Below are 137027 nucleotides of genomic sequence, written 5' to 3' on the forward strand. Positions count from 1 at the left end.
TCTAGAACTTTTCTCTTAAAAGCATAAACAGCAAAAAAACCTGACCTGATACATCTTTGAGAAAAGAGCACTTCACCAGCAGGCGGTTCCATGGGATATGACCACATATTCATTTACTGTGAGCAAAAGGTAGAAAGAATGCCCCCTTACCATGATTCAAGGGAGGATTTCTGAACTTTTACATCACTGAATTGTCAATTCATCTGATGAACAAAAATCAGCCTCCCGCCAGTCCCTGGCTGCATTGGCTACTTTAGGAAGATAGGATAGTCCTGTGACAGCTATTTGCTAACTAAGCATATTGACAGAAGCTGTCTATAAATTAATTAGCTACTTAAGCAAATTAAGCAGATGGGAAATGGGGAATTGGTTTTGAGAGATGGATGGACAATTGGATTCAAAAACACACCACCAAACCCTTGTCCTCTACAATCTCTGTCTCTCCACAGTCTTCTCTCTTTTTTTTTTTTTTTTTTTTTTTGAGGAGAGAATAGAGAGGATTCTGATTTTTGCTCATCCAATAAACAGATAAAAACTGATAGAGTCCTGTGAAAGTGGGTGGCTCAATACCATAGTATTAATTTTAGATTCTGACCATAGCTAATTACACGTAAGTGTAAATTTAACAGCAAATGAAAAATTACTGGAAAATTCCAGGAAGGCTAAAAAACAAAAAAATCTCCTTTTTCCTTAAATTAGGCCAAAAAATTGCTTTTCTGCCCTCCTTCTAGATTATTTAATGTATTATTCATTTGAATTCATTTCAAAATAAAAATTCAGAAAGGTTAGTTTAGAAAAAGTCAAAGTGAAAGTTTTTGGCATTTCCAAAATGGAACATTTCTGTTTCAGAAGTGTCAAAATAAAATGGATAATTATTTGGCTAAATCAATTTCTGTAACTCAGTTTGAATTTCTTAACGGGGTCTCTTCTCCTACTCACACTATGATTTTTTGTTTTTTAGTAAATTTTTTCAACACATCTTTCAACTCGAGATTTGATTCCATGTGTGCAGTTGTTGCATAATATTATAATACTGCAATACTATTTTCCATACCAAGGGAGCATTTAAACAGCAGGGGGAACAGCTGTTTACGAGGGTGGATAGTGATAGGACAAGGGGGGATGGTTTTAAACTGAGACAGGGGAGGTTTAGGTTAGATATTAGTAGGAATTTTTTCACTCAGACGATGGTGAAGCACTAGAACAGGTTTCCAAAACAAATTGTGGATACCCCATGCCTGGATGCATTCAAGGATGGAATGAATGTGGCTCTGGACAGCCTGGTCTACTGGTTGATGACCCTGCCCATGGCAGGGGGTTGAAACTAGATGATCACTGTGGTCCTTTCCAACCCAGGCCATTCTATGACTCTATTTTATTTAGAGCATAGAGCATGCTATCAGGATCTAGTGAACTTGATCTGAAAAAGGCAATAGGTGAGATGGGCAAATCAAATTCTTGATTATCAAAGTACGAACAAAACCCATTTTACCTATTATGATAAACAGTTTATTCTTTGACCTGTTTAAATTTCCATCTCTTAGTAGTTCAGAATTCACTCACAGAAGTTGAATGTATTCCACACACTATTTCTACCTCACAGATTCTTTAACATGCTAATGTTCTGGGGTGCAAAAGGTAAAGTATTTGGAAAGTATTAGAAAAATAATAAATTAGAATTTTCTCAAATAACCCTGGAAGTTGAAATAATTCATGAAAATTCACATCTTCAGAATCTCCACGTTGCAAAAATTAGCAGTGAAGCATTGTCCAATAGCTGAGGATGACTCTTTGAACCCCTGATATTATTTCTTTATGGTTGTTCTTAGAGGAGGAAGATGAATTAGGCTTTTCTGTGAGTCACCTGCTTTCACTTCCATGACCTACAGCTCTTCATTGTCACTTGCATTCACATAGTGTGCACTTGTGATGTCTCTTGTACAGTCATTTAGGGCTACTGGATGGGTAATTTACACGTTACTCATTTGCTTTATTGTTGGCCTGGAAGCTTTTTAAATTCTTTTGTATCAGTGGAAGCTAAGATGAGAAATTGAAGACTTTGTAGATTAGAGATAACTGATATCTGAACATTTCTATTTGATTTTAAAAGCACAAAAATGTTTAGTTTAGTTAAAATTGATAAACCATATTCCCAGTAACGCTGAAAGGAGTAAAGGGCTCATGATGGATCACACACTGTTAGTATGTTTTTTGTTTGATCTTGACCATAGATGTATTACTATTTTGTTCTAAAGTGTAAGTGTAATTCATTTGTCAGGTTGAATGGTCAGAGAAAAAGTTGTTCACTGACCTGAAGAAATGTATAGTGTCTCCATGATGATGAGGAACATAAAAGACTCTTCTTCTTGGAAATATTAGAGTTGATAGGGAGTGTTTGAAGGAGAATGTGTCAAAGAGACTGACAGCAACATGAACAAAAGGAGGAAGGGAAATAGAAGATGAGAGGCTGAATTCATTCTCTTTGGAATTTCACGTTTAGGAATGTTAACAAAGAAAGGGTCATTATCTGGGCAGCATAACTTCCTAAACCTAGCTTTTATCTCTTCTTGTCCTTTTATGTAACTGAAAAAAAGGGCCTTTCACACAGAAGAACACTGGAGGAACTGCAGGAAAGATGGTGAACACTGGGGAAAATCCCTCCAGTGCACACTTTTTCAGTGCTTTGTCTCATGGGGTAGGATGTGGCAACATCTTCCTTGCACCCCAGGTTTGCTGTTCTTTGGAGGCTGATTACCTCTCTCTGAAGTTGGGAACTGTTTATTGTTCTCTTAAATGTTTCTCTCATTTTTTGCCAGTTGCTACACTTTTCAAGAACTGCACTAAGTCTTTCCACAAGCTCTTTGATCCAAATCTGCTCCTTTACTAATCCAGCTCTATTTAATCAAAGGGAAATTCCACCCTTCTCTTATAATCCAATTATAATATTATATATTAAGCCAAATATTCTCTATACTGTGTGGAATCCATATATATATACATATATATACATGCTCTCCATGGATGGGATTATTAGATTGTACACCCCTCTAAAGCAAGATGTGAAAGGCAAATCAGCTTGGAAGTTACTTAATATTCTGCTGATGTATTATTTGTTCTTTCTTTCCCTGGCCTCATCCTTAAACCTCCCCACCACAAATCATAGGTTTCTTAGTGTAACCTAACACAACTCCTCACCTCTTGCCCAGCTTGAGTCTGGAGGTTTCTAGCTTAATTCAAAGGAAACAACTCACATCACAGTGACAAAGCTCTTTGGGTAGGAACTGTTCTTCGGTAGGGAATTTGCCTATTGAAATAAAGAAGGAGAATAAACAAAGGAGTTATGATGCTAACAGCAGGTCTGTAAAGAACAGTTTCACAGCAGGCATGAAAGAACTTCATAATTGACTCAGATTTTATCCAATTGTAGAAACAACTTTTTTAGTCCTTATGATTAGCTGTGGGTCAGCTTTCTAATTCTGTTACACTGATATGCATCTGTACAAGAAAACAGTGTTATTTTCTTGTAACAGTTATGATTGCTCTGTTTTTATGGATCAAAGCAGGCAGTTATAAAAACGCATTATTCTAACACCAAGCTTTAATACAAAAATAATACTACATATGTGATGAGCTGCTCAGCTCTGAAAAAAAAAAAAAAAAACCAAACAAAAAATACCACCAAACTGAAAAAAAAACAAAACAAACAAACAAACAAAAAAACCAACCAGAACTAGTGAACCCAGAAGAAAAATAAATTATCTTCATCATAAAAAAAGAGCCAGGATGAAGGGCCTCCTCTAAGCACAGCTAAAGTAGATTAGTTAGCTTAGAAAAACATTTGTTCATAATTCAGTATTTCTAGAATGGTTCGTGTTGACCATAAGTTAGCAGGTAATAGACAAATATATGCACTACATACTTGTGCAGTTTGTTGGGACTGACAACTGTAAAACACAAGAAAATGACACAAAAGAAAAGCTGTTTCTTTTGCAATTTTCCTTTGCAAATATTTAATAACAGTGTAGTAAATATTTGCTAAAGAATATAACAAGGAAAATTCTCCTCTGAAGTTTGCTGTGCCAAATTTAGAGACTGCTCAACCATTAAAGTATGAAACAAGGGGATTTCAGCATTGATTTAAATGCAAATCTCATTGCCAATCTTAACTCAGGAGACATTAGCAACACATGTTGTAAAAGAAACCATTTAGTATATTTACAGTGCTCATTTTTCCTACTATCCTTTGTCTTGGAATGTACCATTCAGAAGGAATAAAAGTTTTCTTGATAAGGTGCTGGTTAGAAGATGCTACTGGCCAAAACACAGTCTCAACATTCATGCCAGGTTTTATGACAAATTCTCCCACTTCTTCTGATAGATTTATTTTAACTGCTATATATATTTGAAAACAAAATTTATGCTGGCAGGTATGGAGCAGTTATGTCTATTTTGTAACTTCAGAATTGCCAATATTTGTGCAAAAATATATCAGTTGTTGGTGTGAAATGCAAGTTATATTTGTCACAACACATAACATTTAAAAAATATTCATGACAGATGCTTAGCTCTTTCTTTTGTCTGAGGTTTTTGCTAGGGATTGTTTTAGGACAGTATTTCAGTGTTTGGCTGAATATTTAAATTTAACTGTTCAGAGCTGAGAAATCCAGGCAGTTTAGTTTCAGCTTCAGGTAAACAAGATGTGTAAGCATTCCTCTGACTTTCAGAACTGCATTTACGGATCTTTTTTTCTCATCTTAGCTGATCAATAAAGTGTAAACTCTTCTGATTGATTTTAAGTTTCTATCTGTATGACAGTCCGTTATACCATTTCTTAGGGTCTTGACAACTGCTGTAGGTCAGTCCAGGTGTAAAGCCAGATAGCATGAATTCAAGACTTTAAATGTAGATTTTTCTGTTTAATGCTCAATTAATTTCATGGGATAGTCTAATGGACTGTTCTATAGCTTTTAGTGGATAGAAAGCAGTTTCAAAAACTGCTCATGAAATAAAAAATAAATACTTTAATGTGCTGTGTGAGAAAGGAAGGAACTCAGTCAACCAGTTACGTGTTCCAGACCTGATTTGATGTGCATGAATATACAAAAACTCATGGGGCTGTATTCTCTCTTACAAGGAGCTTAATTTAGTATCAAACAGGGATGGTCCAGGGCAAGACAAGTGTAAGCACTTAACCTCACACTCAGTTTAATTCCTGGGATTCAGCTTCTGTGAGTTCAGAAGTAATATTCCTTGGAAACGCTGATGTAAAGTAATTGTTTCCCAGGCTGAAGTTTGAATCTCAGTTAAGTTTCTAGATGAGATAACAGTATTAGTATTTATCTGTCGCATTATATATCCATGTATGTATATATGCACATATAAAAGGGAAAAATAACTGGCTTATCATTATTTCAATAGTATTCAGAATAGTTGTTAGCTGAGTTATAGAGAAATCTAAGCTAAATGTTTGTGTTGCTCATACATTGCCTGCACTGAAATGTAGATTTATTAAGCTTCCTTTATGGTTAGATTCATTGTTTGAACACATTTATTCAGTTTTAATCAGTGTGTTTCATTTTAAAATAGCTTTCTGCTTTCCCTACATGCCAACACTTTATACTTTATTTAAAAGTGAGTGATATACGTGAATATCTGATTATGGAAACCCACTGCAAAACACTGCCTGCCTACTCATTGTAAAAGCAAATCAAATATACAAACATGATTTTTAATAAAAGTTTGAGATCAAAAGACATAATGGCTATGTTCTTTGTGAAACAGCAAAGAATCCTTAGTTTAATGTATTTGAATAGGGTAGATGTCACTAACAAATTACATTACAGTCTCTGGGTAATGCAACAAGCGAAATAAGCAATAAAATATAACTTGTTTGAAAACACTGTTACAGTGAATGGTTGGCTTTACTTTAAAAGCTCTGTCCTTATCAATGCACTGTATTAAAGACAAAAATTGCTTGGCACCTGCTCGCAGTTTATAACCTTTTCTTTACAAATAAGGATTTTGTTTCTGTGATTCCAACCTTAGTTTCTGCAAGGAACCAATGGATAGCTGTGTGTGCTAAATCATACGCAAGCTACTGTGTACAGGAGTCTGCCTACATAGCAAGGTTTCCAAGCAGGGATGAGATAATAGGTGCTGGGTTGTCATTGGCTCCTGAATTTCATCAGGGTTTGAATTTTTATCTATAGAGTTCCGGAAAATTTTGAATATTTCTAATGAGAGTTGTCACGGTACCCAGTCCATCATAGCCATCACTGTGATCAGTACAGTCACCACCTGCATCCCCAGAAGTTTGAATAGAGATGGCTGTGAGTGGACCAGGCTTTAGAAAAGCAGCTAGGGAAAGAGGGTCAGAAGATCTTGATGGCATGCAAGTGGAACACCTGGGGAAAGGACAGAAGGTCAGTGGATAATGTCTGCAGGGAGACAATCTTATTGTGAGCTAACTTCATGATATGGACAGAAATCAGTTTCATTTTTTTGTGGGAAGGGTTCTTCTCAGCAACTGAAGTAAAAGATTACTTAGCTATTTCTGACTGTTATTTGTGCCAGGGCTTAAGACTTTTTATGTTTCAGAGAGACAATGGATCCAAATAATTGTAGTGAATTACTGCTGACTGAGGGGGAATGGGAGAAAGAATGCCAGAATTTCATGTCATTTCCATAGCTTTTTATGGAAATATTAATGTGTAATAGTTACATAAAATTCACTCACATATGCAAGATAAAAATGTTCTACAAAAACAGTGGGCTATAAAAATAAATAAATAGAGATCAGCAAAATTGTACTTGACAAAAATGAACCGAAGCCAGAAAAATCTAACTTGACTCAAAGCCAAAATACTTCTTTACTTTGGATTCAGTTCCTAAATGAAGACAAAGGTAAAACAGATGCTAGAAATGTCAATTTAACACATTTTTCAATCTGTTTTTGATAATCTCTACCTGCCCCTACGTGGGCAGACTTCTGCTTTTCAAATCATTACTATGCCTTCTTTTCTTTTCTTTTCTTTTCTTTTCTTTTCTTTTCTTTTCTTTTCTTTTCTTTTCTTTTCTTTTCTTTTCTTTTCTTTTCTTTTCTTTTCTTTTCTTTTATTTTTTTTTCTTTTTTTTTTTTTTTCTTTTTTTTTTTTTTTTTTTTTTTTTCTTTTTTTTTTTTTTTTGTAAAGAATTGTGTTGCTTTCACAGAGCATGACTACGGTTGGCATGTTCTTATAGGCTTGTTTGGCATGTTGTTTTCCATTCTTTAATAATTTGTTCAAAAAAAAAAAGCCTAGTTATATTTTGTAAACAGTTCCACAGTGGATAGTGCAAATTATTTCTACCACTACTGATAACCAACTTGCTTTTGTTTTGTAATTATGGATTATGGAGACTGACCTTGCAGTATCTGCTATGCAGACTCTTTGAAAGACAAGAACCTGTGGAAACTATACCTAAGAGACTTCAAAAATGTCAGTTACTTTTCACTGTTTATTCTGTTTATTTCCTGTCATCTTGGTCTGAACAATATTATCTGAGAATTCTGGCTTGTGTTCACTTCTCTGTTATACATTTCTTCTGAGAAAGTTTTGTGAAAGTTTTCTGAGGAATATATGCATCAAAACCTCAGAAAATGTATACAAATTGGTTTTTTTTGTTGTTGTTGTTGTTGTTGTTTTTGAAGAAAGACCTTTTGCAAAGTCTAAATCAGGAAATGTATTTGATCTTTTCACTTGGCATTTTCTTTAGTTAAAGGAAAATTTATTTCTTAAGTAGAATGGCTTGAAATGTTTGATGTTCAACATTTTTATAATTTGGCAGCTAATTGTGTACAGATGTAGTTGATTTCAGCACTTCTATACCGTATAATGGGAACAGCGTATGGTCTGGGTTGCTAAAAGGAGGGGAGGATAGAATGCACCTCCCTCCTTCCATCTCTTCTGTCGAGGAAAATGCACTGTAGAGTCCCATAGTGATCCACTCCAATATCTTGTAGCTCTGGGGAAAATTGGCCTAGGCCATCCAACTATTATTTTCAACTTGACTATTCACAGCTGGAATAGCTATGGTCTTGTTATTTGTAAAACATCCATGAATTTCACTGCAGGCCTTTCTAGCAATATTGAAGCATCTGTGAATCAAACTGTTCCCCAGCTGTTCATTCGCTACCTGCCGATTCCTCCAGCATCACTTCCCTATTAAGGCTGATGGTTACACTGCACTCCTAGTGAGCTCCTGCCACACTGCTCCACTCTAACTGCAGTTAGAGGCATTCATTTCCAACAAGAAGATGAGTGTTATTTCTTTCAATAAAAACTTGCCAATGATTGGAGTTCTAGCCAATATTTCACTGGCAGGCATCCATGTTTAAATTTCAACCATTTTTTGTTTCCATCTTTGTAAGCCAGTCAGAAGTACTCAAGGTGATTTCCTACTTTTAAAAAAAAGTGTGTATTTCCACTAAGAGGGGAAAAAATTATTTAGAGATTGTGGAGAATATAATAAACACCCACAAGTGTTGTTCTGGAGCTTATCTTCAAAAGAGCAAATCATCTCAGAAGTCCTTAATAAATGGACTTATCAACCTCAGAAATTATAATTTCTTTTTACAGTGAGAACACTTTTATGATTTTAATTAAAAGTTATTAGTGATGTTAAATTATTGTAATCGGTCATATTTTTTAGTTTATTTTTTAAAGAAATGCATCACACTTCTAGATTGATTAAAAAAAGCCAAAAAACTATTTGAACCTTAGTTGGTTCTTTGTTAGATTAGGGCAGAGGAGACAGAACAGAGACAAACATGTCTCTTTAGACTTGAAGAGAATTCCTTGGCTTTTCAAATGAACGTATAGTCATTTGAAACTACTAGAACATGATATCTGATGTTCAAGATGCTCAGATTGTGCTTCAGAATCTTAGAAACCTTCCCAAATATCACTAACCACACCTAAGGTTGAATTTTATTGCTAAATGTCCATTATTATTGTTTGCTTTGTCCTGAAAGACACAGGAAAGTTCTAGCTTTATTTCAGAAAGATTAAAATGAATTAGTCTATGTTAATCAGGGAAATATATGGCCTTCCTCTACATTATGGAGTTTTAGAACCTCTGAGTATTGAAACAGAAACTCACAATTTGATGACTCCTGCTGTGCCTGAAGTGTAATGGAGTAGTATTGATTTTAATGAAAGTTTTGCATTCAGCCATGATAGAATCATCATTTTCTTTGTTCTCAAGAGATCTGCAGGCTTTAAGAAAAGACCTCACACCCTATATGCTAATTCATAATTTTAAGATACCTAAATCAGCCAAAATGTAAAAGCAATTAGTGAATTGAAAAAAGGTGTATATGTTTATGTAAATACATGTGTGTGTATATATATATATATATATATATATATTTAATCTTGTTTCCTATCTAATTTTCTCATGGGAGGTACCCACATTCTCTTGCTATTTGTCTATATATCTGAGTGGGCAGAAAAGTGGAGATAACATATACATCTTGACTGATACATCTTAAGATGTGTGATTCTTTTCTTTTGCATGTGATTAAGTTTTAATTACTATTACCATTGCAGTTACCATACTATTTCTATTGCTTAATATTACTTCTACAGTAGTTTTTACTTACATTTATTCTGGAGGTATAAATTCACATAAATACTATGACAATCGTTTTATTTTGGGCAGTTAGCTTTGAGATGTCATTAAGGGAACTTAGTACATGGTCTACACAGAGCTCTCTCAAATGTATGGATTTTTTTGCTTCTTAAGACATATCCCCAACTATTTTTGCTATAAACATTTGATATCTTCAGGAAGCACCATTATTTTAGAGAAAAAAAAAAAGTGTTGTCTTTTTGAACTTCAATTCCCAGCGACAACTTATTACTAGAGTGGTTTCCGTTCTTAACGTTCCAGAAGAAAGAAATAGCTAGCTGACAAAATCTGCTATGGCTTAATTTTGGTTTTCATTTCTTATCCTTGTCACTATAAATTGACTCCATTCTAATTATTTTGGTCTAGTTCTGCTGTAATCACACCTAACTGATTCTTTGCACTCAGATGATCTAACAAATAAGTGGACTTACTTAGTTTCAAGTGGTCATTTATTCACTTTTCAATTCTTTATGTTCTGAACTTCCACAAATGAAGTTGCTAGATGTTTTAAGCTTAAGTTCTCCAGGACTTTTTTGTATCATTTTTTATATCAGAAGTAATTTCTGTGAATTCAAATCACTTCACTTTTACTTCAGATTTTTAGCAAGTTAAATATTGCAATCATAAAAAAACAACTAGTATTCACATAGTATTTTTCTTTTCTGTTACATCTCTGTTAAATCAAAACTTGTACAAAAACTGTAGGAAAACATATTCATGCAAGTTTCATCCATAGCTTCCTGGCATCACATCTCTGATGCTGCACTCCCATCCACACCATGCTGCTAGACCAGCGCTGCAACTGTCTGTGCATGCCCCAGAGTCCCTTTCCAGGCCCAGTTAACAAGTATTAATGGCTATGCTAAGCTGAGTGTCTGCAGTGCTTAAGATAGCATCTTGGAAAAGTTTTTCATTTTTCAAAATGAATTAGTGAGCATTTTTGTTCACTCTGTTTAGAAGCTGAAGATTAAGAGGTGCATCATACTGCAGGTATTATTAGACAAAAACGATGGATATTAAGCCATTATTTGTACATTAGCGAGATTTCCCCAGGTAGGTTTTATCACTTCAAGACATTTTGTTTTGTGGAGTTCCTTTTTTTGTCTAATCACCTCTAAAATTATGAACACTCCAAGAATAAAACATCCTGAATAGCAAAGCGGCTTGAAATATTCATAACTAAGAATGCAACTGGTAATGCTCATAAACAAAGTTGTTTGGAGACCCCTTTATTAATTTTTAATTTATTTTCAGTCAATTCCTTATTACTTCTAAATTCCTGTAGGGGATTCTGTTAATTAATCATGTGTAAAATATTCATTAAAAACAGCTTCCTATTTTCTTCTTTTATTGCAAATTTACATTTCTAATCTCATAACCAAAATAAACGCCATTGGGTAGAGAGACCACATTAATTTTGATCAGCTCCTTGAAATAGAAACCAGAGAACAAAAGATATGGTAATAAAATCATGGTTACACTGTGATACCAACATGCTAGAAACAGGTATGAATATTTCGGACTGTTGTCTACCTGTGATATAAGCAGCAGGAGTTTCAAATTATTTTTGATTTTTTCCCCTTCTCTAAAAATAAGATCAGTTTTTCATTGTCACTTTCCATGTGTATTTACTCTTCTGAATGTTATAGGTCTTGACATTAAAAAAAAAAAATAAAAAATTACTACTTTTGAAAGCTGGCCCAAACAATGGAGGCAAAAAAGGTTTCCAAACAAACTGCAATTAAGTTTTTCTTCAGTCTCATTCTTTATGTAATGACTAAATAGAGGAAGTGTGCTCTTGTGTTTTAGTTGGATGACTGGGTCTCAGCAGTCTGAATTCAATTTTACTTCTGATATACAGTCACTTCCTGGAAAGTCATTTAATATCTCTGGACTTCTTTTCTCTCTGTAAACCCTGACTCATATTTCTTGACTTGTGAATTCTTTGGACTTGCACTCTACCTTAGCTATCTTATAAGACCAGTGGAAAAGAGTGATCTCTGTTAGTAGAAATTAATATATGCACAAATACTTTGGGGTCATAATCTTTGGACTGTCTGCTCTCAAGGGTAGTAGAAGATGTTTCTGTATTTTAGCTGTGTCAAGAAATGTGGAACATCACCATATTTGGAACTTATCAACTCTACCATGACATACTCTCTTGTAATATTATGTTTATAATGCAATTCCATTTTTCATTATGTACAATAATATAGGTCCAATCTATGTAGGTATGGCTAAAATAATATTTCTTCCCTTTCTTGCTTGCCTTCGTATTTATCAGCATAAGCATACAGGAAATATTCAGCCAAACCCTTAAGCATCAATAAAATTGGCAAATAAGAAGCCAAGCCTGTAGCCCGCAAAAGAACTCCATAAAATCAGGGGCTATTCTTTTCTCTCAATGGGGCACATCTCCCACTGATGTCAGGCATATGGTTAATTTTCTAAAATAAAGCCAGCTTGGCTTCTTTTTCTTTTGTTGCCAGGGTGGCAGACGCTCCGAAAGAAAATGTTATTCTTTTCTATATTTCTGAAGAGAAAACACTAAAGAAATCAGGGAGAAATACTCTGAAAATGTTACCTACTGTCATGCAGCAGCCTCTGAGAATATAATTCATGGCAAAATATTGGCCAAAGTCACAGTGTTTACTCTTTAATCTCTTTTTTACACTAAATACAGACAGGTTGTTGTGGTTTCCTGTCATGCAGAGAATACTGGGAGAAGTTAAAATGCATCCTATTACAGGGATGGGAAAACAAAAGTCTGCATATCCAATGGAAAAAATCAAGCCAACATAAAGTTAAAATAAATATTCTAGTTCCAGCATTGGAACCAGATTAATTGACTTCTGACTGAACATACGGAGGACCATCAGCATGATTTTTCTCCTGCCAGCATTTCCAGTTTTGAGAAGTTCTTCCCCCACCATACTGATTCAGTTCTAAGATAGCAGGGCCACAAGAGATAGTAAGGCCTGTAGAGAAGAACCTGAAACCCAGAGTAACTGGAACATCCTTCAATGTTATAAGAAGAAAAGTTGAAATTTTCCCCCATACAAGTATAAATTATTTGATTCTCCAGCTAATTATATACCTTGGTCTTTACTAAATACCAGCCCAGGATTGTAATGGTGGATTTAGGATGGATCTGTATGGAAAGGTGATATTGTCAGGAAAGGTAGAGCTTTTGTAGAGTTGCTGTGAAGAAGGAAGACTCAATTCCATCTAAACTAGGGAAATCTGCATTTCGTGTTAAATTTCCATTTCACGAAATGCATCTCCTTTTGTAAAGTCATTTGCAAATACTTCCACTTGGACATAAAATTCACATTTTTTGGTTTCTGAATATAACAGAGGTGATTCAGAACTGCTCTGAAGCTTCACTCTTAATCAGAAATGTTGTTGATCTAATTCTCCCACTCCGTACCACAAGCAGTCTGTTGCACTCCAGAAGTTGTTTAGAAGCTGCCAGTGCTCCTACTTCGTAGGATTTTGTACTCAATTCAAAGAGATATGGATTGCTAGACAATAAATATGAGATATGTACCCAAGCATACATCACAGGAGAAACCTGGCTTTTCAGTGGCCTTTTTATGTACATTATTCCCCTGCTTTATCCTCTGCTTTTCCTCCCTTCAGTATCTTTGTAATCATTTTCTAAATAACACTTAAAAATTGGTCTATAAACTGTGATTCACCCCCCTCTCCCATTCCATGACATAAGAGCTCATATAAATACTGCTCAGTGGAGATCCAGAGTTCTCCTCAGAACCATTTAATGTACATAATATCAGCTCTAAGGAAATAATTATTTATTGCTGCTTCCAATTCCAACAGCAGATTTCATCAAGGCCAAATTAATCACTGCCTTAAAATCATTAGAGATTATGTAGTACAGTGCTGGCTGAGCTGAACTATGACTCAGCCTGATAATACTCTATCTTAAAACTAATCACAATCCACAATATCATCATCTTAAGACAGCAATTCATCTCCATTATCTCAGTGGTTTTTCTGATTGTAACTGGATCAAAACATCTTGCTGAAGTCCAGATTAATTCTACCTTATCCTTTTTTTGCCCAATTTAGTATGTGGAAAAAGTCAATCGGTAATGTTAGCCTGAGATCAGCAAACTCAGGCCAGCCCCAGTGAGGTGCTTTCCACTCCATCAGTTCTCATACATTAATTCCTCTGTGATCCTTTCAAGTTCTTCACCTGAAACAAAAGCTGGGTTAAAAGTTTATGTGTCCAGGTCACTCATCCTTTCTTTACTGTTTAAACTGGAGTTCTACAATTCGTTCAACAAACTGGTAGTTGAGCATGGCCTGCAAAATCTGTGTGATGCTCCAGCTAACAACTCTGCTAGATTTTTTTCCCCAAGGACCACATCCTTTCAGACCTCTTTTGTTACCTTTTCTTCAGCGTATGTGAACATTTTCTTTACTGAAGATTAGTTTAAAATTTTTACTTTGGTTACTTGAGTTTTGTTCCCAGTACACCTCTGCTTTCTTTTTAATAGAAAAGAATTTACACAGGAATTTTCCACGTCTAAGTCCTTGGTGATCATTCCTCCTGTTAGCCAGAAATCTTGTTTTTTTTCTTCCCTGAATATTTTTGAAAATACTCTTATTTTATTCATTTATTCATTTTACTTGTCTGTTATTACAACACACAGTTCATTATATTTTTAAGCATTCTCATTTTTTTCCTTCACTTCTTCTCTTTTAGCTTGTATTTCAGTTGTATTAGGGATATTTTTAATCACACTCTCTCTATCTTTAGAAGTCTTATGCAAATCTGTTCTGTACTTAATATACTTCTGTTATGAAGAAGGGTTTTAATGTTTTAGTTGAAATTCTTCACATAAAAAATCCACAATACTAAAATGTTAAATAAAATGAAAAGTGTTTGTACTTCATATCAGAACAGAAATTTTAACAAGGGACTTCCAGCGGTCTCAAGGAAATAGCTAAAGAGGGAACTATTAAATATACTATTCCTAAAGCAAAATTACAAAGTCTGTCTGTTTTGAGGCATTGTGTCATGTATTCGTAGAGGAACTGGGATGATTTCCGATTAGACCTGTATTTTGATTCTTTTTCCTCACTGGTCTTGTAGACCAACATAGAGAAAATCTGGTAAGGATGAGGTAAGAATGTTTTCCTTAACTGTCTGATTGGGGTTTCTTTGGTGAATATTTTCTTTCATTTTAATGCTTCCTGTATTGCGGGTTCCTTTTACCTACCTCCTTGTTCACTATAGATTTCTAGGAGTACTAGGAAAATAATTGTGCAAGGAACTTCATGCAAAATGCATTATTTTATTTCTTTTTCAGAGGTACTGTGCACATGCCGAAGGCTATAATTTTTTTTTTTTTTTTTTAATTTCACTGAATTAGAATACTTAGATTCAAAATGACATCATATCATGCCCTCTAGAACTCCCAAGATGTATATTTAGATCCTGCCTTGCCAAAGGCTTCCAATGTAAACTTAGCCTCTTCCTTCATCTGACTGTGGGTTCTCAGCTAACCTTATTAGGACAGAAACATTCCCATCTTTCTATTTTCTTGGATAGATTATAACATGTTATGTCTTTCACTTGATATTTCCCCAGAATGGTCACCTTAACTTAGTGGAGTTCACTCAATACATGGAAATGCTATCAAAGACTCTGGTTCTTTTTGCTAGCTATACAACTCATCAGCTGTTAAAAAAGAAAAAAAGTATATAGAGCTTTAAAGAATATAATTTTAATGCTATTTGAATTATGATGTCTTCAGGAAGAAACTAAGCATGTTTGTAACTAGTATATCATAATTATGAGGCCGCAACTAAATGAAATTATGCTCTGAAAAGGGACTAATCTGAAAATTTTCTCCTGCTTTGTACCAAAGGCATAAAATTTGAACTTTTCCCCTCTAAGCTTAATTCCCCTCGTTCAGCCCCTAAGATCACTACCCAATTGTTTTTTTTTTCAAAAGTGTATTTTCCTCTTATGAGAAGACATGTTATTTTTATCTGAAGAGCTTAATGTACCATATTGTTAAAACTTTCCCAAAAGTCAATCTTCTGTCTTAAAGGTTATTTCACTTTATTGTGTAATATACCGCAATTTCTGCTGCATTTGATCTATTTGAGCTGTGGAGCTGGTAACATTATACTTGGTTTATACTGCATGGATTTTTAATGTTTCACACATTAGCATTTAAAAATTGTCTTCATATCCCTTATATTGATTTTTGTGGATCCCAACATAAAGAACTTGCGATTTTCTTTGCCATACCCTCCCGATGAAAAGAAGATATAAGAATCCCCAGTGGGGGCAAAGACAACCACAGATTAAAAAAAACCTGGCATCCAGTTGACCATTTTTCTTAAGCTCCATTGTAAGCTCTTTTTTTCCCTTTTTATGATGGCATGCACAGTATAACTGCCTAAGGGCATGCTTATTATAGACTGCATTTTGAAGCTGATTAAAAATAAATTCTTCATGCCTGTCTGAAACATATTCCACAGAGAATCTTGTTTTATATCAGACGAGTAAAAGGATCTGTTGCTTAGTTAACTAGGTTCACCTTTTACCTCAGCATATATTTAGAAACTCATATCAAATTTCCATTACACTTCATTTATTATCCAGTCTCTCTACTTTCATCAGAGAAAGCATTATAATGACTGTGACTTTGAAAAGTTTTATAACTATTGTATGTGTATATATATATATTTATACATATTATATTTTATTTATAATCCATATAAAAATTAGGCTATTGAGTCTGACAGGAAGATCTCTATACCATAATAAACAGACTTGTCTTCACAATCACTCTGCGGTGCACAGGACTTGGCACACAGTCAGATGGAAGGATGGAGAGGTAAAGCGCAGAATCTGCAAATTCTGGCCCTGCACGTGGGAATAGGTTCTGGGCTTTCCAAGAACTCATGGAGAAAATGAAACTTGGCGGGATCCATGCAGAAATTCATTTCATCTGTTTTCATTTTACACTGTCTATCATCTAGTTTTTGATCACTAAATGAAAAAGAAAAATGAAATTCTGCCATATGCATTCTATAAATTTCAATTTAGCTATCAGGTGTCACACCTGCCACAACTTTGCTTTTTGCTGCGTTTCAGACGTCAGACATAGTCGTTTGTGTTACCAATGTTGGTTTGGGAAAGTTTATTTATGGTAGTATTTGCAGTAAATCTGCTAGCTTCCAGCCATCGCTGTATAAACCTATCACTTGAAAGATAGACAGTTATGTCAGCTTGTATAGGAAACATATCGTATAATGTTAATTAAATGGCAATATTTACACTTTCTTCTCCTCTGCAGAAACACTCTGAGTCCTGAAAATGACTGCTCCGACATTTTGAGTGAAATCACACTGTGCAGGTTTAAGGATGTGATTCCCCTACACAGGGAGGCACAGCCATGTGTCCCATTTTCTGGCTTGTGTCCCTCCCAGTACAGCCAGTTCTGTTGTCATGATCTTTCTGCAGGGTTCAGAAGTGGCAGGGTTCCACCACAAAGGGTTCCTCTGGACATGGGCAGGGATGGGCTGGCTGCCTGACTATCTGAAAATTTCATGTTGCTGTGGATGCTTTGGCAATGATGCTCTGTCTGGGACCAGTCCCTTTCCATAAGGGCATTGATTTTTGGTCTCCCATGCAGCATCAACACCTTCCCTGCACCCACAAACTCCCATGCACTGGCATGATAACAAGCCACTTTTTACTTAATCTCTCCAAAATTCACTCAGAAAGAGAACAGAGCATGGGGCAAATTTACACTGTTATTAGCCAAGAGGATTAACAGCAGCAAGTTCTCTCTCCATGAGATGTCAAATATATTTATGCTGTTACTTCTTCCCCAATCTTTTTTTTTTTTTTTTTTTTCCAGAAGAACGTGAAAAATAAACTTGAAAAATGAGTGAAGAAATTAATCTTCTCACAAAGTGTCAGGAGAAAGCTAGAGGTAGGTCAATTTTTGTTGGAAAACACAGATGCGGAGGCAATGAATTTTTCCTTGGTTCCATTTCAATTTCTCTGAATTGTTTCTGTCAAGAATAGATGGATGGAAATTAAAATAAAAACGGAACCAGAAATCAAAATGCTCTGCTCTGATGCAATATCTTGATATTTCAGTATTTTAAATTGAAATTATTTTTCTATTTGAAGATTTTTTTTCCTTACTACTCTAATTCTTAAAATGATATATTCTGTTTTCAGTCAGCTCATGCTTTCTCATTTTGACTCAGGTTTTTTGGAACAGTTTCTGGCTTTTTGGAATAGCTGGAAAATCAGAAAAGCCTCTTGTGCCTATACACAAGGTACAAACGTAAGCTTGTAGATTTACCCTTTTTTATTTCCTCATTTCATATTCCATCGTTTAAAGAATAAATCTCTGAGCTATAATGTGAGACCAGGTATGCAACAAAAAATGCAAACACAATCTATTAAATGTTTTTCCAGTAATAAAACATCCCATGGCAGTCATATTAATGAATCAGCACAATATTATGTATCGTGCTACATACCTGATTTTTGTTATTTTGTATTACAAGATTATGAAGTCTTTTTTTTTTCTTTTTTCTTTTTTCTTTTTTTCTTTTTTTCATGAGGGTTTCTTTTTTCCTCTTTTATTGGAGGTAGAGGGAAGATTCACAAATGCATTCAAGTTCGATTTTAATTTGTTACCATAATTTTTAATATTTCATTGCAAGATTTTTTTAACTTGCCCTTGGATAGGCAAGGATTTCATAAGCTTTCCATTAATTACTGTAATTTTGAAAAGTTCCAATATGTGCTCTGGTAAATGCTGGTCCAAGATTTGAGAAAAATATAATCTTCTTGAAGGAAAGAAGGGAGGGGATTTATAAGTTGGAAGTGAACATCTATAGAGGGACTGGATACAATTTTTGAAAATAATCTACTTGGGTTATAATGAGAAAACAGCTGTGGGGGAAACTGTCACGTTGCATACTGATAAGCACTGTACAGATGGACCAGTGTTCTCCCTGCATACAAACACACGTACATTGTCATACCCACTGGAAGGTGAGTGTATAACTTGGGGTGTGATTCAGAAATGTGTTAGCTTCCCAAAGCTGAGAAAAAAAAGTCATCATGTTAGTGTTAAAACTAATTTATCAAAGAAATTAAAGCAACTATTGGCCTGAAGGCATTCAAGGCCAGGCTGGATGGGTCTCTGGACAGCCTGTTCTGGTGGGTGGCAGCCCTGCCAATGGCAACTGGTTTTTCCGTAGAATTGTGTCAAATCTCTCTACTTCAATGATATTCATCTGCTGCCAGTCCAGCCTTTTTCTGTTGTGTGTTTTTATAGCCCCCAAAGTTTAACAATGCTGGTGCATCGCTGCCAGGTATGTACCAGCTCTGTTTGTGAACCCATGCCCTTGTGTGCCTTTCATAGGAAATCCACTTGAGTGAAAAAATATAGTGTATTATACTTGCATCTCTGAGGATGCCAAAGTAACCTATACCTGTTAATAAAACTGTTGAGAGTCAAGTATATCAGAGCATGCATCTTCAGCTTTTTTAGACTCTGACAGATTTAATCAATTAAACTCCAACACTCTATTCATAGCTCAAATGTTTTATGGTACAGAGATTTGCATTCCAATTAGCACTTGCAAAGACATTTTTCATGTTAACCTGATCAGTAGTATTTCCCCCTCCTCCATGTCTATCTTATTCCATTGAGACAGCAACAATGTGTCAGGAAGAGCCTCTCTGTTACCTTATGATTGAACAAAACTCTCTTAGGCTTCCTTTGAAATCTTGAGGACTTGTCACTTGAGATGTTATTTTTTTTAAGCATGAACAAATCTTGTCAGCCTAAGCTGAAAAATCAGCTGTATTTTATCAGCACTTTGGGATCGAACTTCACATTTGGTATTCCACACTAGGTGCTGTTTGTGAGACAAAACAAAGGGTTACAGTCTTATTTAGGAAGACCATCTCGGGTGGCAAAGGATCAGTTCCTTACTGTTCACAAAAAAATAGCTCAGATATTTCCATTATTGTAATGTATGAAGTGCTTAATATATTACAACACTTGGTTATTTATGTAGGCCCATTATGTTGAATTAACTTCAGCTTCTTTGACTTAAAGTGCCTTGAATCCACATGTAACTTTTTAAAGAGAATTAATTGGCATCATAGGTCTATTGTAATTAATCCTCCTTAAGGCTGAGGTAATGCTGCTTTGCAGCAGGTCTATCATTTACCCAATTACACACTGATTGCTGCTCTCCCTAGTCTTCCATCTGGACATCTGCAGAGCTCTGGGAGTCAAAGAACTGGATGCTCAGTCCCATCTGGAGGACTGTCACTAATGCAAGCATCGACAAGATGCTTTTGAAGTAAATAAAGGAGATGGTAATTCCCACTTCTCCCAGTGCCACGTCAAAAGAAAAATGCTCAGTGATAGTGGCTAAAGGCGGGGCAGGACCAAGCCTCAATGCACACTCTCACCACTTGCCCATCTTCATGGGAAACAGGGAGCATTTCAGCACACCTTTCTATCAGCACATGCATGTAGTGTGTCAAGAAGTTTCTCACTATTGCTCTGATCTGACAGGCTCCCAGTAAAAGGTTGCAGGTTTCCAAGGTACCATAAAGAATAGAAAAACAACCTTTTTATGTATATGATGAAGTCTGGCCAGGAGGAGACTTATAATAACAATCACAAATTATATGACCTTGCAGGCAGGCAGGAGCACTTTGTGCAGGCATTCTCAAGCTGTGCTGCAGAGCTTGTGAAAATCAGGAGCAGAGGCTGTGTCTCAGTATTGAGCTGCACATTCTGCAGTGGTGCAGAGGGAAAGCTGGGGCAGAATCACTGCATGTCTGCCACCTTAGTTTGTGCTTTAGGATTGCTCCTCCTCTCCTTGCTCAGCAAATATCTCCTGTTATTCCCTGTTTGTCTGGAACAAGAGGCATGTCACAAGCTGACTGCCATGCATTTTTGGGGGCACAGGCGGTCCTCCTGAATTGCTGCCCTGACTTGGACAAAATCTTTCTAACTTTAGATAAGAAAAGGGAAATCAGAATATATAAGTGTGGGCACTAATAGGCTAATGTTTGCTTTAGGAACAGCCATTAACAAAGAGTAATAATTGTTAAACATACTTCATGCTTTGAATGCAAAGAGAGATCTGTGGATGTTGTGAAGGAGTTCTTATGGGAAACCAAGTGGTTTGCTATAGCACACTGATTTCAAGGCAGATTTTGTCTTTAAACTTGTCCCTCTACCCGGTTCTCTTCCATTCCTGAGAAGGGTCACTTTTCACCCAGTAGCAGGAGTGTATAGCACAGCCCACCAAGTAAAGAAGTAGTGATGTACTTTGTGAAAACATTTGCAGAGAAATGCCTCCAAAAACAAAACAAACAAACAAACAAAAAAAACAAAAAAAAAAAACAAAAAAAAACCAAAAAACCCTGCTTTTTACTTCATCCTCCAGATTTCCTTCTCCAGAAACCATAATGCAACTCCTCCAAAGCTACAAAGCCAAATCCATCTGACTGTGTGAGTGCCAATACAAGACATTATCCTGTTTATAGTAAAGACTGCTGTAAGTGAGCAGTGTGTCTTCCAGGCTGCTCTCATGGCAGTTTAGAAATGGAGCTGGCAAAACATAGCTGAGTTATGGGAGAAGAATTGTGGCAGTTTAATACAGCAAGTCTCAGGCCTCCTGCCAGTTGTAGGAAGCATCTTATAAAGCACTGTGAGAAAAATCACGGAGCTGTCACACAGAAGTTTGCACTCGGTTCCTGGCCAAAATTGCCAGCTATGAAGTCAAACAGAATCTACAACTCAAATGGTTAACATGGGAATTTCTGTACATCAGCATGAGGATGTGGTGTGGAAGCACTTACTTCCATTTAATGTACTTACTTCTTTTGCTCATTTTAAAATCCTCATGTAGACAAGATTAATATGCTTATAAAATACCAAGTTACCTTAAAGTTAAAAAGACTTTGTTTTAATCAGAGTAGCTGAAATCATCTTCTTTTGGCCTTTGTTCATTGTATCTGAGAATGAGAAATATTGAACGCTTCATATTTCAGTTAGCATCTTGAGTAATTTAAATAAATGCTCAAAACATATTTTTCTCATGATGTAGATCGGTTGAGAACTGAGAAAAGAGTTACAAACATGCTGAAAAACCACTTGCCAGTTTAAAAATCATGCAGTGGCTAAGCATGAAGGGGATTGTTAAGGCATTATATGTGGAAGCAGTAATTCTAAAATTTGTATTAGTCTTAGTTTAAATCCAGCTATTATCATTGTTTTTATATGCTGTTCAATAACAATTTGTCCACATCCTGGCTTTTATTGAAGGAACTGCTTATGCAGCATTTGTGCTGGCAATAATCTCTACTGCAGTTATGGTCACTTAATTAAACAACTTGGAAGTTTACTTCAGGTGACATTTAAAATTGAAATTTCAAGTGTGTTATTCTATGACGTTCTCTCTTGGTATTGTTCAGTAAATGCTATATTCAAGGAAATCCATGAAATTACAATTGAAAGACTGTGATAGGAATGGATTAGTTTTATACCATTTTTAGTTCTTATTACACTTTTTGTTGCAAGACTAAGTCTACATATTGAGTATAAAGTATATCAGGCTTTAAATTCAGTGATAAGTCATTGTCAGGACAGAGAATTTTGTGATAACAGAGGCAGAAGATTAATCCACTCTGATGACAGCCTTACAAGTCTATGAGGAACAGAACACAGAGCAAGATTTATCCACGGTATTGACAAGGACAGTAAGGGGAATGGAAAATGGAACAAAATGAGTCCATTTGCATGACAACCTAAGACTATAATCATATGGTTCCACTCAAATCCTACAGTAATGGACCATAAAGAAAAAAGCATAAACAAGGCACATCATTTAAAACTATATTGTACTCATCAACCTTTCCAGTGTCTGTAGAAAATATAATCAGGGAAGAAAAATTAATTTCAGCCTGCTAAATTACACTGCAAATGCAGAGGGGATACAACAGAATTGTTCAAACATAGTTATTCATGTGGCTTTCATAAGTTTGAATAAATTCATTCTGCTCTATATTCACAAAGATGAGACTATCAAACTAGATCCTCAGCTTGCATAAAGCAGCATAGTTCTTTTGACTTCAGTGAGCTCAAAATCTTCTCCAAATCTCCAAGGAAACCCTCTTCTTGATAGTAAGGCTTTGAAAATACTGAAATAAAAGATAATTTGAGATACCTAGGGGAGAATTTTAAAGGATGGTGACTGGCAAACAATGTAAGATATAGAGGAGTAAATTTACATGTGCATCTTTCATGTCCCTCTAGTTCCCTAAAACACACTGGAACACACATGTCCTTATGTGTACCCAGATATTTCCAGGGTCCTGCAATGCTGTAAGAAAGGGATTTTTGATCTGAAATCCAGCATATCACGGTTTGAAGTAAAACAACTACAATGTGTGTATTGTAACTTATATAATGTATCATGCATATACTATAAATCTACAGTTGTTTTATTCATTAGGTAATTTAAACAATGGAATGGAATATTAAGGTATAGGCACCAAGAATATATGAAGTCATTATTGGAAAGTTCTTAACTGTTTTTTCTAAAGGTCAAATGCAGAATTACATTAATTTAGTTGTGAACCTCTGCACTTTCTCATCTAAACAATGGAATCCCATTTTAATTTCCTTTAGCTTTAAATGCAGGCATTTCTGTGAAGGAAATTGCATATAAATTTCTGCACGTCTCCTTTCCTGCAACCTTATGAAAAAAGTTGTCATATGGTATAGCCAGCACTGACTATGCCACATACATATTGCAGTGGTTTTTGAAAATAATTTTTCCTTAAAATGGTTCATCGAAACACCCAAAATACTAAGAGAAGACTTTAGTGTACAAGCTCTAACAGCGCATAAATAGCTTCATTGTATTTTAGTCCTTTTAAAGAACAAGTCCTATGCCCATGCATAAGCAAAATTTCTGCTGACTTTAACTTGCAGACAGGAATTTATTTAGGAATGTATGCCTTGGCATACATGGGCATTTACATACTGAACTGTATATGACTGAGGCAAATGTATATTTCTTGCTGCTTTTTGAACATTGAAGACTGTATTCTGTTCTGTTTTCATCATTACACTAAAGTTCAAAACAGACTTCAGAACTACTTAAGCTAATCACCCAAAAGGCCAGTGGTCATCTGAGAGTGTGGGTGGGTGGGTGAGGGCTTTGGCATTGCATTCAAGCAGAGCTTAGTGTGGAGAAAAGATTTGAATCTGTTGAAGCGACTGAAGAGTCTTCTTGTCCTTATAGATGCACTTAATAATCTATCAGTGCTACTTAAAAATACTAAGGAAGAAAGGATGATGAAAATCAAAACAGCTCATCAGCTACCTCCACTCCATCTCTCCTTGGTGTACAGAAGTCAAGTCAATTTGATCCCTCTGTTACAGCAATATTTCCCATGCATTGTGTCACACTGTTGCATATTCTCTTCCTTATTCACGGGCTTTGCTTCTCTATTTTGCCTTTCTATCATCTTCATGGCTTTCAAAGATAACCTTGATCTAAGTTAGTGCTGCTGTGCAACACATAACAGAATCAGTAACAGGCTGGACTTGTTCTTAACCACTATTATAAAATATCTCATTCTTTTATGACCTTGATTTATGACACATCTGACAACATTTTAGAAATATACTGGTTCACATTTAAAAAGCAATTGTGCCTCGTGCAAGCAGAGCAATCTCTGCTATCTGGGTGAGATCAGCAGAGCTGATGTGCTGGCTGTGTAACTGCAGAAGAGAGAAAGTGTGAAACAGCCTGTACCAGGTAGCATCCATATAACCAAGCCCTGCGATACTCCGTAATCCCTAACGAGATGGGATTTAACCAGAATGCTAAGACACATAAAATTGTCAATCTGTAAACCAAAATAGCTAGAAATATGGGATTGGTCAGGAGCCAGTACAGACGGCAATTAAGAGGCACAGGACCACAAGTCTCTGCTTGGCATTGGGTCAGAGTGGATACAGATGGCAAATTCTCTTCTTACCCATCTTGTGTCAGATTGTCTCAGCACAAGAAGAGAAGGGGTTTTCTAAACATAGTCTTAGCTTATGAGGCTATGCCCCTATCTAGAGAGATCCCTTCTCTCCCTGAAAGGTGAGCTTTGCCTGTAAAAATACAGATTGGAGGGATTATTTATATACAGAAGAAAAACATGAATTTCTTGCATGCATTTGCACCGGTAAATCTTCAGAGCTCAACTGTTTGCAGAAAGTGAACAAGGAATAGTCACGAATGCTGTCAGAATGGAATTTGCTTTTAACTTCAAATGAATATTCATGAATAATTTCCTACGCTATTTGCTCACCACACATATTTAATGGTATGGGAAATGGGATGAATAACAAGGTACTGAAATTTGCTGACAATACACGATTATTTAAGTTAGTGTAAAGCAGGGAGCAAAGTAAGTAATTTCAGGAAGAGCTAATAAAACCTGAGTGACTGAGTAACAAGATGCCAGATTAAGTTCAGTGCAGACGAGTGCAAGATAATGAACATTGGAAAAAATCTTGTACTTGTACACACTGATGGGAATGAATTAGCCCTAACCTATTTGAGAGAGATCCCGGTGTTAGGATGGACATGCCACCCAGAAGCAGCAAGCAAGGAAAAGGGCTGCAGCCTGCTTCTGGAAAAGGGTGAGTCTGAATCTGAAGGACCAGCTCAGTCTTACCTCAGCCATATGTGAAGCTAATGTCAGAGAGAAATAGAGACCTCTAGGCCCCTATGCAACTGAGGAAAGAACTCACTATATTTTTTAACCGAATTTACTTTCTCATATTGAGGACTGAATTAGACTCAGTTAAGCTAAAAGGCAACACTGAAAGGACACAGTATAAAAAAATAAAGCCCAAAGAAAAGGCAAACACATGTGAAATATGAACAGAAAGATACAAGTTAAACAAACTGCTTACTTTCAGAGTCAAAAGAGCATCAGCAATGTACAAAACAATATGCAAATCTATGGTGGGCATAATTTGATTTTCTTCAAGACATCCCACAGTCCAGCAGGAATTAGAGAACAAACAGAAAGGTTTAGCAGTGAATAATTAGGTTTAAATTAAGATGTTAAGCTTTTTGTTAAAGTGACTAAGGCAAATTGTCTCAGTGGCAGTATCTAGCAGAGGGTCAAACCAGCATAGTACAGCAATTTAATTTTACCTACTTCAACAGGACTCACCAGAACTCAACCATCAGTGCATTAACACTGTAGAAACATGAAACTGTTATATGAAGTGTGTGAGAATACAGCTCTATATCACCATCCTGTCAGCAGCGAAGACTGAAGTATTCTGCAGCTGCTATCAACTCTCTACTGTGCAGTACTGGGGTCAGGAGACCCTTTCTGGAGTCAATCCACATGAACAGCATGGTTTGCCAGGTTAACTGGATGCTAGAAAAATAATCAGGACAATAAGAGCAGGGATTTGCGAGGACCTGTTCCTTCCATTCCTTCTGCTCCATCAAAGCATTTTCTATGTCTTCACTGAGTGGGGTGACTAGTTTTTTGTGGGTTAGTGCTAAGTTTCCTTCTAACCTTTCAGCTTGTCAGTGAACTATGGTCCTGAAGCCTTGAATGAAGATGATATAACAAAGTAATACTACAGGATCAGTAGTGTCATGTTACATGCATCACAGAGAACTTTCTTCCTACGCAAAAGTCAGTGATGGTACAGTTGTTTTTAATGCAAATGTTTGTTTTTTTTTATTTCAACTTGTAGCGTTCTTGGCAGTTCATAGAATGAACTTTCCACTCTAACGCCTAAATGATCATCCAATATTTTCCTCTTCTGAGTATTATTTTCTCCCCCAGCTGCGGTCCTGAAGCATTTTTCCTTCTGTGAGTGTTCTCAGATAGGAAATGCACAAATTCCTGAGGAGTCACTGAGAAAAGCAAGGAAGTGATGCAGCAAGGCTGGGGGTAGGGGGAGATACACAGGATTGAGGTCAGGGGAAGAGGGCTCTTGTCAGGCAGGACACTGAGAATGGGCACACAGGGCCAAAAAGCAGCAAAAAGCCAGGCTACCAAGACGTTTGTAGCCGTGAGGAGCTGAGAAGATGAAAAACATCATCTTCTGTTCCAGCACTGTGCATACTTCATCTGACCATGGCTACCTCAATCCCTGCTCCTCTATAAGATATAGCCCCACAGAACACGAAGATTCCTGAGAAGTGTAGGAGGAAATCCCAACATCCTTGCTTAGGATCTGCTCATTCCTCAGGAGACATTAAAGTTAATTACAAGAATGACTGAAACTCATATTATAATTTAACCATATTTAACAATCTGTTACCCAAGGAGTTAAAAGTATTCCTCCTAAAAGAGCTGTGACTACCATTAGCACTACTGTAGAATGGCCAATCCCAGGAGAACACAACTAGACATGAAAACTGTGTTACTTTATCCCTTTTAGCTGTGAGGATCTTTATATCTGGTCTGAACATCTCTTCTTATTATAGCACATGGCAGAAACAGAGCCTCATTTCAGGGTAGTTAATCTGGCTATTAGAAACATTGCATTCACTTTAAATTCCTTCATTCCATGACTTCACCTAAGGTAAAACAAAGAGCAGCAAGAAACTGATTCTGAACACTAAAATGTGCAATTTCTTTCAGATGGACATAGCTACACTGATTTAGTAGGATGTGTGCATGCATATGTTTACGTGTGTTTGTGTGTTTATTGCTTCAGAATTGCCTAGAGTTACATCATCCCAAGAGATATATTCAGCCCTGGATGCTCAGATGGAATATGATGTTTGCACATAAAATGATAAGGTTTTGTGAGGCATTCAGACAGGAAGGTCAGGTGAAGCAGTTATAAAACAGATGCTAACACTGCTTTTGTGGCAGAGTCCTCCGAGGTAGGTTGCTGTGTGATAGGCTAGTCTGTGTTCTAAAAATATTTACCCTGGATTTTTTATTTGAAAATAACCAACCACAACAATTCATTTATTTGAGAAGACATTAAATACATTTTCAATTGTATGCATATTTTATTAACTAGGAAAATTGTTCTAGTGACTAGGATAAATGTAAGTAGCTTTAAGACCATCTAAATTCTTGCAGTGATTTAGTTTTGAACCAATAAATTAATTTGCTATTTTTTAAAAAAATTATCAGAGGGAAAGCTTTATCCAAGACATTTGTGTATCAATCTGTTCTATATCTCATTTTATGTTGGGCAGAAAACTTGGTAATTCAAGTGAACAATCATTTGCCCCCCCGCCCCCCCCCCCAAAAAAAAAAAAAAAGAGAAAAAGAAAAAAGATCAGCATCACATTTTATTATTGGTATTAAACATTCATCACCGCAGTTCAGTAAAGGATACATATATGTGCTTATGTGATAATGATAAATGTGTGCATGTGTGCATGCAAGTGCTTGTGGCTGTTATGCACAGTCTGAGTGGATTGTATTGAAGCACACTGCTGATGAGTCAGATACCAGAGTTGGAGGGTATTGAATATGAGTGGAGATGAACAGCAAGGAGGCTGAAGATATATGAACCTTACCTGGAGCTTTCAGGATCTCTCAATGCGATACACACTCTCACCATCCCCTCTCAAAGTGATTCATAGTGGTCTGGATGTGGGGTCAGCAGCCTTTGGCAGATACATTTGTAAGATGCCCATCAGATGGCATCTTTCATCTCTCACTAGGTATCTCGTGGAATACATAACAGATAATTTGAGAAAGAAATATATATACGGGTATACCACACGTGTTTATCCCCACTGTAATATAAAACAGCAAATGTGTTGATGCTTTTTGTATACATTCACCTAGCAGTCCAAATTTGTTTGCACTAAAGGCATAAATCTGTCTTTAATACAGGAGATCATTCTTATGTTCATTTGAAGAAAATAATACTAGTAAGAAAATAATACCTAGTACTAGCTTTGTTTGCTTTTTTTTCTTTTGTTGGTACTATAGGCAGTTTTGGCTACAAAAGCAGTTGCTTTATTGTTATGTTTTGAAAGCTACCTAAGGCTAAGTTCTGGGAAGTGTTAACTTTCCGCCCTCATCAGCTATGGGTGTTAGTTTCATAGAACAGTCTGCACAATCAGCATCCCAACTACCTTTAAAATCACTGTGAATAAATACATTTCTTCAAGATGCAAAGCTTGGAAAGTATCCAGTCATTTCTATGGGCGGATTGATGTCTTCCTGTCAGCTCACCAGTAAAAAACCAACTTGAGAATTCTACAGTCAGACTTACGATTTTTTAATCGTGGTGATCGGTAATCAAAAACATGTGGTTTGAAGTCAAGAATGTTAACCTGTGCATATTCACTTACTTATGCCCTCCTAACACAGACTTTTAAAGACAAATGGGCCCATTTATAAAATGAAATCCAAATTTAAGTACGGGACTGGGGCTGTTTCCATTGTGTAATAATGAAAAAGCTTTTTTTTTTTTCCTTGAGTGTTTCCACAAAACATTTGTTTATTTTTAATGCTTCTTTGCTTTAGTCGAACAGGGATAGGTCCTGCATTAGTGTCATTCAATATTCTTGTGCCCATTTCATTTAGTTTTGACATATTCTCCAGTCTTCCAGGAATATGCATGTTTGTGCATGTTCTTCCTCCCTGACTGTAAAGACAGGCACCCATCAATACTTCAATTCAGTGACACCTCAATATTTTTTTCTTAGTATATTTTGAAAACTTTGACAGCACAAATTTGAAAGTGTCTGCTTTCTCATGTGTTCACCTGCTCATCTCTTCTTGTTTAACTCCTTATCCTTATATGCCAATAGATAATATCAGTAAATCCCCATGGTTTAATCTCCAAAACGTCTCAGAAATCTCCTCTTTCCTTTTCATTCTCCTCATAAAATCTTCGTCAAATCCATCCTTCTCCACATCCATGCCTACTGCGACCTTGCTGTCTTCAGCCTCTAACTGACACTCACATTAGCCAGTTTTTAAAGTAGTCTAATGCAAAAGTAATCCACTGCTCCCAGTATTGAGATTTCATTAAGATATTCCTAAATCCCCCTTCTTCACTGTCTTCCTATTGCCTTCCAAATCTGATCGAAGCTCCTTTTATCGCCCAGAGTTCCTCTTGACCTAACCTTCCTTGTTCTGTCCTTCTTGTACTGTTCTTCCTCATCTTCCATCTTTGCGTGCTTCCTCCTCGCCCATTGCCAGTTACAGTACAAACCATTTGCCAATTAGACTTGTGCACCTCCTTTCACTTTGTCCACTGCACGCAAGAATAGAGTAGTTCAATAGCACTGTTCCAGATCAAACATATCCTAATGAAAGATTTGCACCTTTGACTGTCAAAAAGTGAGTTACCCTGCATTTTTCCAGCAAAAATTAAAAAAAAGTTTTTTGCCTTCTTACAATGAAGTATTGCTTTTGTCCATCATCCACAATTTCTCCAGTGTGCTTAGGCCTTTCATCGGAAAATGAATTCAGGTTCTCCCTATAAACGTACCAATGCTATGATTCAAGATACTGGTCTCCAACCCATTTCTCTGAACATCACTTGCAGAAAGCTGCTGTCTAGATGAAACTGAAACTTCCACCTCTGACTTTTCATATTTTCAACTCTTAAGACCTGAACCTTGGGTTGTAACTTTTTTCTGTCCCTGCTTGCATGTTATTAAACACTTCTTAAATTGATTTGGGGAGGAAAGGGATAAACAGATGCAGTTCCTGCATTACAGGCTTTCCAAACCCAGCCTTATGAGTCAGCTGAAATTCAGCAGTAGGAGTGGCAAGTTAGGATCAGCCAAGGTCTTGACAGAGCACATGCCAGCACAGAGGACAGGGACATGCAGATCAAAGCTCCACTCAGTTTATCTGACTTTCTCTGTTTCTCAGTGCAACAGATTCCGGGAAAACTTAAGAAAACAAACTCCTAGTCCCTTTCTCTCTTCAAGTCCTCCCCACTTCCAACAAATAAATCAAAAAAGAGAAAAACATTCTTCTTACACCTGGACCCTTTGTTCATTATTCTGTGGTTCATAGAAAACTAACATCCGGTTACTGGAGCTTCCTCTCTCCTTACCAAGGTGCGCTTGTACATGAGTGCTTTGTGCCAACCAGACAAATACGTGCTATTTCTACATGCTTCACTCTTTCCTGGTCAGAGCAGAGGTTAACCCCATTGACTCTGGTGAGAAGTGATCATGAGGATGCTGGAAAACAATGGCAAGAAAACAGTTCATAACTGGCTTAGAAAAAATGTTGCCACACTCACAACTATGAATAATTTCTATAAGAACACTGATACCTCCTCTTACCAAAATCACTTCTTTACCAATATCTCAACTTGAATAATTAGTAATTATACCTGAGTTATTTTGGCAACTCTGACCATGACAAGGAGATTGGAGCCATTGTATGATTCTATGATACTATGATTTTAGTAACAATGACATTCTACAGGCCATATCCATTTTGTTCATCAGTTACTTCTCTTCCAGGACCATGTCTGTTTTTTTGCATCCCCCTTTGCTTTCCTCTCTGAAGGCTGACATACATCAGTGCTGAAGTTTTACAGTGTTTCATTACATGAGATATCCTTCCCAAAAGCTAAGATGACTGGATTGTATACTGCCATGTCCATGGATAATATAAGCACATCCCAAAATCTCATTTATTAGGATGCTATGATAAGGATACATTAGATCACACATTTAGCACAGATGTGCCAAATGCTTTATCAAATTTGCTATATCGTAAAATCATAGAATCACAGAATGGCTTAGGTTGGAGGGGACTTTAAAGATCAGCCTGTTCCAACCCTGCCATAGTCAGGGTTGCTGACCAATTGATCAGACTGCTCAGGAAATCATTAAATAAATGGATTAAATATGTCCTTTTATGCAACACCCTGCTTCATTCCCACTAATCCACAGAAACAGTCTCCTTCAGCTCCTGAGATTCCTGCCATACAATTGCCTTCCTGTGCCTTTCCTCCCAGCCTGTATGTCTTTGTTTTTCTCACAAAGCAGAGCTCAGTGTATTTCCTGTACCACCTCACAGGCCATCGCCCTTAAAGCAACACTGCTTGTCCGCAATAAGAATCTATCTCCAACACAAAGAAAGCAGTTTGAAAATTGCAGTTAGCCAGGGCTGCCTCCAAAAAAAAACAGCTCTTGGGGCTCATGTATTCTCATCTCATTAGAAAAAGGTGGAAGGAAGCATGTAACCCATTACCTCTGAGCTCTGGCCAGTTACTAATCTCTTCCACACCTTACTCATACTCCCTGATCTGCTCCACCATCCAGCAAGCTCTATTTCATTCCTTCCATCCTCATCCTTCCCCTTTCCTGAACACTCTTCAAGCAGTTCCTTTAACCCATCCTCCTCTAACCCACTCATCCCAGCACCTTCTCTGATAACTCCTGTGAGACCAGACTGCAGCTTCTCTTTCATTTTCCTACTTATTCCCTTTTCATTTATTCCCCACTGGCAAGAAGACTGGGTCCTCAGCCCCTCCCAGCCCTCCATGTTCTGCTTGTGAGTCTTAGGATCTTTTGGGAACGCAAAGCTTGGGAGAAAGAGTATTGTCAGGGCAGCGCCTACATCAGGACTTTGCTTTCCTAATAGGCATGTGCACATATTTTGCACATGGTCATACATTTTAAGACAGGAAGATTTTTTCTGTGACACAGGGGCTCAGGACCAGGCACCACACAGCAACAGCATCACCAATGAAACTGCTGGCATTCCTAGGTAGGTAAAATCTTCTTCCCAGGGGAGCGATGGCAAGTGGAAAGGGAGTGGGGTCTAGCAAACCACCTATGGGGACAGCAATATGGGTCTGGAGAGAATGAGTGTGTTGAAGTTAATGGAAGGCAGCTGGTACAAGGACTTAAAGTCTACACAGCTGTGACTTATGCTGTTGGTTACAGGATTGAGAAGTCCTACTGTTAGGGTTGCCCCAAAACCAAATCCTACAAATGCCTATCTTTATTTTATTGTTGGTATTATTCCATATAGACAGATTTATTATGGGTTTTGGTGTTTATTTTCTTTTCTTTTTTTTTTAATTCCCACTGTCTCTCTGTTCAAGAGATTTTTAGATTTCACTTGTTAAGAACAGTAAAGTGACAACAGACTCCTACAGGTTTCTGTTTTAATCTCTATGAGATGGTCTCCTTTCTTAAAAACAGAGAAGGTGAAACTTGGTGATATATAAATTGATTTGAATTAGATGTAATTGTTAAAATTTGTGTGTAAGTTGTAGCCTTTTGAATTTTTCATAAAATTTTTTTTGAGAAAAAAATACACCTCAGTGAGATTTCATGAAGCAGTGAAACCTATAATTGTAACACAAGGCTAGCAAATATCCACAATAATATCTGAGTAGGGAAAAGCAGAACTGCAGGGGAAGACAGCATCAAGAAGGGGCTTTGTGTTCTGCAACTTTCATTATGTCTAGCTAACCATTTATACAGCACAAATTCAGAAACTTACTTTACTTTCTGAGTTAACTGCCTCTATTTCTAACCCATTATAGGATGTGTATAATTATTCAGTGAGCTGTTAGTTTTCTCACGGGGAGAAGTTCCTTTTCTTCTTATGTGCTATACACATTCATACAATGGGAAAATAGTTATATCATGTGGGATTTGTTCAATGGATGGAAAAAAAGAGTATGATACATTCATAACATGGAAATGGTATTGTAAGAGATTACTTTTAAATAATTTGGAGAAGATTTTAAAACCCTAATGTCACAATGTTGTAAATACCATGACATGTCAATTTAATCTCTCAGACCACGCGTGTGTATTAGCTGCATATGTGTGGAAGTGCTTATAAAAATAAAAAATCTGATCTTGGGAAACCTCTGCGGTATTTTTCACTTGATATGTGTAGGGCAGTTTGGATTACACTCCATACATTATTCAGAGTGCAAATAAAAGTCTGTGCTTTATTGGAAAGTACTAGAAAGCTCTGAAAGCCTTTCAAATGTTTTCCATAGATCACTGAGTAATTTCTACATTGCTTACCAGTTTGATATTGGTTGGATGTGTACACAGGTTCTCAATCTCTAGTGTCTGCTATTTCTAGCTCCTGAGTGGTTTTACCAAAGAATCTGCTGCAGCTGGTGGCCATCAGTCACCCCATTGTGCAATGTTGCTGACTCTGTGACGATGTTGAGTTTGCTGGGATATCCCAATCTCATTGATACTTTTCACCCTGGTCTGTTTTTAGAGCTCATTATGAATTTTTTAAGTAAATAAATACGTTTTTTCTTTGTTCCAGTTTTGGTTTCCAGTCTGCTGGACTATGGCTATACTACAGGAAGCTGCAACATGACATGCCACAAAGATGCACGGTGTGAAGTTCAGGGTGGGACACAAGGCTGCTATTGCTCCCCAGGATACACAGGAAATGGCATTACCTTCTGTTACGGTAAACACATTTTCCTTATATGCATTTCTGATATCTGTTTTCTTGAAAAAATTACTCAAGAACCAATTAACTCAATGACTAAATTCTGTTACAACACCTTATGCTAAATACTCTCAATGCCAAACATTAAGAACTTGGCAGTTTCCAAGAAATTCTACAACTCAGCTTCATACAAAGCTTCTCTCAGTTGTACATAAACTCTTTTTCAGCATTAGTCTTGGTGCATAGAGTCCTGTTCTACAGAAACACTGAAACATCATCTCTGGTTTACCTTCAGCAATTTCCTTTATGACTTTGGTCTTCTGAAGCTTGGGATTGGCACAACCACTACTTTACTACTCTCACAACTCATCCACACACACATAGCACTAGGCTACTCTTCTCAGCCTCTAATCATGATTAAAAAAATATAGCTCCTGAGATACTCTGGGAAACTGAGAAGGTGTGTGTACCATAGGGAAATGGTACATGTGAAGCCAATATTCATTTTGTTTCACTACAGTTGCCCAACTGCAGGAGGGCAGAAATGTATATAAGTCATGCTAGTTTTTAGTGTCCTGAGAAGTAGTTATGAATATTAACCAGCCATTTAGTCAGTTTTTGTGTTTCACGCATCTTGGTAAATTAATAACAGGCACATCAGTTTCATACAAGTGTAGACAAGCTGCTCACCTTTACTGTCAGTTTTTATCCCTCTTTTACCATGATTTACTTGGAAGTGTATTTGTTTTAGGAAAATTTAGAATGCAAAGGTTTACTTTCTGACAAACCTTTCATAAATGGAATGTTTAGGCAGAAACATTGCTGTTTAAAATAATAAACAATGAAGAATCAAAAAATTATAGAGTAGTTTGAGAGAGAACTCTGGAGGTCATGTGGTCTAGCTCTCAATCAAAGCAAGTCCTACTTAGACAATGCTTCTCAGGGCCTTGACCAAGTTTCAGTTATCTCCAAAGATGAAGATTATAGTTCTCTCTGGGCACTCACTCTTGTATTTGGCTACCACAATTTTATTTTTATTTTCCGATATCTAGTTGGAGGTTCTCTTGTTCTATCTTGTAGTTGCCTCTTCTGTGCTCTTTCCACTTACTGCAGTTCTAAGAATAGTTCATCTCTACAAACTCCATGACCGTTAATTAGGTAGCTGCAGAATGCAGTAAGATTTCCCCTTGATCTTCTCTTCTGTAGCCTGAATAATCCCAGTTCTCTCAACCTGCTCTTTGCATCATTATGTGTTGTGCAGTCACTAAATATGTTACTCGAATATAACGCAAACCTTGCCATAAATATAGGTTGGTCACTATTTGTGTATTGAGCTAGCCAAATTAAAATAAGAAGAAATGGCCTTCACCTCAATACTGTATTATTTTCCATAGTATTTGGATTAATTTAATTTTACTACTATGAGTAAGCTGCTTGACTTGAATGTTAACTGCATATTTGCAAAGTACCTACACTTGTGAATAACACAGAGAAATAAGAAAACTGAGTGAATTTTTTTTTCAGTAGTACCTTTTGAGGAACAACTCAAACTAATACTTCCTGATGTAATTATGATCTTGTATCTACTGCATTATCAGCAATTTTCTAGAAATTTCTGATTACGAATCATCAACTAAATTGAAAATAAAGATAACTGTTGTCCTTCACTGATTTTACTGACGTTATTAAATCCATACATTGTGCATGCCTTCTATGGTGTTATTAAAGGATGGTGTCATATGAGGATGGATTTATCTTACCTTACATGTTCTTTTATCTCATATGGTATCTTTTCCTTAATTTCATTTTTTCCATTATTTTCTTAGTGAAATCTACAGTCAAAATCATCAAAACGCTTATTGGTCATTTAAAGAAAAATTTGGTATGGCGAAACAGGCATGTTTGTTAATTACAAAGCTTATGAATCAACTAATCATTTATTAATAACTGTATTAAATATTTGGAAACTCAGTCTTTAAAACAAAATTTCCAATATCAGTCCAAGCATACCACTAGTAGATTTATTTTTGGTGCTTTGCCTTTCAGTGGCAATGCTTTGAAGCAAGCCTCAGTTCAGCAGATCAAATTTTTTTTCTGCTAAAATACCTCAACAACAACAAAAGTCACTTACCCTACAGCTATGTAGCAAAGCTTGTATCAGCACAGTATGGCTGTTTTCCCCGAAAGAAAGCCTAGTTTCTCTAGGGCAGTATGTTATACAGTACATTATTAATACTGTGCACCAGACCTCTGTTAGCATAAACAAGTAACTTGAATTTTAATTTTAATTGGTTAGCCTCTAGAAAGGATCAGAAGTATAGGTTGAACCCTATCATAAGCACTTTAAAGCAATGAAAATGTAAAGCAAAGCCTCAGTTATTTAATGATGTATTAGATTTCACTGTTCTGTATGGAGAATGCTGCAGGTGTATCTGCTGTTCTACAGATAGCTACCCATTTTTCTTCAGTTAATAATCTTAGGCTTTTACAATGATAGTACAGTCACCTTCAAAGGAGGTCATCAATTATGTGCTAATACAGGAGTTTTCTAAAGAGTATTTATGGCTTGCTATGTTTACTTTTGCCCTTTTTGTTATTTACATAGGTTACAAGTGTCATAATTACTTTCACTGACGTTAATAATTCTACACAGTGAAGAACCATCTTCTTCACTGTAGGCAGCTAAACCACATAAGTGGTTGTTTAGAGGGTTTCTACTAAAAACAAGTAAAATTCTTTCTACTAAAAACTAGTAAAATTCTTTCTCCTTGTAAAAATGTTGTGCAAAAAATTGCTAGTTTTCAGCTTATACAGCTGAAAAAGTGTCCCCTTTTGTTTATAGGGACATTCTCAAAGTATTTAAAAGGTTTTTTCTACTTTTTCTCTATTTTTTACTTGCTCATAACGCATCTTAAATACTTTTAAAAGTTATTTCTTTACTAGCTCTGTCTTTTCAATGTGATACATATTTTCCCTTGAGTTTACTGTGCTGCAAAAGGCAATAATGCCCTGTTACATTTATTTCCTAGCACCATTATTGATGAATCATGAATCACTGATGTCAGCATACCTCAGGAATGGGGTTTGTTAGTTTTTACTTTGCTCTCTTTGCCAGCTGGCTAAGTGACCGCAGAGAGCTCAAGATTATTGGATTTGTTGTGTATAGATAAAGACACATAGATATGAATTTAATTTCCTGGTGTCAAAGTCATGGCTTTTAAAATAATTATCCTCTTACAGTCTTTCCCACAAGATTTCAACCACTTTAAATTAGGTGATGTTTTGGGCTTTCCAAAGACATCCTTTGGACAGTGTAACAAAAAGCTAATCCTCTGTAATTGTCTTCTCTAAGAACATGTGCAGGAATGCACATAGTCAGGAGAATAACTGATTGTAGGATCTGGCTTCTTGATTGTATTGGAATTATGACTTACATAGCAATAAATTCCTTCTGTATAACATCTTCCAGAAAGTAGTAAATGAGTCACCTTGTCAAGCTTTACACCTCTGAGGTAGAAAATACCATCCCATTCTTCTTTTGTATTTATATTTCTTCTTTTATGTAACATAAGACAAGGGAATGGCCTCTGAAAACTGTTCCCCTTTTAGGGTTCATTTTTTGGGCAGATGTGTATTTTAAATGTAATTTATGAGGTTTTAACTTCATATTATCATGTATCAAATTGAAGTTAAACAGCTAGAGCTCTTGGCAAAAAAGTAAAATATATCCAAACAGTACTGATTTCTAGATATGTTAACTTCCTCTTTTGCAAAAATGCCATGGATTTTGTACTGGTAGATAGCATATATTTGCCACTTTTGTAAAGTTATATCTTCAAGTGAAAAGTCAGCTTTATAAATTAGGTGTTGCTCAAAATCCCAGCGTTCTTCCAAAACAACAAAATTAAAAGGAAACAAACAAAATTTCAGATTGTACATAAAACTTTAAAGAAGCTCATATTTTATTTTTAAAACAGAAGGAGGAATGAGTTGGCATCTTTGATGCTTTCCCAAGCAGCTCTGCTGTTTCAATACTGGCTGCTTCTTGATTGCTGACTGCCAATTTGCTGATTTGCTGGCACACTGCAGGAAATTAAAGTAAACAGTGTGATCACAGTGTTTACTTTAACTTTGTAAAATATGGAAGGAAAATGAAGCAATGTTGTTTGTTCCAGGAGGGTAGACAGGCAAGCAGGAAAAGTCTGAACACAATATCCCTCCCAAATAACCCTGAACAGTTTTCCCTTGTAAATGCCTCTTGCACAATATACTACAAAAATTAATCAGTCTCACTTGTAAAATACTTACAGATCTTCCAGAAATAGTGAGCAGGGACTTAGGCTATCGGGCAACTTTGTGCTGAAGTGGGACACTGACTCTCTTTCTGAAGTGCAGTGCATTAGGATTTATGATTTTCCAGAGGCAAAAAAATACATCAGTGCAAAGTGGTATTTTATATCAAAATACAGAATCCCTCTGAGAATGCAGAACAATTTATGTAAATGCAACTGAATCAATTGAAAGCCTACTCCAAGTCTGAACGCAAACATATTTTCTTGTTTTACTGAGGGTCATACTATCAACTCTCTTCTTTTGGCAGTTCTTAAAGAAGCTTTCTTGTGAGATATCAGCTTCTTGCTCTAAGGTGATGTTAATGCGTCCCACCACTGACTTTTATTGCAGGCACTGAGTTTGTTTTGATTCAGCAGTGTCACCATTGCCATTCTACAGAATTCAATAGGTATATAATTTTAATGGAATTGTACCTTTCAAATTAACATGATCCTGTAAAACCACTCTATGTAATCACTGCATTCTACCTAGAAGTAGCAAATGATCTAATCCAAATGCTGGTTTACAAGTGGAAGTTTTTTCGTTACCAGCAGGCATACATCACAGGATGTCACTTCTGTGTTTACCAAATAGTCTGAAATCACTGATACGGAAGATCCAACCCACACGCTTCCTAAATTCATTTCACTACTATCAGTTACCACAAGCTATAAAAAGGCAAATTGCAGCTGCTCTAGCATAACACAGCAGGAGAGAGATATGCCTTAGCCAAACACAAACAACAGGGCTCAGCACAGCGGGTGATAGCTTGGAAACCTTGGGATATGCTACTCAGGAGCCAAAGCAGACTCCTGATTCCCAGCCTGTTTGACATTCTCCCCATAATCTCTGCAAATGTCTCTCACTTTTTCTTATCATTTATCCTTTCCTCCCTTTTCCTGCGTCTTCTAGTCTGTGTTATTTTACCTCCAAATTCTGTCGCATATTTTCCACGGTTTCAGATTTGAGTGTGGTAATACTGGAATGTAGGCTGTGTGAACGGGCAGAGGTTATCTTCAAGTTCAGAATTCCTACTCTTGTATTTAGGTGTCTGACTTTTTGGTGGTCCCAGGAAGTGTTACGAGGACCCTTCCTGTTGCTTGCTTCTATAGTTATTATACTTTTTATTAAATCCATCCCTTCAGAGTTCCTCTGCAGAAGGCAGTAACTTTTCTTCCTGTCCACATCTGCACTGGTCATAACGTAGCTGAGTGCTTTTCACCTTTTCCTGAAGGCTGGCTGTTGAGCTTTGAGACATTATACAGCCTATGCATCTCAGTGCATATGCATTCATATCTCAGTATGCATTCATCATTAAATTTGTAGGCAAGCAGTTTAGGAAACTGGAAAGCCTGGGAAAATTAGCCTGGAGGATTAGGTATTACCTGTCCTGTGCATAAAAGTCTACTTGCCTGGGAACAGTTAATGCGCAAGTTAACAGCAGGTTCCTGGCCATTGGAGTCCTGTAGTGATGGTGGGTCTTCTTGTGGAACTTTTATCTGTGTGTGGTTTCTGTCCTCCCTCTGCAAGATGTTATATGTTTTTGTGCATTAGAGAAGAGTTTGGAGGCTGTGATGTATGTAGATGGCTGGAGACTAATTACAGTTGTATGGTTGCCTTTCAGTTGCAAAGAACTGAGATATGTTTATGTTCCAGAAAACAGCCATTCTCTTTAACATACTTAAGTTTTAATCAAATGGTATTTGTAGAGTTAACTTTACTTTTTATAAGTAAGCAAACTTTCTTACTTTAACAAGATACCATTGAAAGCACCTGTTAGTTGAAGCTTTTAGGAATGGATCAGGAGTTTGAAAAGACAGAGGCTATGCGTAATACCATCAGTCAGATGGAAAGCAGTGTAAGATACTAGAAGTAATAAAATGATCTTGCTGATTAAGGGACAGAGGATGCTGTCCTACTCCAGTTGTCTTACCTCCAGAAAATGGCTGTCCATAAAAAATTGGTCTTGAAAACAGTTTGTGCATTCATAGCAACAAATCTAGCTAGCTAACATGCACAAAAAAATACCTCCTGTTTTCTCACTAAATGAGATAGAGAGAAACCTTCCAAGGGACCTACTTTCCTACTGTCAGAAAATATAGCTTGCCTGGAAGAAAAGTATAGTGGTCTATAGAGCCCAGTATAATCATTTATAAGAGACTGACCCTGACTTTAATAAGCCTTGGACCAAGTCCATGATAGACACAATCATAACATTCACAGATTTTAGCATACACACACACATGCACTCACACACAAAGTAGAAAAAAAAAAAACTTCAATCTTTTTTCCATGGTTTTTGCTTACATTTTCATGAAATGGTACTGTAAGTATGATGAAAATACAATAATGGATCTTTTGAAGGGGCTATGAAGAAGCTGAACTTCTCGTTACATCTTCAGTCCTATACAGTCTCTCTTTTAAATTAGACCTATTTGCATCTGAAGAGGTTTTAAAATATGTGTACATTATGTGGTAGAAAAAGGGTTAGTTATCTCCCTCAAAAATGTACCCAAACTTTCAAGTTGATTAGCTGCACACAGGCAGTTTCTTATTTGTTTAATTCAAAATTTGTTTTAACCCTTGCCAAATAACACTAACTTGCTTTATTGAGAGAATATTCTTTTCATCCTGTTTTATGGCCCTAGGAATCAATTGATATGTTACATGTTTAGAGGATGTAGGAAAATTCATTCAAAGAGCTTTAAACTTATTGTCTCAAAGTGTGCTTGCTATGTGCCTCCCAGAGACACTATTGACTTCCTGTTTCTCTCACATTTAAAATAGTCCCAAAAGGTCCAGTAGTAACAATGCATTCTTCTGATTTCCTGGTGTAAAGTTAAAGGGACAGAAGATATTTCCAGAACTTGTGTATACTCATATACAAATGTACACAAGGGGATCTATTTCTGTAAATGTATGTGAATAAAAAGCAAGCAGTAGAGCCCAGTACAGCTATCAGATTCTGCATCTGCCTTTGGGGCTGTGAAGTTAGCATCTCCTAGAAAATTATCATAACAAATTACACCCCTTACAGAGGTTGATGTTACCTCTAATAAACTATATTGATTTCCATACAATATCCCGCCAATATAGCATACTCCATTCAATAAATCATAGAGTTTAATTCCAGAAAAGTGTTCTCTATAAGACTGGTGTTTCCCCCCCCTCTTCCAGCATAAACTGGCCACAGTGGTGAAGTTGTCTGTAACCTCATTTGAAATGTGTAATTTATCTAGGATGATATGCTGGTGCACAATTTTTCTGTATAGGGCCGTGAAAAATTGCCATCTGAGCTGCTGGCAGACAGAATACCAAACCCAACTCAATCCCGTATATATAAAAGATTTTAAGAAGGTAATTGACACTTCGGGCCTCTATTTGCCAAAGAAAGAGATAATGACATTCTCCAAGAGGATTAGAATCTAACCAAACACTGTGCTCTAAATATGGAGCACAAAGGCAGGTGATGTTTGTAAAAATGCTTCCTGGCTGCAAGAGGCGGAGGGGGCTGAAGGACTGCAATTTTGCAGTGTATATTTTTTAGGTACACAGATTTAATTTAGAGATTATGGCTTGAAAATGAAATTTACAGTATGTGTGTTTTGGGGTGATAAGAAATTGATTTTTTGACCTTGGTACACACTAATTGAAATATCTGGCACTGTGCTTTGCTAAGGTTAAAGGAAGCCATATATGCCTGGAACCGTATTCTTCTTTCACCTTGAACTGTGCAGTTAATCACAACCATAATCACTGGCAGGAAGGAACTGCCGTTTAGCTGTTCTACGAGGAAGCTGAATAAACTCTGTTCATTGTCTAATGGATAGGTTGTTGTGTGATTACTTCAGGCAAGGTTTAAGAGATTCATGATAACTTCAAAACGGAGACTTCTGGTGGCATTGCCATTTAGTGAGGGGCCAGAGCTTCACCCAGAGCAGGGCAGAGTGCAGCACAGCAGGCAGCTCTGCATTGCTTCTCCTTGGGGCTGCTCACTAAGCCTGGAACAGCTCTGTCCTGTGCCTTCTGCAAGGAGGCGATTCAGGGAGCAGGCCCTCTGGTCATGCTCTTCTTCACACTGAGTCCAGTGGTGGAGAGGAGAGAGCAGCCCATGGACTGCTCTGTCATTGGACTGGTAGTTCTCAGTATCCTCTACTTTGAAAGGCTTTTTTGTAGCATTAATAGCTCTGCTTTATTTAGTGGAGTTTCTGTCTGAGCTTAGATTTGTACTACTGTGACAGTTTAGAGTTGTCTATAAAGCAGTGTGGCAGGGTGTCCCATTATTTTGCTTATTACTTAATGTTACACATTTGTTAGGTTGGCACAGGATCATGTTTTTCAAAAAGGAAAATGAAAGCTCCTGAAAAGCCTTGACAATAAATGGTTATTTGTTCAGAAACAGCCGAGTCCAATCTTTGTTTATGTTAGCAGGCTTCATGTAATGGTGCTGCAATAAAGAAAAATAGCTCTTCAGGATATGTATTGGCTTTTATGTTTTATTTGTAATGAAAGCTATGCACATAGGCAGCAATCTACATAAGTTACATTGAGGGAGAACATAAGCATAGATGGTGACTTGCATGTTTATGTATTTAATATTTATTTGTGGCAAAACATCTGAATCTCAATTTTAAAGAATGTGAAATCAGGCTGAAGTACTGCAGTTTTTATTCCTAGGGTGTTACTGAAGGAAGACCAAGAGAAAAGGTGAGTTCACCACCCACTGGGAGCCTGCTGCTTCCCTCCTGCCCATCTGTGCAGAGGAGCTGGAGGTCATAATCACTGCCTCATATTCTATTTGATCCCAGGTTAGCAGAGAGTCCTTGGACTCTGAAGGTTATTATACTGTGATCCTCACTGGTCTCCTAATATAATAATGGTTCTGGGTTATTCCCAAAGTTTGGCGTAGCCTTGGGTCACAGCTTGTGTCAGGCCAGTAGTTAGTGCTGCTATAGCCACATTACGCAACAAATTTCATCACAGATCTCTGTAACTCCAGAGGCCGTGAACAACTGCTGGAGAAATTCCCCAGGGCAGTTCAGGTACATTGACGTGAGCTGAAAGAAGTTAAGTTAAGCTCTGCAGGCCTAAACAGGAGATCTGAGCTGCTCAAACTTTACGTTCTTTGTGCAGTTCTTTGTGGCAATGGGAAAAGAATAGGTGGAAAGTCATGTTACCGTGAAGGCTTTGCCTTACTTTGTCTTGAATAAACCATTTTGGTGGGTAGCATTGATGCTGAGGAAGTTCTGCCTTTTCAAAATCAGCTTGCAAGAAGTTCAGAAGGGAGATCAGTGGAAGCTGGAAGTACACAGGTGAACAGTTCAGGTCCTTTGTACCTATCCAAAATGTTTCATTATTCAGAGCTATGATGAAGCATGCATCAATTCATAAATATGACCCACTGTGCAATGTAAAAATGTCAATATTTCTGCTGCATTGTGTAAGGGATATCTGATGCATACAGAAAGAATTTCATCTCCTTAACAACCACAGAGAAAATAGGAAAGGCAAATAGCCTTCAAAAGTGTATTGACTTGAAAGCATAGCTAGAGAGAAGTTTCTAAAACCTAATATAGCTTTTCAGGTGGGCTAATCAAAATAGAAACGACACTGGATAGCAGTTGTAAATCATGCTGAACTATGATTTGGCTACTTTTTTAGGGTTGTGACATACATTACAGTGTGCCCTATTTGGTGGTATGTTGGTTCCACCAAGCTTTCACCATATTCAACTCTGTGGTAAAATCAAGGAACTTCTAAGCAAAGCTGTCTTTAGGTGAGGTCACTTTAGGCTTGCATCACACAATACCACCATTCTCACAGGAGAAGCTAGATAGATATTCTGCCCTATGTCTACTGGGACACGGTGGGCTACACAAGTGTTCGGCTTAGTTTTGTATCATTTTGCATATGAGGCCTGACAATTAGACAGATGTCAAAGGGGAAGCTGAATATTTACACAGCTGTGGACTGTAAAGAGAAAAACTGTTAACCAAACTTTTTGTACCTCCTCCTGAATAAACAAGTAGTATGCTAATACTGCTAAATGCTTCTTGTTGGAGGGGAGGGAAGTGCTAAAAGGCCTCTGGATTGTGTCCTCTGTTCCCAGAGAAAGGTTTTTTAGAGGTTTTATTAGCTACAAAGTACACTTGAATTATTACAGGAGTTCTGGCCTTCAATTGATCTACATTTGGAAAACTTATAACCTTATGGTGGCACATTGCCCCCATTATGCAGACAACAGCATTCACGCTGGAGCTCAATATCCAAACTATCAATGGGTCTGTGCTTCAGTATGAATATATGGTTTTGAGTGCTGCAACAAAAATTCAACTGCAGGGTATTACTACTTCTGCTGGCAGTGTGGTAAAAATAGTGTCTTGATATACCTGCTGCTTCTATTCTCATTGCAGAAAGCAAGGGCAGGAGCACAGATGAGCACAGTAACAGATTTTGTTGTACTTTACTGCGAAAGAGGTGATGCTGCAGACTTTCCTGCAGTTGACTTCTGTGAGCTACAGTGGCTGTAGGACACAAAATCTCAGTTGGGGATGAATTTTTCCAAGGAAATATTTGTTGGGAATTTTTGAGCTGTCTCGCTTGGTCTTAGGTGCCTAAAGGAGGACTGAGCTGTTCAAAAGAATAATCTCAGTAGTGGGTGCTGTGTAATTGAAAATCTTCTCATGAAGTGCCTTTTTTTTTCCTATCATCTGTTGGCAGCTGAAGCTTTTGATTGGCTTACATTATTTTTAACTGCAAAGATCCTTTAATTAGGGAGAGGAGCTATGTGAATGAGTTGGAGCTGCTGGTGGTAGTAGCTCCTTGCTGTCGGAGATTCAGTAATTAAATAAGTAGATAATATCCTCCTTATTGAAGAGATTTAGAAAATCATAAGGAATTTGCATTATTACAGAATCACAGAATCACAGAATCACCCGGGTTGGAAGGGACCTCAAGGATCATGTAGTTCCAACCCCCCTGCCTAGCAGGGCCACCAAACATACACATTCAGATCAGGTTGCCCAGGACCCCGTCCAACCTGGCCTTAAACACGTCCAAGGACGGGGCATCCACAACCTCCCTGGGCAGCCCGTTCCAGGGCCTAACCACTCTCCTAGTAAAGAACTTCCCCCTAACATCCAACCTAAATCTTCCCTCCTTCAACTTAAAACCATTTCCCCTAGTCCTGCTGTTATCAGCCCTTTTGAAGAGTTTACTCCCCTCCTGGGTGTAGGTTCCCTTCAGGTATTGATAGGCTGCAATGAGGTCCACCCGCAGCCTTCTCATCTCCAGGCTGAACAAGCCCAACTCCCTCAGCCTGTCCTCATAGGGGAGGTGCTCCAGCCCCCTGATCATCTTAGTTGCCCTCCTCTGGACCCTTTCCAAAATCTCAATGTCTTTCTTGTACTGAGCACGTAACATCAGCAAATGAAGGAAAAAAACCATAATGGCAATTTTTATTAGCTGCAATGCAAGTGGAGGGATCTTTTTCTTTCTCCAAACAGCCAAACACTAAACAATTTCTAAATCCGTCCTTATTACTTATTTTTCTTTTTTGGTGGTTAAAAAACCCATAAAGCAGAAATTGAAGACTGGCTATTAAAATACTTGCTGACAGCTTCATTCAAAACATCCTTTCAAATACTGCTATCACATCATGATTCATCTGCTATTATGATATAGCTGCTTCAACAGCAAGTACCTTCCTTCATGGTTAGGACCTATCTCTTTTCACAAAAAATTCCTCTTTTAGACACTTTATTGAATTCTTGCTGTAAACACATCTTTCTCTGGTGTTATTACTTTTTGGACTACAGAAAACTTGTAAGTCCTCCCCATCCCCCAAAAAGAAAGCACTGTAATAGTTCATTGGTGATAAGAAAGGAGATGGTCGTGGCAAAAGAAACACCTTTTTTTAACTTCTCACTGGAAAGACATAAATGCAAATGTTGTGTGCCATTAGAACAAGTTAGGGTTGCTGGCTCAATGCAATGACCACGCATCACTCTGTAAATAGCACGTTGCTGTGCTGAGCTGGCACACAGCCCCAGTGCTGTAGGCAGTTCTGTGCACTGACTCTCCCAGGGCCAGATCTTCTCCTGGCATACAGCAGCACAGCTCAGTCGATGACAACAGTTAGTGAGTTCCCACCAGCTGAAGACTGAACCCAGGAACATCCCAGAGATTAAGTAGTCCCCAGTGAAGCAGGGTGAGTTTCACTCTCTGAGCTTGAAGTTGGTATTATTTACAGTCACTTTAACAGGACAACAGCTGCTCTTTACCTAAAGATGTGCCAATAGCACTGAAAGAATTTGGATCTAAATTGCAGATGGATAGATTTCAATTTGATTTGAGTAGCTGGACTGCATGATGCTGTACTGTAAACTCTCAAAGTCAGAGCTTGAGAGAAAAATGATTAATTTGGAAGCTGATACTCTGAAAGACTTTTATGAAGCAATATATTTTCATAGAAGACACAGATCAATTTAAAAGTAGTAATCAAGGGCCATGTACTATGTGTTCATAGACAGAAAATGTGGAGAATTCAGCCAGAGCTGGGCATTTAACATTCAGGCTAGTGCTGAGGATATTGCCTCTTTGGAAAATAGTATTGTACAGAATTAAAGTATTGTGAATTTCTGAGATAATCACGATGCTGTGCAGATATAAGACACTGCCAGAACACCGCTAGAGTCAAGCACGACACAACTTTTCTAGGCAAATTTGGGTTTATCTTCTGTACAAATTTTGGTGGAAAGAAAAGACTGCAAATATTCACAGAAAAAAAAAAAAAAAAAAAAAAAAGGTGAAATCTTGAGACAAAATAGAAACTTATAATTGGAGAGTGTAGTAGAATTTAGTATCTTTCATAACTATTCTCTAAATTCAAGGTAACTACATTGCTTTTCATTAAATAAGACTCAGACTCAGAGGTTTTTCCCTTGCCAGTCCTAACAATTTTATGAGATGCAACATTCCCTTCAAGAGTAATGCATCCACACAGAACTGTTTTATGTCATGCAAATGACAGCATTGTACAAAACCAAAATTTATATTTACTTGGTTAATGCTACAACTAAAATCTTTCCGGATATTTTTAACCTTTCTCCTTAGTAGTAGTCTCTTTGGAAATATGTTTACAAAAGCATAGTGGCTACAGGCAGTAATAGATTGTTTCAGAAGGCTGAATCATTCCATCTTTCACAGCAGTCATTGATAGATTCTACCCTATGCCATGCTAAATGCCTGAAATCAGATCTTCATGCATTCAGTATTCATACTTGGATCTGGCTTTGGTTTTGACAGTCTGGCTGAAGTTGTCCTACGTCATAACTTCAAGCAACCTGAAGGCATCTCTGTATGAATTGCAAACACTAGGTTGCTCTTTCTCCAGTTTTCCATATTTGTCTTTACCAGCCAGGGAGGAAGGTGGAGAACAACAAAATTCTTCATGAGTGGCTTTATTTTAGCTAAGAATAAAAGGTTATCTGTGAGAGTGACATTGATATGATATCCTCCTCAGTACCATTTGAATTTAGTTAACTTTCACCAAATCAGACAAATAAAAAATGTTAAGTTGAAAGTTTACTGTAAATATCCTCCTTTGAATAGTTTACTGTAAATTCACACTGAAGAAGCCATATGAAAGAGTTATTTTACTTCAGATTGAGTCAAGAGAAAATGTGACCTTAAGCTTGCATTTCCCTAGCTACCAAAGTCAGTAATTTCAAGACGTAAAATGGTAGGAAGCCAGGTCTTTACATTTTAAGGTAGTACTCAGTATTCAGAAGTATTCAGAAATATGCAAGTGTTCAGAAACATTTTTGTGTGAGATGTTCGTAGCTATTTAATTTGATTTACTTTTGAGTAACATATCTTATCTTAGGAGGAAAAATTTTATTTTAACAGAAAAGCCTGGTTAGACATTGTCTATTTAGATTTTTCTACTCCCTTGGCTATAAGATTCTAGTGAGAGATTCTTTATAAGAACATAAGCATATAGAGACCATATTGTCTATGTGTGTTTAAAAGGTATTCCTTTAGTCTATTTAACAGATCCAAAGCCTTAATTCATAAAACTTAGATCCATATCTATTTCTTCACATAAATAAGTTCTATAAATGCATAAGAAGGAAATAAGTATGCTGCACATAGTCTTACTAAAACAGCTAAAAACAATGAACTATTTCCAAGGGTTTTTCCACTGCACATAGATCATAGTGTTTGAAGAAAAAATCTTCTTTTTCAATTCTGTAATATGGAATTTATTTAGTCAGGTGATGTGAGTAGCTAGAGAATCTGGGGGAAAAGAGTTGCTTATGGAGAGTGAAAACCCTTAAAAATCTTATTAACTCTGTTAGTTTTATTAGTTCTATTCACTTCGTGTTAATAGTGTAAGTAAACAAGGTATACAAAAAATGGCAAGACTTTTACTACTGATTTTTCCTTGTTAAAGCAACATAATATACTGATGTAAAACCAGATGACTTTGTGCTATGTGCACATTGCTATCTGTTGCTCTATAGCACTCAACCAGACAAAATCTAAAGAACTTCCAAATGTTGAAACTTACTGAGACTTGAAAATGAGAGTGGAGTCTTTTCTGACTTGTTTTGTAAAAATGTTATAATCAGTAAGCTTCTCCTAGCTTTTTTTGTTGTTACTTCCCCAGCCTTTGATAGACCAGATGTAAACTACTTCTGGCTGGTTTGTCAGTGGGCACCTATTATTATCAATTGGGACATAAAACCCTCCCTCACAGATTTGTATATGTAAATCTGGTCACAGACTCTTCTCATTTCTATCCTCTCTGCCTTCTCTCTTTATAATATCTCTGTCCTGAGTCATGTTAACAAAATCTAGTAATTCAATATCATCTGTGAATTTAATTCTCAGACTGTTCATCTCTTTTTCCAAAGCATTAATAAACATGTAAAATAAAACTGGGCTTAATACCAATTCCTGTGGCAACCCAACTGGATACCTCTTCACAGCTCAGTGCAGTGCTGTTTGTCATGACTCATTATCCTTTGTTTACGTTATTTCAGCCAGTTTTTAATCCACATGACAGTGCCTTTATCTAAGACATTATAAATTATTTTTCTAATAAGATTTTGTGAGCCACTGTGTCAAATATTACAGCCCAGAAATATTGCAGCCACTCTGTTCCCTCCGTACACTACCCCAGCAAACAGTGAAAGAGCAATTGTATTTTTCAGGCATGATCTGTTCTTTGAAAATATAAACTTTTCATTGCTCATGGTTCCCTTGTTCTTCCAGATGATTTTTAGACTTGTAGTATTTATTCAATTATGTTAGAGGAGATTGATAGCAATCATACCAGAAGATATCCGGAGGTTCACTCTCCCTCCCTTTCCTCTTTTCTTTAAAGCCTTTCAGAAACAGCTGAGATTCACAACTAGGATTTTAAGGCAAAAGGGGCAACATATCTCAAAAGTACGTCCTTCAGCAATGAGGAGTCACACATGACAAGTATCACCAGGGAGGGTGTCCTAGAGATGGAAGCAACTATAATCAAGGGAGGAGAGGATTTCTTTGAAGGTTTGAAGAGATGAAAGGAGCAGGGAATGTGAGAGACATTCTCAAAATTGGAAAGTTGGGGTGATGGGAGTGATTCTCTAGCAAAGGATCCCTGTTCTGTCATTCTGGCTTTGCCTGTTGCTTGTCAAATCAAGGGTCATGCTTTTCCTGTGATTCTTATGATGCTGTTTTCATTCCACTTGGGGCTTTGGAAAACAATTAAAAAACAATCCAGTTCTTCCATGCATTTTTGATTAGATAACCTTCTAAGGGTCCCTTCCAACTTAAAGAATTCTATGATTCTATGAATTGATGAAGGCATTTTGGATGTGTTCTGTGCAGTTTGTATCTGCAGTCCTTCTCTTCTCATGCCATCAAGACCATATGGAATACTAGGGACAGGAGCTTTTGCCCTCATATTTGGGGCTTGAAATACATGGACAGACCTTGCACTGTCTTTACCAAGAGCTGTTCTTTCCTGGGAACAGCAGGATCACACCAAGGATCAAATCCTCTTTGTGGAAGGATTACACTTCCTGCCAAATATGTGACATGGTTTAGTTTCAAGCACATACAGAATAAATCTCTGACAAGACAGACATTTAACAGTGGCTTAGTATCCAGGACTGTCATGGAAGACAGCTCTCAGCATCAGATCTAATAAGATTTTCTGGTCAATGACTGCATGATTTTGGGATCCTGCCACGTAAAAAAAAAAAAAAAATTGGTAGAGATGGTGTCTAATGAAGTTTTAGTAAAAATGTATATGTACTGCACTAGTGTGAATTAGTACAGCTAAATTATATGTGGAGATGATACCTAAGAAGCCACTCTTAAAAAAATAAGTTTTCCTTTCTGCCAGCTCTTGTTACTGTTCTTCAACCCTTCCTTGTCTTTCTGTCACTTCTTCTTGGACTTTAAAATTCATTCATCAAAGAGATAAGAGGTTTTGTTTTATATATCACTAAAGATTATCCCATGAAAACAATGCTACTAAAAATATGTGATGGCTGATCTATAAGATGTATGTGGACATTTTGTAGATATAACAAAATTTTCAGTCCAACTCCTGGAAGCAAAAAACATAAACTCACTCAGGAGATTCCTGTTTCTTACAGTGCTGAATGCCTTATGCTCTGAGAAAAAAAGAAAGCCAAACTTCCTGTGCTGGGGACAATCAGAGAGGCAGATGCAGTCACTTCCATCCTGGAAACTAAGTACCAAGGTGGTTAATATTCTTTCAGAATGCTTACTTAGGAAAGTATGGGTAATAATTTTTCTTTGTACAGCTTTGCAAAAACAAAAGGAAAGAAAAAAAAAAAAGAAACAACACAAAAACACATGATTACAAAGTTTCAAATCAGATATGACAGCCTTAATGTTTTTGCATTATCTTCCTGCTCTGGAATTAAAGAATGTTTATAGAGGGCTAACTTGGGCTGTATCAGCATGGCTATATGATCCCAGCATCCAACCCATCCTTCAAGATTGTGCCGTCTGGAATAAGGCTCTCATGAATAAAATAATACATGATAAAGTGTTGTTTATGATTTCTTTTCTCAGCAGATTAGCTATGTACATCTTGTAACACAGGCTGGCTCTGTGGAATATCAAGCATGGCAAGGGACCTGCTAGAAAATGAATTACATTATCCAGCCAAAGCAATATCAGAAATGTCTCAGTCTACACTATCTTAATGTTGATTTAAAATCATATATTCATATTACCTTTTTATGTTTAGTAAAGCAATGTGATGGAGCCTTTCTTTTGCCAAAGTTATATTATCCCATTTCTCTGAGTTAGATAAACTGTAATATGTCTGCTTTACAGATGGGTAAATTTAGCATAAAGAGAGGGAAGCCATTGTTTTCAGTCAAGAATGCCTAACCATAAGCACTTTCATCTATATTGGCCATCCACAGTGGCAATGGCTCTGCAAATGAGCCTCATTTCATTCATTTCTATGACAGATTATTTTACTTTAAACAATTCTTGGATAAAATACTTTAGGCATCCTGAGGGCAGGAACCTGAAATCAAAACTCCCACAAAGATGCTTCCTGCCCAGTTGAAGAAATGTGCTCATGGGCTCAGGGTGATTCAATTGCCTGTTGCCCGGTGGAGTATTTCAGCAGGAGGGATAGTTTGCATTTCTGCATGGAGAGAGGCAATTGAAGTATTTTTCAGGACCAAAGGACAGCAGGTTAGTTTAGGACTGCCTTAAACTCAAACACACTAAAATTTTTTGTGAAAGGACATTGCTACCACCTCCTTCTCTTTCTCCTTTACTTCTTGTCTTTTAATAAAATGGCTGCAGCTGAGCTGAGTACAGACCAGCTTCCCACCGGCATGTTAGACATACTATGACTAGGCCCTGTCTCAGATAATCTCTGGCAGAGCCAAGACTGTCCTAAGCTTTTGCCAAAGTCCTAATTTTGGTGCCAAAATCCATTGGTTGAACTGGGACTAAGAATGTGGTCACAAAGCAAGGCACTAAATGAGTATCCTCATCAGTAGCCAGTTTTTTCCAGCCTGCATTTTAATAAATATTGTATAAATTATAGTATAGGATAAATTATAGGTATATAAATTACAACTTGTAACACAGAATACTGGACCTGCTGTGGGTTTTAGCCTGCATACTATGGAATAGCCAACATACTGTTTCTATCATTTTAATAACCTTTACAGAGCAGGTGGCTGTTGCATTTAATACAGCTATCATTTTCCTTTCCTCATGGGATTTGCTGTGATGACAGTTCCATCATTTCATTTTGGGTATTTAAGGCTTTTAGCAAGCATTTTTAAGCAATTATCTAGTATAGGTATTTTCAAGCATGCCTAAAGCATACAGAGAGTGACTCCCTTTCACGATGCATATTTCTCAATAGGAATACAACGTGCTTTATGTTAATCCGTGGCAAAACTATGGAAAAGATCACCAACTGTGATAAACTATCTAATTTAGCTAGATGGAGTTATGCCCTAATATTCCAGATGAGGATCAAGCCCAACATTTTGCAATTGCAAAGATTTCAAAGATGTGAAACATTTCTAGGATTATTGCAATATATATTTTGCATTTTAAAGGTAAGATACAGAAACCAATATTTCATCAAACCATTTAATTTTCTTCCAAGTTTGAAAGTAAATTGACAAGAGATCAGCAATTGGCAAGAGAACAAATGAAACATATTGAGAGAGCCAATTTGCTAGTATCGAGGGAGGCAGATTGTCAGTTTTACATCTGCCAAAGCAGAGCCCTTGTTGCTGGCTTTTCCCCTCCTTCTTTTAAAGCATATTTCATTACCTAAAGGTTTAATTGTTAGATAATTCAGTAATCCTTTATAAATGACCAAGGTGTAGTCTGTTCATTAAGAAGCCCCTTTCATCACTGTGCTGTGATTCTGGCAATTGCAGTTTGTTTCTGAAAGTTCTGCATTTTTTTTCCCCAAACTCGTCACACCTGACTCACAGCAGATTTCAATTGCAGCTGAGTAGCTTCCTGGGCCCCAATACTCTAGATGCCAATTTACTGCATCTTTCTTGAACTAGCTATTAAAAGGGAAGGAAGCAGAAATAAGACTGAGTTTTCTACTGACAGCCTGCTTTGAGATACAGGCAGAATGAAAAACAGACTTTTTTTCTTTTTTTTCTTAAATTTAGACGAAGGTAAGTGCTTCTATGTTTCACTACCAGCAGGGTGGACATAGATATAGTTATTTTCTCCTGAGAAGCAGGTAGGTAGAAGTGAACTCAGTCCAACAGGTATAAAAGCTGTAAGTTGTTATAAGGTGTTGTAGCAGCAGTAGTTTGAGAGAACAGACATAGATAATGAGATTAGTAGTTCTGTGTCCTTAGCTATCCCAGTTAGCATTTGCTGGTTTCTGTTCTTTGTTAGTTTACTACATGATATTCTTATGAGGAGGATTTAAAACTGCATTAGTGAAATGAGGTGGTACAGCTATGTAACCCTTCATATTTTATTAACTTTCAAGAAGTCTGATGTGTGATGTATCCAGGATGTGTAAGCAAACTGGAGAACCAGAGAACTTGATGTGACAAATGGTGATACTTCTTGATTCACAGATACTTTGTTGTTGTGGGTTGTCTTTGTGAATTGGTTTTCATGTATGCACGCACCTTGTAGATCAGGAAACTGGAAACAAAAACAAAAAATTTTTTTTTAAGTTAGAAAAGAAGAAAATAAATTTTCTCTGTTGCTAGGTGCTTGGTGGATGTTATATGTTTTGCTTATTTTTTCCCTGTCTTTTATAACATTTGAGTATTAATGTAGTTAATGTGACTTCGGGTGTTAAAGCTTTAAGGACAAAAATACAACAGTTATTGCAGAGATGTCTGTGTCATTTTCTGATGATGTTAACAAAGCACTGAACACTTCAGCCCTGAGATGCCCAGTTATGCTTGAAGACAGCAATTCTGTTCAAGATAGACCATCATAGCCTTCTATCTTTTTATCTTCAATTCTATGCTAGACAGGGATTATTTTTTATTTTATTTCTAGAGATTTTGGTCTTCCTGGGAGAGGTGCATTACTCTGTTACTGCAAAGTAATATCTGCTGACCGTGCCATGGTTCCTCTAGACCATCTCCTAGTGCTCAGCTATGAGAACAGCAATGTGGGGTTTAGGAATGAGTGCATGTAGTGTGTAATTTCTCCAGGGTGTTAAAAGACTTTTCAAGATTAAATTTCCCAGTCACCTGAATCCCTGCTACCTCTGCTTCTAGCTCTGCCTTCCCAACTATGAAATGTATTGTTATGCAATCCTTCATTCAAAGGGAAAGCACTCTAGAGAGCAGAGGAAGTTTCAGTTTGCTTTATTTCTTAGGATTCATTATTTGATTTACACTCTATCCAAACAAGATGAAGGTGCCAAATGAGTTTGTATTGCTACAGAAGCCCTTGTGCCCTTTAGGATTTCAGATTTGTTTTGTTTAAATCAAAAAAGACAAGAAAGGATTTTGTAGATGTGGAACTGAGAAATAGGTAGGTCAAGTGATTACTCAGGTTTCCAGTCTGTAGTGAAGCTAATAACTGAATGTGAAACCTGAAGATCTACCAAGGTTGTCTCTGCCATCTAGCTCACAAGCTCTGCTTGTGGATGTTCCTTAAGGAGTCCGGAAGGAGGTGGGAAGCCAGAAAAGGCAACCCTTCTGTAAATGAAGGAGGAGAATGAACAAAAAGGAGCTGGAAAAAAATGTGGCAGAAGCTACATTTTTTTTTTTTTTTTCCTTAACCTGTGTATTAGTGGTGTACAGGATGGGTGGGTGTGATCATTATGCACCTACCAAAATGCCTTGTGGTTTTCCAGAGGTAAATATAGAATTACAGAGGTCAACAATCAGAGGAGCTTGTACTTGCCAGCACATTCATACTTGCCTATTTTGCCCTTTGTTATAGAGCTAGCCACCCATAGATAGATTTCCTGCTGGCCAGCTGGCCCTTAATTGTGCTGTTCCCACTATCACCCCCAGATAAACTCCCAGTAGAAACTGGTAAACTAGAGCGCTGATGAGAGGAAAAGTATGGATTATATCGGCCATGCAGTCCACTGCAGAGGCCATAGCTCTTCCTCATGCTTAATATAGACAGGAGGTGTTCAGTAGCAGTTGGCAAATGTTGAATTATTAAATCGTGTCTACAGCACTTAATATAATTATTGTATATATGATAGAACAGTGAGATAAGTTTGGTGTTGACAAGCAGACTTATCCACCTTTAGAGTTTGGCTAACAGACTTGCTGGTTTGGAATTCAAGAAAAATCTACCCTGTCAGAAAGGATTTAGAAAACTAAATGAATTTGCAGATTGCTCTGCACGACAGGCTTTTTGTCTGCCTTCAAGGTCTGTATGATCTAACCAAGCATGTGAAAGTAAGATACATATTTCTGAGCGCTGCAGTAGTTTTTGTTATTGTAGAGAAGTGTTAAATATAAGCGGTAACACTAAATAGTTATTTTAATCTATTAAATATTTTGTGGATTAATAATAGTGTATGTGAAGGCTGGAGGACTGGGATAGCTGAAATCATTTTTGGGTGGCTTCTCAATTGGCTATCTGCTCAGGAAATTCACTTTGTGATCTTTTTATCCTCGAGGAAGCAAATGTAGACAAAAGAGATGATTCCACAATTACGTCTTGACTAGAAATAACTGCAGCAGAAAGTCTGTTTGCTTCTCTCATCTCTTACTGAGAAAGTGTAATTAGTACACTACTAGATGTTTGTAGGCAGTGTTACTGTGAAGGAACACAAACTGCCGCTGCAGCTCTTTTTAAACACACAGTAGAAACAGACAGCTCTGCTATGGTGACAGAAAACATCAAAACAACAAAACACAGTATTTTATCTGATGGGGTAACAATATCTCAGCTAATAAAATGGCTGTCATTCTTGCCCATTGTATAGATAAGGAAGCTGAGGACATTTGGATGCTCTTTGTTGGCATGCCAAGTTGCAATTATCCTATGACAGAGCCCTTCTGGGCTATGATTGATGAAACATTTTCAGGGGAAAAATGCTTCAATAAGTGAATTTCACTGGGTTTCATGATGACATTGCTTGCACAATGGTTGGCAAAAAACAAAAACATTTTAAGCAGAACTCAGGCCTAGGAAAACATGGCCTCATTTAGTTTGCTAGGGATGTCCTTGCCATGTTCTCTTATTTGTATTGTATGTTGGATGTAAACAGCTCTAATTTTGAAGTTCTTGTGTTGACCTTTTCTGGCGCTGAGATCAAAGAACTTTCTGCAATAAAGATGAGAAGACTTTAAAGACTTCAGTGGTGTGTCAGAGTGGGGTATGTTTAAACAAAAAAATAACAGTGCAGCCTTTGACTGAAACAGGCACTGAATGAAGTTCTAAAGAAAGCCATTGCTCCTCAAGAAAACCATCATTATCTTGCAGCTTGGCTTAAAAGTGGGCCAGAGTTGAAAACAATTTTTTCCTTTTCCCTGGGCCTTATCTCACAGACTGATACTGCTAGTTGTTTCTATCATATGTAATATAGATGTCACCAGTCAAGAGGACAGTCATGCTCTTTCTTTCCTTTATTCAAATTCCTATGTGAATGTGAGGTCTGGTGATGCCTATCTCTGAACAATAGCCTGTAAAATAGATTTTCCAAAGCATGGCATTACCCTTTTTGTGATGCTGTTCTGCTGTCTTATCACTGATGTGCCCTTTTCCCCAGCTCCAGCTGTCCCTTATCCCATATCTTTCAGTGGGCCTCTAGAAGAGGTCCTGGAGACTGACTTTACAATGCCTGATTTGGAGCCAAGGCAGCTGCAGTAAGAATTTAAACTCTAATCCAGTATGTTATTTACCAGCTTGACCATGTGAAAATAAATAATTTAAGCACTACTTTTTTTTTTTTTTTTTTTTTGTCTGTAGTATGTATTTACTTTTGGAATGTAAACCTACTCTACTTGACTAAACAAGTAGGCAAAATGTTTAATACTTACTATAACATGAAAATCACAACAAATCCAGTACAAAAAAAAAAAAGTCTTTCCCAACAAACTACTCCAGGATTTCCAGTGACTTGGAGCAAAACTAAGGATATCCTATAGAACTGCCTGTACAGGTACATCCAGAAATGGGGCAGAGGGCAAAAGGCAATGACATTCTTAATGAACAAAACATTTGATACATGATATAATAGTTTCCCTGTATTAAAAATAAAGTAATAATTTTTATTATTGCTTTTTGCTGAACCAATTTCTTAGCTAGTGTTTCTAAGAAGAGGAGCTAGCAGCACTTCTCTGAACATTTAGGAAAAGACCCAGTTTTCACAGTGTAGTGGCCATGCTGCAGAGATCTAGTCAGTGATGCTGGAAGTTTTGTATATGTGATAATGAAGATGTTTATTGGTGTTTGAACTTTGAGTTAGGCGATTACTTAAGTTTTATTTATAGATTAAGAACTTTTTTTTTAAGAGAGCGATTTGCAAGGGAAAAAGTATTTAGCATTTCCAACTATGGGTTTTGCAGTTAAGTAATGCTCACTACACTAGTAGTGAGGCTTTCTGCAGTGTCCCCCTCTCTGACATGTCCCCAGCACAACAGTTTGTAGAGATCTGTTTTATACTACTTTATTCGGTATACTATGACAATCTTCCTTTTCTGCGGCTTCTGTCTTTTTAGTACATAGATTATACCTTCACTTGAATCAGTGACAACATTATTTTTTCATTGTTTTGTAACTGAGACTTCCTCACCCAGAGTCTGCTGAGATGCCATAACATGGTACAGGATAAGCCAGGTCAAGCATCAGCAGCAGTGTGGCTGAGCAGCAGAATGTTTCATCCAGGCTAACAATTTAAACACAGAGCAGCACTAACACATCATTGCTGCCTGTAGTACAATCTACTTCTGAGCTCCACATAGCCATCCATTTTGGTGCACAGACATATCTCTCGCTGCCAAAAGATGCACAGCTTCACAGAACACACACTCATGCTCCCACTTGTCAGTATTTCCAGGCTTGAAATGCGCATAACACCTTATATTCCAGGCTGCATTATAGTAGGAAAACTTTAAAGTGTTTTAAATTGTTTTTGCTACATATCAATGTTTGCTCCCTGCCCTGTGATAACATATTACTTCTTTCCAGTTTAAAGACTTTTTATTTTTTAATGGAAAGAGCACTTATTTTTGTGTTTCACATGTTTGGGCTAAGAAAGTCTTTAGCCTCTAAAATGAGAATGAACACAGGAGAAAATGACAAGGTTATGTAGACAACGCTGATCATAAATATACAGAATGTTTCAAATTAGTACATAACAACTGTTGAAGAACAGAGCTGTTGGTGTAGTCAGCAAGGGAAATGTCTTTCGAGATTGAGTTAGAATGCTGTATATTATTCTCATATTCAAAACTCATTGAGGAATCTCAGTTCATTAATTTGTGCCATTTGAGTTGGGTCCAAAGTTTTCTGGATACTATGCACCAGAAAGAAGGCTCCAAAAAGAGCTATTAGGACCCCCTGGCATGAGAAGACCACAGATTCTGTCACTGCGAAGCTGTAAGGTTCAGGAAAAAAAATGTTGTGAAGGCTGAATTTCCTCTTTCAGACATCTGATTTCTGCAGGTATTGCTTCAGAAAGAATTGCTGTGCTTTTCAAATAAACAAACTTCACTAACATTATATTAAGCTATTGTATAGGAAAATGAGCGAGTATTCAAATCTGCAGCCTTTTAACAGTGTCTGAGCAGTAAAATGGACCTGATTCTGCAGTATTTTAAAACCTGTAATTCTACTTGCATCATTATATTTAGCCCTAATTCACATCAGAAGATAAGAAATGGAAGCTGTATGTTTTTTTTCATAGTGACTTTTGTTACTGAATGTGAAATGCTGATGTTAGTCTGTTGGAATATGACTGCCAGTAGTTAAGGCATTTTCACCATAGAGTTAAATGCTTACATTGACAGTAGCTGGAAATACTTCAGTGGTTATTGTTGAAGTCATTAGTTGAGCTGAAGTAATGTTGGCATGTTTTCCCATTGGGTAGAATTCCTCTGTCTAATTGTCTCTCTCCTTCTTGCCAGACCATATTTGATATCTGTGGGTTGGGAGACTGGATGTTTTCCAGTAATTAATGGCTTTTCTCAGTAATAGATTAAAATGATTTCCTTTCATGAATTAGTCTATTATCCAGTAGTGAAGCTACTGAATTCCAGAGCATTTAAATGGGATAAGTTACAGGGATAATATATTAAACAAACAAAAAAAAAAAAGTGCCACTGTTTTGGAGGAGAAGTGAGTGAACCATTTTAGAAGATGCTTAGTTCACATGTCATTTTTGACAAGAATGAAAAAGGAGGGAAAAAGAAGAAAGGAAAAAAAAAAAAAAAAGCCCATTATCCTACTGGGTTTATTTTCTTTTCCTTACAAGAATTTAGTATTTACTTGGAGCAATGTAGTCCATATATCTCCTAGACTAATATTAGGTCACCATGTAACCCCCTGAGTAGAACCAGCAATTAAATTTCATCAAGCTACTCTTGTCATGAATACTATAACTTGAGTTTGACAGAAGTACATCATAAACTCAGTATCTTTGGTGCTCAGACTAGACTGTCCGCTCAGAGCATAATTAGCTTGTGGTTTCAGAAATCAATGAATAACGTTCCGCAATGGAAAAAAAAAAAAATAACTTCTCTTGTAGTCACCATTTCATGGCCATCCATATTACTTGAGCTATCACTTCTTAGAGCATTTTTGTCACATCTTTTATTGTATTCTACTTTTTTAATGCAAAATAGAACTAAATACAGCTGTAAAAGTAAGAAACAATTTTAACTGTTTCTGATATGTTACAGCAAATTATTTTTCAAACAAAATGCATTTAAGATATCATAGATTAATGAAACCTGTGTTTTTAACATATTTTAAGTAGCAGATTCAAAAGAATGAAGTACTTCCATTTAAATACAATAGCCCAGGTTTCCTTTCTACATACGGGTATGCTCTTGTTAACCAAATAAAATTTTCTCACTAAAGCTCTTAAATCACATTATCTCATGATTTAGCAAAACTTATTGTAAAGTCAACTTTCTCTTTTATCTTTGAAAAGTACTATTGAAGTGGTGAGTGTAAACTGGCAGTTTACATCTCCAAGGCTGGGAAAGTAGTCTGGACATGTAATTCATAGGAACTTCATATTTATACTGACTTCCAGCCTTATGTTTCACTTTTAGATGAGGTACTTTTGAAGAAGCCAGAGATCAAGACCTCTGAGTGATGACCCTTTTGTAACTGGCCATAGAAAACATCCAACAAGGAGTCATTGGAAATTAGATATGGACAGAGTAATGCTGTTATGGTTATACTGCTTTTTTAGACACATTTAACGTCTGTTGGATGCAACTCAGATTTGGTGCATGATTACGTACGATCTCTTTGCGGCTACTGGGGAATTATTTCCTTTCAAAGAGTCCAGTTAAAAACTTCTGTTGTGAAATTCAAAAGGAAGTTTTGATTTAGATTAACAACAGAGTGTATGATAGTGAGTTTATGTATTTTGGTTCAAAAAAAATTATGCTTGTGGGGTTTGCAGAAATGAGTGTGGGAAATAACAAGAATCAGGTGTGTTAGGAAGCAAACAGCAATTTTGAGTCCTATTTTCCTGAATGTTGTTATATAGTGGCTAGTGCAGTACTGCAGTGAGGATATGAGTATGCAGTAGAAATCATGGCATTTATTTATATGAACTGTAGAAAGAGTTAATATAATCAGGATTTCAACCTCACATTCTGCTACATCTTCTTTCATGATACTGGTATAGAATCAGCACTGTGGAAAACTAAATGGGAAGTCTGCAAGAAATTACAATGCAAATACTGTGTCTGGCTATGATATTATTACAGTTTTGTTTTCATTTCTGAAACTGAATGTTTTCTTGGGTTGGGAATTCAGTTCTACAGAGGCACAGTTATCTACTGACAAATCCCTGTCCATAGGGAACTCCTATTTTGCTCACTCAAAACTGTTCTCTGTACGTATGCTGTTTTACTTTTCAGTTAAAAGATAAGTTTTAGTGAAAGCAATCAAGTTAGCTGTAGAAATGAAAACTGTATTGGGAATGACATAATTTAGTAAAAGGGAAGTTTCGGAAACCCTTTGGCTGATAGCATTGAGGAAAAAAAACACTGATGTCTGTGCACTCTTGGCAGCTTTAATCCAGCATATTCCCATTCAGCTGCTGTTCACCTTGTTTAAATGCAGTGTTTCTGATTAAGGCAAACCAAAAAACTGACAATGCATCTCAGTTGCGTTCTGTGTAATCCTCAAGTTTGACACAGGGTAACTGACAGGATGTTGAGGTTGGGTCCTGGTAATTAGATCTGTGTAGGGTGAGAGAAGGAAAAGCAATGTGGTTTTCATTCTTCTGCTCTTTGCAACTTTTTCCTCCAAGAGTCTGCTTTTATAGAAGCAAAGCTGTAGGTTAATGGGAGCCATTCCTTTGACACATCAGTGAGCTTGAGGTCAGGCTCTGTTATGGAAGCAGACTTTTCACATGCTTAAGTAAAACATGAATGCAGTGCTGCTGTGCTCACTCACAGATAAGCAGACAAACCTGCTGTTTGAGGGCCTGCCATCAGAAAGAATGATGGACCAGGTCAGCTGGAGCAGCTTTCTTCAGAGTTTGGTAGAGATGAACCTGAACTCACCCTTTAGTTCAAGTCTCCCCTGCTCTAGGGAGGAATTCATGTTCACTGCCACAAGCTGTCTGTGGAGTACCCTTCCATGCCTTGCCATGCCCTTGGTGTTAGGCACTTGAAGCTGCCCTTGTGCTGTGGTAAGGCTCCAGACCAGGCTGGCAACAGTCCTCTGGCATTTCCAGCCTGGCACGGCAGGAACCTGGCACTGCTGGTGCCAGATGGTGTGTCAGAAGACTCCAGGATCATTCCAGGCATTAGCCCTGTGTGTCTAATGGATAAATCCATGTCCTGACACAGAAGAGCGTTATTTCTGATCAAAGGTTTTGCTGTGTGCTTGTAGGGTGTTTGGTAAAGCTTATCACATAATGTTTAATGTTTCTCTGCCTTTCTCAAGCTATGTTGTCTCTTATTTACCCCCTTTTCCACATCTTATTTTACCATACCATAAGGACAATGTTTTGCAAATATAAGCTGCAGTGTGGTGACGCGTTTCCTGGCTGTGTTCAAAGTCTGGATAAACATCTTCCTCTTTTGTATTGGAATCTGGAAAAGTGCTGTGTGGGATATTTTTCCCCCTTAACCAAACTGTTTACTGAGTTGTTTTCCCTCACTCTTACATCTTGCTTGGGACCAAAATGTTTAGGTCTGAGTAGCGATGGCATCTCATTCGTTCACATCCTGTTGGGTGGGAGCTTTAGGTTGTTTCAGTTCACTCTATGGATAACCAGTATGCATATGACTGTTAATTTAGATAGGATTATTGTTTTATCCTATTCAAGTGTCAATAGTCCTGTTTTCCAGTGAGTTCATCTGGTCGTTGCTCCATGTATCCAAAACCAGGCTGAGAACTACAGCACTTCATCTTCATTAATTTTGTCCTGCTTACCTGTAATTACTTGCTGCTTCTGATATTACTCCACTACAGTCTCCTCTTCTTCATCTGTTTATTTTAACAGTTTGTCTGGCCAGGTAGTCAGCTGGTGAATTCATGTCACTTTTCTCGGGAAGGCAGACAGGGAACCTGAGTGCTTCACATGCAAGGAGGTCATGGTCTGCTTCCCCTAAGAGTGAGTGGCAGTTCCTGGTCCCTCATGCCTAAGTTGTGATGTTGTGGACTGCACTCTTCACCCACACTCCTGACAGCTGCCCTGGGACCCTGCTCACCACATCAGCAGGAGATGCTGGGCCAGCTCCAAACATTTGTAATAGAAAGGGTTGTGAATTTTCAGAGTGCTTACCACCCTTCCTTCCCCGATGTTGTCAGGGAGGAAGTGCCATGCAGATAATAATTAACAAATGTGGGAGGGGCACACCCAACTTGAAGCTCTCCGCTTGCACCATCACAGCTCTGGAGCTGTTGTACTGAATCTCCTTTGGTCACTGCAGCCCTGAGGTCTCCTTCTGGGGGGGAGTGGCAGGTGGCGTTATGGCTGTCTGCAATGCACGTGCATTGAGGAGAGACAGTGCTGGGGAAATAGTGCACAGGGCCATTTAACTGCTATTTGCCCCCCTTTCCCAGCTTTTGTTTCCCTCTGTTTCTCTAATATGAGAGAATTTCTGTTCTCAAAATCCTGCAGACGCTTGTCTGGGTGAATGTTTTGTTTGCAGTCAACAAGTAGCACTTCAAAAAAATATATTTTTTTCCCATGTTATTCCTCACATATGATAAATCACAAATTACAGATTTATTGATAGACTGATATTTTGCAAGCGTTGAAAAGGTAGACACTGACACCCAATAATAAATAATTTTCAGAATTTACAAATTAAGCAAAAATACTAGTAAGAGATGAAAGAAGCAGTTCAGTTAATATATTAACCTCTCCAGTCCTTTTTGCATTCTCTAAGCCTCGACCTGAATGTGTTTTTAGTATGTAGGAACATGACTTTCCTCCTTTTCCAGACCATTCGGCCCTCTTCCTTACAATGACACCATGGCAATTTTTTGTTGTGATGACCTTTAGTTCATCCAGACTCGCAAGAACTGTTGATCTGAAATCATCTTTGCATATACACATAGCTTGTGAAGAATGTGAGAGAGAATGTGTTTGCTGATCCAAAGGCTTCTGGAAGCCCAGCTGGCTGCAGAGCCTTTACATCCAAACCAGTTAAAAACCCCTGGCAAGATATGCAAATGTCCCAAGAAGGCATTGTGATGGGCTGTTACAAAGAGGCAGAGAACTATGAAATTCTAGCAAGATGGAACTTTCAGTGACTAGATTTCCTGTTCAGCAACTGTATGGTCCCATGCCCCACTGTAGGACAAAGATGAATCCGGCCCATTATGAAAGCAATTCATATTTAAATGAGCTTTCCAGCCCAGTTCTGCAGTCTCAAGTGGTTTTTCTAAGCATCTGCTCTTTCATGCTGATTTAGACCAAACTTGAATGCTGAATCTTTGGAGAATCATAAACAAATTGTGTTAAATTACCATTAATGGAAACACGTCACAAGGAAGGCAAGGCAAGGCTGTTAATGGTATTGCCGTTCTTAACTCAGGCTGTGATGGCTGTAGACACAGTCCTGCAGCACAGAAGTAATGTATGTAAGATCACCCACTGTTCTGAGACCTCCAGACAAGCTAAGCACAGCAGGGTGAGTAGCACTGGAATTTGTTTTACAGGAAGCCTTTCATTTCCTTGCTTTTGAGGGGTTAAGTGAGGCACTTCAAGTACTGTTCTCCCATGGGGGTTACACTTGGGAAGGGTAGTTTTAGTTTTCCTCAGGGGCTCCATAGCAGCTTTGGCAGCAGAGGCTGCTGTCAACAGAGAACAGCCGGATGCAATGAATCAATGTATTCCCCAGCCACCCCAGCCACGTTTCTTTCCTACTCAGGGCTGTCCACTTCTCAGACTGCTGTGTGCAGTAGCGGTCTCCAGCCCCGTGCTGCTACGGCTGTTCTTGCTGGACAGGTCTTCCCCAGTGACCTCTGACCTCAGCTTTAAAAGGTCTGGATTAGGGAGCAAAATTAATGGAAGTTTTAATCATTTCTTTTTATGTCATCTGGGAAATGCATGGAATAGAACAGGTTGTGAATATATTGTATATATTATATAGTAATGGCCTTGATATGGAGCTCTTTGAGGTCCTTAGTAACATAAAGCATTCATTGAACATGCGAATGCTGCTATACTGCTACACTTACTCAGGTATGGCTTCAGGAAAAATCAAAACCAAATAAATCAAGCCCTATCAGGAATCTGTTGACCTGCAACAGCCAGGTTTCTGCTGCCTCTGGAAACCTGTTGCCTCTCTGAACTGCCTGGCTAGGGTATCCATGTAGGAGTCTGCACAAGCACCCTGGCTGCAGCACTGATGGACTGCACTGCTCTGGGAACCAAGAGTAAGGGCCTCTGCTAGAGAAGTAGAGGAATGAGAGCCCTGAGTGGTCAGGCCTTATCCAAGACCCCAGCAGAAAGCCTTGGGTAATGTAGATTAACTGGCAGATATTGACCTGAGACTTCTGAGAATTCCAGCTCCGGAAAAACAACAACAAGGAAGGTTTGATGTCAAAGGCTGTGCAGTTCCAGGGCTGCCTTTCCAATGTGATGGGCTCCAAAGCTGCCCTGTTCTGATGCTATGGGTCATTATGACACAGGAGTTTCATTTAGATGACTCTTATTACCAGTAACCAAATTTTGGGTCCAATATTGCCTTTTTTTTTTTTTTTTTTTTTTTTCAATTAGGTCACATAATTGTTTACTGCCATGAGCCTGGCTGCTGTCAACTTAACTCAATACCTGCCAGAGAGACCAGAATATACTCCATGATATGTAGTTTTGCTTCTCTAAAAATCTGATTTTATGGGGATTGATGAAGACCAAACATGCCCAGCTTACTCTGTATTTTCAGCCTTGCTTGTTAGTTAATTAAAGGGAGAAATAGTTTTCTTAAATTGATTTTAAAAAAGAAAAAAAAAACCAAAAACATTCCTCTGTGTAACTGTGAATCAATATCACAGGCTTCACCCCAAAACTAATTCTTCATATTACATGTCATCATATAATCATAACGTCTATTATGGAAAGGTACTCAGTGCAATGGTAATCTGTTGAGGCTGTTGGTTTGACAAACTCACTGCCGTAAGTTCCCCTTGCGACACTTTTTCATGTAAAATACGTAAACAGCATTACAGAAATCCTATATCTAGAATTGATAAATCAAAGTGTTCTCTTGTGCTTGTCACAATAATAACAAATGGTGTCATTTTGAAACTGTTTGTCCCAGAGTTTTCCTATTGTTGATTGTAATTTTATAACCACCAGTAATGTAACAGTATGTACAAAGAGGTAAAACTTGCATTTTGGGAAGGACGTGGAATATGATTTCAGTAATTTGCTCTCTGCTTTATTCCTAAAATCTTATCAGAATTCTCTAGTTTCCAATAGCACCATGGTTGTAAAATCCACAAATCATTTTTCCTCTTCAAATTTCATACATTTTTAAATTTCTAAAAGGATGAAATGCTCAGTAAATGCTAAACAGAAATCATATATATTTTATTTTTCAGTGAACAATATTATGTATGTGATGTAAGAGAGATTTTTTTTTTTCCCCCTCGAACAACAATCCTCTTTGGCTTCCTCTGTGAATGAGAACTTCCATCAATACCTGAACTTCCAAGTGAGGCTACTTAATCCTAAATCAATTGTGTTCTCATAGTAATTACTTATGCAGTTTTAATACAGGAATACCAACCTCAGTTCAAAAGTTTGGAAGGAGTATATCACTTTTTCAGATATACATGTATATATATATATATATGTGTGTGTGTGTGTGTGTGTGTGTGTGTGCTTACTTTTTAGAACCTACATTATTTGAGAGAACAATAGAGAAATTTTTGCATGCAGCTATCAACTAGTTTAATATAGCCAAATTACAGTTACACAGAGTAAAATACACGGTTGCATTTTCAAGGTGAAATTGGAAAATCAGTTTTATTTTACACTTGTGCTATGTAAGCATCCTACCAACACTCTGGTGCACAGTAATTAACTTTTGACTTTTTACCAGTCCTGTTTCTAGAAGTCTCTGTTTTCTGTTGTTTTTTTAATCAGAAGAAAAAAATAAATAAATCTTTAAAGAAATGTGCATTTCTTGAGTACTGCCTGCAGTGTTCAGTGGTTATCTGTGCTGGTTATGAATGCATATGCCGTAATTAAATTATGTAGCAAGAAAGCAGTTGGATTATACTGTTGCTGTCATTTAAGCTATATTCTCTCAGTGGAAAAATGTTTGTTAGAAAATTTTCTGTCTGTAAATCCTTTTGTTTTTGTTTTTTTCTGACTTCCCTTAAATCACAAATCCAGTAGTACTGTAAATTCTGTAAAATTTGTAAACTATCTTCAATCCCCTAAGCTTCACGTTAACTGTTACCTGAAGAAAAAAAGAAAAAAATATATTTTGCCTATACCCACAACTAAAATGTATTCATCATTTTTAATGTTGTAAAATGTTTTGTGTGAAGTCAGGCAGATTATTTAAATGCATTTAGTAAAACTGAATATAAAATGTTTTTCTTGACTTTTCCCTTGCTTGCCTTTCTCATTTTCTGGTAGTTTTTCATAGCGAGCACCATCCTGGGCCAAATTATGTCAGTGACTTTAATACCATTAATTTCAATGGAAGCAGGATATGGTCAGTAAATTATCCTCCAGCACGGTCTGCTCAGTATTACATTAGATCATGGGAATAGCAAAAAGAAAACTGCTTATAAACTAAACTCTTTAAAATTTCCATTTCTGTGTTTACAATTTAAGATTCTATTATTCTGTTCAAATGTTCTTGATGTTTCTCAAATTATGTGATAATAAACAAGACCATACGTCCTTGACAGTACATACAGCTGGAGTCTGGGAATCATGCCATAGAAGATGTGCTGGACTTCATTTTCTATAATTTAAGCATCTTATTATTTCCTTCTGAAAATGGAATTCTTTCTGAAAATTGCTACCATTTCTGAATGTAGTAGAATTTTCAGTCACTTGATATGTCTCAGTATTTCTTAATAAAAGACTGACTACCTTATTGCATTTGTCTATATATTCCAAATGGAGCAATTCATAGTATGATTTCTAATTGTTGATCTTGTACAGTGTGCATATTTTGTACATAACTGGAGAAAAAGCCTTTAGCGTGAGATGAAACCGTGATCCATGTTCATTAATGAGAATGCTATGAGTACAAGAACATCATGTCCCTCCTCCTTAAAAATCTTAATCCTGCCAATTCTCTGGCTTCAAGCCACTGAAGCAGGTAAATATTTCCTTAACTTTTGCCATGTGCAGACTCTGCCCTGTATTTTTCTTTTTTCTAATACATAAAAGATGTTTCCTTTGCATTCCCACTTCTTTTGTCTATATAATTAGACAAGAGGTAATGGTCATAAGTCATTGCAGGGGATGTTCAGGTTGGATATTAGGAAAACTTTCTTCATAGAAAGAGTGGTCAGGCATTGGAACAGGCTGCCCAGGAAGGTGGTGGAGTTATCATCCCTGGAGTTGTTCAAGAAAAGGGTGGATGTTGCACTGAGTGGCATGGTCTAGAGCTGTCACAGGCATGGGCTGCTGGTTGGTCGAGGTGATCTTAGTGGTATTTTCATCCTTAATGATTCTATGATTCTGTTTAAGACTAAAAAACAAACAAACAAAAAAAAAAAGACTTACAGATCACTGCTTTGAAGAAGAACAGGCTAAGCGAGTATCCTGCTATTTGACATTGATAACACTGCATGTAAAGTGACTATGAAAAGAAGTGCAGCTATGCTAGCTCTCACCACCAGTGAATAAAGAGTAAAGCACATCTGGTTTGCGCAAGCTTGTGTTGACAAGTGCATCAGACTCAGTTACTGAAAACAACATAGTTTTCTAAGTTAGCTGTAGAACAGGCTTGTTTACTCTTAGAAAAATAAGATGAGCCTATCCTGGAGGTTCTCTCAATGAGTGTTCTAAGTCAATTTAGTCACCAATCTTACATATACCCTAAATATTGGGAAAAACAACAATAGCCCAGTAAAGTTATTTAAACAGAGTTGTAAATATGATATTGATGATGATTGTATCAGTCATTTTAGTGTTTTCTACAAGTAATTTGTCACACTTGAAAAGTGCTAGTGCTGAGTGTGAAGGCTTTGATTCTTATATTTGAGATCCTAGGAAACAAATCCCAAAGAGATTTTGCATATATCCTGTATTTTGTATCTCCTCAGCTCTGTTGTTCCCCTACTTTGAGTAAAGTTCTGCAGTGATCAGTGTTTCCATTTAGCTTCCACTCCTTCTATCCCACAGACTTTCCAAAGCCAATGCATGTTATTTTTTAGTAAGTATAATTTCTTCCCAATGCCATTTACCAAACTGGACTTTTGATATTCCCATATACATTCTCTGAAGTTGGTTTAGCACTTTTCCCTCCATCTTACTTTCACTTAAACTAATTTAGATTTACCTTGGCATTCTATGCAAATCCTATACCTTCTCTCCTGTATTCTCATGAATGCCAAAGCTGTAAAATAAATATTGTTGACATGTGTCCTTTTATACTTGGATTCCTCATTAAATTACATTCACTTTTAGTTATAATGAGCTTAATCCATCTAATCTGTTGACCCAAATTCTCCTGAGGAAAGCTGCCATTCTGAATTGATATTTGCATCTCTGAGTCAACTGAATAATATTCAAAACTATGTCAGACTTCAATTCTGAAAAACGTCCTGTGCCAGGGGTACTCTGGGAGTTTGAGACTAAGTTATATTGCAAAAATCTATTCCTGTAATGCTTTACAGCTCTTAATGTACGTTAATCTTACTACTTCCCTAACTTACATGACACTACACTTATCTGTATCCTATCTCTGAGAACACCTTGTGAGAAGACTGGCCATTGGGAAGCAGAAGCACCTTTCTGAAATTCATCCTTGGGCATCTTTTCTGAAATCATATTTCTTCTCCCTGTCATGCTCCTTAATCGTTCTTCTTCTGCAATAAATTGTTATTTCTCTCCCTGTTAGAATTCTTTCCTGTCATTCATCATGTTACGAGTACCTTTTACTTGAGAACAGGAACAAAATCCCAGCAGACTTCAGGAAGCCTTTAACTCTTTTACTTTCTCAGGATGTAGAAAGTAGAGAACTCAGTTCTTGTTTGGGTTTTGTTTGTTTGTTTATTTCAGAGTTTTGAGGTGCTTGGGGAGAAATGGGCTATTTGGAAAGATACTATTAGTGTTGTGAGTATTATTCCCAGTCTGATAAGCAGATGGGAAGATCAAGCCAGGAGTCTTGCTCATTAGTTTAAGATCTTTGGGATAACTAAGAAAAAAATGACAGCTCAGTCATCTAGTGGTTGGAAACCCTGCTCACAGTAGGAGTGTTGGAGTCTGATGATCTTTAAGATCCCTTCTAACCTAAGGCATTCTATGATTCAGTCAGTAAGACAAACTTTGTAAGCTTGTTGTCTGGTACTGCTGAGAAATACCACAGATAGTCTTCAACAAACTAGGAAAAATAAAATTCAATTTAGCTATATTGATTCTGTTTTAATGTTAATGAATGCAGTGGGTTACTTCTTCCTTAGGGTGATTTTCTACCTGTAGATTTGTGAGGATCATTATGGGTACCAAAAACATTATCAAATCAACTATAGCAGAACATGCACTTGACTCAATCCTTTATTCCAACTGAATATGCAAGACATTTGCTTCAATACCCCATTGGTTTTCTCATTTATTAGCTCACTCAGGATGAGGGCAGAGAAGAGCTGCTGAACACCTGATTGTATCCTTGGCAATAGGATATCTATACAAACAGTGCCAGCTCAGCATTCAAACATTATACAAATAAAATACTGAAGGCCAAATTAAGTTTTTACTTGGCTGTTTTCTTCAATCTGCAAATGCAAATGTATTTCTCCATAATTTGTGTCTTGACAGATGATAATGAATGTGAAAATGCTACTCAGCCTTGTGGAGAGCATGCCAATTGCACAAACACTGTGGGAAGTTATTTCTGCATGTGTGCACCTGGTTTCAAATCCAGCAATGGTCAAAAAGCTTTTGTACCTAATGATGGAACCTCCTGTGTAGGTAAGTTATTAATGTCATCCAAGTAGTTTTACATTGTCACTCTTCTCTTACTGCTTCTGTTAATTATAGAAAACTAGCAAAATAAATTTAGATTTGTGAATGTTTGAGTCTGAATGTAAAATTCCAACAATTTGGACTGGTACAAAATTAATATTCTAGTTTTTGGGCAAATGTTTCTCACTGATAATACCGCAGCTGCCAATGTTTTCAGTAACATTTCAATCTTTATGCAGTGTTCAGTATTTTTTATCCACTTGTCATAGTTTTAGAAAATAGATGTCTAATTAAGGAGATACTGAAAACCCCAATCCAGTCTTTTATGACACTGTTTGACTGATCTGTGAGCAAGTTGGTGGTATTCTTAAAACAAAGCAGAGTGACAAAGCATTCTGCATTCAGGTTGCACTTGACCAAGACAATTCCCTACATGTATGACCTACTGTGCTCCAAATATCTTTTGTTGAGAGTCTCTGGTTTGGATATTTTCTGTAATTTTTCAAACCTGGCCAAAAGCAATGAAAAAGATCAGTAATCCTACCTCTCATACCATCCATCAGCTTCTGTTTCTATAGCAGTTGAATGGATTGTGTTCAAGATTACAGGGGAAGAAAAGTTCTCTGGAAAAATGTTTTTTTTTTGGTTTTTTTTTTTCTGAACATCTATGCAATCCTTTAGGATTTTCTTTGAATGGAGGAACTGTAACTATTTCTCTTCTTTCTGGTAATTTTCTCTATATGTTGCAACAGTCCTCAGGGAATGGGAAAATGAGAAATAAATCTATTGCCCTTTACACCTTTATGCTGACTGTGTCTCATTCTAGGTAGTCTCCTGTGAGCCTGTGAGTGCTGACAACTTTTCTTCTTACTGCTCTTAATAACAGCAGAATGGCTGCATATTAAGCCAGAAAGTGATCTAATCAACATTTCTGGCCCATTGCTCATATCCATCTAAAAGAGCTCTGCTTTACCCAGCCACTATGAATTGTCTGTAAATTAGCTGAGATTGAGACTGTTAGCACATTGAGCTGTAAATATTCTCATGGTTTCTGGTCCATGCTTTGATTTTTACCAGTTACAACATTTCCTCAACTTCAGAACTTTTGTCTTCAAATTTTAATTCTCTGACTGTTTTTGTGTTGCTTTTTACCACTAGCTTGCTAATTTCTTTTTCTTTTGCCCTCTTCCCTTTACAGGGCAGGCCAATCTGTTTTTATTCTCCACTAAGGGTTAGTTAGCAGTTAACTAACTTTTCCATTTTTTTCTATTTTGAAAGTCCATATGGGAGGAGCTGAAAGCTTCTAAAATTCACACTGAAAAAAAAATTACCTGTGGGCACCTTTTCTCATTAAATGAGTGTATCAATTACCTTACCAAGCAGGAAGTCCTTAAGACAACCTTTTGAGCCACAATTAATTTTCCACTTTATCAGTCAGGGAAGCTCTAATAAGATATTTTTTACCCAGTGGACCTGCTAGGGAGTAGATATGACTTGCAGCTGACGGTAGTGTATCCAGGTCGTTCTATTTGCAGCTGAAGCTTACACCAGGTTGCAATTCTGATCACAGTGCAAGTTACTCAATACAAATCAAAAGGCAAAGCTACCAAATATTCATCCTACCCAAATAATTTCAGAATCTGTAGAGTCTTAAGTTTCCTTTTTAATATTTATATCCTGATGTAGAATATATGTGCCAATGACCTTAAAATACAGCAGTGGAATTTTGGAGAGTGCAACATAATGCAACCTATTTGTTTATGGATAAATGCCATTAAACCTGTCTGAAGCTCCCAATGGTAAAAGTTTGTACACCACTGAGTATCTGAGTGCATTTCAGAGTCTACCTGCATATGCATACATGTGCATTCTTCTTTTCTTCAGATATTATATTGACCTTCCAACTACAAAGCAACTATAAATCTCAAGGTAGTAAATCAAAAGAGAACTTGGGGAAACGTCAGTTCACCAGAATGTTAGGTTTTGCACTGTCAGCACTATTTCATTATGTTATCAGGTAGAATTGGTGAACAGATGACAATAAAATATGCTGACAAAGGAGAGTAGGAAGGGAGGGAAAGAAAAAGACAGAGAAGGGAAATGGAGATATATGATATTTGTGAAGACATTTTTCTGCTGTCCTGAATAAGAAATCTATTTACTTTGTAAAAGCCATGCGTTTTTTTTTTCCTTAGATTTCACATTCTATTGAACATTAAGCTTCAATTAAGGTCTACTTTTTTTTTTGTCCCAGTCACTAAAGTAAAAACGTGAAAATGGCCATCTTTAAAATCAAAGTGACATCTGTGCCACTCAGCCTTTTCCAGTAACACACTGCTAGGTTTCTTCAGCTTTTTGTCAGCTTCTTCAGAGGCTACTGGAAAGGTAGCCCTTCTCCATCACATCCTTTACAGGAGAGTTGTAAAGTGGGGTATATGGCATTATACCACATTGCCAACCTTTCTTTTACCTGAGCAATTGTTAAGCTTTTTCATTCCTACTTTATGTATGCTGCTGCCTTCTACAGTATGGAGACATGGGGAGGGACATTTAGTCCTTTGCAAATGGACTTTTCAATCACTCGCAAGCTACTAATAAGCAGAAGGTATAATGTAGACATCAAGCTGTCTTGACTGACTGGTGAAGAATCAAAGCAGTGTAGGTACAATTCAGTAATTGGCCAGACTGAACATAATAACTGTTCTCAGTACTTTTAATTTAATTGGAATTTCCTTGCCTGCTGCAGTAAATGAGGAGTGACAAAGCACAGAAATAAAATAAAAGGTTATAAATCTTTCTTCACACTAGCCTAAGTGGTGTTGGTGATATCATTTTCTGATTGGAGCTATTATAAAAGCTTCAAAGTTCAGCTCTGGGATTTGTTTTGAATATTTACTAAAAGGCCAGGGCTTTTTGCAGAGCTATGGCAAATGCTCTTCTGTTTAAAAAGCTGCTATTCTTCAACCTTTGCTCAGGAATGTTGTCTGTGAAGACTGCACACACAAGCTTTGGCAGCCCACTCCTGCCTACTCCTCTTCTAGTAGATCAAGGAGGATGGTTTGAGGTCCTACCCCAAAAGCTCAGGTGAAAATGAATTGCTGAAAGCACTGGCAAGCTGTTGTCTGTGTGCAATCCAACAACTGCATGCTCTTTAAAAAAAAAAAGGCATAAGTACAAAATATAAAGAAACAAAAACCTACAGCTACAACAGAGTATTTCAAAGCAGGAACTTAAAAGCAACATTGCTGCAATTGTAACAAATTGACTGTTCCTGAAAGTCTTATTGATTTAAAAGGAATACGAAGCTGATTAGTACCTTTCAAGAATCAGGCATATTGCCTTTCAATTTTGTCATCCAGAAGATTTTTTCTCTGGGAAACAGTAAATTAGTTAGGCATGATATGGACTCATTCCATATGGGCAACTGAACTGCAGAAAATCTATTTGCATATACTCAACAGGGTGTCTCTATCAGACTTTAAATAGCCATCCTGTTGCCAGAGATGTGTTTTCGTGCTTGAGTTTCTGCTGTTATTTTGGATAATCCTGCTTTCTCATTAAAATCTCCATTACATTTAATACGTGACATAATTACAAAAAGATGAGTAATTTGTATGAATGCCCAATAATGACAAATAAATGATTTATCAAACTAGATTCATGGAAAGTAAATTATCATAATCATTTTGAAATACTTGGAACATTAAATCACATGGCAACTGGATAGCTAGCAATGGCAATCTGGACAGTATTCAAATATTTATATATTTAGAAGTCATTCTAAGTTTTAGCAAAGGTTGCTGTCATTTGCTGGTGTTTTGGAATTGTGTTATTTACTGAATTTCCCATTAAGACATGCATGTCCTTCTTCTTGTAGCTGACAAGGCCAGAGAAATCTCAGGATAAGGCTGATGTGTTTTCTTGTTACACAAACTGTTATTGTTGTGTTTTTCACCCTTGGCACTTCAATTCACTCAAAGTTTGTCTGCCTCACACTGAGTCATGGAGCAGGGAACTGAGTGGCACTTGTTTCAAAAAGGGGTTTATTATTTCCTGGTGTTAGAAGTTATTTCAATGCCAGGAATAGGAATTTTAGCCTCTATCTTTAATGACAGCATTTAATTATGCGGAAGCCTATGTGTAACACTGTATCCTATTTTTTCCCCACTTTTCATTAATGTAAAACATAGCTGGCCCCATGATTACAAGCACTGAGGCCACAGGATATGTGGATAATACAAAACTTAGCTCATTAAAGAGAAACATTTGTAGCTGGGGGCATTAGCAACCCAAAACCCTAATGCACATAATAGTAATTTAACCTCATTGTGTAAGTTTCGTGCTTTTTCCCACTCACCCAAACATAGCCTTCTTCATAGCTCTCCCCAGAGGGCAGAGGTGGTTGTGCTGGGGAGGCTGTGGGATCCTTCTCTTGTGCAGCACAGGCATTTGAGTGGCAGGGAGCATCTGAACCACTGCTTCAAAATGCAGCCTTAGAGGTGCAAAGCAAGTGCTCAGTGAGCAAAACAGGGATGTGAAAGCAAACTGTGGGACCTCAGGAAATCTTGAATGCTAGGGAGAGCTTTATGATTACAAGCAGAAAACAGACCTGGGGAATTGCATAAAACAACAAAAAGTGTGTCTATGTAGGAAATCTTGAGGTACTCCATTAAAAGTTCAAACACAGTTTACAGTTACCTCATATTAGAAAAAAATAAAATAAAATCATTCTTCTGATTATAGAGACTCTTTTGCCATTAGTAAAGAATGTCTAAAAAGCAGATTGCCAGGCATCTTTCAGACATCTTTTTTCAGTCCCTGGATACATTCACAGGCATGTACTGTGTTTTTCTATTCTTACTCAATTTCTGATTCTCCAGCAACTTTGTATCACAGATATTATTGCTCATTTTTGTTTTATTCCATTTTGAAAACCATCAGCAATTTTATATCAAAAGAAGAGCACAAAAATTGTTCGTGTATACTTGTAGTGCATTTCCAGCCTCCCGTGTCTGCTTTCTGTTTGCTTGCTCTTAAAAGCTGTCTAACTGCACAAAAGCCTCCTATCGATTCCGGTAGCTATATCCTCCAATAATCAGCTCATCCGTTCTTTTTTTTTCACCAGTTTCTTACCCAAATTCATCATCATCCTCATTCTTAACTCAGTTTGTCTTCCTCTCCAGTTCATCTATCCCCCTTTCCAGTTTTACCTTAAGTTCTCAGCCTCTTCTCACTATGCTCCTTTAAATCCGTTCATATGTCACTTCTTCATTTTTCAACACTCTTTGTCAAATATACCTGTCCCAAAAGTGCTCACATTTTTCTCCTTTCTAACACAGTATTTCACAGTCCATTACTTCATTCTTGAGAATTATTTGGTGCTGTTCCTTCTTTACGTTTTCCAGTGAGTCCATTGAGTTTATTTGATCTCTACTGTCAGCCAGCCAACTAATGCAAAATAATCCCTATAGCAGCCAGCAGCAGCACACAGACCTCCTAAATTGATCAATTCATGGATTCTCATACCAGAACTCATCAGGTTTGCTCATGGACAGTGCCCCACCTGTTTATTGAATGTGTCTACCAAGCAGCAAATTATTTAGGAGGGCAAAAGCCATGTTAGGCACATGCATTCTACCTTTGGGTTAAAAAAAAAAAAAAAAAAAAAAAAAAAAGACCTAGTGAGCACTTTAAAGGCACAGAGCTTAAATCTTAGATTAACGAGATAGATAGAGTGATTTTTTGGTAGCATTTTTTTAAAGCCATAACTTAAAACAAAAGACGGATGTTTTCTTTCTCTTTTCTAACTGACTACTAAGGCTGAGAAAATCTATTTAGTCTAATCTCTGGAAAATGGATTTCAGATAATTTGCATCATGCCGAGTGTTTTGTTATGATAGAATTAACATTTAAGCTCATGGTTTTAAAATATGAACAATGAAGTATTATATAGTAAAACATGTGTGGTATGAAAATATGATCAATTATGATTTATCCTTCTAATCCCTAAGTATTATAATTGGCAGGTGTTTTGTCACTTAGTTTCCCTTTTTAGTTTTCACTTTTTTTTCTTCCATGAAATTTTATTATGAAACTGCTTGCAGTATGCAGGGCTATTATCAACAAAGCAGCAAGGTGTTAGTCTGTAAATACTTAATAAAAAATTCAATTTCTCACAATATTTGCAGATGTAGATGAATGCAGCAATGAAGGAACTGTTGCCTGTGGAGATCATGCAAAATGTGAAAACGTGGATGGAGGGTTTAACTGCTCTTGTAAGGAAGGTTATCAACCATCCACAGGAAAATTGCAGTTTAAGCCAAATGATGGCACTTCCTGCCAAGGTACATGATATTATAAAGGTTTATGTGTTATTATAGAGCTACATCTTCTGAGAAACCCACCAGTGCCTCTTTATCTTCAGTTAGATTAATCAGCAAGACATAAAAAAGAGGCAAGGCATTCACATCTACATTTCCTGAGAATAGAATCCTTTATAAATGTATTTTCACTGAACAATGTTGAAACCCAGTTGAAGTAATGGATGTCTCCTTACAGTCATCAAATCTGTATTTCTCTGTATAAATTCAAGCTGTTTTTTAGCTTCTCCTGTGGATGGAAGTCCCAAAGAAAAGGGCCAAACTCTCTTCCAAAGCAAAGCCAAACCTCAAGGTCCAGCCCATTGCTGCTTTAGTGTTGTATGAGCAGCAGCTGTGGCCAAGGCCAAGCCTTGGAGGTTGGAGTTTGAGGCTAGGGTGCATGTGCATGGGTTTAGAATGCCAGTAGTTTGGGGAACTACTGAGATAAGAGCTGTTACAATATATATTGGATATCAACTGAACTGCAATACATAATTAGATTTTTTGTTTGTTTGTTTGTTTTTTTTTTAATTTACAGAAAATCCAGAGGCCAAGTGTGAGTTATACAAAGACTGTGTAACAAAACACGTTAATAAAACTTTAGCAGAAGTAAGTAGCATTGGTTTATAGATTAATTTGCAAATCCTTTAATTGTTTCTGTCTGAAACTGTTACATCAAGTAGAATTTTCTTAAGGAGCTTTCAACAAATGCTTGAAGTATAGAATTGAACTTAAACGTGTTTACTGAAGTCTTTTAAATAATTTCAAATTATTTGAACTGAGTTATATGTTTATATCATGGTAATAACTTGCTGGGAATCTATGTGTTCTGTTTCCAGCAAAGTAAGTCAGGATGCATGAAAAATTGAGAAGTGTGGTAATCACTCAACTCTTCCTGCAATTTCTGACAATATATATTGCTTTATGTGCTGATGTGCAATTATTTGCTTGCTCAGAGTGGAAGGCAGCAAGATAGCTCACAAAAGTAATGCCAACAAGTGACAAAATGGAAAATGGAATCACAGAATCACAGAATTGTAGGGATTGGAACGGACCTCTAGAGATCAAGTCCAATCCCCCTGCAAAGCAGGCCCCCTACAGCAGGCTATAGTGGTGGGTCTCTCCAGAGAAGGAGAATCCAAAGCCTCCTTGGTCAGCCTGTTCCAGAGTTCCATCACCCTTACTTTGAAGAAGTTCCTTCACATGCTGGTGCAGAACTTCCTATGCTCCAGTTTATGGCCGTTTCCTCCTGTCCTGTCCCCACAGACTGAGGAAAATAGGTTGGCCGTGTCCCTTTGACTCCCACACTTAAGATGTTTATGAACATTAATAAGATCACCTCTGAGTCTTCTTATCTCAAGGCTGAACAATAGACCCAGGTCGCTCAACCTTTCCTAGTAGGAGAGGTGCTCCAGGCCCCTTATCAGCCTTGTGACCCTCTGCTGGACTCTCTGTGGGAGATCCCTGTCTTCTTCGTCCCAGGGAGCACAGAACTGGATACAGTGCTCCAGGTGAGGCCTGATCAGGGCAGAGTAGAAGGGGAGGAGGATTACTTACCTTGATTTGCTGGCCACACTCCTTTTAATGCACCCCAGGATCTCATTGACCTTCTTGGCCACCAGGGCACACTGCTAGCTCATTGCAGAACTTCATCCACAAAAGAGTTATAACATCCTGGTATGCTTATATATTTGCTCCTCAAAACTTAATATGTAAAGTGACACAGACTTTATGGAGTCAGACTTGGGACTCTATAATTTTTTCAGCAGAAACCAAGGTTTCCTGATGCAAATAAAAGTGAATAAATGATGAATTAATTAGTCAACAACTACAATAATGTCTGATTTAAAAAGATAAATGAAACGTAAGCATGAATAAATTAAAACCAACGATATACATTTGCATTTTATATTAAGCAATTTGACCAAGTTACCAGAATTAAATTAAAAGATTTTACTTGACTGTTTTCTTAAAATGCTTTTTGTTTTAATCTATGGCATAGTATGTTATATTAATATGTTTCTAGTGTTTACTTGCGAAGACATGGTGAATGCTAACACCAGGATGTATCTGTAAGGTTTTTTAAAAATATGTAGTTATACTAAAGAAAAAATAAAATAGTATCTCTGTTTTATATAAGTAGCCGTACCAGATTTTAGCCTATTTTTTAACCTGCGTTCTACTTCTGTTCAGGGGCAAAGATAAAACAAATTCCACAAAATCTATTCAACAGCAGAGAATACAGATCTTACTTTTTCTTGATAGTATCTATTAGATTTCAGTATTGTAGAGTATGAATTCTTTTCTTATTCAACCATGACACTGCAATCTTAATGTACATCTCACTCTCTTAACATATTACTTTTTAAAGTAACTGCATTATGTAAGTATGTTTTTGTAGCTCATAAATTCAGTTCCCCTAAACTGCATATTTTATAAGCTGCATTTGGAAAAAAAGCATTGCAAAATGCTCAAAAACTGCCCATTTGCTCCCACTTCTTTAGATAAATTTTAACAGAAAAGATTCTTTTTAGTTACCATATCAGTTGACATTGAATTATTTGTGCACACTTACTGGTCCACTTTAGAGTATTATGCTAAATAAAACTGAGCGGCAGTTGTAATTAAATAAATAAATAAGGGTGTAGTGATAGGTGATTTTTTTTTTTTACCATACTTTCTTGTTAATGTTATACCAGTCATAACTTTTTTTTCTTAGTTTTTCATTGCTTTGTATGTTAAACTCTTGATTTAAATAGTGCCTCTTTTTACGCCCTTCTGTTCTTGTTAATTCACAGAAATCAGTTATTAGCATCAGGTTTATGTTCTCTCACAGAAATACGACTTTATTTCTCTCATTAATATGTGACTTCCTGTGTTTTTCAGATTAGACGTTTAAAAACACCCCTGGAGATGCTGCAAGAAATTAATAGGAATACTCTGGGACCACTTTTGCCTGTAGATGTAATTTCATATGTTGAAGCATTATCTTATTCATCGCTCAATACCATGCAGTACTCAGTTCCTGACAGTGAGGCACTCCGTAACACAACCATTAACGTGAGCAGATCGAGCCTTAAAGCTCTGCTTTTCTCTTTACAAGTAGTATATGAGTCTTTAAAATATCCTTTTATTTACAGGTTTTGGTTAACACTGTGAACAATTTTTTACAAAAAGATAAAATCGCCATCTGGGAAGAGCTTCCTGTTGATAACCAAAGACAGAGCCTCACTAAGTTGCTGCATACTGCAGAACAAGCAACACTTCTCATGTTGCAAAACTTCAAAAGGACAACACAACTAGATGCTAATGCAAGTGACGTAGGTAAGAATATAGAAAATTAATCTAAGGTATACTTGGATGTGAATTACACTGAGGAGTTTTTCAGCACAATTATAGAGATTAGAAATGATGTTATATGCAACATGGGTGTTAATTTGTATGAATTTTATAACTAACACCCAACTTTTGGTGTAAGTATCACAATTTTGAAAGATAGAATCTTTGAGCCCAGAAAAGAAATTGAGAGGCTGTGGGAAGCTATCCTTTCACATTATGTTTTAATCTCTCATTATAGTCACACTTTTGTAGTGAATCTGGATTTATCTTATAAGCACAAAAATATTCTATATATCTTATATTCATAGAAACAGTAACAAAAGTTGAATTTGCTTTTTAAAACTTTGTGTCGCTTTTTGGTTCTGTGAAAGTAATGTAAATAAAATTGGAATAAAGGTTGGAAGTTAGATCTTGTGTGGCCTTAGTTTCAGAAAATTTCTATTTTAAGAGAAATTTCAGAGTAGTAGTTCCAACTACTGTTTTGCTCTCCAACCTTCTCCCTGCCTATTGACATCTTCACACCAGCTCTTACCCATTTTTCTGTGGTTATGGGAGCTTTGCTTTTATTACAGAATAAGAAGCAGGCTAAGACCTTCTCAAGATATGTAATCAAGTGTTGTTGATTCCTTTGGCAATGGTCACTCATGTATTCTTGGTTTTTGGAGTGTACCCAAACTGGATCTGACCAGATTTCTATTCACTCACCTCTCTGAAACTAAATTAGCAAAAGTGATTATAAAAAAAGAAAAAGAAAGAAAGAAAGGAAACAGAAAGACATTTGTACTGTGAAATAAGCTCTGTAGAAAAAGATTTATAGATATATTTTAATTCAGAACACCTCTGGGTGTCCAGCAGATCCATAATGCTGCTGGGAACTGCTTGTAAAGCCCTTCTTCATCCACCACCGGTCTGGAGGCACAAGCTCTCTTGTGACCACAGAGCTAAGTCCATGAAGATGGAGAGGAGAGAGGAATCAGTTGACACCAGTCAACCAAAGTGACAAAAAGAAGCTAATTAGAAGAATGGAAAGGAATATCTACATTAAAATATGTTGATCATTTTCTGGCTTGCTTTAGTTCCAAAATAGGTAGTTCTGTGAGGTCTTTTCCACACTGCAAACACTATAATTGTTTGCTATTGTTTCTCAGCATGAATATATTTTCTATGAGGCTCATACACATCCCACACATGTATTTTGGGACCTATAACACTATCTCTTTCTCTCCAACACTTTTTATAGTGAAAGTTCCTAACTGTATGCTTTTCAAAACTCCAGCAACAAAAAAAAATATATTTCTTATGTCCTGACAAACATTTTCTGACAGCTGGTCTATTGAATATAAGCATTGCTATAAGCAATGCAGATGGTCTAACTTAGTGATACTCCTCCATCAGTCAAGTTTTAGATTTTTTTGGTTTTGTTTAGTTCTGTTTTCTATAAAAGGCCTGATTGACTTTTTTTTTATTTCCATCTTGGGTGACGGGAACTCAGCACTATAATGAACTGAGTAAAGAGCTCGGTGTCCTCTAATGCAGTTTCCATTCTGAGGGGTGATGCTTGTTTGTTTTCTTCTTGACAAAACATCATTATTTTATGCAATGTGCATTTGGTAGTATGGATAGATAACTATAAAATATATACATTTCAAAAATTGGCTTTTATAAAAACTTACTATTCAGTAGAGAATTTTATGTTTTGCTCTTTATAATTGTGATTTGTGGTTCCTTTCAGAAATGCATTTTTAATAAAGCAATAGCTCTTCCTAAAGTAACCTACATTATTCTTTCCAGTGCCTAATTTAATGCAAGGTAAATAAAAGACCATATTTCTCATGGAAAGAGTAAAAAGTGTGAAAGCAAAATGTATGCATGGAAATAACAAAATCCAGAAGTCTAAGCAAACATGCTGTATTTTTTTTGAAATATTTGGCGCAATGATATATTCTTGAAATTTACAGTAATTGTACTATTCAATAGCACATTTATTAATCCAGCTGTAAATTATCTTAGATCATAATGGATAAAGTGATTTTTACAGTATTTTTCTTCTTTTGCAGCACTCAAGGTTTTTGCTTTTGACTCTCACCACATGAAACACATTCACCCACATGTGTACACAGAAGGAGACTATGTAAAGATCTCTCCGAAGAAGAAGGAGGAGTATCAATCCAATGGTAGGAGACAATGATTAAAGAGCAGGGGTGTTAATAAACTCCTTGAATAGACTGTACCACTAGTAAACAACCAGGTGTGCAGTATCCTAAGACTTAGCTGCAGTCTTGTTAACTACAGAGTCAAAGCATTTTTATCTCCATCTCACCTACCCTGTTCTTGTCTCAACATTGCTTTTTCTACCATTATTTCCACAATGACTATCTCACAGGGAGGACCAGTAAGTTTTAACATGATTATTGATACCAGAGACCTGAATTTTATCCCTTTCTAAGCTGTAGATCTGCTCTCTAACTTTGGATCAGCCCCCAGATCTGTGTCACTCCAAAAGTTAGTGCCTCTTTTTTATTTAGAGAGCAGCTCATTAATGCAAGAATGCATGTTCCCCAGGACAAAAAACCAGCAAGGTCCTGAATTTGACTTTGGACCTCAGAGTGCTATAGAAATGTCTTAAAACTAGCAATAGTCCAGTACTAAATTAAATGAATGTGGTTGAAAAGCTCCAGAATTAATGCACCTAAACCAATAAACACACCAAAAAATGCTTTTAAGTCTTAATCTTCCAGCTAATCCACTACCTGTCAGCATGCAAAAGTGTGGTTTACTGTGGTACAGGGAAGAAAAGCGTGACTTTTCTGATCAGCACTACATCCCAAAATACCTTATACTGTATATACTGTAATGGAAGTCAAAGCAAGCCACATGCTTCAGAGAGGACCAGGTCTGAGATGTTTTGGTTTATGAGACCTGATAACACATGTGAAACCAAATGCGGAACAGCAGCATGCATATATTAGTTTAGAAAAAAATAGGTATGCGTGCATCTAATTATAATTTCCAAAGTGAACACATTTTTAATTCTAATGGCGGTTACATTGTTTAAAATAAAGCTATATTTCATTGTCTCTGAAACATTTTTATAAGTATTCCACAAATATTCCATCTGTTTTGCATATTTTATGCAATAACAGTAATTATGTCTATTGTTTATTGTTTCCTTAATGTCTTCAATTTTGTTCTTCTATAAAAAACCTCAAACTACTAAATATTGTCTGTTTGATTGATAGGCACTGTTGCAGTTGTCTTTCTGCGGTATAGCAATATTGGTTCTTTGCTTTCATCGCCTAAAAACCGCTCCTCGAAAGATAGTTCTGAGCAGAGACAGACAGTAAGCTCATCAGTTATAGCAGTTGCAATTAGCTCAAATCCACCTATGCTGTATGAGCTCGAGAAAATAACGTTTACATTAAAGTACACCAAGGTAAGATTTTTTTAACTTCAAAACAAAACAGTAGCTAATTATTGTGTGTGATGTAACCGTATCTGCTGTGTATGATATATTCAGGCATAATTCTGTTGTTTGCTACTGTGAGTTTACTTGTATCGGAGAAATAAATAATGATCTCAAATGTAGCATCTTCAGTGCTGAATATGATACTGCTAGAAAGTTCTACTAAAGACTAAAGTAAGGGCAGCAATGCCATCTTTGTTTTGCTGCAGTTTGAATAAAATGCAATTGTCTGAAGCAATGTTACTGGTTCCTGATTGTTCTATATTTAGGTTTTTATTCTGTCTTGAAAGTTTATCATATATATTGCAGATATATATATATATACTGCAAAAAAGAAGAAACTAAAGCAAAAATTTAACAATTACCTAAAAGGTAATAGAAGAACCTATAACACAGCACCTTTGCTATTTCTGAAATCTGAATATATCATTCTGTAGTTGGGATCTTTACTTTTACATAGATTTTGCTGGCTTCACTTGTATGTAAAGAATCATCTTACACATTGCAGGGAAACAAGAAAATGACTCTGTGCAAGGAGGTGGTACAAGGGTGAGGTGTTAACCTTGATTATGTAGGTTTTTAATTTGTTACTTGCCTTGTAATATTTGAGATAGAGATCAGCTTTCTGTAAATTCGCATATATTTATAAAGTATCTAGTACAGTGGAGAGCTGATCTTTGACTAGTGTTTGTATGCACTATCAGTAACAGGTAATATTAATGGTCTTATTCATTGCTGTCATCACACCTGATATACCAAGTGTGATATGACACTGACTTTCTCCCAAACTGCTTTGTAAAATGCATAGAATAAGCTTCAGGTTTAGAGCTGCTTATTTGAAATGGGCTACAAGCAATGTGACTGTAACCTTGGGGTTTAGTCCATGTTCAGCAGGTGCAGTATAATAGTATAACAGTGTTTCCAGTAGGTAAAAATTGTAACACGTTGGTAAGTGCCAAATGGGTTCAGTAATCTGATTAGCCTGCATGTTTGGTGAAGTGCTAACTGTGTGAATAAAGCACTTCCATTCCAAGCCACATTTTAATTGCTTGGAATAGGCCTTACCAATGTGCTTTTTTGTTTCTCAGCCTTCCAATGGAAACATGGAATTTTTAATGAATTGCAGTGGGTAATGCAAGAGAGGTCTCTTGATGGGAAATATCCTGCCTTTTGCCATCAGTAAAACATCTTGTTTCTGTTCCAGACTGCAGATAAAGATATTAAATGTGCGTTTTGGAACTACTCAGCTGACACAATGAATGGCAACTGGGCTACAGAAGGCTGTGAGCTGACGCATTCCAATTCCACTCATATCTCATGCAAATGTAATCATCTGACTCATTTTGCTGTTTTGATGTCCTCAGGTGGCTCTGTTGTAAGTGCCCTTTTAATTTATTGTTTTACTCAATACTTTCTTTCATCTTCATTTGTTATATTTTTATTGCAGTGCAATTTATGTACTTTTTTGCCTTTAGGTTGTTACTTTTTTATTCAACGAACACACAATTTATTGTGCACTGGGCGAACAAAATTCTTCCCCTATGTGTTTGAATTTCTGTGTGTCCTTTCTGCAGTATTGCAGAGCAGTGATGCAGCAAAGGATCTTGTTCCCAATACACAGTCTGTTGTGCTTATTTTTGGTGCATTGCTTTTAATTTTAAATCACACTTTAAAACTGCCATGGGATTCAACTGGCCTTCATTAGTGGTCAGTAACCATATGGCCCACAATTTCTCTTCAGCAAAGCTTTGTCACCCATTTGTCTAACTTTGGCATCTAAAAATCTCCTTTAAATGCTCTCCTGAGAGTTTGCAACAGCATTATCAGAAAAGCATCGTCAACAGTAAAAGGAAGGAAGTTAATGACTATCAAACATAGACGCTCACAACTACAACAAAATTGTGAGAATGACCACTCAATTTCTGTCCTTCTTACATTAAGAAGCCCCATAGATTTCCAGAGTCCACATGGGGATCTGCAGGAGCTTGTGTCCTGTCTCAGAAAGCAGCTTTATACGGTATCAGAACTGACAGTAAGCAGAATATTAGCATGAATATACTGTATTGAGATAGTACTCTCACACTGTGAATTTCATGCTGATAGAGGCTGTTTCCTGCTTGCTAAATAGCATCCTAAGCCTTCAGTTCACATTTAAGACCTTTGCCGGTACTTATATGGTTATTTGGAAAAGGAAGAATGGGAGGAGGATAATCTTTGGTCCTTTATTTAGCGGAAAAAAAAAAAAAAATTCAATACGTTTTCTGGTTAGCTGAATGCTATCCTTATGCTGATGCGCAGTCAGGTATTTCAGAGATTCTTTGTGTGAATACCAAGCAGCAAATATAACCATGTTCCTATACAAAAATATTCACAACCAATATTAAAATACCCTGTGTTTCTTTAGAGAACATTCCTGTTAGGTATCTGGAATAGCATTTGTTTGAAATGATTGCTATTTCGGAGTCTTGTTTTGATCATGTTGTAAATTCAGTAAGACGCTTATTCAATTTTGCTTATCTAAGTCACTGCTGTGATAAGTCCTTTTATATTAGAAAATGTTCATGTCATATTAATATATGTTCTACTGCCATTGTGTTTGTCATTCACTAAAATGATATGTTTTTTAAATCATATTACGAGATACTGATGTTAATAAAGTTTTGTTAAGAAATACCAGAAAATAGACAGTTCATTACTAATTTCCTTTAGAGTTATATCTGCCTCCCCCCACAAAAAAAGAAACCATAATGCTTTTAAGATTATGCAAAGTTCGCATTTGCACTGTTACTCTGCAAACATTTTTGGTTAATATTTTTTTCAAAATAAGAAAAAAACTGTATTATAGAATGCGTTTTTTCTTGAGAACATACAAAGCTATTCTTTTTAATATTATATTATAATTTTCCCCCAGGGTGTTACAAATTATAACATTCTTACAAGAATCACTCAGCTAGGAATAATTATTTCGTTGATTTGCCTCTCCATGTGCATTTTTACATTCTGGTTCTTCAGTGAAATTCAAAGCACTAGAACGACAATTCACAAAAACCTCTGCTGCAGTCTTTTCCTGGCGGAACTTATTTTCCTGATTGGAATTAATATGAACAATAATAAGGTGAGTAGTTTTCACTTGTGTCCTGAGTTTGTGTTGTAAAGCAAATATACAGTACGAGATACCATCTTCACTTACTTCCAGTATTTTGTACTATATTTACCAGTATATAGTAGCCTAGTGATACTGACTTCTTGGTCAAGTAACAGGAGCTATAAGACGATCACCTGGACTTGCTGTTATCTGTAGAAATAGAGCTGTCATCTGAGCTGATGCAAGTTGAGTTTAGCCCATGAGTTTCATTTAAACTTTCTCACTTTAACTGAATGTGGTCTAAGTGTGGTTGACATTTTCACATCTGTTTGAATGGTGTTTAAAGCAACATTGTTGGCTCTCTGTGATGACAATTTTTCCTAAAAGCCAGGTCAAAGCTGCAGTCCCAAGGTAGAATTTGAGACATTGCACTGTTGGTTGGAGGGCCTTTGCTATCTAAATGTGAAGTCTTGACTAATCTATGTCAGTTTTCGTACAAGTAGGACTGTTGGTTCTTGCATCTCAGAATACTTCTAGGAAATTAAATCATGCATAAATTATCAAGAAAAACTATATCATAAATTGCTGAATAGGATTTAAAATTACCTGAAAAAAACATGAACTGCAATCCCTAAGGCTGCGCTACAATATTGATTGAGGAATATCATCTTAGGAACATTTCATTGTAAAAAGTTCCTTTAGAAATAATTGCTCATAAAGCTTATTTGCATTGCTATCAAAATCATAAAAATAGGCTTCGTCTAAATCAGCAAACTATGTATGTAACCGTGATTCTCAGGTGTAGCAATGGGATCAACCTTGTCAATTTGTTAAAGCAGTTTTTCTGGAAAAACATGAATTGATTTTAAGTTGAATGTCATCTTTTTATTTTAGCAGTTGTTATAGAAAAAAACTAATGAACAAGTGTGCTTGTAGGTACAGGCCAAGATCTTGTCAATCAGCCTTACATATGTGCTGCTTTGCTGCTTGAATATTGCTAGGTTGCTGTGCATGTGCTGCAATACTAAGAGACATATTAATAGAGTTGTGACTCTTGCTTTTCTCTGGTTGAATTTCTAGCTCGTCTGTTCAATTACTGCTGGATTACTCCATTATTTCCTTCTAGCTGCATTTGCATGGATGTGCATTGAAGGCATTCACCTCTACCTTATAGTTGTGGGAGTCATCTATAACAAGGGTTTCTTGCACAAGAATTTCTATGTCTTTGGCTATGTAAGTCCAGCTGTGGTAGTTGGCATCTCCGCTGCACTGGGATACAAGTACTACGGCACCACAGAAGTGTAAGTTGCTGTTTTTGTGTTCAAATCAACATACATGAGAATGCAATAGTCACAAAAGCCTCACACAATTCAAGATGTTTTGTGCTGTTTACTTTTCAGATGTTGGCTCAGCACAAAGAATAACTTTATATGGAGTTTTATAGGACCAGCATGCCTAATAATTCTTGTAAGTATAATTTTCATTTTTATTGTAGTACATAAAACTGATAATAAAAGGTGTTTAATAATCACCCACCCATTGCCAGCATAGCTGTGAGTGCTAATTATAGGGCAGAATTGGCTAATTTAGATCCTTTTATAGTGTCTCTAAATTATTTATATGATGTACATCTAAATAGCCTGAAAAATGAATGTTGGACAGAAAAAAAAAAGCTCACTGTAAGATCAGAGCTTCTTTTTTTCTCACTCACTGTCTTCCTTTCAACCCAATGGCTTGAGAAAAGCATTTCTAGCTTGTAAGAAGTAGTATCTTTGTATGTCATTGGCATCTCAGCATGGCTCGGCAGGAGGTGCACACATGCACCATCCTGGCAGACAGATAATCCGGTTTTTCAAATGTTGTGTGACTTAATCTCTTATCAGTGATCGGTCATCTTTGTAAGATTAGACTGTCATCTTTATGGTTTTATCACTCGCGTGTACCCTGTCATCATCAAAGCTATTTTAAACTAAATTGCGACGTCAGAGAAAAGAACCCGCTATTTCACATGGGCAGACAAGTCAAGTATTGATAGCCCTATTTCAGCTGTGAAGAGGGCCTTTTTAATTCTTATTGGAAGTGGTTTCAAACCTGCAAATTTGTCAGGTATTATATGTTCCATTCTGAATCAAAACATTTTTGGTGCCTCAAGAGCATTTCTAAGTGCTATAAAGTTTAACAAACCATTCCAACTGTAATGGGGCATTATTGTGTATGACTGTGTAGACAGTGATTGGGCAATAGCTGGAGCTAACAGAAAGAGAAGGTGCAGTGGTAAGGCCTTGTGACATCTATGGTCATGTCAGTAATATCCCTTCCTTGCTATTTAAGCTGATGGTGATAAATGTGAGGATATGTAAAAGGAAGTGGCAGGGCCTAACACACACAAGATTATAGTAAAAAGAATTTTATTGCAATGCATTAGCCATTTCAAAGCTGAATAAAGTGTTAAATATAACTCTGGCCCAGTTCCATCTCAAGTTCCTGTTGTAGACTGGGCAGGCTGGGAAAAACGTGTCAGAGACAACCCCAGGTAACACTCCCCACCACACCCAATGAACATGGAGAGGCATGGTGCCACAGCTCCCTCTGTTCCATGACCCTGACTTCAGATGATATTGACAGGTTAATGCCGTAAAAGAAAATCATGGGGTGAAAGATCACTTCACTGGAAAATCCTACAGTTCTTAGGTTTGAGTTGGCAACTTCCTTTGTCCTCTTTGGACCTTATCTCTTTCTTCCAGGAAGGCAGCTTGCAGAGCTGAGATTTTTTCTTGCTACTTTCCTTCCTATACTCTCACCTGCCTTCAGGTGAAGATTTATGGGCAGTGACATATGACTGTGCTGCCAGTACAGGAAAGGTATGTTATCAAAATATACAAAACAGAACAAATGTATGCATCTACAACTTTGCTTTCATCTCCAGCTGACCTGTGCCTGACACAAGACGTTAGGCACAAAGACAGAGACAGCAGATCATTGGTGCTTTCAATACGAGCTGACCGCAGAGGCACATCCTGAAAGCTGGGTTTTTGCCTTCGCTTGAACTTTCCACATCTTGCAGCAGGCAACATCCATGAAATAAAAGACAAATGGGAGGTGATAAAGTTGACCCTCTCCATGAAGAATATGGGAAACCTTGTGCAAAAAGGCATTAACTTAAGGAGATGAAGTGGGGGTAAAATGTGTGTTTCATAGGTCACTTGCTTACTGCATTAAATCTGTTTCCATTGCCCATTCTCTCCTGAGTGCACTGCATGGGCACTGTGACAAAGTCTAAACACTTCCCAAGGTAGCAGCAATCAGGAAATTCTTGTAATTGAAGATGCCTATATCTTTTCAAGATATCCACTTTCCCCTTAGCTAATTAAAGCAAAAATAATAATAATAATAATAAAAGTTAATATAATTCTTGGTTCTGGAATAACCAGATAGATCACCATAACTCTTATGTAGAAAGTTACAAACTCTAGCAGCTTCAAGCACTCCTTTAATTCTGAGATTCATCTACTAATGAAATGATTCTGTGAATTTTCCAAGGTAACTTAGAGAGTTTCAATACAAAAACTCTGGAGAGTTGCTCATCGCAAATCTGATTCTTGCACAAAAAAATAAATCTTATTGTCAGCACAAAAGCCCACACACCCAAATGGTGCATTCTGTTTCTGTGAATTCTGTGAACCTCAGGAAATTTGTGGTTTGAATTATACTGTAATATACCTTAGAGACAGCATGTAAATGATGAAGAATAGAACTAATTCTGAACCAGTGGGTTTTCTGTCTCTAGGCACATTTTTTCAAATGCATCCTTGGGCTTTAAATCTGCAGTAATAATACAGAAGCATAAGGAGCTCAAGTGTTTATCAGAAGTATAAACTAAGTTCTCCTCTTATTGCCTAAGCAGTAGCACTATTTCTGAAGGTGTTTGCTTATTAATATTATGATTCTATTAGAATTCTTAAGTGTAAAGCAATTGCCTTATTGATCCCACCTTAAAATTATTATTATTATTATTATTATTAGATTGGTGACTGTACATGAAAAGGAGTGGGTCAGAAGCTGTTTAGATGGAGTTAGCAAAGGAAGGGCATTTTAAACCTTTGTAAAGCAAGCTGCAAGCTAAAGATAATTTCCACAACATATTTCTTTCTCTAATACTTGTAATCTTTAGAACCACAACCATTTTAGCTAAAACTATGCAGTAGATTAGATCAAAGCATACAAGTGTGGAGAAATTATTTATAACAAGTATTTAAACTTTTTAATAGAAGAGTGAATTTATCACAAGCTTTAAGGGACAAACACTCCCACAAACTACAATCCGTGCCTGATTGAGGAACTTATATTACAAATATAAGTTCCAGAGATAAAAGGTAGGAAAATGAAGAAAAGAAAATCCCTAGAACATTTTCTTTTCTTTTGTAATACATTCTTACAATAATAATCTCCCTGTAATAGAAGTGTATAGAATGGAAATAACCATTTTTCTGCAGGGTAATGCAGCTGCCATTTTAATGACTGTGTAATGTTAGCCGAGAACAGACTCCTTGCTGTTGTATGGGGCCTTCTACAGGGCTTTTCCCACCTCTAACATGACAGAATACTCTGTCTTGAGTGGAAGCAGGCCCATATAAGGTCTTTCTTCCACATCACTGACACCTGTGAGAACTTCATCTTTCAAACACCACAAACATAGGTTATATTCCTCCACTTATACTTACTGTGAGGAACAGCAACAGAGTAGATGTCCAGCTGGTCATAGAAGTTAGGCTGCTTGGTATTGGTATGAAAAGACCATTAATGCTGTACTTACCAAAAGTCTACAAGCCATTAAAAGCAAAATTTGGAGGTGAATCACAGCAACTACGAGTGTAGCTGCAGAGGATCCTTTTAATATGCCCCTCTACAACAACCTTCTCCCATTAAATCTGTTTAGTTGAACCTTGTGCAGCATGTTTAAGGGGACATGTGTGTATATGATTTGCAACTTTGCAGTATGGCCAGAGATGTTCAGGCTTGACTATTCCACCCATTGTTACTGCCACAATAAATTGGCATACTTCTGTGAGGTACCAGGACTCAGAAGTGTGATGTAACATTAACAGGTGTAATTTGCCATTTAACAGTATATATCTATCAGTATTACTGTTGAGACTACTTCTGTAATGACAAAATACAGACTTGCTTTTCAAGATTGGAAAATTTCCAATATTACACACCATCCAAATAAGCTTGCCTGTGGCTTCTGTCCAAACATCCTAGCACACTGTGCAGTGAAGGGGTCACTCGTGTATGCTTCTCATTGTTTTACTATGCTAATGTATGTTTTCAGGGGCCTTGAAGGTGTCTGGCTCAGCTTCAAGCTCCCATTTCTTGAAACAATTGGTAATTGTAGTGTTTGCAACTACAGAAATGACTTATAAATGGACTCTGCAATTTGCAGAGCATTCTTGTTGACTTGGAACATACAAACCAAGAGTAGTTCTTGGGAGAAGTGTCTTCAGAAAAGCCAGATTCTTTTTATTAAGCATTTCTGTATACAATAAATGCAATGAATAATCAACTTTCAAGCAAAAATATTCGAAGAATTGCAGTGATTAATTAATCATACCATTTTGAACTTCTCATGTATAAATGAATGGGTAAATGAATAAAATATACAGATTGCAGTTACAAAATACAAAGATAGTGACATGTGAGTGATGAAAGCAGGCTAACAGTAGAGTAATGCTTTTCATTAAGGAACTGGCTGCATATTCATTAGGGCTAGTCAGTTACTTAAAAAATACATTCACCAGATAATTTATTTGATGACTTTTACTATTATTTGTCAAATAATTTATTCAACAAAAAAGGTAAAATTAATGGAATAGTGCATTCATCAAGTCTTATTGGGCAGTTCTAATGCTTATTCAGTTTGTACAGTTAGGTTGATTCAGGATTCGTGATACTGCTGCGATCAGTGCAGAAAAATTTCGTGGCAAATCCATTACTCTGTTTTTTTCTCAAATACTCACAAACTTCATGTACGTAATACTCTAATCTAGGCCATTCAAACTGAACATCTTTCAAGTAGAGAAGTAAATATTCAAAGGGAAATGTTGTGCATTTTTCCAGACTTCAATATTGAGCATGATCTGACAGTCCATTGTTCCCATTTAAACAAAAAAATATAAAAAGAAAGCCCCCCCCTCCCCCCCCCCCCCCCAAAGCCAATCACTCCACACTAATGTAATTAGGTACACTGTCTCCTTGGGCTTCTTCACATTATTATCCCCATTCTCAATGAAGAAGGTTGTATTCATTAATCTTGATATATTTTCATATTCTGCAGATTTTTATTGAAAAAGTTGTTTGACCTCTGGCCTTCATCATAACAAATCATACCAAGCATCTCCACATTTTACTGAATATTTATGCTTTCAAAAATTCTGTGTAGATTTTATTTTGTTTTCCTACGGGTTATTTGAGACAAATACCTCATTATGTTTGTTAGCTAGATGAGGAAAGTATGCTCTGTACTGTTTAGTGTACACTTTTCAGAAAATAGCCATTTAAAACATTTTTTATATCTACTCTTTTTCCTCAGTCTGCCTTTTTAGTGGAAATAAATTTCCTACTGGGACTAGCAATGGCTTTATTATTCTTTATGAAAAAATAATAGTCCCTTTTCATTAGTCCCTCTGTGGCTTCAGTTAATGTGTCTCCATTGCATTTCTTATGCCAGTGTGGATACAGTGGAAATAATTAATTACACAGTGGCATTAGAGACTGAGTCTGCAACTTTTCTTGAAACAGATTATTTCAAACTGCAGCATTGTTCAGCAACCAGCAATACCTGCTGTGCTAAATAATCACCAAGTCTGAAAGTACTGGCCCTGTTCTGTGGACAGGTGAACCTTAATCTTCAAGCCATAGCTTCTATATTGCCATACCAATAGATACAGTTTCTCAGCAAGGCCAGGATCTTCTAGGGAAAGAGGTTCTTTTCTTCTTTCTGTCTGTCCTACAAAGCTATCGTCAAAGTCCATGTTCTGAAGCCCCTTGAAATACCCAAAGAAAGGGGGCCATGGTCATTTAGTCTACAAAATTAACATTATTTTTTCTTATGTCATTACACAGAAACAAAACCAACCTGCTATTCTAATGTATCCATGTATCCAGCTTCTGTGCTTTCAGTGATTATGCTGTCTTGATATAAGCACAATTACCATCAACATATATACTTACCCTAAACTGTTACTGATTGGACTCAAAAGGTTTGCTTTTGAAAGTTAACACAGGCTGATGGTGCCTTCTGTACTTTCTTAATAATTACGTACTGACTATATATACTTTACATATTTTGTCACTCAAAGTGCATTTTCTTTCACTCTCCTACTGCCCTTTGATTCATCATTTGCAGCCATATAGAAAAAAAAATTCATATTACAGTAGCAATTGCATGTGACTATTCTCCTTGGGTGAGATGTGGTCATCGTGCTTTTTGTGACTACATCCGCACGCAACAGAATCATATTTCCATCTAAAGGCAAAAGGCCAAATCCTTTATAGGGTCTGCTGGGATGCAGAATGTACCAGATGGGTTTCTGCCCACTATTTTTACTTCCAAAATGGCAAATGTGTTCAGACTCAATGTCTGGGCCATAATATTGATGCTGCTTCCATCCTGGTAGTTTTTCCATTCACTGAAGTTATTAGTGCTAAAACATAATATACAATTATTTCACAACCTATTTACCCTTGGAAGGATATTTCTCTGGTGCATAGGGCTCCATGTACAGCGTAAGACAGGTTTACATTTATGCAGGAAAACCACAAGAGAGGTCTAAGTAAGTCTGAATCTTTGATGTACCTGGAGTGAATGCATCAAACAGCCTGACTTATGTCATTAACAGCTTCCAAGAAAAAATCCATCTTTTCGGAGCTTCTTGGAAAAGGAGAAAGTGTACCTAATAATTAATTTTACTGGGAGCAAGATAGAAACTTATCCTTCTAGTTGGGCTAGGGTTTATGGCTAAGGTCAGCCACGGTTCTGTATTGGCTCATCCCTCCTGCCCTGGGCTGCAGAACAGAGGCTAAATAAAAATATTTAGGCCAGTATACATTTAGCTTGTCAATCCAATAAGAAATAATGCTGAACCCAGAAGAATGTGAGAAGCTGTTTAATCTGATAAAAAATATAAGCCTCCCTTCTATTTCTTATTTATTTATTTAGTGCTTCCTATAACTGTTCTAAAAGCATAAAGAAAACTACTTAGTTATTAAATCGAGTCTAAATCTACAACTGGAGATATGCAAAAGAACAACTCTCAAATATTCATGTATTCATATATAAAGAGCAAGTCTATGTGAAAATTATGTATTTCCTGAGACAAGGTCTGAAATAAACTAATTTAGCTGTGTTTTCACTTTTAAACAAGTGAAAGTATTAAAATCTTAGAATCATAAAATTCTAATCCCTCATTGTTGAAAATATTTCCCCAAAATACAGCCTAGAGTGGTTTTTTAAATGTTTTTGTTATATTTTCTATTTCTAAATAAGACTGCTGTTGTATACCTAAAGCGTTCACGGAGGTATATTAACGGGATACATGATAATGAGATAAATCAGTCAGGAGACAAATCCAGACTGTTTGACTGCCAGCTTGTGTCCAATTTTATGCAATTAATATGGCATACATTTTCATTTTGAAGCTTAAACTGTTGTATCATTAATAGCTTAATTTTGTTCTCCTCTGTCTGAAATAACGATGACCCATTGAATGTTGTCATTTTACCCAGACATTAGCCAGACAGACAGACAGAAATGTATTGCTCTCTCTGGCAGAATTCAGACCATCACAAGCTCATTAATTCAAACACTCATAATGAGGGTCATTGTAAAGACTGATACAGATACAGCTGCTCTGAACTTCAGACATTTTTTGAAAGAGCCAAATTCAATATGATATATGTAAAAAATTCAAGTATATGCCTAAGAGAGCAGCAGGAGAAATTTTCTCATTCTTTTTTGTGAGATCTGACATCAGCATATAGATGGTTTCATCAATTATTGAGACAGGGACTAAGAAAGGAAAAGGGAATGATTTGGGGGCTTCATTTTTGAAGTTTGAATGTAAAGTGCTCAGACTGAATCAGAGCTAGTATGTCTGAATCTTTAGAATTAGCCTCTTCTTTCTTGTACTAGCTCTTCTTTGTATCACTAGAAAACTTTAAAGAGCAGGTGTTTAAAGTGTTTTAATAACTTTTGAAAGGCTGGAGTGTATCTTTTACACAAGAATATTGTACATGAAATAACCAATTCCTTCTTCATTCTATAAATATCTGTGTATTGGAAAGACTCTCAAAACCTTAGTCTTCTTCTATTAAACAATTACTCTCCTGTTAAAATAGTAATTGTCTTTAGATAGTCCTGGATGCAGAACTGTGGGATGAGGGAGATCCAGGTCTTCCTGCTCCAGTGAATGTTTAATTATCTATATGGCATGGAACAGCGCCAGCAGGGCTAATGGAGCGATAGTGGTGAATAGCTGGTATGCAGGTTGGAGGAACTAAGGGTCATATTATAGTCTGAATAGTAAGTACAACAGAAAATTGTGCTCATGTCTTCTACGTCCTAGATAAATGCTCTATCCACAGGGATTTTTCGTTGTCCAGAAATGAATGTCCTTTCTGGTTTTAATCAGACGAACAATGCTGGTCAGTAAGTTTACTGTTGAAAGTATAATCTAAATTAGTAAATATCTTAGTGCTGATGAACTGAATTTTTTTTTTCAACAAAAAACTGTTGGAGAAAACGTTCTTGAATGCTTATTGTCCCAGTCTTTTATTTTGCAAGTTGTTCAGGTATGAACTGAGCTACTGCCATTAAAGCACCACTCCCCTCTGAGCATTCAAGAGCTCTTTTGTCTTGCTTAAAAAAAGGAGGGAGGAAGGAAAGGAAAAAAGATTTCTCAGTTGCAAAACTTGACAGCTGTCAGCTACCTTGATGGGGCAAAATGATGATATATCACTTCACTCAGTATCTTACCATTTAATTGTAATTAATTATGAAAGAAACTACAACTCTTCAACATGAGTGCAAATATTTTTATTTGCAGGCAGATGTTTTGCATGCTTTATTAAATTTTGTATATTTCATACCATTCAGTGCTCAGCTAAAAATAGCTATCAATCTGTACTTACAAAGAGAGTGTTTCATGCAGTGTGAAGCACTAACATCATATTTATTTGAGGATAGAACATTATGTTACTCTTCCAGTATGTAAAATATGTACATTTAGCAGAGGAATTAAGGACCTATTTTAAATATAGCAGTTGCTAAGCAATGTGCTAATAACAGAGCTCCAACGGCTTGGAATATTTAGCATTTTAGGACTATTGTGTTCATTTTTATATTATTACTTAGTTTGGAAAATACAGTAATCAACAGGGAAGTTTGTAATTTGCTTAAGCAATAGACAAAATTGTTTCTCAGTGCTCTTCTGGATTCTTATCTTAATAATATTTACTAGATACTTTTTTATGTTTGATATGTATACAACACTATTATTTCCTTCTGCAAACTGTGTATGGGTAAAACATTACTTTGGTCGACCCAGAACTGCTAGGAGTGAAAGTGGAAGCAACAGCATCTTGCTCTGCCCATGCCCACTGTTGAGCAGTTTTCCTTCGCTGCAGAAGCATCAGCAGAGGGAAGAAGGCATCAGCAAAGAGATTTACAGAGCTATCCTAGTTCTGGACAGAGGTAGACTAACACCATACAAAGTGGTGCCTATGAATCTCTTAAGATGCCCCTTTCTATAAATTGTAGAGGAAAGGTCCTGACAACACTGGAAGCAGCAGGAGTTTTGCCATCTAACAGTTCTACCATTGGTATAATGAGGCCAGAAGTCACTCCAAAGTCCTAAATTTTCTTGACTCTTCACACAGATAACTTTCTAAGAACAGATTCTCTGAGTATTTACCATCCTCCCTTTAAACATAGTTGTGCGTGTACAACAAAACATACCTTGTGCAGCTCTGTGGCTCCCTGGGAATCTTCCTGGGTAAAATAGATACACAAACGTAGTTGCCCATATCTACAAAATCCCTAAGACTTTCCTCTATTCAATATCTATTTCACATAAACATATTTTAAGTTTACTACCACTTGCTTATAAATATACCACAACATTTCTAGAATTTAAGCTAAAAGCACTTTTAATACAAATATCTTTAAGGAGAGTTGATTCCCTGAAGATTCTTGGAATGGAAGCTGCTTCTGCATAAGCACTTGTATTTGATTAACCACTTAGCAAAAAGGAATAGATTAATTATTAAAATGAGTCCTGTAGTGCACCTGAGCACTCAGTGAGTGCTGACTCCCACCAACATTGCAGGGGGGAGGGCTGAGGATGCTCAGCATCCCGCAGGATGGGGCTGCAATAAGAAAGCTGGAGACTTGTGGTACAATAACTCTGCTGTTTACCCAACAGCGTAGAATCATAGAATTTATACAGCAGTTTGAGGTGGTTTGTTAAAAAATGAAATAGTTCAGTACTGGGCTTGGAATCACTGCAGTTCCCTTTTCGCCTATTAGCCTTGCCCAGCGGCCCATCTCAGGACATGCAGCAGTTTCTCTGACTGCTCAGCCATGTAATAACACTGAAACAAAGGCACAAGGACTTGCCCTGTCACGCTGTAAAATCGTTATTCACTTGATAAAACTGCAGTAGTGCCACTGTACTTCACGCCTTGGGCTTGCCCAGTGCTGCCGAGTGGCCGTACTCATTACCCAGTAACTTCCCTCCTGGAGCAGACGTGCAGCAGCCGCAGTCCCCAGGCTGGCCCTGGCCAGGCCTGCGCATCGCCTGCCCCAGCTCAGTGTCACAGCTGCCTGCACACGGTGCTCTGTTCTGCTTTGCTGCTTCTATGCTTTGCTGTTCTGTTTCCATTCACCTTGCCTGTCACCTCCAGGCAGCTTTAATTATAACATCTTATAAAGCTTAGCCAACAAGAGCTGAAGAGTATGCTTTAATTACAAAAATCTAAAACATGACTGCAACCAAAACACAATATTTAGCAGTAAGTATCTTCTGGAAGTTTTTTTTAGATGTTTCAGTGTCTCTTATCTCCAGTTTATTCCAGCCAGAGTATTAGACATCTACAGCTCTTTGTGCCTATCTATGAGGTCTGCTCCAAAAGTAATGCCTCTTATTTTATTATGTTGGTTCACAATGTCAGAGGTGGATGTTGGTGGCCAGGCAGTACAGGTTGAAGCTTCCCACCAATATTCCATTACATTTTGTTGTCGTGTGACAGATGGCAGCAGAGGGGCAGTCTGACAAAATGGTGTCTGAAAAGGGCATGCTTTTGAAGAAAAGATGTGTCATGGAATTTCTCTTTGCAGAAGAAATGGCATGCACTGACATTCACCAATGCTTGCTAAACATTTATGGAGACCAAACAGTGGATGAGAGCACAGTCAGGTGGTGGGTGGTGCATTCTAGCAATGGTAACAGTGATATGAAAGAAAAGCCATGTTCCAGATGCCCACACAGATTTTTACAAGCACAGTATGCAATTTCTTGTTCACTGCTGGTAGAAATGCACAGTTAATGGTGGTGACTATGCTGAAGTAGTGTTTTGTATCTGAGAACTTGCTCTGTCAAACAGTGTTCTTACGCTGTTTGTATCTACTGTAGTTTCCATGGAAAAAAAATAGAACACCCTACATTCAGAGTGACTTTTGTATATTTTAGAAGCCTTTTGTAGCCTACTACCTGCATTTATTCATTTGAATCTCACTTATTGATACAAAGGAAAAATGTCTTAAGTGGTCCTATCTTATGCCAGGCAATTTAGGTGTTTCACTTCTCATCACATCTGTTGAAACACATATGGCTCTTTGAGGATATTAGGTATATGAAGGCTATTTCCCCTTTAGTCCTCTGTCCAGCCACTGAATATGAACTTTTTACTCAGCATTTCCCAGAAATAGCTGTGATTACCACTACGTCTATGGTAACAAATATGCAGGGTCTTAGGCAGAAGCATAATGTGTTGTTAGAGTACCAGTTTTCTGCACACTTGAATATTATTAGCATTATTAACATTATCTATGTTTCTCTTGGGTTTATGTATGATTGTCTGTTATTGATTTCCCTCAAGTGTTGCTGGATTTTCTTCATTGTAGGACAGTTACAACTACCTTACTGTTACATATTTGAGGTCCTCCAAAGGACAAAATGCTGTGCCAGAGTGCTCTAAGTTAGGCTGAAAGAAAGTTCCCTGAAACCTACTTTTTTGAGGCACTGAATATTGTACAAAACAGCCTACGCACTTGGCTATGATATTTTTTATTAATGGAGTGCTTCTAAAAGGGCTAAAAACCTACTTAAGGCTTTAATAAATCTTGGGAATGAGCGGGTGTTTCAGAAGTTAAGCTCGCTGCCATTACCCTGTAACGTTACCTCCTGAGAGGCTACCTGAGTCAGTGTCAGTGTGCTGTGCCTGCACTCTGCAGCTGGCTCTGAGAACCGGTGTTAACCTCTCTCTCTCCCCTGACACATCCAGATTATTCCCATCAGAATGAATTGATGAATGAAAAGATCATAGTTAATGGGTATTACCTCAACGCAGAGGGCCAAATCCTATTATCCTGTGCTACAGACAATGTAAATAGTATTTGTGTAAAGGAGCCCCACTGGCATGAAGAGAAATGGAGACTTCTACCACGAGGCCCCACATCTCCCCCTCCGCAGTCCCATCCTTGCTCAGCAAAACCTCCCCAGTTCTGCAGCTGTTTTCCATGACCAAAGGATAATGGAGTCTGGCCCACGGAGCTTCATAAAGAGCCTATTAGCAGCAATAGGAAGGCTCTCATTGACATCAGTGATGTTGGTGACGGGCCAGCAGGGAGGAGGCTTGGCTGCACGGTCGTGCTGACAGCTTCACAAGAGGTACTGGGGTGCTTTCTCTGTGCTTGTGGTACTTTGATCACTTTTCACCCTACCTTTTTTCATATTACTGTAATAAGTACATTAGGTGGGTTACACAGATTACAGTGTGTGTTCTACGTTATTTGGTATATTATTCACCAACAAATATAAGATAAAAAAGTAAGTCTGCATATAATTACCCATAACTGCTGACTGACTTATAATTAACTTTGAAAAATTGCTGGTTTAGGAGATATTACAGATTACAATTTTAAATACAAAGAGCTTCAGAATAGCTCTCATGATCAGTGAAAGTACAAGGTATTCAGAAAAGGATTAATTCCCTAAACTGCTAATCAGCTCTATCTCCTGTCTTATCAAATTGTAAATACATTATGCTGTATTAAAGTATGAGCATGCAGCTAATTAAAGCAGAGCCTGAATTTAATATCAGGTACTCCCACCCAACATAACAAAAATGTTCTAAAGGCATACATAGCAAGTACTAACAAATGAAAGCACTTCTTTTAGAAGTGATGCTGTGTTTATATAGCAGGCTTTTGTTTTCATTTTGGAGTGGGTTTTTGTGTTGTTGTTTTTATTTTTAAGAGAAAGGAGAGCGGTAAACCACACTGTCTTTCTGGAGAAACAAGTTGGGGAAGACATTAATTCTATTTGGTCTGCAGCTGTAAACTCACAACAACCAACCAAAGGATTACAACCAAGGATTTACAAATATACATCCAGATAAAATTTGGTTCAATTATTAACATTGCAAATAGATTCTGATGTTAAATGCTGCAAACCAAAATAAGTCTTCTTTTAAAAAGCACGAGAACAAACTCATCTACATTGTTAAAGAAAAGCAATAGAAATTTAAATGAATATTCAGTTAAGCCTATCTGAGCAAGCAAAGGTTCAGAACCATGACTGAGCATCATTTACAAAACTACTTCCTTTAGTTGCTTTTTGTTTGTTTGTTTCAAACTGAAATAAAGCAATATGATTATAAGGAAAGCAGAAAATGTACGCGCGTGCACGCACACACACACACACACACACACACACACACACACATACATGCATACACATTGTCCACCAATGAAACAAACATAAAATGGAGGAGAGAATACCCTGCATGGAACCTTTCAGCAAAGTTAGTTTTTGAAAATTTCTTCACATAAGCCTCAAATATTTTTATGCCACTTAAAACTTTTCACACCCAAAAGAACTCAGAACATACGATGTTATTAATGTGACATTAATGTATTAATACGATATTTATGTAACAAAGATGTGCATTTTGTCAAAATCTACACAGTACTGTATCATAGAAAATCAATAGCAGGAAGCATCTTTGGGATCCTCTCCTCTCTCTCTCCTCTCCTCCCCATTTGCTTAAACATCTCTACTTACAGAAAAAAATCAGACCATGAAATCAGAGATTTACCAATAAACATTTGCAGACTTTTGATAGGGATAATATTGAAATAAGATAGAGTTACTACCTTGTTTGATCAATCTTTATTATGGGGATCTTATTTTTTAATAGACATGGATCAGAAAAGAGTTTCCCCCTCCCCACTCCATCACTGGATTCTCCAAGTTTTTTATACGCAGAAACTTTATCTGACTTGTTCCGTTTAAGTGTTTTACTGAAACTCAAAATCACTCCAGTTTGAACTAAAAATTCTTCTCTTTACTCTCCCCAGGTTAATTTGCTGGCTTTTGGAGTGATTATTTATAAAGTATTTCGACACACTGCAATGTTAAAGCCAGAAGTTAGTTGTTATGAAAATATAAGGTAAGTTTGCCATTTAATACTATTTTAAACTTCTGTTTAAACAGAATAAAGCCAAATGTGAAATTAAGGATTCAAAAACAATGATTTAAACTTCTGGAAGATATGTGGAAATACCGAAGTGGTTTTCTTCTATTGTCGTATATATCTGGAGGTAAACTTTGCAGTCTTTCCTTCTCCTGACCAATGCCTCTTGCAGTAACACTGGACTTACAGGAGATGTATAAAAACACTACAAGAGGTCCATGTCAATCAAAGGATAAAGGCTGAGGGGAGGGTTAAAGTAGTAATTGTACCTTCTGTAGCCTCTATGCAAGTCAAAACATGCCCAAATTGGGACCAAAATATTTACCTTGAAGTAACAAGGCATACAAAAATCCTGTGATAAAAAAATCAGGCCATTTTTATTAGTAGTAAAAAGTCCACAGTAGGGCATTGTGCTTCTATGGTGTTGAGGAGTGGGGGGTTCCTCTCCAGGATTTTTACTTTGCATGCTGTTATGATTTTTCCATCAACTCACTCTCTTTAAAACTGATTTATAGGAACCTTGAAAAACGTTTGTGCAGGAAAAGCTGAAGTGTACTACAGGGAACATTGAAAACAACTTACTGTTTGTGTTGCTTAGGAACACTCCTGCAGTTTCAATGCACTGCACTAGATTTATAGTTAGGATTTAGCAATTGTTTGATTGATTACTTTCTCTTATTCCTTACCCTTCATAGCTTCATGTGGTGAGCTGGTTTTAATGAAGTTGAAAATTATTCATTTTCTGAGGAACAGTGCTAAAAATGTCTGTTGTTCAAAGGAAGTCCTGCAATGACTAGGCTGAGAATGAATAAGAAAGTAATCAGTGGTTTCATTTCCAAGACAACATGCTGCAATTTGCTTGTGCCCGTGAGCAGGGCTTTACAGTATGTTGGAAAAAAAAAATCATAGCCAATCAGTTCCTGTAATTTTAAAGCATCAATACAGTGACCCAGAAAATATTTGAGAGTATAAGTTTTGTAAAAACAAAAATATATTTTTAAAAGGAGAAAGAATGAAAGCAGGAAAGTCTAGGTTTACAACTGGCACCATCTTCTTCAGTGAACCTGAGAGGCAGCCTAAGAACCCTTTGATGTCATGCACATGTACTGACCTAAGAGCATACTGTACATTTTTCTGGGTTATTTTTTGAGGAGGATAAGGGGGAGGAGGAAAAGCGAGAGAATGCTTCATAACAGACATATGTTTTTCCTTGGGGAATTACACTAACAGTAGATTTAAATCAAATCATATGGTGCTGCAGTACACCAGAGAAAACATATCTGAAGATTAAAGAAGCCAGTGTTTTAAGGCCCTCCAGTTTTACTCTTTTGCAGTCAGCAGTGATTGTGTGTGCTTATTTGTGTCACGGTGCTACAGCACACCCTAAAGAGCAACCCATGCATTTGCACTTCTTAGGCCTTCACAGAAAAAGAATAAATTGCCTAGGTAGCATTCCCTTTGCCAAGCAGCAAAGGGATATGCAACATGTTTGCGTTTGTCTACATTTCCCTAGGTCCTGTGCCCGAGGTGCTCTCGCTCTCCTGTTCCTCCTTGGGGCTACTTGGATTTTTGGGGTCCTCCACGTCGTCCAGGGCTCCGTGATTACAGCCTATCTGTTTACAATCTTCAATGCATTTCAGGGGATGTTCATCTTCATCTTTCTTTGTGTGCTGTCCAGAAAGGTGAGTGTCCTTATGGGGAGCCACAGGGGCCCTCAGCTGTGCCCAGGACAATGCCTAGACTTGAAGCGGAGCAAAGTCCTAGTGTGGACGGTTTTTCAAAGCAGGAAGAAACCCTTGTTGGGAGTGGGATGGGAAGAGGGGAAATACTGCTGTTGCCTTCTGGGGAGACAGAACATCTTTGCTCCTATTTTCTTCCTGTTTAAAAAAAAAACAAACTTACAGAAGATCAAAAAATGAACTTGTAAAACTCACCAGTAACCAGATGAAGCAATGCAATGGATGCAGTAAAGCTCAATTCCATTCTTTGCAGTTAGTAACAGGATTCACATTCCCCAAACAGTTTTGAGATTATGCTTTTTTCAGTGTCCTGTCCTACAGTTGCAAGCATCCCCACCTTAAAATATCTAATGAAGTGATTCATACACAATTAGTAAAAACACATCTATTTCATGTTTGGATTCAATATTTTTCTTTCAGATTCAAGAAGAGTATTATAGGTTGTTCAAAAATGTTCCTTGTTGTTTCGGCTGCTTAAGATAAATAGAAGGAAAATCAGCGTGAGCATCTTGGTGGAAAAGGGGAGCAACCTAGATCATGTCATTATGGATATTACAGGAAAAAGTGGTATTGTACAAGCATGAAATGACCCTGAGTGGGCATATTTCTTAAGTGATTTACTGACTGCTTTTGTACGTATGTGTGCATTCATGCATTTATATTATGCTGTATACAAACAGCATACAAAACAAACTGGATTATCACAGAACATATATTAACAAAGACCAAGGAAATAAGAAAATTTTAGAACGAGCTCAGGACTTTTCATGACTTAGGTTTTGTTTCTGATATTGGAAATATCTTCAGCTCTTGGAAGAGAAATATCAAGAACCAGCTAGCACAGCAGATTTTATTAATCACTTGATAGTGGAATCATACTCGCTGTCTTTCTGTAGCAATGAGCTTCTTACATTCAGTTGTGTATGACCATCTGCAGTGAATGGGTTCCATTAAAAAGTCAATAGATAAAGATCTGCTTCAGCACAGACTTTTGAAAACATTTCTTTTAATTTAAAGTAGATTTAAAAAGGAATTTGTTTAATATTATTCTCTTATAGCTCTGAAATATATATCTGTATATTAATCAATTCTTTATTTTTATAACTTTCAAGCAATAGTTTAGATCTGAAGGAACTGAGGTCAGATCTGATGCAAGAATGGTATCAGTATGGGACAGCCATTTCGTAAGTGAAAGGTTATTTTGTGAATACTTTGAAAAGGATCTGGTTCTTGTTTTATTTAATTGCCAAAAAGACTGAGATCTGCTAAACTGGCACTATGATCTGGGAGGCATTGGGAAGGAAATACTTTATGAAGTTTGTCACTTGGTAGGGACATGTGGAATCCAAACCACATAGGATCAAATGGAGGATCAACTGAAAAATAGACTGGTAGAATTCACCTATGTAAAAGCGTACAGATTTAAATTCAAGATCATGTGCTTCCATGAAATTGTAATTACAGCAGTTTTCCCTATTTGTAGCACCCTTGAGTCAACCATTTCTCTTCCTCCAATGCTCCTGAATTTAGAACATTTATCCTGTGTTTATCCTTTAGAGCATACACAGATCTGCTGAAATCAGAGAGAACTTGCTGTGGTGCAAGCTTTGCTGCATCAGGGCATAGATGTGTTACATCAGCATTTCCAGCTGTGCTATCATACTCATATACATTTTTAAAGTATGCTTTAATTTCATCCTTTTAGCACCTAGTTAATGTGAAGCACTGAGGCTCATTCCACGTTGCCTTCTAAGGAAGTGTCTAAGATCTCAGAAGAAGCCATTTATTTTTACCAGTCAGACACTGTAAATATGTAGTTGTTAATAAATCCCACTGTTGTTTTGTCTGCTAAAATGAAGTACTACTCTGAATTTTATTTATATTAAAGGAATTCTTTTTTTTTTTTTTTTACTAACAGACAGATTTGTTTGGATTTTATCTTTTTTCCATATACACAAGGCTTTCATTGTATGTACAGCAATGATGTGCTTCATTATGTATATTCCATGTCTCTGTCAAAATTTTGGAAACCACAAGAGGAATCTCTTTTTTTCTGGGGAAAAAAAAAAAAAAAAAAGTATTTCAGATGGTCCTTTGAATGTAAAATATGTGAATAAACTGAAATGCTTAGCTTTCACATTTTAACATATTTCCCGTCATTTAAATAAATACAGTGGAAAAGTTCTCATGGTTATATATTATTTGCCCTGAATTATTTGCTGTATTTCGTTTGCTGCTCTGTATGTTCCCCCAGGTTTGCAAAAATGCAAATATTACTCAGCAGAGTCTTTTTAGAAGGATATCTATTAATGCATCATTTTTTAATCCCTTGCAGAAGTATAACCTATACTAAGACTGGCTGGGCAGAGTAGTATCTCTAACATAATGACTTCAGCATGCTTAGTGCAATTGAAAAATTTTCCTTGGAAAGAAAATATGTCATGAAGTGTTTAGGTTACAATAGTCTTTTTAATGAAATAACATCTTTTATAGGAAAACCATGCACTCCAGTATCTGGGTCAGATCGTCATTGAAACTGGGTTTTCCTTACATGCAACGATGAGATTTATGTTTTAATACAGTACATAAGAGCAGATAAACTTTGTTTAGATTCATCACCTTCAAGCCTGAAGGATATTGTCATTGTCCTCCCTAAAGCATGCAGATATACTGATGAGAAATAAAAGGGTTTATTTGTCACTGCCCTTACTAACATAAACCCCAGCCCAGCAGAAAGGGAGAAGAGGTAACGGACATAAACTGAAAAAAAAACCAAAGATTTCAGCATGACAGCAGAAAAATCTTTTTCAGCATGAAGCTAATTGAGGATTGCAAACGGTTTTCCAGAGAAGTTGCGCAGCTGTGTTAAAATCTTTGGAGTTTTTAGGACTGGATAAAGCCTCTAGCAACCTGATCTCATACCTGACCCTGCTTTGAGCAGGACAGGGGATGAGATGACCTTCTGAGGTCCTTTCCAGCCTGAATTATTTCATGAGTTTAGGATATTAAGTATCAAACTGAAAAAAATAACAGTTGGGCATCAATTACAGGCAAAGTAAGGAAACCTGTGCTCAAGTCATCCATCAGCTGAACAAGTTGCTTTCCCAAAAATAAATGTGACCTATTTGTCAGATCAACTGGTAACTAGTTGACTGGTTTGATGTATTCAGCATCTTTTCAGACTGCATTCTTTTGAAGGGAATATGACATCTCCAGGTGGGGCCAGCAGAAAAAAAAGACTCAAAACAGTGATTGACAAGACAGATAAAAGTAAAATGTTAAGGTTTCACTCTGAAAGCAAGTGCTTGCTGAAGAGAGAAATTGTTCTCATTAAACCAATCAAAGAGAAATTTGTGTTCAGTGTTGCATTTCATAATGTGCTTCAAAATATAATAAATAAGGTCAGAATTAAAAATGACTGGTTTATTCTGAAATAATTGTTTCTTCAAACAATAGGACATGTATTTTAAGGAAAAGGCAACTTTTTAGAGTTAATTATCATCACAACCTTTGGGAGCTTCAGTTTGGCAGACCTGTGCTGATGGCCAGCTGATCTTTACCTGCTGGGATGAAGTAGGTAGGCACTGACTGCCCAAAGTGGCTTCAGACTTTCCTCTGCTCATCAGTTTTCACAGTCCTCAGGACATGGTGATGCTTTGAATTCAGAAATTTGTATGCTTGTGCATCTTTTCAATTAGACATTAAAAGGAATGTCGCACATGGTGCCATTATGCAGACGGAGCAAACATTCGCAGGGCAGGTTCCAGCAGACGCATCTCTTCACACCAATAGTACTACCTTTTACATCTTTGTCATGATATTCCTTTACAGACCAGCTCAGAACCACACTCTTGGCAGGTGTCTGTTAGTCACAAAAGTCCAGTGTTCTTCTTTGAGAACTTCATAGATAAGATTAAAAACTGAAACTTAACCCATGAAGAAAGTTAAAAAATGTTTTCCTTTGGTAAAACAGGAGGAGGGGAAGGGCCTCGAGACAACATCCTTCTGTGTTACTCTTTTCTCTCTGTTCTTATGCATTCAGGACACACAGCATTACTGTGCTGTGAAATTACAAAAATGAAGATATTACCTCACCGAAGTCAACCCCCAAAGCTATCTTTATATAAAATTAAGCCTGTAAGACTGATGCAGACTTGGAAATAGCTAGCCATCAGTACAGCAGTACTCCATCTAACCACAACCAAAACATCGAGTGCAAATGTGTGAAAGTATTTTCACAAGTTGCCTGGCTCCCTGCCAGCCCAGCCCTCATAGCCAATGCTGTGAGCAGCCCGATCATACAGACTGCAGCAGAGTGAAAGACCGTGGCGCCTTTTTCAGACTCTGAATCTCCATGACAACACATTGAACAAAACCATACGGAGAACCAAGAGCCCTCGAGCATCCAGGCTTTGCCAGGAGTCATATACATGGCCACACGTGGTACCTGGAGATCCTGGAACTGCTGCTTCAAAACAAGCCTCGAGATATGACTGTGAGCACCATAATTCTGTCAGCTTTACTGTTATGCAGCACAATTGACAGCAGCAATTTTACTAGGTGAGAAAAAAAAAAGACCAGAAACTGAAGGGGAAGAAAAAGAAATAAACAGAAAGTAGCAGTAAAGCCAACTGCTGAGAATGTATTAATATTTTGCAATCTGAAGCCAAGCTAGAGGGTAAAAAAAAAAAAAAAAAAAGGCACAGAAATTCTCACACTTAAATATGATTATTGACAAATTATATTTATGATAATAAGACCCTATTTTGTTTTTCTTGAGGCCTTAGTTTTACAGCTTCACAACGTAGGTCTGTCCTTTTCCAGGAAATCCTTCTCCTGAGCTATCCCTTTAAATTTGGCAGAAGCTGTGCTTGTGTAGAAGTTGTTTTACAGCTCTCTGTTTTTTCTCATCTTGCTGGTAAGTACTCAAATTTTATCGTGTTTACTCTTTTGGATTCCCAAGGAAATAGCATATTTTCAATCGGTTTCATAACATAGGGGAGTTTTTCTGTTTTCTGAAGCATTGCTGGATGTTCTAATTAAAATCAGCTCTAAGATTAGCCATCAGTCTTCACTGCAGTGCAACAGGCACATCCCTCCCGTGTAAGCCTTTGTATTTATCATAGCTATTTGTATAAATGCTGTAGTCAGCTCTGAATCCATGTAAACCTAACACCATTTAAATTAATTTTCGAAGAGTTTTGCGAGACACTGCTGAATAATTTAGTCAAATCCAAGATGATTACAACCAGTTCTTCTTTATAGTAGCTAAGTAAGTTAGAACTGTTACGCAAAAGCTTTTTCTTGTTGCTGTTTTTAAGAGGCAATTCTGTTTATATTGTAAAATTTTGTGGGAAATACTTGGTTGCTAATATCCATAAATCAGTTATATTTTAGTCAGGGTAGGGATGTATTCCTCCTGTGTTAGGCCCATTATTATTGAGACTAATGGATTGAGTAAGAGGCAGCAGTCTTCAAAATCCCTTTCCTCTTTGAATGTTTCTGCAATAAGCAGACTTCTGGCACCACCTTGGCTTCTGATGGGTTTCAGAAATAATTGTTGATGATACAGTAAATTTGTTTTCTATCCCTTGTGCTTAAATCCCAGTCTCACAAACACTCATGCATTTGCTTGGTTTTATGCACGACTAAGTCTTTGGTGTTAATGAGACCGCTCATGTGCATAAAGCTAAGCATATGTGCAAGTGTTGCATGATCAGGGTCTTAGGATGCCAATTTGCAGTAATAACAGATTTGCATAAACTCATGATCCCAAGCACTGTGCTCCCTGCTCATTATCAATAGTGAAATTCATTTAGCTGTTTTTCATTCAGTGATGTTGCGGGTTTTGTTTATTTTTGCTTTTCCTTTTAAGGTGAATTTAAGGATGGTTTTCTTGCCACTAATGAGTTATTGCTGATTTCATCTTTATTTTCCGTCATATATATGGGAGCTATTCTCTCTGTTTGCAAATGCCCACTTTCCCCGTGTTATTATCATCTAATTCATGCTAGCAATAAAAGATCAGATCACTTCTAAAACTGAAAATACGTTCCTTGCTGGATAAGAAAGGTGCAGAAACACCATGCACAAATTCCCAGCTCATCAAACTCCTGTGAACAAGTCATGGCTTCTGTCACCAAGGGGTTAGGCCCAAAACTAAATTAATAGCAGCTGTAACCCATTTGGAATAGATGCCAGCCAAGGGAGAGGCAGCTTGAGCACCTCTTCAGCAGGTGGCTTGATGGAAGCAGAGAAAAGTATAGTATATCCTCACTGAAACTGTAGCTTGTGTTCTGGTGAGGGATAATCCTCCTTCTTACTCTCATCTCTGGCTTGTTTTTTTTATGATCTCCACTTAATGCCTATGATATAACTTCTAAAGACTTCAAAGTTCAACTCCTCCTTATCAGAAGCAGTGGTGCGTACAGAGCTTCTCTGAATGGATGGGGCAAGTACCAATGAGAACATACATACCTTTCACAGACCCTCCCCTCCTTGGTTTGCCCAGTTCATATACAGTTGTTTTCCAGCCCCAAGTTTGGCCTGCAGAGGATGAAGTGAGTTCAGGATTTGACTTTGCAGTGGGGAATTGATCATAGTGCTGCAAATGGCAGTGCTTGATGGGTGGTAAAACAAAGACTTGACTGTCTGCTAACTCACACATGCAAAGTTTTCAAAGACTGGGAGGGAAGAATAGATTTGTGAACAAAATGGGTGGTAGAAGAGTAATCAACCAGAGAACCACACACTTCTCTGTCTGAACAATTGAGCCTGATAAAAAGTGAATAGTACAGGGGAAAAGGAGGCAGTGTCATTTTAAAAAGGAGAAAAGGAAGAAAAAAAAAACCAACAACCCAGATTTATGGATTATTGGGAAAATGAGAGAAACGTCAAATGGTAACAGCTTCCAAGGATGTATCCCCTGAAGCTAAACAAAATTGAAAAGGCATCAACTGAATCTTAAAGCAACTCTCAAAGATGTTCTACTCACTACCTTTTTAATGAATGATTTGTATGCAATACTTCTAGGTTACAAATCTTATGGGTTAGTGAATTGGACAGCGCTATCCTGAAGAACCATCAGGAAAAAGCTTACAGTAATAGAGCAAGAGGGAAAGATCCTGTGGTTCTGCTCAGCTTCCATGAAACCATGTAAGCCACTGAGATTTATATACACTATCACATGTTTTGAATGATCTTACTTGTTTTTTTTCTTTGATAAGTATGACTTTCTCAAAAAAAAATTATATATATATATGTAGAGATACATAAGCTGTAAGCCACAAATGAATTATAGAATGGCCTTGGTTGAAAAGGGCCTCAAAGATCATCATTTCAACACCCCTGCTGTGGGCAGGGTTGCCAACCACTAGATTAGGCTGTCCAAAGTTTCCTTCTGGGTGTGACAGAAACTGTATGTACTGGGTACATACATCTCAGATACATCCTTTTCTGCATGTTACTTGCACTGAGAAGGATGAGCAGGAGTACACTTTGTGCTTATGCATAGTCTACAAAAGTAGAGTAGTATAAAACCTTTTTTTTTCTTTTTTTTTGAGATCTGTCCTTTCTTGTGGTCAAGGTCATTCCAGTTACTTGAAGGACCAAAGGATTCTCTCAACTATGTACTGCCTACAGCCCTATTGGAAATGCTTACATGTTGCATGGTTATTTCATGGCTATTTTAGACCTCTTCCACCAGTTCCTCCCCCAGATCAGCAGTACTGATGGAGGATGTTGCGAGTGACAATTTTGCTGTCTTTTCTATGTACAAGACGTGCTGGTGAAGGACCTTATGTAATGACAATGAAGCAATAGTATCTTCTTTAGGGCTTGTATAGTGCCAATACATGCAGACCTTGGAGGTCTTATTTGTCAGGTTCTGCAGATGAATATTAGTGGCTGTTTGTCAAAGCAAACATCCTCTCCAAGAAATGTCTGTGCTTGGGTCTCCCCTTTCTATAGCAGGAACAATGGAAGGCAGTCCCAAACAGTGCATGGAGGTAGAAAAATCTGTCTGCTGTTGTGATAAAAGCAATGACTGAGCCAGATTCAAGTTACTTCAGCTGTTTGCTGAGGGGAAAAAAAAGGAAAAGGCTGATAGCAACATAGAATTGGTGTGTGGCCCCAGCTGTGCACAGAAGCACACACCCCTTGAGGTAGGAGGCTGGTGCTGTGCTCTAGGAAGATTAGCAGGACTTGGTCCTGGCGGAGAGCCCTGCCTAGAGGGCTACCAACATGCCCACTGGGCTGAGAGAACCTGGCCACTGCTGTTGCCAAACAGCACAAAGCAACCAGGAGGTCCCAGAGAAGACTGCGCAGGAAGGCTGGGATAAAGTGGAGAGGGATAAAAAAAAAATGATGTTGGTAATAAAGCCTCTTGTTCAGCATTACACGAAAGCATGTTGTCTGTGATCTGTACCACTTATGCCTTTAAGAGTACTTCAGCGGATTCCTGAGATTTCACAATGCTTTACTTTAGTAAACCTAAATTTCAAATTGTAACTCCCACATCTGTCACTAATGAGGGCAGCAAAACTTTGGAGATTTCTGAAAGACATCTGGAGCCGCAGAGAGCAAATTCTCTGGAGGCCAGCCCAGGAGGAAGGCATTAACCCTCTCAGTGCTGATGGAAAACAAGGAATGCCAGCTACTCTTACTGAATAAAAGAACCTGTACATACCTGAAAGTCCTACTGCAATTATTTTCAGCATAACACAGCTTCTCCACAAGCCCAGGGCCCTTCAAAGTGTAATCACAAAAGCAGCACACAAAGAGGTTGCATTGTCCCTTAGCAGGCTGGAGCAAGCTGCGGCTACTAAGTACAGGGGTGGAAGTGGCAGACCAGAGTCCCATTGTGTGCTCCATCTGAACGGAGCGACTCCTGCTCCTCAGACAGCTCTGCTCCCTGCATCTAGCTGTCGCAGCGCTCTGGCTTGGCTCCTGCGAAGTAGGCACTTGCGACAGACACGCCCGCTCCTCTACCACTTCTTTGTTTAAATGAGTTCAAAAGTTCCCCGTTTCCTGACAACTTTTTTTCCCTCTTTTGTTTTATACCAATCAGTTAATTTGCTAACATCACCCTCCTTATCTCCCGATCTTAGGCAAGCTGGCTGGGTTTACTGATGTCTTTATCGTGCATTCCAGCCATCACTGAGGAATGCAGGTCGGGAGGGAAAGAAGGAGGGACGACTCTTCTGAAACTGGAAAGGGAACGAGGTCAGGGTAGTGGGGCAGGCAGCAAGGGTGGAAGTGCAGAAAAGGGAGGTGCTTTAAAAACAAATTCACTAATCCAACTGCTGCTCAGCTTTGTCCTGCTCTGCACTGCTAGAGATCGTTTTTGTTTTCCTTTCTCTTTTTTTTTTATTTTTTTTAATTTATTTTTTTTTAGTACTTGTTTTGCCTGTTATAAAATCTTCAGGACACAATCCTATTGTTCTTTCCATGCTTTACAAAGTGGTCCAGGTATTCCACATGACATGCTTTCATTAACTTCCTATCAAGGAGTCCATTTTGAATGGAAACATTAGAACTGCTTGGAAATGGAAACATTTTTCACAAAAGATGATGGTTGCTGTTTTGAGACCACTTCACTTTTTAGGCAGAATTACAGTCTTAACCAAATACAGAGCTTTTTAAGCTCTCTTCCATAAGATTTACTGTTACTCAGATTTACAGGATTGTGAATGAATATAGAATGCAACTTTGTCTTCATTACAAAAGGGACAGATATTTAGGATAAAAAATACTAATTGAGCAGATTTATTAAAATAAAATATTGTTATTTTGCTTTGGTATGTTGAGCTTGTTTATATGAGTGGAATAACCAGACATGCTGATAGTTTTTTTTTTTTTTTTTTCTCCCACTGCTCTGGATGTCCTGCGTGAGCAAGACAGTCCTGCTTTATCTCTTATTATATTATTATATTCTTCCAGATCATGGCTGATCACAGAGGCATGACCATGAGGAAACTTGTCTTTACTTTTGCCAGCTGCATACCAATCAATAGAGAGAAATCCATTTTCTTTCTATCAAGCACTGAAGAAGAAGAAAGGGGCTGTCTTGTGTGCATGTGTCAGAGTATACAAAAGTTTAAAGTAAACTCTTTCAACTAACTCTTTTTCCTGGCAGACCTTTCTCTGCCTTCTACTGGCTGAAGGGCATTGTAGCTCATGCTGTAAAAGGGGAAAAGATGTGCTGGCAGAGACTGCTTGTTTTAAGCTTCTATTTGTTTTGCCTCCACTCTAGGAAAGAATGCAATATTTCTACAAAACTCTGATTATTGTTGGTTTTTTTTTTTCGTTTTGTTTCCCCCTTGACTGACTTGAGCACCGGCAAAGCTCTCAATTGACAAACAGGAAACTGAAGGGATTCTAGTCCCTGTAGGACAGAGACAGCAAGGACTGCTGCTTTGAGCTGATCTTCTGTGAGGGAATGACTATCACCTGCCAATAACCCACATGCTTAGGTGCAGATTTTCAAACTGCAGCCACCTAGGCTCAAGCTCAGGCGTTGAAATCAATGCCCTGACATTCAGGAGTTAGTAACCCACTTTAGCTGCTAATTTTAGAATAGAATAATGTAAATAAATGCTGGACTGTGGGTTTAGCCAGCTGATCACTGCTCTTGGAAATGCTGCAACTAAGCAGTTCCCACTTTGAAGAGCAGTATTTAAGGTTCAGTTTCCATACCACTGACACCACACTGACAGAGAGGGTGCATGCCACAGCCAGCACCAGCTGAGAGCAGTACTAGGAGGCAGCAGGCCCAGGATGCTGCAGGCTGCAGCTATTGGTGCCTGATGCCATGCCACAATGCAGGCCACTGCTTCTAACTGCCTGCTCTAAAGCAGCTGAAAACTGAGTTGTTTTAGTTATTTCCTTTGTTATCTACTGTGGACCTTAAATGTGTATGTGCATGCTTTTGCCCTGACTGGATGAGAATGAAGCTGAAGACTTGGAAAGGGTAATTTGGATATATTGCTCAGTGCAGAGTGGTGCTTTTCAGGGTGATATGGTATCTGGCATTCTGTATCAGTTTTCCATGTATAAGAACAAGTTTTAAAAGGGAGGATCATCCATCCTCTTAGCACAGGGGTGACTGCAGGAAGGCAATCACCGTTTTATGATCTAGTGTTTCTGAAATGTGACTTGCATCCAGTTGCTTGATAATGGAGCAAGGGCTGTTTTTCTCTCTTGCTTGTTTTTTGCTGTTTTGTTGTTTTATTGTTGTTGCTTGCATTTATATTGCCCTGCCACTAGGGATGAGCAAAAAGAGCAAGAGAATAGAAATGATGAAAGATGAAAAGCTGAGACTTCTCCCCTCCACTGTCTTAGCTGCACATCTCTACAGCCATAGTCAGGTTCTCTGTGTTCTCAGTTGCAAAATACCAGTGATAGGAAAGCAGCTGCTTTCTTCTCCTGTCTTCCCCTCCCTAGCTATTTTAGAAGAGTAAAGCTGATACAGTGGTGTTTTTGAGACAGTTTGACATAGTGGCCATAACTACTTGCTGGCCTTCCCCTCTGAACTACATTGCAGAGGACTTGAACATCACTCAGGCGCTGCATCACAGCAGGCTCAGTGTAAAGCCTCTGCTCTATGCAGAGGCTTTAGCAGAGCTGGAGGCACTATATGGCCTTGGATCAGGTGGGGAGATAGCTGGAAAAGATGCTGAGGAGATTTTGGGGTCCTGATTTTGTTGTCTGGCATTTAAAGTGCTCCTTGATGTGCCCCATGCTTCTGTAAGGTCTGACCCTAAATATTGATCTGGAAAGTAGTAGATTTATTTTGGCACTGTGAGCTCCATTTCCCAAGATGTGCAGGAACATAGATCTTCAGAGCCAGAAGGGATTAAAAACTTCACCTCTTGTGTAACAAAAAACTAAGAGCCTTATCCAGAAATGTCTGCCTCAAGCTTCTAGCTGGTGTTGAAATATAGCAGGTCTCTTAAAATTCCAGGATCTCAAGAATTCTTGCCCATTCAACCCCTTTTCCTTTCTCAAGTCTGCTGCAGCTCTCAAATAAAAAGCTCCCAAAAATATATATGTAAATGTGGGGCATTTTACAACATGCTTGTGAAGCAGGCAAATGGGTTAGGCCTTTGAGGAAGCATGAATAGGTTAGGATTATAATTCATTGTAATGTCATGGCAAGCTACAATTTCAAAGGCATAAGTCCTCCATTTTGTAGCCAATAAAAAATTTAAAGGGACCAAAACCCAATTTGCTTTATAATCAATAAAATGTACAACTTCTTTTTCTTATTAGAAGAGGTTGTCGGTTGCAGTCAACCATTGTCAACAGACCGTTTGATCTATCGGTGAAACAAATCATTATGAGGAACACAGCTCTGCTGCTGTGGTTTTGCAGTGTTTTTAATGAGGACTGGAAATACTTCTATTCCATTACAGGACTCAAAAGTGAATTTGTGGAGTCACACCCAGGCTCATGGTACAAGATTGAGTTTTAAAGTAATTAACTACACTACCCCAAGTACCTCAGTAGATTAAGGGCTCATTCAGAATAGAGCTGCTCACTGTTTCTGTGCATGCATTTAAGATAGGCTGTTGTTATGTGCTGGTCTGTTTCAGCCTAACCTTGGAACTGCACAGGATTAGGGAGCACATGTGGCTGCACCTGAAGGGGCTAGCCAAAGGGAACCAAGACTTGGATATTGCTATGAAGAGAGACAGAAAGGAGGAGAATACGTGGCAGTGTGTGAGGGGATGAGTGGCTGCTTGGCAAGTGCTCCCCACTGTGACTGTAGCAGTCCCTTCAGTCAGTGGCACTGGACCCACACGTATGCCTTTTGTGCCTTTGTGTTCTTTAAACTGTTGGGCCATATAGTAGTGTGCTGAAGGTGACTTAGGACAGGCTGAAGCTACAGATTTGGCTTCTTTGAGTGCATTTCCTATTAGGAGCCCCCCAGCCCCAGGGCAGTCCCCCTGCAGTACCATGACCCACAGAGTAAAAGCGGGGCTTGGCTTACTTCCAACCCAAGGGGAAATGTGGGTCTCACAGAGGAGGGGTGCCCTGGGGTTCAAACCGATTTGAGCTTGAGATGGGAAAATCAGGATAAAAGCTTCTGTGAAAGATATTGTCTGAATTCAAAGGTGATGCTAATGGCAGGCATACCCTTAGGTCATATAACTCCTGAAATAAACTACAAAGTAGCCCAGTAAGTCAAGGAGAACAGATTTGCAGCTCCTCCTCCACCACAGACGGTGTTTTTGGCACTTAGCTCATAAGAAAAAAATCTCATCCACTTGGCAAAATACAGGGGGCTGGGAAAAACAGCACCTCCCTTGAGACCTCACTTCCTGGTGGGGGGCTGCTTTGCAGAGCAGGTAGCAGTGCCTTAGGAAAGCACTGTGGGGAGGGGGCTGCAGCAGCCAGCCCTGCCCTGGCTCCCCGGAGCACTGACTTTGGTATCCCCTCTGCAGCCTTTGGAGCTGCTTCAGAAGCTGCTTGAAGCTGGATGGGGCCCAGAATTGTCAACAATCTGAGTAGCCTCCCGTTGTCCTGCTGTGAACTGATTATCGCATCTAACAAAATAATTTGCTGGAACAAATAACACTTCAGGCTCTGTTGTTTCAGGTGAAACTTCGTCCTAGTAAGTATAAATTTATAATACCAGCCACAGCATTATGAGTTTCCCAACAGTCAAGCTTAATTCAAATGCATATTTCAGACCCTTACGGGGACACTCTCATCTTCGTACGTTGGGATTTGGAGATTTACACACATAATTCCCTTTAACACTAATAGGAGTTACAGTATGCACGTATATTCCCTTCTTGATGCAGAGAGTCCCCCGTGAGGATAATAAAGACGTTTTAAATTCTGGTTCCGTGACGTTTTGCTATGATGTTACATATGCTCAGACACCAGCCCCTGTTCTTTCCACGAGGGATGTCCCTCGCAGCCCTCACAGTCACTGCTGTGTGCCCACCTTGGCTGAGACATGAGTTAGGGGTGGACGGTGTGAAAGCGCTTACGACGCATGCTGATGATGATTTAAGCATGAGAAGCACCCGTTTGCCTCTATCCCAGAGATGAAAAAGGTGTTTGCAAGCAAATGTTCCATCCTTTGGCTGCTAGCTCTGTGCCCCGCAGCCTGCCGGGGCCAGCGGCAGAGCCTGAGTGCCACCTGCTGGGGACAGGGCTCTGAAGGAGGGCGGCAGCTGGGCGCAGCTGGACGGCGGGTCCGGCTCGAGAACCCGAGCCTGAGGGGCATGTAGAGGTGGAGAGAGCAGCGTGAGGTTCAGGGTGGTATAAATAAATGTGGTGGTGATGTGGTGTGAGGGGAACATGACTCTTGGTGGGAAAAGGAAATGCATGTTTCCCTCTCAGTCTGCACGGACTTCATTTAAATACTGAGGGGGGGGGGGAGAAGTGAGCTTAAAGTTTCTTTGGATGGTTAGCTGAAAAAGGGAAATAAAAATGAGAACTGACTGTGTTTTGTTCCCTGACGTTTATTTTGCAGCCATTAAGTGTACTGCCTAAAAACTTCAGTAAAGTACTCACTTAAATGGGATTTAACCTGATGTTCAAATGAGCTGCCCAATCAAGGCCTGCAGGGTACCAGAATATCCTCTCTGGAAGTGTACTCATTATACTCTGTTGCATTTGCGATGTTTTGCAAATGCCTGCTTGTCTAACAAAATATACTTACATAAAATGCATTTGTAACATAACAGCACTGGGGAAAAAAATGCCATAAATATTGTACCTTGTCTAACCAAAACTTAGTCATTGCATTCGGTTCTCTTTTTAGCGAATGTGAAGTTGACCCTGCTGAAGTTAACAGCTTGATACATGTACAAACCATGTGACAGAAAAGTCAGATTATATAGCATTTGAATAGTTGGTTTCGAGAGAGATTTGAGTGATTGCTTGTTTGGTTGTTTTGTTGTTGGTTTTTTGTGTTTTGTTTTTTTTTTTTTAATGCTGGTAGCTTTGGTGATAGGTGATGTACTGGTAGCTGTGGTAGCTCCTCTGACCACCCCACTGTGACACAATGCTCAGTGTAGGAGAGCTGAGGGCAGTCTCAGAGAGCCCTGTGTTGTTCATGAAGCTGAGTTGCAGAGGTACCTCTTGTGTATTGGTTCTAGCCATGCTTCTTCTGCAACTTCAGAACTGCAGTTCCATTGTATGTATGAATTACCAGCAAGAGTAATCATGGTGAATATGAATGCTGGGACCCCAACCCTTTTCTCCATAGCTGTGTTTTAGACTAAACTGGACTGTGAAGCCACAGCCATTTTGCCATTTTCAGCACCTTTGAAGATCTATCTTCAAACAGTTACCAAGTGGTACATGGAAGAGGTGTGTTCTTACATATGCTCACACGTCAGAGGTTCATCCCCTCTTCATGCACTGAGCTTCTCTGCTTCATGTAATCTAACAATTTGGCCTTCTATGTATTTTTGTATCCACAAAAAATCTGTGTTAATAAATCTCTTCTATATGCTGTGAAGTGCTGGATTATCTCCCAGCTCATTGCAGTTATGTGTATTTTAGATCACAGGGTTGATGGCTTATACTTGGAGGCTCTGCAGAAAGTGTTGCATGCTATGCTAGTGACACAGATTTGGCTATAAGCCCTGATCCAAAGCCAGTTGCAATCAAACAGTCAAAGGGCATGTCTACACAGCATAAAGAAAGTGCAATTGTAATTTGTCCTAGAATTACTCTTAGTAGTTTAAACCAGCCAGCATTAAAAATAACAGAAACAAATGTATAATAAGGCGCTACCAGAATCCAGGGATCTCTAATGTGGATTGCTGGTGCCTCCTGAATCCCATCTCCACACACAAGCAAAACCTTCCCAAGTCACATTTGTGGTCAGCATTGGTACTACCCTTGTGCCATGCTACCTCTGTTCCCTCTTGGCAACCCCATTCAGGGGAGCAGCAAGACCTCTGGCCACTACAGTGCTTCCAGGACACCATGGCCACAGCTCCTGCTTCAGTCTCCATGAATGACACAAGGCCATGAGTGCCACAGCTAGTGTCCCAGCTGGCCCTTGTCCCAGGACAGGATAAGGCTGTCTGCATACAAACTTAAAAAAGGCTGACTGTAGGAAACCAAGGATTGCAGCATGGTGCCAGCTGCAGTGAGAGGGGAGAAAAGCCTAATCTTCAAAGCTGGAGGGAGGGAAAAGCTTGGGAACATGAAAGAAGTTTCAGGAAAAAAAAAGAGGAAGGAGGTACTTAAGAATAAAATATGTATTATTCATACTATGTACATAAATAACTATTATACATGAAAGTATGTATATGTCTGTATACATGTGTGCTTAAAAAAGCATTTAGGTATAACTCAATATGATTATACATACACATACATCCATATGCATAAAGATGCATACATTGTGTATTAACATGTTTAGAGAAATGTAGTACACTTAAATACTTTGCATGTTTTTGTAATCTCCCCTCCCTGTTTCTAGGCTCTGGATAATTTTGTCAAAGCATGGGTCTTGCTTCTCCAGCACTGTCTCTCTCCTTGCAATCGTGAGAAGCAGAGAAGATAAAGTTGACAAACTGGTCTTCTACTCCAGTGTCCAAACTTTTTGTCCTGGAGGGAAGTTAGTTAATACCATTGCTCTAAGTTACTGTTCAGGCTGTATTTATGTTCTTATAGCTGTGGCAATGATCTTTTTATATCATTATGCAAAATCAAGGATATCTTTAAAAAGATACAGAAAATACAATCAATTTCTGTTATACCTGCCTTAGAAATGAAAGAGCTTTGCCATGAATGCTGTCTGTGAATGCTGTTGGGTCACCCTGAAATTTGAGGGGAAAAAAGAGAAAGAAAACAAAGAAGAGGAATAAAAGAAAGGAGAAAGAAGCTTTACATTGCTGACCCTTCTTGAAGGCAGACTTTGAGCAGATCACTTTGACCTGTCTCCTGTCTACCTGTCAAACTGATTATTTGTTCTTTCTCAGCACCTAGAACAATTGCAGGGTAAAGGTTTATTTACTCTTTTGCATCATATTGAAATCATTTACTTTTATAATTGTGGAAAGTAGTAAAAGGAGAGCCAGAGAAATAGATAGGAGCAAAAATGAGGAGAGATGGAAAGACAAAAGACTTTTAAGACAGGGTACCAACCAGTTGTAATGCTTGAGATCATGTAACAAATTCTTATTGAACACCACATAACTTCAAATGATGGAAAGTAAATTATTGTTTGAATCAAATCTCTTTCCCACTAAAATAGTAGTAACCACGAGCAGATATGTTTATCATTTACCCACGCTTCTGTCAGAATCAAAGGCTTGAAGGAGGGAAGTTGTTACTAACAACTCTAGGACATGTATCTATTTAGTAAGTATCTGAACATCTTGTTTAACATGCTGTAATCTCTTCTCTTAGTGCTTTTGTGTGTTCAGTCCTATGTAAACTATTGCAAACCAAAACATAATACCCTGACTGAAATGTAACGTGAATAAGAGCTCTCTTTCAAAATCTCCTCTCCATTTCCCAGAGCTGTTTTCAGGATGCTGTTGTTTTTTTCCCCCCTCCCTCCCTAGTCTTCCATTATTGTTTCTTATCATGTTGCATTGTTTTTGGAAGAAAGATGTTTCCAGAACACTAACCAAGTGTTTAGGAATAATGACTGCTGCCTTATGTTGGCACTACTGTTGTTTTCCACAAAGCCACATGTCCTTTCCATGACAGTAAATAATAGAGAATACTTAAGAATGAGCTTAGGTAAAAAGGCAGCATATATCTTTTCTCATTGCTGCCACCATAGGCACTGGATCTTTTTTGATCGAGGTGTGGTAGCTTTGTACAAACCTCAATGTAGGAAACTTTCCAATTGTTTTTTTGTCATTACGGAAACTTTCAATGGCCATCTGCTTTTTGAGAAGGAGCCCCGAAGCTTAATAACGCATTCAGTAAAGTGTCTCTGTTGTTTTGAAACTGCTACTTGCACTTTCATTTGATTTCCTTGTTCTCTTAATACACAGTGGAACACGGTGGAAAACTTTTTCTATCTAATCTTTCCATAATTAAAAAGTAATCAAATTGGATTATCTTTTTTTTTTTTTAAGAGGAAAAACAGAATTCCCCCATGATACTTAGAGGTATTTTGTCCAGGTAGCTTTTTTGTTACAAGTTCCCAAGTAAATTTGTGTTCAGCTGTGATATATGCTTCTATTTGAACACCTGTCTTTAATTCTCCTTTAACTTCATCAGAATTGCACATTGACTAGGAGTCCTGCATCAAAACGCTAAAGTAATTTATGCCAAATTAATCTCAAAAAATGTTTAGTGCTCAATCTGTTTTGAATTGATTTTCTTTTTGCTTTAGAAATGCCCAGAAGAAGGGAGGATTCTGCATTTCATGCACATGCAATGCTGTTTGTCAGTAGCTCCTTCCTTCAAGCTCCCGATGCTCCAATTTCTGGTTAGGCTCTTCAAAACGAATGGCAAAAGTCTGCACAAATATTTCATTTACCTTATTTACAGAGCAGGTATATGAGAACACTAAAGCTCCATGCCCTTATTGATTGGATTTTAGTGAAATCAGAGTAAAAATTCATGTACCAGATGATTTTCAGGCAGCTGCTAGCACAGAACATTTCACTGATGGATGTCACAAAGCAGGAGGTCACGCCGCAGCATATGCACTCACTTGTGCTGTGGAGTGACTTCATTTGTATGCAGCAAGGACGGTGAAGCATGGGGCTGCCTCTGGAGGGAACAGTCAATCCTGCAAACATTTATGACACTGCAGGCTAGTCTGAGGAAGTTTACCTTGCCCTTGTCCATGTAAAATGTTTTGTCAATCAAGGTTATCTGGTCAGAGCTTTCCTGGAGTCTCAGCACTGCCAGTTTATGGAGTAAAGGGGTAGAGGGGCATCAGGGAGACTTTTGCAGTGGAATATTTTTTCAGAAAAGCCACTGAACCTGGACTTGGGATTTCTGACCTCAGTTTCAAGGGATTGCTTTGGACAAATGAGAAACCTTTAGCCTTTCTGTATCTTTGCTACAGCTTTAAAGCAGGATGCAGATCTCTCTTCATCATTGGGAGCAAGGTCATCTCTCTAACGCTGTTTAGTGTACACGGGATCCTGATCTCAGCTGGGATTTATGGACATTATTTTGTAACAGGATAAATAATGAACAAGCAATCAAAATCTTACTTACTATTTGTCTGAATAGATGACATGAGCATAGGAAAAGAGAACTGAATTAGTGACTCTGCTACAGTGTTGGTAGAGGTGAAATTGCTTCTCTGTATCCTATTCTTTGTTCCTGCTCTATTTTGTGAAAGGCACAATCATTACTTGTTCTTCTTCCTCAGTTTTTCCTAAGTCCCTCTGAATCAAGATTTTTGTTTTCAAGTTCTTATTTTATTTTTTAAAGTCTCCAAGAATGCCTCAAATCAAAGGTAAAAAACAAGTGTTTTTATTTAACCCCAAGTAATTTTTGTTTCAATTGTGGATAATTTTGATAAATTAAATTAAAATAATAATAATAATAATAATAATAATAATAATAATAATAAACCATCAGATTCAGGTGGGCATCAGTGGTGAATCAGAAAAATCAATTATTTCTACAGATCTTTTCTTAGCTCTTTATTCATATAACCTGTACATCTATCATTCCTTTCTCTGCCTCTTTCATTTCTGTTCTGTTCTTGTACCTTCTCCTTTTCTCCCAAGATCATTTTTAAGTAGAGTCATCTCAGGTTTATATTTTCTGCTGTGCTGCTTGTTATCTTACCATCTGCAAACAAATAAGCATCTTTTATATCTCTTCTATCCCGAAGAGGTCAAGTGCTTCAGAACTGGAGCCACAGCAGTTTCTCTTAAATATAGCTTCAGTGACAGGGGAGAGCTACTTATTTAATTCTTCATTTCTTGTTATCCAAAGAAAATAAAGTAACACTTTATTGAGTTTTACTGGGTATTGGTCACCCCCACCATGTTATTTTTAATGAAAGGCATTACATTTTGTTGTTGTTGTAAACTAGTAAAGGATCTTTGTTTTATTTTTGAGTTTGATGTTGCAAAGTGACATCGCCAGCCATACAGTGTGTCATGATGAGAATGAACTAGAAAAAATATCTGATGAAAAGAGCATAGACAAGGAAGTACATCAGTCTGAAAAATCATAAATAGGTAGTGTGTATCTATTTGTATGTCTCTTTTTAAGACCTCCAGTAAATCACAGTTTTAATACAAAACCAATACTAATGAGTAGGAAATCAACCCCACATTTTAGAAGTGATCTCTTGTGAGGTGAGATTAGTAACATTTTTCTGCATGTGTAAAGGTGCTCAGCTCCATTAAATGTTAATTTTGCATGAAGTGCAGTCAGATTCCAGCCCAGGTGCAGGATGTGAGTGCCTGGATGTGGTCTGCAGCTTACAGAGACAGCAAATTTCACTGTGGAAGGTATCCACACCAGTCTAAGGAACATGTACACACATGCATGTGTGGAGACTGAGCAAAAAATAGTCTGGTAAAGTTGGGAAATGAGTCTGAGAATGGGTGACCCTCAAGGAAGGAAGTGGCATGTCAGAGGTGGTTTTTACCTCCCACTCAAAGTCAGCTATCACAATGCACTGGGATTAGTTTATCTCTGCAGCAGCTCTCCCTTGACAGGGTAGGCTGAAGACCATATATAGTTTCCATTTCATACATATCTGTTTTGTAGGCTCACAGCTACACTAAGTCTGAGCATTTGGATATCTGCTTGTGTGCTTATTACTCACTTGGGAACAAAAGCACCAGGTTTGCTCATGGAAAGACAGGAAAGAACTCATTTGCAGGTGTAATCTTAATGTATTCTTAAACTGTTGGCTTGTTTGCCTTTTCCAGTTCAATTTTACTGCGGTTTTGGTTTGTTTTAAATAGTCCAGAGATGTTCCTTAACTAAGATCTTCTTCATCTCCCATAATCTTTCTGAGCTTGACTGGATTTGCCCAATTCTTAACAGTGGCAAGGAGAGGGACAGCAGAGAAGAAAGTGCACAGGGACCATTTGACCACTGGCATTTGGTTCCCAACCACATATCTGTATTCTTTGTTGTTTCTAGTAAGGTAACTTTCCAATCATGTAAAGCACAGCATGCCAGGAAACACTGTAACAGATAATTTGTTTCTGTGCAGTTCCCATCTGCCAGAAGTCAAGGGGGCAAACAAGAACATAGTGTAAGCTACAGTTCATATGGCTTCACTGCGCACCACGAACGTTGCTGATTGATGCAGTGCGAGTTTACCCTCCAGGACACAGTGGAGGTTATTGGTGGGACAAGGAATTGGAGATTGTGTTGCAGCTATTGGCTTCATTCATGAATTGTTAATGCATAAGAATAAAAGAATTCACTCAAGGCAATCAATTCCCCTTTAAAAATACAGAAATTCACCCCCAAAAAAGTGAAAGAAGGCTTAAGTGATAAATTGCAGGAATATTGCTTTCACATTTGACATCCATTAGCCCTGTTTTATATTGGGAAAATAGTATCATTAAGCAAAGTAGACAGTGCTTTACAACTGTTAGCTTATGAAAAGATTCAGCTACTACATAAAGATAACTGTTATTAAATAGGAACATTTTGCAAAGCATTTAAAGGATAAGAAGGAAGAAAAGTTGTCTTTGGTAGTACACGTCTTTTTCTACATGCTTTCACCATTTAAAAGAAAGAAAGAAAAAAAAATAAAGTATGTCTCACATCTTCAAGACAGAACAATCAGAGCTATTTGAGTTGAGAGGCACTTAATGGGAAGCTAGATTCCCTTAACAATAAATGCATAAGTCTGTATAAACTGAAGGAAGTTGCTGTCCTCCTCCAAAGGCATTGGAGTAGGGTAATTGCTGTGTGATTAATTCCTATGGTGAAATGGCAATGCCTATTGTTCTACCACTAAGCAGAAGTGGGTTGATCAGCATGCAGTTTGCCAGGGTGAAGGGCCAGGCATAATTGCCTCCTCCATCCTTGCCAGCTTTTCAGGCATAATCTGAAACTGCCTTCACCAGCAATCTCCATGCAATAGTCCTTTTGCTCTATAGATCATAAACACTCACTCAGTCTTAAAATACACTATCTTGTAAGCTATTGAACTAAGAATATGTGACAAAGTTTCAAAATCTCTGCCAAACAATCCTTCCTCCTAATGCTCAGAAACTGCTGTCCTTTCTATCTACATGTCTACTTAGAGGCAGATAAAAACAACTTCTCACTATGCTTTATCCCTCTGTTACGTGTCTTCCCACCACATTACACCCCAAAGGCCCTTAGGGAAGTAAAAGAATAAAGCTGATAGAGAGGGGGCAGTTCTTTCTCTAACCTATGCCCTCTCCATTCTGAACAAAAAGCATCTACATCTACTGAAACCATTAGACACCATCCCATGTGTCAGAGAAGCTGCAAAGCACAGCAGTGTTGCAGATGCAGGGATTTGTGAAAGAAAAGGATGAGTAAAAGTAGGATGGTGAGGGCTGCATGAAGCATCAAACAGAGGCACTCAGAGCAAGGGTTAGTTTATGTGTGGAGTGCTGGCTAGAAAAAAAGTCTCACAGATCTCTTCCTTGCTGTTTCTTATGCTTTGTATACCCTGCTTCTGAATTGTGGATATTTGACCCCATAATCAGTTTTCCCCTTAACAATTACCCCCATACTTTGTTTATCTCTGAGGTGAAAAAAAGCATTTTCTAATCTCCTGAGAACATCCTATTCTAACTCACTTCAGGTTTTTTTTCTGGAAATTGCTAAGGATAAGCACTGATCCTTACTGATTCTAAGCAAAAAAGACCTGAAAAGTCCTTTGTTCCTGACTTGTTAATGTGGAGAAGGAAAAGCCTTTCATTCAGCATGTGTGATTAACATGAGCCTCTGCCTCTTGTTTGCCTGCACCCTATCTTCTATTTCAACTCCACTGTTCCAACCACCACTTCCCTTGTTCCAGAAGTGGTCTTCAGGAGCAGATGTTATTCACCAGAAACCCACTAAAATACCTTCACCATCCTGTTTGGTTCTACCAGCTCCTTCTTCTTGTTTCTCTTACATCTCTGGTTTGTTTCCTTATTTTCCAGCATTCTTCTTCAGTAAACGAGAGCTGTCTGATCCCAACTTTGCAACATTGCCATATGCAGAAGAAAAACTGTACTCTGTCTCACATCTGAGTTAAGTTCTAATAACCAGAGCAGGTTGGGAAGAGACAGACGTATTTGTTTTTATTATTGACTGATATTTTGAATACAGGGATACTTCAGCCTCTCAGTCTAGATAAATGCTCCTTTGAGGTAGATGCTGAGCCTTCACCTAGTGAGAGATATTTCCCTGCCTTACATGTTTATAGTCCAATAGGCATGACACACTACCCACATTTTGTATTAAGAGTGATTTGCTCCAAGAGCAACATGGAACCATAAATTGAAACCAGTTCTTCTCAGGCTTTATCTATTGCCACAACTACAAAACCAAATTTTCTAACTCCTGCAGGCTATTTAGGATTTGGAACTCAGAAATATTTCACAGTCTCTTTTTCTTAGTACCTATACATTGAGTCTTGCTGAAGCCAGAAAGTTGTTTCCTTCTGGTGATGTTTTTAACTTTGCTGTGTTTTGTCATGTTTGAATTCAAGTTCCTGCACCACTAAGCATATTTTCCATGTTAGATAAGAAGGAATTGAGCGTATGAAACTTTGTAATCGAGCTTTACAGTTTTTAGGAAAGATGCTCCTTGGATTCTCAGATGTCTGGACTTTAATATTGCTTGTCTAGGTGATCCAGATTGTATCTTTTCATGTTATAATTGTGCTCAATGTCACCAACCTATTCCTCATGTTCATTCTGGTCACTTATCAAGTGAACAAGCACATTTTCCCCAGCCAAGTATTCACACAGCTATGCTGCAAAGTCAAATTCTTACTTATCTAATTTTCTCATACATTGTCTCCTAGTATTATTCAAGCTATCCATAGAACAGTTCTTTTCTGATCAAGGGCGTATATTATATTTGCAGTTGCCATTTGATTGGCAGCAGGGATACTATTAGGTGCTAAACAACCTGAAAAGTAGGTCACATAAATTCAGAGTTTAGATTGCTTAAGAACTGCACAGATTTACATATAGCACATCGGATGAACTTCTTTTGAGCATTCTTTTCCCATGTTGTGATTTTAGAATGATGTGGTGGATGGGAATGTTCTAGCAAAATACCTTTCATACTTTCAATAGGGCTATCCTGCAATGCTCCTTGAAATTTGGGCATGAGTTGGGAAGAGAGGATAGATGGAGGAGTGTGACTTCACGGCCAATGAATATAGAAAAAAACATGGAAACGTATAACAAAGGTGTAAAGAAAAAAAAGTTTCAGATTTATTCCTAATTAAGAACAAGCACAAGACCAAACTAAGACCCAGACTAATACTGCTGATATAGCTCCAAAATATCTGGTTATTTAACTAACGTGCAATAATCTATAGCCTGTGTCACTAAAGCTGCTACTTTAGGAACCATAATGATCTCTTTTGGCCTGTGATCCTTTGAAATGATCATTCCACTTTTTAAAGAAGACTCTTAAGCATGTTGAGGTCATTGCACTGGGTTACAATTGCAGATATAAAATGACCAGTAGCAAACCAAACACATCTTTTCCCTTTTCTGAAACTTGCTTCTTATGTTGCAGACACTGCTTCTCTCACTCATTATAGTGAGATCCCTTATTGCCCAGTATTGCACTAACTCTGTCTGGTCTATTGTATTGTGATAACACTCCTTTGTCCATTGTATTAGGTTAGCACCTCCTTGGCTATAATAAGTATGAAAAAAAATTCAAGGTTTAACTTGTCAAATGGAACTTTTCAGTGACTTATTAAAAGAACCCCTGCGGTATTACAAAATGCAGGTTTTCTGTCATCTAACTAAAAGATCCCTTTAGAAACCTTCATTTTTTATGTGTGTAAAGACAATTTCTTCTACTGAAACACTTTGATTCTTCTCTGAATGAAATCAAGTGTTTTAAAACTTTTTGAGGTGCCCCAAAGGCTCACTTCTATACTATGGAATGTGAAAGACTGTGAACCTCTCACATAATCGTCACATAGACACTTTTCAGTGTGCTCCTGGAAGCAATCGTTCATTACATACTGCAGGCTTTCATAGGGGGAAAAAAAAAAGAACAATATTGGAGAAAACTAGAAACTGTGTCTTTCTTGATCATGAGCATCTAGGTAAGCAAAAATGGACAGAAAGCAGTTGTCACAGACTGTTAATGAGGTTAGAATTAGCAGCTGCTGGAGAGTTCTTAATGAAATACAGAACAAAACAGAAATGTGGAGATATCTTCCTTGTTAATATCCTTTAGGCAGACATACCTTGTGTTGTCTCTAGTTCTTCAGAACTAAAGAGCAGCATATATAGTCAAAGGTGTACTTCAAGCACAGACATCAGCATCCGTTCCTCTCTCCCCCTCCTCTGCTTGGATTTCCTTCCACCCATCACAATATATGAATTATGAATATATGCCAGAAAAGCTGCTGCAAGAGAATCAGGTGCTTGGACTTTGTCTTACATATTTGCTATTTTTTCTTCTCTCTTGAGCCCTTTTTTTGTAGTGCTGAGATGAAATAGGCTTTTCCTTTTCAGATTTCCTGAGGGACAACACAGCATATTTCTAGGGACCAACATTTACATTTTGCTATAGGGCAGCTAACATACATGGTAATTTGTAGAGCATACACACAGAGATAGGGAACATTTTATACAAATAGCTCTCCCAATACCTGCCATAAACACAAGAACAGCTCTGTGAGACATTTGGGAAAAGAGTACCTCACACACCTTTGTGTAAGTGCACAAAGCAGGGGAAGGAAGGGACAAGGACAAAGTGTAAGTTTGTGGCAGGGGTATTGTCACAAACCACAAGAGAAGACAGCAGCACCTGAAGGATGGCTTAGATGGACTCCCTTTCCACTCTCCTGAGATAAGCAGTACTCTACAGTTCTATTCAGTCTTCTTCATAGTTAGTACAGTCCAAGTCCCTGCGAAGCAATGTAAATTACTGAGAGGTTTAGAGAACTACAGCAAAGGCTACTGTAGAGATCAAGGAACCATCTGAGGGCCACTGTTATAGTGGGCTCCTTATTCAGCTTTGACTTTGGGAAACACTTACTGTGTCTGTAATGCCACAAAGCAAGAGAGAGGCTGAAAATGGTGAGAAAGAATAACTTTTCCAGATAAGAAAGAAAAGCTAACTGAGAAAAGCAGAATATATGAAATTCAGGGGTCTTCCAGAAGTGCAAGATTAAGAAAAAGAAAACACCTGAAGCTCTCTTATATTGTTCTGAAGGATCCAGGAAGGGATCAAAGGGAAAAAATTTATTCTTGGTTCCTGTTTTTTCTGCATTTTACACTTGCTCCTGGCTTCAGATAAGAGACTGGAGTAGACACCTTTTCCAGCCTTCTCATCTGAAGAATTTTAAATGGGCTTCAGAACAGAAAGGTAGAATTTTCTATATATAGCAATCTTTTTTACTGTGTAGCTTCAAATTATTCTCAGTTGTTTCTAGAGTCATTTTTGGTGTGCACTTATTTAAACTCTCTGAAATCTCTCTATTTTCTTTTGTTTACAAGGACAAATCCAAATCATTTTTTCTAAAGACCAAGAGCAAAAAATAAACTACTTAACACTGAGATAATAAAACAGACAAAATACTACATGTTTCAATTGAAATACTTTTTCTCCCCATATTTTATTTCAAACTGCCTACTGAGGAGGCCAAAGAATCTCTCCATAAAACTAGTAGGTTTCCAACTAAACATAATTAGTGTGACAAAAACATCTGTTTTGGATCAAAGATCTTGAAAGTCTCCAGAGCAAAATGAGTGACAATTAATGCAAAGTACTAGGGCAAGAAATTGAACAACTCCCTCTCTGGGAAGACCAGAATCTCTTCCCTCCCTCCAGATAAATTTGAAGTTATTGTCAGCTTCTGGTGAGTTTCCTACTTTTCAGTGATGTGCACACCTGTTATCTTTCAGAGTATGGAAATCCTTGGAAAAATCTGCCTGCTTCCCTGATTCTGCCCTTTCATGCAGTTACCAAAGTTTTCCCTAAGCCTTCTGCCACCATTCCATTGCAGGCGCCTCAGTGACACTTCTACTCTTTCTGCTCCAATTAGTTATTGGTGGCAACCTTCAGCACCCTATTTCTCTCAACTAGAGGTCCATGGGCTTAATCCAGGTCCATTTTGAAAATCTGTCCCTGGAGTTCACCTTTCCTCTGAGGAAGAGTCAATTTATTGATTAATTGACAACAAACTCCCATTTGCTGTACCTTCAGGGTGAAAAGACACGTTATTTCAAGCCCGTATCTGAACTGCTGCTTGAAGACAGAGCAATGTCTCTAGAAATACCTTTAATGCTCTTTTTATATACTTTGATCCCTGTGCTTCAGTAATTACCTTCTTCGATGTTCAGATAGGCCCATGTACCTGTGGTTCCACATATACTGTAGACAGTTTTATAATTTCAGAGCCTATTAACCACTAACTTGCGAGTTTATGGTAGTTCTATTTCGTGAATGCTTTGTGAGGCTTGAGCTGATAGCCTATTTGCTTGTTTTCCCTTTTTTCTTGTTTCCCAGGTGACCGGCCTGGCTTTTCAACTGTACTCTGAGATCAGTTTCTTTTCCATGGTTCATTAAAACAGAGCATTTGTTTCTCTCTCTTCAGACATTGCCTAAGTCGTGGTACATGTACTGCTGTTGCTGCCTTTTATCTTTTCCTATATGTTTCCCAATGTGTTGGGTAAGTGGAAATTTACGGATGGGGCTGCTGATGTGCTTTCATGTAGAGCATATTTTCTTTTACAGCTGTATGTCTCATATTTTAATTTCCCTTTGTTGTTACCAGCAGTTACTTTCATGCCTGGAAGCCAAACTCTTCCCACGCTCCTCCATAGCCTCTCCTGGCAACATTCCTTTGTAGATTGGTTGGTGAGGAGAGCTGAAAGGTTACAGGGATGCTACCTTCCAGAAACACTCTGAATTATTTAGTACCAACACTTCTACCTAAAATGGTAGTTTCTTTAGACTCCAAGTTCAACAACAGCACTACTATAATCCATTAGAACAATGACTTGAAATGCTGCTACTACAGAAAAACCAAGAGCTTTCTCTAGAACCTAAACAAGGCCAGATTTTTAAAAATCTTTGATGCTTATAGGTGATAGTCTCACTGACAAAAGGATTTGAGCTTTGTATGTGCAGTCTGTTTAAGGCTTTTTTTTGTGTTAATAGTCAGTTCTGTTCTGATTACATGTGAGATGGCAATCACAGGAAACTGCATCGGAGAGTAGTTATTAATGTTGAGGTAAACTGAGCTAATTCCATGTAATGTGACTGAGCTGCTTAAGTTTATCACAGAAGAAACTCGGCCTGTGAATGAACGAATCACAAATGAATTGCTAGATGATAAAGAAAAGCTAACCATAACTGCAGAAAACATCCATGGAATATCTCTATATGACTTTATTCCCTTGCCTTCTCTGAAGAATTAAAAAATTATCAGATTTCAAGCCAACATTGTTGAGTGATCAGTGCAAGAATTTCTTGAGAATTAAATGATACACCAAGAAAAGTAATAATCTTCCTAGTGTTCTCTTTAATTAGTAAGATTATCAAAAGGAAGTGAATTTGAGTATTACTGTAAACACATACACAAATATTTATTGAACATTTAAGAAACTAAATGGTTTCTGACATAAAATCTTAAAAGAACTTACAAAAACAGTCTGAGACGAACCTATGATAATGCAGATTTTTCAAACCTTACTCCAGTTGAGAACAATTTTATTCCTTGAACATTTACACTTAAGTTACAGAGATTGCTCTAAGAGTAAATTTGTGTCAGTGTGTAGTAGCTCCAGCTAAATTCAGTGAAAATCTTCATTGTGGAGTGGAAAGCGCAGCCAGCCAGTCAGAATCTGTAACTGTTGCCTGTATTCAGACTAAAAAGCTTGGAAAACAGAGTTTGAGCACCTATATACTCATTAAAGCTGCACATACCTTGCTGGAAAACAGCATTTGTAGCATTCTGACCACGTTAAATGCCTGTTGCAGCAAAAGGTGGTCTTTATCACAATAAATTATATTTGTGCCCAGTCATATTTGTAAGAAATTTTCTGCAGGAATGGTAAAAATGCAATTGCTTAAGAGCATAAGGCACCAGCCAGCTAAAAATGGCAGACCCAAATCAGTGACAGGATCCCACATCTCCTGGATGTAGGAACTTGTTCAGTTTTCATTGTTTATATTGGAATGAAGAATTGAATTCTTCAGTCTTGTCCAAGGTGTGTCTAAGTGTTGGTTCGTCCTCTTGATATAGGCTGGTTTGTTTAGCAATAGGGATGTTTATAGGAAATAGGTAAACAGTACTTTTGAGGGTCCATACTTGCTTGATAAGGAGATCAGAACATCAGTGTTCCATTTAGTGTTTCAACAGCCTTCTACAGAAAACAGAATTATGATTAATATATGCTATACAGAGAATAATAATATAGCAACTTTTCTTTCAAAGTAATAAACCATATGGTGCTCATTTTATTACTGAATTAACTTTCTCATTAACTTAAATTCAAAACTATATTGTTATTGTTTGTATATTTAGACCCTTTGTAAGGATAGACTCTGTGATCTTCGGGAGTCAGTCACCAATCAAATACTGGTAGGTGATTTTGCTCTGTGTTTTTCAGGTTTTTTTTCAGTGTGAGACCAAAGCCAATGCCTGTTATTTGAACTGGCAAAATATTATCTGCTCCTTCCTTGGGAACAATACACCGCTTATCTTATCTGACCCATGACCTAATGTCACAGTGACCCTGTGCTTTGAACCTATGGTATCACATTCCTATATTCTGTACAGAGACTAAGTTCTTATTGAGTTTCCTCCTGACATCATAAACTTACCTGACACTCTTAACACTAGAAAGTGATGATCCAGATCCATCATATTCTTGTAGCGGCCCTGTGGTATGTGGGAATATGTCACTAATGTGCAGGTCTAAAAAACAGAAAAATAGTCATCATTACACCTAAGAACATTTCCCCTTTACTTTTTTTCCTAATTAATTATGTACATATGGGGTAGAATCACAAAGTAAGTAATAATTTTCAGAATTCACTATGCACTGGTATGCTCTTGAAAATAATAAACCCACTTCCTTTCTTGTAGCAGCCCTAATATAATTGGCTTGGTTTAAAGAAACAGAATGGCTTGATATTTTCTTCTTCCTAAGACTCCCAAAAATGCCTCAGGTCATATGCTTCGGAGAACAGAAGAGGTTCCTCATAAAAGATTGCAGAGGATAACGGGCCTTTTTCTGAAGTGACAATCTGTCTATGGCTCACAGAACTTCCTGCAAAAGTGTTGCTGCAAGTCACTGCTAGGCCAGGTTAAGCTCCATCTTCCTGCAATCCACCCTAAGGAACACAGGATAGTCTGGGTCTCCCTTACCTAGTAGTGACCTTTTATATAGACAGTACATTGAAGTAAAGATTCCAGAGGTACTTTTTCCCTCTGGAAAAGGTATTTGTCATGGTTGCTCTAACCAAGCACACAATTGCAATCAGTACCTCAGCCTATAGGGGAACACTCATTGCAGTGCACAGAGATCTCTGGTGTTCAGTTTATGCAGTCACCATTTCATGCCTCAAACGACTGAGGTGGAGACATGATGAGGCTAAATTTCAGGGCTACCCGATTTCTCATTTGTACCAATGCCATGGAAGGTAATCATTGTGTGACCGTGAAATCTAAATTAGGGTTAAGATAAACTTGGAGAAGTTATCTTCTACTGCAATAGAATTACATAGCAAACATCAGTCCTCAGATATGCTGTGACTCAAATCTCAGATGACAAGTGGTCTGACATTTAATGCTACTGAATGACTTAGGAAATGGTATATACAGAAAGGGAGGGAAAGAATCCTGTAGCCACTTTATCAGTATGCAGTTGTTAAGCCAATGATGATAGCAATGACAGTGGACTGTTAGGCTTCAGAATCTGTTTTCTGTGTTTGAATGAAAATAAAACCTTTTGAACACCTTAGTTAAACTATGTTGTATCAAAACAGTTTGTTTTCAGGTTGAGAACACCATAGTTTGATTCCACGCTTCCTCTTTTTCTCACTTTCATTCTTTGTTGTGTAAATGACAGGTAAATCCAGGCTAGACATGAAGAACCATCCCTGAGTTGTGCATTTCAATGAACTGACAAGTTCATTGAAATGCACAAAAGCATAGCTTGGGTCTAACAGCATATATTAATGAAAAAATTGTACATAAAAAATAATTTACAGATTTTTTATAGATCTAGATCCACTGCATCTTTAAAACTCCAACAACTAGACAAAATACAAATAGCATTTCTGCTTCTCATTTTGCAAACATCATCTCTGATTCCCAAAGTTATCACTCCACTGGTGGTGTGCCAGCATCAAACTGGGATAACAGCAGGGAACTAGGCCTGTTGGTTTCTTTCTAGTAAAAGTCATGGAAGTTAAAAAAAAAACAAAAAACAACTCACACAAAAAACCACCAACAAAAAAAAATAAAGCACCTTTTAAAGCAAGGTAGTGTAATAAAATCCCTTTGTGAATGTACTTGAATCAGCATATGGCAATTTAGCCCAGCCCAGAACACATTCTTATTCACTAGACACTGTCCAAAGTCTCCAGAGAGAATATCAAGCTTTATCTTGGAGGCTATGCGACAGTAGCAAATCCTGAATATTATGAAAAAGTAAAATAAAATCAAGGAATGAATGTTAAATTTGAAAGAGGTGGGAATTTTTTTTCATATTTTATGTAAGATTTCTTCATGTGTAGAAATGAGAGAAACTGAGAAGTAAAAATCACTTAGCTTAGCAACTGATTATGTCTATTTTAACCTGCTATGGTTGCTTGGGAGCTGTTTTGCTAATCCCTGCTTTGTCAGTAGGTTATATATTAGCAGGATGGAAATGGCAT

The 137027-nt window shown here is 37.6% G+C and overlaps 1 protein-coding gene and 1 long non-coding RNA gene across 5 annotated transcripts; one reads left to right on the top strand and one right to left on the bottom strand.

Annotated features, from left to right (window-relative positions):
- The first annotated feature begins 31824 nt into the window (after nucleotides 1–31824).
- On the top strand, nucleotides 31825–107207 carry ADGRL4 (adhesion G protein-coupled receptor L4). 4 transcript variants are annotated; one of them, XM_042873432.1, is made up of 17 exons: nucleotides 31825–32269; nucleotides 32425–32485; nucleotides 34025–34174; nucleotides 71139–71291; nucleotides 77474–77629; nucleotides 78183–78253; nucleotides 80531–80704; nucleotides 80785–80968; nucleotides 83041–83157; nucleotides 84223–84416; nucleotides 85651–85821; nucleotides 87358–87561; nucleotides 88612–88832; nucleotides 88932–88998; nucleotides 103169–103260; nucleotides 104798–104966; nucleotides 105444–107207. In XM_042873432.1, exons 2-17 carry the CDS (start codon nucleotides 32464–32466, stop codon nucleotides 105504–105506), a joined length of 2208 nt encoding a protein of 735 aa, XP_042729366.1. In that variant the 5' UTR covers nucleotides 31825–32269; nucleotides 32425–32463; the 3' UTR covers nucleotides 105507–107207. The 4 variants fall into 4 exon arrangements, with proteins under 4 accessions (XP_042729366.1, XP_042729365.1, XP_042729368.1 ...); XM_042873433.1 differs by having other exon boundaries at nucleotides 31830–31940; XM_042873431.1 differs by having other exon boundaries at nucleotides 31825–32485.
- On the bottom strand, nucleotides 105032–111572 carry LOC122181140. Its single transcript, XR_006179362.1, has 3 exons — nucleotides 111501–111572; nucleotides 108584–108885; nucleotides 105032–105161 (listed from the first exon to the last, which is right to left on the bottom strand). It is a non-coding gene; the product is annotated as an uncharacterized LOC122181140 (long non-coding RNA).
- Nucleotides 111573–137027: the final 25455 nt, after the last annotated feature.

This window comes from Lagopus leucura, unplaced genomic scaffold (assembly GCF_019238085.1).
Source record: "Lagopus leucura isolate 7727_CA_CO unplaced genomic scaffold, USGS_WTPT01 Super-Scaffold_100009, whole genome shotgun sequence".
In the NCBI taxonomy this organism is placed as follows: Eukaryota; Metazoa; Chordata; class Aves; order Galliformes; family Phasianidae; genus Lagopus; species Lagopus leucura.

Bases quoted from the DNA above. Each gene is read 5' to 3' on its own strand.
- ADGRL4 (XM_042873431.1), top strand. From the start codon at position 32,464: ATGAAACTGCTGGCATTCCTAG. The intron at 77,630-78,182 runs GTACATGATATT...TTTAATTTACAG, and splicing joins TGATGGCACTTCCTGCCAAG to AAAATCCAGAGGCCAAGTGT. The intron at 104,967-105,443 runs GTGAGTGTCCTT...TTTTTCTTTCAG, and splicing joins TTTGTGTGCTGTCCAGAAAG to ATTCAAGAAGAGTATTATAG.